Genomic DNA, 144,179 nt, shown 5'->3' with positions numbered 1-144,179 from the left:
CACTTGACACAATAGTCCTTAAAAGGACTTTTGGGTCTTTGAAACATTTTTCTACTAAATAGATTGCAATCATACTACCTACACTCTCTTTCCCTTCCAAAGCGCAGCTCTCCCTGACTACAAATGAGCCGAACATACGTCATCGGGTGCTATATAGCACCCGATGACGTGTTCCGGCCAGCCAATCACTGTAATGCCAGTAGCCAACATGGCTACTGGCATTACAGTGAGGGCAGTACTTAGCTGCACGTTTATTGGTTGCATAGCAGCCGCAAAACGTGCGGGAAGGAGACTCGAGCATGGCGCTCGAGCACATGCGGTACTCGGCTGAGTACCGCCATGTCCCGAGCATAGCGATGCTCGAGCCGAACAGGAGTTCGGCCGAACATGCTCCCTCAACACTACTTATGTTACATTACACCAACAAATATGTACCAAAAATATGAAATCCTAACTGGCACGCTTTCCTCTCTAATTATAAAGTAGGTTGAGTCATAGCATAAGTTCAAGGTTTGTGTAAACAAACAAATAAAATCTAAAAATGTGCACTAATAGCCAATGATTTATCGGCTAGTTGTATGGAGGTATTTCTGCAAAATGATATTCAGCAAATTAACTGATAATAAATCTGACTTTTCTGTTCTAATCAAGTTTGCATTTTGTTTTTTGGAGACTTTTGAGACGCTAATATTTATGTAACACATTAGTTTATTTTAATGATGCAGGTCTTATCTGCCTGGATCACTAATTCATTTTTTACTAACCTCAGTACAACTGTATTAATATGACAGTAAATTCTTAAGTATAAAACTGTATCTAATGCATATAAAGAAACATGTAAAACTTAAATTATCAAGGCATATTTAAATGATTTTATAGCTCATTAAAGTTCTCATTCTTTCACTAAGATGACCTACAACTCTAGTCATTTAGTTTATAGAACATGATTTACATGTCCTTAAATTTATTATAAAAGTTATAAAACGAGCAGGTCATTTTCTTTTTATACTTGTACTCTACAACATAGGTCTCGTCTTTAGAACATCAAGGCCACAATGTGTCTACTGAGGCATTTTAAAGAGTCTTCTGGAGCAAGTAATCCGTCAAATGAGTCATTTATAAGAAGAATTAGTTCTCAGAATTTAATAAGCATTTAGGAAAGGAAAGCCAATTAATAATAAACAAAAGAAACATAATTAACTAAGCATAAATTCTCCACAAAATACCCTGGTAAATGATGTGCACCAAAGAAGATGTATAGCTTGTCCTCCCGTAAATTGGAGTTTTCCACTTAGATAGGAAGCAAAAGTCCTATTTAATAATTACCATATGTATTATGTCTCAGAATAAATTGATTTCAGCGCTAGCAATCCCAGAATTTGCAATCCTTTTTTTGATCAATGTCTGTAAAGTGCTTTTGCAAGCAAAAAAGAAAGTCAAAACAGTTAAATAATTTAACTTAGAACAACTCAAGCAAACTTGATACATTCTATCAATGACCTGGAATATTTTATTCGCTATCTGTTTGCTGTGTCCATTTTTTTAATACTTTTGAATTGCTTTCAACGTCTTTCTTTCTGATACCTATTTTGTTTCATTAATGTATCTACAAGCAACTTCCTCATAAATGATGTATGCATAGAGCAGCTCTTATGAAAGACAATTGCGTGACGGCTTTTAAATTTAAAGCTATTGTTAAAGGTACATATAAGATTAAGTGAAATTCCAAGTAGGACTTTTTCAAAGTGTCAGCAAATAACCCGGAAAATGGAAATCATCAAAGAAAGTAACTTGCTTATTTGGTGATAAATGAAAGTAAGAAAGAGGGAGTTCACCGTATGCAGCTTTGTTAATTTTATTTTCAAGTTAAGGTTTCAGCAGACATTTTACAGATGAGAATGAATTGGTATAAATTAGGCAATCAGCACATTTCTGTTGAACGCTTAGATAGGCTTCACTGAGAATTTTTGATACATGGAAATGTCTGTTAATGCTTTATTTGGTTATACAGTATATTTTTATAGGTTTCTGGAAGCATACATATAAAGGGAGCCATAAGTATATTTCTTTCTGCATGCTTCTGAATAGTGTAACACCCATTAACTCTTACACAGTATTGATTGCATAGTTTATTAGTTTTTAAATCACTTTTTGTTGAAGATTTTTATAATAATTTGTAAATAGGATACAGAAGTAGTGGATATGACAAATAACATATAGTAGAATTAAACCACGGCACAAATAGATAATAGAATGCAAAGTTTATGTCTTTTATTGTTTTATCTATGACAATTTTGTAAAGTGATGGAGCGGTGGAGCTGCTGGAGTAGCATAGTAGCAGTGATGCAGTAACCAGCCCCATCTACTACACAGTGGACGCAGCTACAATATGTAGTTCCAGTGCCAAAGTCTGGCACCAGAATTACTGAAGAAGAACTGGCTGGGTGTCGGACCTCCGACAATAGATAGAGATGGAGATGAGGATAAACCATCACCTTTAAAAACCTGGATGCCTTTAATTATCAATACAATGTTATATAAGCAGTTAACAGAAGGGTCCTATATCAGACACCTAATTGGAGAAAAGGGTGAGTAGAAGGAAGTCCAGTAGTGCATGTGATCCATCCTTCAAGTAATCTGCTAATACAATAGTCTTCCTGTGGGAGGAGAATAATCATCCATTAACTTCCACAACCTTATCAGTGTCAACACTCTGCATCTGCAAAAAATAAAAATAAAATAAAATGTGTGTATATATATATATATATATATATATATACATACACACACACACACACACACACACAATGAACTCTCTATAAGGAACCATATTAATGCCAAAAAAGTTAGTCAAAAGGGAAAGAAAATATATTTGGGTCTAAAGTGATGCAATTTTCCTATATGCTACACAAGCCAACCAGACAGTTTTAAATTGAAGGATTTTTTTTCTGGATTCTCGGTTTATAGATTCTTCATGTTCATGGATTTGATCTACTCAATTAATACACTCTGAATAAGTGGGTTTGGGGGTGCCAGCTTTCATTGTCCTAAAAAGGAGGTCATTCTTATTTCATGAACTGTCTACTTTAATAATGCCTCTTCTGAACAATTTTGACATACATAAAATAAAACCGTGTTAAAATAGAGCCAATGCTATGCTCCTTCAGATTACAATATTCAATTATACTGGATTGAACTCGGTAAAGAAATAATAGATTAAGAACCAAGTGATTTAAAATCCTAAAAAGTCTACAAGCAATAAGAAAAAAAAAAAAAAAAAAATACATTATCGGATGCCCAAAGGAGCAGCTCATCCTGGGACAATTAGGTAGCATTGCAGAACTTGTAGTCCAGATAGCAGTATAGAACACGTACCTGTGCCAAAGTAAATGGCAGAACAGTATACTGTATGTAGCACAGGTAGAGAGCAGTATGAAACATGTAGCACAAATTGAGAGTGGAAAAACACTGGGAATCAATTAAAATGAACCTTTTATTATTTATGTCTAAAAAAGACACATAACATTAAAATGGACAAGGCAATATCAGGACTATATAAAAGTTAAACATGGGGGTGGGGGATAACCAATAGTTGAGAACAATGTATACCATACATCATTTAGTAACCATAATCGGTATTCGAGTTGGACAAGTAATTGCTAAAGTGCTAGCTAAGCATCTCAAGGTGCTGAAGTGGTAATTGTCAACAGTATTACAGTGCATCAGTAGTCAATACCTTTGTAATCAGCAAGAATATATATACCAACCAAAGTACCCCACGCCCCAATGCACATTTCACCTAATGCTGATGACGTACCTGTCATCTGTTATGTTGATACATGCGTCATATATTTTTTTGTGACCATCTGCTTATTATGCAGTTCTGTCCTACTGTAAGTCCTATGGAGTACTAAGAGACAAATGTTACTACTTGGAAAAGGTGACTGCTATAGGTTTATCCAGTTCGGTACCCTTGTGAACAGTGGGCATCATTACAAAGTAGGTGAAAGAGTATAAAATCATTGATCTCATAGGACATGTATATTTGAATTCTTTCTACATATATTGTATCAGTTATTATTGCAGAGTATTGCAGAGTCTGGGTCGGTTCAGACAAGAGGAGCATAGTGAGTGAAATTTTTTTTATTTTTCTTCAGTATTTTTTTTTTAAAGGCATCCGTTTATTATTAATTTACTATATTATTATGCTCTATCTATGTAAGAAATATGTGTTGCTTTATTTAGTGAAATGAAATACAATCCACAAAATAATATGTAAGCCAGTTTAAAAATTGCTTAGTTTTTAAGGACAAAACCTATAAAAGGACTCCAATAATTTTATTTTTTTACAATAGAACAACAATAGTTTAGAACAACCTTTCAACTCTACCTGCTATTTTTACCATTTCAAATACATTAGGCTCTCATCTATGCCTTGAGGCAACTCTTGGCTCTGTTTATCAAACATGATAGAAAGCATTCTTGGCTTTACCAAGTAATAACTTTACCTGAATGCTTGCTTGACCAAGCAATAACTTTAGAATAAAGCATCTCTCAAATGAGTTCTAAAAAAAATTGCACCGGAAATTGAAGACATATATTTTATGCTTTTGTAGTATGTGCATTTATACATATGAAAAGTATATAAAAATGAAAAAATAAATAAAAAGAAATCATTTCTAGTGTCTCCTATTTCTGTAAAATTGTTACTATGAACACTTGAAATTGAATATTAAATGTTAAACCAAAGAAAATTGAGTAACTAATTGGATTATTTATTAATTTATATAATCCCTTGCTGATTGGTATATTATTAGCCTTAAATGGAATGTCCAACCATGATTACTTTTTAATCTAAATAGGTTAAAACTATTTGTGCTGATTATATTCTTAATATATCTATATAGCTGTTAGATCTCAATTTTCTTCTGATACAGACTTCCAACTCTACCATATTATAGGCATTAATTTAAACTATAGCAAGCCAACCTTCTGTAGCCACCACTAGAGGGAGCATAAACACTAATTGCATACTGTTATACATTATATAGACAAAAGTATTGAGACACCTACACATGACACCTATGACATTCCATTCCAAATACATTAGCATTAATATATAGTTGGTCACCCTATTTATAGCTAAAAAGGTTTCATTCCTCCGAGAAGACTTTCTATAAGATTTTGGAGTGTTTTTGTGGGAAATGTTATCCTTTCATCCAGAGCAATTGTGAGCTCAGACACTAATGTTAGATGAGAGGGCTTGGCTCGCAAACTCCATTCTAGTTCATCCCATAGGTGTTTGATGGGAACTTCACCATGCCACTATGGACATTGCTTTGTGCACTGGGGCATAGTCTTGCTGGGACAAAAATCGCCTTCCTCAAATTGTTCCAACATAGTTAGAAACAGACAATTGCCCAAGATTTCCCTTCATAGGAACTAAAAGGTGAGGCCTGGGCCAATACCATAAAAAAGCTCATAGCATTATCACTCCTTCACCAAACTTTACAGTTGACACAATGCAGTCAGGAAGGTGCACATTTTTCTTTTCCTTTTTTTAATGATGTGATGTCAAAAGAAGTTTGCATCTTTGCAGTTTTTGAGTCAGCAGAGCTGTGGTAAATATATGCTTTAGCACTTAACCACCCCACTGTGTTACTTTTAGTGGTATTCACTTTGTGGCTGAGTTGTTGTTCCTAAATAAAGCCACTTTGCAATAATGCCACTCACAGTTAGTCCTAGAAAATTTAGTGGGTTAGAAATTTCATGAACTGACGTGTTGCTATGGTGGCATCCTATGACAGTACAACATTCAATTTTTGTCAGCTCTTTAGGACACTTCATTCTTTCACAAATGTTTGTAAATGCAGACTGCATTGCTAGGTGCTGGATTTTGTACACCTGTGGCAATGGGACAGAATGAAACACCTGAATTTAGTAATTAAGAGATGTGTCCCAATATGTTAGTCCAAATAGCGTACATTGAGCTCAATAAAAAGCAATATACAGAAAGCTCTGTGCTCCCACTAGTGGTGACTGCAGGTAATCAACATTTTTTCAGGTTTTTGTAACAGATTTTGAGCTCTGTATCACAAAAACAGAACTCAGACCAGTTTAAACTTGAATGATAGAGTTATTAACCAAAATGATGGCATATCACTAGGAAATATTACTAATGTGTAATTGGTGCAAGGAAAATCTGATTTGTTGTGAATCGAAGATTTTCTAAACTTTGGACCGAATTCTGCTTGTGATTTGTATGTGACAGGTATTCCACATCTGGACACTGCGTACACTAGCTCCATTTACAAATGCCAAAATTGTGGGAGTCCCACTTTTGGCATCCATGCTGGTCAGCAATTTGACAAGGCTGCAGCATTCTGGTTAGCACCATAAACTTGTCATTGTTCATATCTCCATATCCAGGAATACTAATTACCTAGTAGCTATGTATTGTTTCTGGGTATGACAGCATTATCAAGTTTGAGTGATACTGCAGCACCCACATGTTGAACCAGCAATGGGATACAGATAAAGACAGGCCATCAATAAAATTAGCAAAAATACGAAACAAACAGCAGGTGGCAAAGAAGTAAAACAAATCCCAAAAAATTATTTAAATATATAAATGCTAAAACACCTAGGTCTGAGCAGGTAGGTCCACTAAATAATGGTAAAGGGCGGTAGTCACTGAAGATAAGGAAAAGGCAGAGTTACTAAATATTTTTTTTAGCTCTGTATATACAAAAGAAGAGAAATGAGCTGATATCTGTGGTGCTGGGGCTGTTAGTGCATCCTGTAATATACTCAATTGGATAACTGTAGATATGGTCCAAGACAAGTTAAATAGGGTAAATGTGAACAAGGCTCTGGGTCCAGATGGATTACACCCAAGAGAGCTTAAAGAGCTCAGTTCAGTCATTGCTGTGCCCCTGTTAATTTTTAAAGATTCTATGGGTACTGGTACAGTGCCAAGTGAAATGCGCAAGGCAAACTTGGTGCCCATATTCAAAAAAGGATTAAGATCCTTCATAGGTAATTATAGACCAGTTAGTTTAACTTCTATTGTGGGAAAAATGTTTGAAGGACTCTTAAGGGACTATATACAGGAGTATGTGAATGTAAATAATATTATAAGTGATAACCAACATAGGTTTACCAAAGACAGAAGTTGTCAAACTAACCTGATTTGCTTTTATGAGGAGGTGAGTAGTAGCCTGGATAGAGGGGCGGCTATGGATGTAGTGTTTCTCGATTTGCAAAGGATTTTGATACTGTCCCTCATAGAGGTTTAATAGGTAAAGTAAGGTCTATAGGCTTGGAAAGTATGGTTTGTAATTGGATTGAAAACTGGCTGAAGGACCGTGTCCAGAGAGTTGTGGTCAATGATTCCTATTCAGAATGGTTCCGGGTTATAAGTGGTGTACCCCAAGGTTCAGTGCTGGGCCCTTTATTATTTAATTTATTTATTAATGATATCGAGGACGAGATTAATAGCACCAATTCTATTTTTGCAGATGATACTAAGCTATGTAGAACTGTACAGTCTATGGAAGATGTCCATATACTACAAGCTGACTTGAACACTCTGAGTTATTGAGCATCAACTTGGCAAATGAGGTTCAATGTGGACAAATGTAAAGTTATGCATCTTGGTAGTAATAATCTCTGTGCTTCATATGTCCTAGGTGATGTAACACTGGTAGAGTAACTTATAGAGAAATATTTGGGTGTCCTTGTGGATGGTAGATTAAATTACAGCATACAATTTCAATCAGCTCCTTCTAGGGCCACCAGAATACTGTCATTCATTAAACGAGGCATGGACTCGCGAGGCAGGGATGTAATACTACCACTTTACAAAGAGTTGGTGTGGCCTCATCTGGAATATGCAGTTCAGTTCTGGGCTCCAGTCCATAGAAAGGATGCACTACGGCTGGAAAAAGTACAGAGGAGAGCGACTAAAATGATAGGGGGCATGGATGGTCTTAGTTATGAACAAATATTAAAAGAATTTAATTTATTTAGTCTTGAGAAGAGACGTCTAAGGGGGACATGATTAACCTATACAAATATATAAATGGTCTATACAAAAAATAAGGTGAAAAACTGTTCTATGTAAAATGCACTCAAGAGACAAGGGGACACTGCCTCCGATTGGAGAGGAAAAAGTTCAGTCTCCAGAAGCGTCAAAGCTTCTTTACTGTAAGAACTGTGAATCTGTGGAATAGACTTCCTCAGGACGTGGTCACAGCAGGAACAGTGGACAGTTTTAAAAAGGGTTTAGATAAATTCTTAAAAGTAAACAACATTAATGATTATGAAAATGTGTAGAAATCTGAGTCTCAATTCCTTCTGAGATTCGCGTCCCCACCTATCCCTTTGTTGAACATGATGAACTTATGTCTTTTTTCAACTGTATTAACTATGTAACTAATATTATGTCAGACAACTCCTTTAGAGTTTCTACTATTTTCACTATATGTCTTAAATGTTCAAATTCTACTAAATAAGGAAATAAGGAATGTATTTTGTGCATGCAAATAATATTTTGTGTAATTTTGGTTTGTTAATGTGCATAAAAGGATCAAAATCTCCCATTTTGATTCATATCATGGTCAAGCAAATAAAAACAATGGGATTTTTAATTGAAAATCTCAGTGACATTTCTTGGCATATGCTTAAGATGAATGTTACAATAAGCGGCCCTGATCAGTGAACACAAACAACATCTGCATGGAGCTTTAGCTCCTTCTACCCGTGGCCTGTTTTCACCTTCCTGCCCAGGCCATTTTTTGCAAATCTGACATAATAATAATAATAACTTTGGAGCGCTTGTACTTATCCAAGCAATTCTGAGATTATTTTCCTGTGACACATTGCACTTCATGACAGTGGTATACTTGGAAAAATTCACAATTTTCCTCACTTTTAAGACCGATAGTAATACCTCATAAAATAGCAATATCAATCAACATTCCCCATATGTCTACTAATGTTGGGCGAGCCTGCTTGGTCAAACACCATTTTGACTCGAGTATCGCGATGCACGGCACATCGCGGTGTTCAGCCAAACGTCGCGTGTGCTAAAGCGCATTGCTCGAGTCTCCTCCCCGCACATTTGTTGGCTGCTACGCCAATAAATGTGCGGGGAATTACTGGAACTCACTGTAATGCCGTAGCTATGTTGGTTACTGCCATTACAGTGATTGGCCTTGCATGAACGCCTCATCGAGTGCTAAATAGCACCCGATGACACGTGGTTTGGCTCAGTCTTGGTCAGGGAGAGCTGCAGCAGAAGGGACAGATAGTGTAGGAACAGGAATGTTTTTTTTTTAGGCAGAGTTTATTCTTGAAAGGTGTTAGAGACCCAAAAGTCCTTTTAAGGACTATTGTTTTATCTGGCTGCAATATATATTAATAGCGCAACTTGCGCTACATTGCGTGCAATTGTTTGGCCGCTGCTGACCGTGACACAACCTCTACTACATCTGTTGTGTTACATTTGAGCATCCTAAATATCTGTGACATTTAGCGCAATTGTTTGGCCGCTGCTGACAGCGACATTACCTCCGCTACATCTCCTGTATAACGTTTGCGAATCCTAAATATCTTTGACATTCAATGTAATTTTTTTGCCGCTGGTGACAGCGACATTACCTGCGCTTCATCTCCTGTATAACATTTGCGCATCCTAAATATCTGTGACATTTAGTGTATTTTTTTTGCCGCTGGTGACAGCGACATTACCTGTGCTACATCTCCTGTATAACGTTTGCGCAGCCTAAATATCTGTGACATTCAGTTTAATTTTTTCACTGTTGGTGACAGCGACATTACCTGCGCTACATCTCCTGTGTAACGTTTGCGCATCCTAAATATCTGTGACATTCAGTAAAATTTTTACACTGTTGTCGACAGCGACATTACCTGCGCTACATTTTCTGTGTAACGTTTGCACATCCTAAATATCTGTGCCATTCAGTGTAATTATTTTGCCACTGGTGACAGCGACATTATCTCAGCTACATCTCCTGTATAACGTTTGCGCACCCTAAATATCTGTGACATTCAGTTTAATTTTTTTGCCGCTGGTGACAGCGACATTACCTGCACTACATTTTCTGTATAACGTTTTCGCATCCTAAATATCTTTGACATTCAGTGTCATTTTTCCGCCACTGGTGACAATGACATTACCTGCGCTACATCTTCTGTATAACATTTGCGCATCCTAGATATTTGTGACATTCAGTTTAATTTTTTCGCCGGTGGTGACAGCGACATTGCCAGCGCTACATCTCCTATATAACGTTTGCGCATCCTAAATATCTGTGACATTCAGTTGAATTTTTTCGCCGCTGGTGACAGCGACATTACCTGCGCTACATCTCCTGTATAACGTTTCCACATCCTAAATATCTGTGACATTCAGTTAAATTTTTTCGCCGCTGGTGACAATGACATTACCTGCGCTACATCTCCTGTGCAACGTCTGAGCATCCTAAATATCTGTGACATTCAGTGTAATTTATTTGCACATACATTTACAAAACCTGCGCTTCTGTACATGTGACATACTTGCAAGCATATATACCATTTAATATGCTCAAGGCGAGCAGTAAGGGACGGGCAAGTGGCAGTGCTGCTGATGGTTCATGCAGAGGCCGTGGCCCTGGGCGCGTTGAAACTGTGTCTGCTGCCAGAGCACAAAAAAAACAATCATCCACGATACCTAGCTTCATGTCCCAGTGTGCAGGGCGTCGCAGGACAAAACTCTTGATGTCAGAGCAGTGCAACCAGGTGGTCGGTTGGATTGCCGCAGATAATGCTTCCAGTAGGTTAAGCACCACCCTGTCTTCCACAAGGTCCAGTCTCAGTAGCCAAGAGTCTGGTCAACAGAATCCTCACCCTGATCCTCCTTCCTCCCACCATGGAGAGTCTTTGCAAACAAATGATCCCACACTCGGATATTCCGAGGAGCTTTTTTCATCGCCATTCCTTGATTTGGCTCACTCGCCAAGCCTGCTTGAAGAGAGACATGAGGAGATCTTGTGCACTGATTCCCAAACTCTTCAGCATCAACAGTCACAAAAAGATGATGGTAGGGAACAACAATTAGTGTTTAATGAGGTGGGTAATGATGATGAGAAACAGTTGATAATAAGTCACCAGCAATTAGTGTCTGCGGGTCACACCACTACCTCCTCTTCCCCTGGGTTACGTGCTGGCCAATCCCCTGGCAAAGACGCAGGCCTGGCTCCCGCCCTGCACCTGGACCTTCGCAAGCACCATCAACTAGCACATCCACTTCGGTGTGCCAGCGCAGTGTACATATGTCCATACCCCAGGCCTTTGAACGAAAGCACAAATACCCAGACACCCACACACCCACAGGCCATAATACTAAATACGCACCTTTCCAAATTGCTGACCCTGGAAATGTTGCCATTTAGTCTTGTGAACACTGAGGCTTTCTGCAGCCTGATGGTGGTGGCCGTCCCTCATTACTCAGTCCCCAGCCACCACTATTTTTCCCGGGGTGACAACCCTGCATTACACCAGCATGTGTCCCGTAACATCACCCGTGCTCTGACCAACACAGCTATTGGGAAGGTCCACTTAACAACTGACACATGAACAAGTGCTTTTGGCCAGGGACTCTACATTTCCCTGACAGCACACTGGGTGAACGTTGTGGAGAACCAGAGCGAGTCTTACCCTGGGATGGAACAGGTGCTACCGACGCCAAAGATTGCGGGCCCTGCTTCCATCAGGATTTCTGCCACCACCCACATTAGTGGCTGCAACCCCCCTTTCTCCTCCTCTACCTCCTCCTCCACTTCCACCTCTGAATTCTCATCTTGCAGCCCCAGTCAGTCAGTAGCTGGAAGCAGTGTAGCACTGCAGTGGAAAAGCGTCAACAGGCCGTGCTGAAACAAATTTGCTTAGGTGTAGAGTTGAGCGAACACCTGGATGTTCGGGTTCGAGAAGTTCGGCCGAACTTCCCGGAAATGTTTGGGTTCGGGATCCGAACCCGACCCGTACTTCGTCCCGAACCCGAACCCCATTGAAGTCAATGGGGCCCCAAACTTTTCGGCACTAAAAAGGCTGTAAGACAGCCCAGGAAAGAGCTAGAGGGCTGCAAAAGGCAGCAACATGTAGGTAAATCCCCTGCAAACAAATGTGGATAGGGAAATGAATTAAAATAAAAATAAAAAAAATTAAAATTAACCAATATCAATTGGACAGAGGTCCCATAGCAGAGAATCTGGCTTCACGTCAGCAGAGAATCAGTCTCTTCATGCCATAGCAGAGAATCTGGCTTCACGTCACCCACCACTGTAACAGTCCATTGTCATATATTTAGGCCCTGGCACCCAGGCAGAGGAGAGAGGTCCCGTAACAGAGAATCTGGCTTCATGTCAGCAGAGAATCAGTCTGCATGTCTTAGCAGAGAATCATGCTTCACGTCACCCACCACTGGAACAGGCCACTGTCACATATTTAGGCCCAGGCACCCAGGCAGAGGAGAGAGGTCCCGTAACAGAGAATCTGGCTTCATGTCAGCAGAGAATCAGTCTTCATGTCATAGCAGAGAATCAGGCTTCACGTCACCCACCACTGGAACAGGCCACTGTCACATATTTAGGCCCAGGCACCCAGGCAGAACAGAGAGGTCCCGTAACAGAGAATCTGGCTTCATTTCAGCAGAGAATCAGTCTTCATGTTATAGCAGAGAATCAGGCTTCACGTCACCCACCACTGGAACAGGCCACTGTCACATATTTAGGCCTAGGCACCCAGGCAGAGGAGAGAGGTCCCATAACAGAGAATCTGGCTTCATGTCAGCAGAGAATCAGTCTTTATGTTATAGCAGAGAATCAGGCTTCACGTCACCCACCACTGGAACAGGCCACTGTCACATATTTAGGCCCCGGCACCCAGACAGAGGAGAGGTTCATTCAACTTTGGGTTGCCCCGCAATATAATGGTAAAATGAAAATAAAAAAAGGATTGAATGAGGAAGTGCCCTGGAGTAGAATAATATATTGTTAAGGGGAGGTAGTTAATGTCTAATCTGCACAAGGGATCGACAGGTCCTGTGGGATCCATGCCTGGTTCATTTTTATGAACGTCAGCTTGTCCACATTGGCTGTAGACAGGCGGCTGTGTTTGTCTGTAATGACGCCCCCTGCCGTGCTGAATACACGTTCAGACAAAACGCTGGCCGCCGGGCAGGCCAGCACTTCCAAGGCATAAAAGGCTAGCTCTGGCAACGTGGACAATTTGGAGACCCAGAAGTTGAATGGGGCCGAACCATCAGTCAGTACGTGGAGGGGTGTGCACAGGTACTGTTCCACCATGTTATTGAAATGTTGCCTCCTGCTAACACGTTCCGTATCAGGTGGTGGTGCAGTTAGCTGTGGCGTGGTGACAAAACTTTTCCACATCTCTGCCATGCTAACCCTGCCCTCAGAGGAGCTGGCCGTGACACAGCTGCGTTGGCGACCTCTTGCTCCTCCTCTGCCTTCGCCTTGGGCTTCCACTGGTTCCCCTGTGACATTTGGGAATGCTCTCAGTAGCGCGTCTACCAACGTGCGCTTGTACTCGCGCATTTTCCTATCACGCTCCAGTGTAGGAAGTAAGGTGGGCACATTGTCTTTGTACCGGGGATCCAGCAGGGTGGCAACCCAGTAGTCTGCACACGTTAAAATGTGGGCAACTCTGCTGTCGTTGCGCAGGCACTGCAGCATGTAGTCGCTCATGTGTGCCAGGCTGCCCAGAGGTAAGGACAAGCTGTCCTCTGTGGGAGGCGTATCGTCATCGTCCTGTGTTTCCCCCCAGCCACGCACCAGTGATGGGCCCGAGCTGATTTGGGTGCCACCCCGCTGTGAACATGCTTTATCCTCATCCTCCTCCACCTCCTCCTCATCCTCGTCCTCCAGTAGTGGGCCCTGTCTGGCCACATTTGTACCTGGCCTCTGTTGTTGCAAAAAACCTCCCTCTGAGTCACTTCGAAGAGACTGGCCTGAAAGTGCTAAAAATGACCCCTCTTCCTCCTGGGCCACCTCCTCTTCCATCATCGCCCTAAGTGTTTTCTCAAGGAGACATAGAAGTGGTATTGTAACGCTGATGACGGCGTCATCGCCACTGGCCATGTTGGTGGAGTACTCGAAACAGCGCAACAGGGCACACAGGTCTCGCATGGAGGGCCAGTCATTGGTGGTGAAGTGGTGCTGTTCCGCAGTGCGACTGACCCGTGCGTGCTGCTGCTAAAACTCCACTATGGCCTGCTGCTGCTCGCACAGTCTGTCCAGCATGTGCAAGGTGGAGTTCCACCTGGTGGGCACGTCGCATATGAGGCGGTGAGCGGGAAGGCCGAAGTTACGCTGTAGCGCAGACAGGCGAGCAGCGGCAGGGTGTGAACGCCGGAAGCACGAACAGACGGCCTGCACTTTATGCAGCAGCTCTGACATGTCGGGGTAGTTGCGAATGAACTTCTGCACCACCAAATTCAGCACATGCGCCAGGCAAGGGATGTGCGTCAAACCGGCTAGTCCCAGAGCTGCAACGAGATTTCGCCCATTATCGCACACCACCAGGCCGGGCTTGAGGCTCACCGGCAGCAACCACTCGTCGGTCTGTTGTTCTATACCCCGCCACAACTCCTGTGCGGTGTGGGGCCTGTCCCCCAAACATATGAGTTTCAGAACGGCCTGCTGACGTTTACCCCGGGCTGTGCTGAAGTTGGTGGTGAAGGTGTGTGGCTGACTGGATGAGCAGGAGGAAGGAGGAAGCTGAGTAGGAGGAGGAGGAGACAGGAGGCAAAGAATGTTGCCCTGCGATCCTTGGCGGCGGAAGGACGTGCGCCAAACAGCTCTCCGCCTGGGGCCCAGCCGCCACTACATTTACCCAGTGTGCAGTTAGGGAGATATAGCGTCCCTGGCCGTGCTTACTGGTCCACGTATCTGTGGTTAGGTGGACCTTGCCACAGATGGCGTTGCGCAGTGCACACTTGATTTTATCGGATACTTGGTTGTGCAGGGAAGGCACGGCTCTCTTGGAGAAGTAGTGCCGGCTGGGAACAACATACTGTGGGACAGCAAGCGACATGAGCTGTTTGAAGCTGTCTGTCTCCACCAGCCTAAATGACAACATTTCATAGGCCAGTAGTTTAGAAATGCTGGCATTGAGGGCCAGGGATCGAGGGTGGCTAGGTGGGAATTTACACTTTCTCTCAAATGTTTGTGAGATGGAGAGCTGAACGCTGCCGTGTGACATGGTTGAGATGCTTGGTGACGCAGGTGGTGGTGTTGGTGGTACATCCCATGTTTGCTGGGCGGCAAGTGCCAACGTCGCTCCAGAGGTGGAGGAAGAGGCCGAGGCGGCGGCAGCAGCAGAAGAGGCCGAGGCGGCAGCAGCAGAAGAGGTAGCAGGGGGAGCCTGAGTGACTTCCTTGTTTTTAAGGTGTTTACTCCACTGCAGTTCATGCTTTGCATGCAGGTGCCTGGTCATGCAGGTTGTGCTAAGGTTCAGAACGTTAATGCCTCGCTTCAGGCTCTGATGGCACAGCGTGCAAACCACTCGGGTCTTGTCGTCAGCACATTGTTTGAAGAAGTGCCATGCCAGGGAACTCCTTGAAGCTGCCTTTGGGGTGCTCGGTCCCAGATGGCGGCGGTCAGTAGCAGGCGGAGTCTCTTGGCGGCGGGTGTTCTGATTTTGCCCACTGCTCCCTCTTTGTCTTTTGCTACGCTGTTGGCTCGGTCTCACCACTGCCTCTTCCTCCGAACTGTGAAAGTCAGTTGCACGACCTTCATTCCATGTGGGGTCTAGGACCTCATCGTCCCCTGCATCGTCTTCCACCCAGTCTTGATCCCTGACCTCCTGTTCAGTCTGCACACTGCAGAAAGACGCAGCAGTTGGCACCTGTGTTTCGTCATCATCAGAGACGTGCTGAGGTGGTATTCCCATGTCCTCATCATCAGGAAACATAAGTGGTTGTGCGTTAGTGCATTCTATCTCTTCCACCCCTGGGGAAGGGCTAGGTGGATGCCCTTGGGAAACCCTGCCAGCAGAGTCTTCAAACAGCATAAGAGACTGCTGCATAACTTGAGGCTCAGACAGTTTCCCTGATATGCATGGGGGTGATGTGACAGACTGATGGGCTTGGTTTTCATGCGCCATCTGTGCGCTTTCTGCAGAAGACTGGGTGGGAGATAATGTGAACGTGCTGGATGCACTGTCGGCCACCCAATTGACTAATGCCTGTACCTGCTCAGGCCTTACCATCCTTAGAACGGCATTGGGCGTGTGGCTGTGGCAGAACGGCCATGTCCTCTCCCAGCACCAGAGGGTCCACTAACACCACCACGACCATCTCCACGTCCGCGTCACTTACTAGATGTTTTCCTCATTGTTCCCGTTCACCACAATAAGAAAAATATTATTCGGGCCAATGTATTGAATTAAAATTCAGGCCTTTTTTTACAGACACCTAACACTGTCTGGCTATCTATTTAGGTACCGTATTACACTAATACAGGCACACCAGTAATGACAGATTTAGCTGAATATAAATGTGAGGCCTATTTTTTAGGTGTTGTGTGACAGGTATACGTTTAATCACAGAATTAGACTTGTATCTGCACTGTAGCGTGTGTGTTAAGTTTTTCAGAATGACCCTATCAGCACCTTGAATCTAATATACCCTTTTAGGGATAGATTTAAAGTAGGCCTGATATAGCAGAAACTACTAATTTTGAGAATGGCAAATTTGGGAATAGTTTTTCAACCCAGAACAAAAACTGTGCTTTTACGGTCACTAAAAATAACTTGACCAGCTAAAACAGTACTGATTTGGAGGAATATAAATGTCAGGCCTATTTTTTAGGCACTGGGTGACAGGCTCAACTTGCCCCTGATGTAGTATATGGCCAAAAAATAACCACACTATTGATGGTGAAATGCACTTGGGTGACACAGGCTCAGCCTGCACCTGATGTAGTATATGGCCAAAAAATAACCACACTATTGATGGTTAAATGCACTTGATGCAAGCTTGACCCTGATGTAGGATATAGCAAAAAAATAACCACACTATTGATGGTTAAATGCACTTGGGTGAGACAGGCTCAGCCTGCACCTGATGTAGTATATGGCCAAAAAATAACCACACTATTGATGGTTAAATGCACTTGGGTGACACAGGCTCAGCCTGCACCTGATGTAGGATATAGCAAAAAATAACCACACTATTGATGGTTAAATGCACTTGGTGGTAGCTTGTGCTGGCGCACCACAAGCCACAAAATGGCCGCCGATTACCCCAGAAAAAAGTGATATAAAAACGCTCTGGGCAGCCTAAGAAAAGTGAGCAATTGAATATCAGCACTTCAATGATCCACAGCTGGAGATCGATCACAGAATGAAGTCTTTTGGAGGAGTTAATCACTGCCTAATCTCGCCCTAACGTCGCAGCTGCAACCTCTCCCTACGCTTGTATCAGCAGAGTGACGTGCAGTGCTACGTGACCCAAGCTTATATAGAGGCTGGGTCACATGCTGCACTGGCCAATCACAGCCATGCCAATAGTAGGCAAGGCTGTGATGGCCTCTTGGGGCAAGTAGTATGACGCTTGTTGATTGGCTGCTTTGCAGCCTTTCAAAAAGCGCCAAGAAAGCGCCGAACATCGAACCCGAACCCGGACTTTTACGAAAATGTTCGGGTTCGGGTCCGTGTCACGGACACCCCAAAATTCGGTACGAACCCGAACTATACAGTTCGGGTTCGCTCATCCCTAATTTTGAGCGATTGTCTTATGCCGGGTATGAGATGACAGTTTGATTAGTACCATTTTGTGGTATATATGACCTTTTTATCGCTTGGTATAAAAAATTTTGAGACAAGGTGACCCAAAAAAATGGCTGTTTTGGCACATTTATTTTGTTTTCTTTACAGCGTTCACCTAGCGGGGTTGATCATGTGATAGAGCTGGTCGATATGGACGCGGCAATACCTAGCATGTCTATTTTTTCTTTTTTTCCTATTTTTTTAGAATTTTATATGACAATTATAGGAAAAGGGCACAGATTTTTTTTTTACTTGGGGTCTGATCCCCTCTACAATCAATGGTGGATTATATTAGGGTCGTTCGGGTCGGCAGCCCCCGGCCCGGCATCGCCCACATACTGCGTCGGGGCACAGGAACACATAGTTCCCTGCCCCGCCACCTATCACCGCCATAGGCTTCAGGCCTAGTAGGCCTGAGGCCTATGTGGTAGTAAAAGCCTGGCACAGGCGTGCGTGATGACATCATCACGTGAAATGACATCATCGCACACCTGTGACGGGGTGCAGGGCTTTGATGTACGCGTGCCTGCCTCACCATGACAGACACAGGTAAATATTAGCCTTTAGTTGTTTTTTTTTTGTGTGTGCCCACACCTCCTCTGTGTGGAGGACAGAGGAGGTCATATTACTGCAGGGACAGTGGGGACAAATGATTACATGGGGCAAATTATTTAATGGGGGGCCGTGTGGGGCAAATGACTTAATGGGGGGCCGTGTGGGGCAAATGACTTAATTGGGGGCAGTGTGGGGGCAAATTACTTAATAGGGACAGTGTGGGGCAAATCACTTAATAGGGGCAGTGTGGGGGCAAATTACTTAATGGGGCCAGTGTGGGGGAAAATTACTTAATGGGGACAGTGTGGGGACACATTACTTAATGGGATAGTGTGGGGGAAAATTACTTCACTGAGCAGTGTGGGGGAAAATTACATTGTGGGGGCAAACTACTACATAGGGGGAAGTGTGGGGGACATTGCTATATGGGGCAGTGTGGTGGAAATTACTATGTGGGTGCAGCGTGAGTGAAATTACTATATGGGGGCAGTGTGGGGGAAATTACTATGTGGGGGCAGTGTGAGAGAAATTACTATATGGGGGCAGTGTGGGGGATATTACTATATGGGAACGGTGTGAACGAAATTACTATATGTGGCAATGTGGGGGAAATTTCTATGTGGTGTGATGGACGTTGATATTGGGTAAGCACTTTAGGGGCCTTTCTATTACAGGACATTATAGGGGACATTATTTTTGGGGACACTATCCAGGTATTATTACCTGGAGCACAATATAGGATGTTATTATTACTGGGGGCACTCTAGGGGACATTATAATTGCTGTAGACACTATAGGGATCTTTGGGATAGTTTATCAAACTGGTGTAAAATAGAACTGGCTTAGTTGCCCATAGCAACCAATCAGCTCTCACCTTTCATTTTTGACAGCTCCTTTGGAAAATGAAAGGTGGAATCTGATTGGTTGCTATGGGTAACTTAGCCATTTTTACTTTACACCAGTTTTACAAATAACCCCATTATGTCTCCTGGGGCCACTCATTTTTTAGCAGTTTAGTACCTGGGACATTGGGGAGCACAGTGGGCACAGTATTGGGAGTGGCAGCAGGATGACATTGTTGGGGAGGTTGATGGAAAAATTGTGAAATCTAACGTGTCTGTGTAACAAACTCTGTAGAGGGGTGGATTAACATGGTTATAGTGGAAAATAATCGCATTTTTAAGACAGAATGCAAAAGAATATGTCCATTTAGAGGTTAAAAAAAAGACTAACCTCATCCACTTAATTGCACTGCTGCAGTGTCTTCTGTCTTCTTTCAGCAGGACCTGCAAAAGGACCTGCGATGATGTCACCGCACTCACCACGTGAAATGGCCCGAACCCCAAAACCGGACTTCAGCAAAAAAGTCCAGGTTCGGTTCCGGGTACCAGAACTCACAAAGTTCTGTACGAACCCGGACTTTGCAGTTCGGGTTCGCTTATCCCTAATTATGGACTCATATGTCTTATGTATGCTGTTTGGGCCTTGGTGGAGGGTAATAACACATACCACAATATTTTTTCTTGCAGATTTTCATGAAATTTATGAGAAAAGCAATCTCTATGTATCTGTAAAAACATAAGCACACAAGAGATGCAAAATGAGTCTACACATTTCTATGGTTACCATAGCGTAGATTCATACCACACAGATCCATAACACAGCTGTGGGTATGAGCCGTGAGGGATGAAGAGGAAATTGTAGAAAATATAACAAAATAAATTTAAAACAAAAACAATAAAGCAAGCAAAGTTACTCAAGTCTTTATTTTTTAGCTATAAGATTTTATTAAAATTTTATTTTACTCCAAATAATCATATCAACTAAACCATCCATGGAGCACACACCTGCACCTTGAATTTTTCTAATTTCTTTGTAGTTATTTAATATGATAAGGCTGAAAGGTTTTCTTTTCTATAATAATCTGTCCTAAATCTTATTAAAAACACGCTGGTTTCATCTAGCTAATATATTATGTACAGAAATAATTAGCTTTAAAATAATTTTTCATTTCTAGATAAGATGTAATGACTGCTTGGTCATAACATTTTCATGCATCATTAGCATAAAATATAATATAGTTGCCACACTTGTACAAGGCTATTATAACCCTTAATTGAGAAGGTATCGCTTTTTCCATGGGAACACTTTACATTAATAGTTAGGGATGAAAGTAAGGTAGGCATGAAACAGACTTCAATTAGATTATGGCAGTTCATCAGCTAATAAGTGTAGCTGTAAGCAGAAGCATGCAAAAAGTGAGTCACAATAAATCACAGACACTGGCTAGATCCGTTGGAATACAGTCTTTACTGAAATATGCCAGAATAAGGGTAGGCCTCAAACAGGAGTGCACACAGTCTTTTTATATGAGAGGTACAGTATTTGAACATAACCTGCGATAGTGATGGTGGCTATATATAAATCTTCCCTGTTACAGGGGTGCACTCTTGACATGGTTGGCATGGCCTCACCACAGACCTGGCACTTAGCCTGAGGTTTCACATGCAGCCTACTTGTTGCAGGAAGATACTACCTTCGTCTACTTCTCCACCTGCTGCCAAATCACATGAGGAGTCCACTCTCCACCCACCTTGCAGACCCTCTTCTATTTTGAAAATTGTTTCCTATAACCCATCTTTTACACAGGGTACTCACTAATTTGCAATGGAAAAGCAGTCCCTTTTAAAGACTAAATACTCAACCTACAAGACCAATGAGCATCCTCATGCTTATGTGTTCTTATGGTTATCTGGATCCAACTACTGCTACGGGGAAGGGAGTGTGTACTGTAAAAAAAATTCAGAATAATTCTATTTTCTGTAATATTCACTTAATTTTGGCAAAAATAAGTTCAGTTATTTGTGGTGTTGTACTATACGGAACCCTGATGAAGTTCCTGCCCTCTAGATATAAAGTGATTGTCCAGCTTCTAGCTCCAAACAACTGGACTTGCTGCATAATGATGGCCTTGCGGTTCGTCCGGCGGTCGGTTCGCAGCGAACTTTGTGCGTTCGCGATCCAACGAACATGCGAACATATGGCGATGCTCACGAGCGCCATATTCTTTTGCATTGCGCCGAACTTTGACCCATGACACATCCATCAGGTGGGACAGGACAGCCAATGTAGACGTTTCAGCACATGGACACAACCCCAACCCTATAACAGAACCCGATCTGGCAGCCATTTTAGATTATGTGTTGGTCTTGGTCAAATGCCAACTTTGTATAAAAAAAATGGGAAAAGTTGTCTTTTGCCAAGATATTTCTCTCACCCAGCATGGGTATATGTAAAATGACACCCCAAAACACATTCCCCAACTTCTTCTGAATACAGAGATACCAGATGTGTGACACTTTTTTGCAGCCTAGGTGGGCAAAGGGGCCCATATTCCAAAGAGCACCTTTCGGATTTCACAGGTCATTTTTTACAGAATTTGATTTCAAACTCCTTACCACACATTTGGGCCCCTAGAATGCCAGGGCAGTATAACTACCCCACAAGTGACCCCATTTTGGAAAGAAGACACCCCAAGGTATTCCGTGAGGGGCATGGCAAGTTCCTAGAATTTTTTATTTTTTGTCACAAGTTAGTGGAAAATGATGATTTTTTTTTTTTTTTTCATGCAAAGTCTCATATTCCACTAACTTGTGACAAAAAAAAAAAACTTCCATGAACTCACTATGCCCATCAGCGAATACCTTGGGGTCTCTTCTTTCCAAAATGGGGTCACTTGTGGGGTAGTTATACTGCCCTGGCATTCTAGGGGCCCAAATGTGTGGTAAGGAGTTTGAAATCAAATTCTGTAAAAAATGACCTGTGAAATCCGAAAGGTGCTCTTTGGAATATGGGCCCCTTTGCCCACCTAGGCTGCAAAAAAGTGTCACACATCTGGTATCTCTGTATTCAGGAGAAGTTGAGGAATGTGTTTTGGGGTGTCTTTTTACATATACCCATGCTGGGTGAGATAAATATCTTGGTCAAATGCCAACTTTGTATAAAAAAATGGGAAAAGTTGTCTTTTGCCAAGATATTTCTCTCACCCAGCATGGGTATATGTAAAATGACACCCCAAAACACATTCCCCAACTTCTCCTGAGTACGGAGATACCAGATGTGTGACACTTTTTTGCAGCCTAGGTGGGCAAAGGGGCCCATATTCCAAAGAGCACCTTTCGGATTTCACAGGTCATTTTTTACAGAATTTGATTTCAAACTCCTTACCACACATTTGGGCCCCTAGAATGCCAGGGCAGTATAACTACCCCACAAGTGACCCCATATTGGAAAGAAGAGACCCCAAGGTATTCGCTGATGGGCATAGTGAGTTCATGGAAGTTTTTATTTTTTGTCACAAGTTAGTGGAATATGAGACTTTGTATGAAAAAAAAAAAATCAGCATTTTTCCACTAACTTGTGACAAAAAATAAAAAATTCTAGGAACTCGCCATGCCCCTCACGGAATACCTTGGGGTGTCTTATTTCCAAAATGGGGTCACTTGTGGGGTAGTTATACTGCCCTGGCATTTTCCAGGGGCCCTAATGTGTGGTAAGTAGGTAAATGACCTGTGAAATCCTAAAGGTGCTCTTTGGAATATGGGCCCCTTTGCCCACCTAGGCTGCAAAAAAGTGTCACACATGTGGTATCGCCGTATTCAGGAGAAGTTGGGGAATGTGTTTTGGGGTGTCATTTTACATATACCTTTGCTGGGTGAGAGAAATATCTTGGCAAAAGACAACTTTTCCCATTTTTTTATACAAAGTTGGCATTTGACCAAGATATTTATCTCACCCAGCATGGGTATATGTAAAATGACACCCCAAAACACATTCCCCAACTTCTTCTGAGTACGGCGATACCAGATGTGTGACACTTTTTTGCAGCCTAGATGCGCAAAGGTGCCCAAATTCCTTTTAGGAGGGCATTTTTAGACATTTGGATACCAGACTTCTTCTCACGCTTTGGGGCCCCTAGAATGCCAGGGCAGTATAAATACCCCACATGTGACCCCATTTTGGAAAGAAGACACCCCAAGGTATTCAATGAGGGGCATGGCGAGTTCATAGAAACTTTTTTTTTTTGGCACAAGTTAGCGGAAATTGATATTTTTAATTTTTTTCTCACAAAGTCTCCCGTTCCGCTAACTTGGGACAAAAATTTCAATCTTTCATGGACTCAATATGCCCCTCACGGAATACCTGGGGGTGTCTTCTTTCCGAAATGGGGTCACATGTGGGGTATTTATACTGCCCTGGCATTCTAGGGGCCCTAAAGCGTGAGAAGAAGTCTGGAATATAAATGTCTAAAAAATTTTACGCATTTGGATTCCGTGAGGGGTATGGTGAGTTCATGTGAGATTTTATTTTTTGACACAAGTTAGTGGAATATGAGACTTTGTAAGAAAAAAAAATAAAAATTCCGCTAACTTGGGCCAAAAAAATGTCTGAATGGAGCCTTACAGAGGGTGATCAATGACAGGGGGGGTGATCAATGACAGGGGGGTGATCAATGACAGGGGGGTGATCAGGGAGTCTATATGGGGTGATCACCACAGTCATTGATCATGCCCCTGTAAGGCTTCATTCAGACGTCCGGATGCGTTTTGCGGATCCGATCCATCTATCAGTGCATCCGTAAAAATCATGCAGACATCTGAATGGAGCTTTACAGGGGGGTAATCAATGACAGGGGGTGATCAGGGAGTCTATATGGGGTGATAACCACAGTCATTGATCATGCCCCTATAAGGCTTCATTCAGACGTCCGGATGCATTTTGCGGATCCGATCCATCTATCAGTGGATCCGTAAAAATCATGCGGACATCTGAATGGAGCTTTACAGGGGGGTAATCAATGACAGGGGGGTGATCAGGGAGTCTATATGGGGTGATAACCACAGTCATTGATCATGCCCCTGTAAGGCTTCATTCAGACGTCCGGATGCGTTTTGCGGATCCGATCCATCTATCAGTGCATCCGTAAAAATCATGCAGACATCTGAATGGAGCTTTACAGGGGGGTAATCAATGACAGGGGGGTGATCAGGGAGTCTATATGGGGTGATAACCACAGTCATTGATCATGCCCCTGTAAGGCTTCATTCAGACGTCCGGATGCGTTTTGCGGATCCGATCCATCTATCAGTGCATCCGTAAAAATCATGCGGACATCTGAATGGAGCTTTACAGGGGGGTAATCAATGACAGGGGGGTGATCAGGGAGTCTATATGGGGTGATAACCACAGTCATTGATCATGCCCCTGTAAGGCTTCATTCAGATGTCCGGATGCGTTTTGCGGATCCAATCCATCTATCAGTGCATCCGTAAAAATCATGCGGACATCTGAATGGAGCTTTACAGGGGGGTAATCAATGACAGGGGGGTGATCAGGGAGTCTATATGGGGTGATAACCACAGTCATTGATCATGCCCCTGTAAGGCTTCATTCAGACGTCTGGATGCGTTTTGCGGATCCGATCCATCTATCATAAAAATCATGCGGACGTCTGAATGGAGCTTTACAGGGGGGTAATCAATGACAGGGGGGGTAATCAATGACAGGGGGGTGATCAGGGAGTCTATATGGGGTGATCACCACAGTCATTGATCACGCCCGTGTAAGGCTTCATTCAGACGTCCGGATGCGTTTTGCGGATCCGATCCATCTATCAGTGGATCCGTAAAAATCATGCGGACGTCTGAATGGAGCTTTACAGGGGGTTGATCAATGACAGGGGGGTAATCAATGACAGGGGGGTAATCAATGACAGGGGGGTGATCAGGGAGTCTATATGGGGTGATCAGGGGTGATCAGGGGCTAATAAGGGGTTAATAAGTGACGGGGGGGGTGTAGTGTAGTGGTGCTTGGTGCTACTTTACTGAGCTACCTGTGTCCTCTGGTGGTCGATCCAAACAAAGGGGACCACCAGAGGACCAGGTAGCAGGTATATTAGACGCTGTTATCAAAACAGCGTCTAATATACCTGTTAGGGGTTAAAAAAAACACATCTCCAGCCTGCCAGCGAACGATCGCCGCTGGCAGGCTGGAGATCAACTCTCTTACCTTCCGTTCCTGTGAGCGCGCGCGCCTGTGTGCGCGCGTTCACAGGAAATCTTGCGTCTCGCGAGAGGACGCGCCGGCGCGTCCACCCAGAAGAGCAGGGCCGCCGCAAAGACGCAATCCTGCGTACGGCGGTCCTGAGGAGGTTAAGGACTGGTAACGTTGTGCTATCAATAGGTGTGATTCACAGAGGGGTGTGATATACTTATAATATTCTTTCTAACATAGAAAGTATATTATAGTGCATTTGTATGCTTCCAGAAAATACTGATTGAGGCCTGCCATATATCAGCTTACACAAAATAGTGATAGAGGTTTTCCATATACCTGCGTCCACAAAATACAAATTGCGGGTTTTGATATACCTGCTACAACTAACAACTGATTGAGGCCTGCCATATATCAGTTTCCATAAAATAGTGATAGAGGTTTTTTATATACTCGCGTCCACAAAATACAGATTGTGGATTTTGATATACCTGCTTCAACTATCAACTGATTGAGGCCTTCCATATATCAGTTTCCACAAAATAGTGATAGAGGTTTTCCATATACCTGCGTCTACAAAATACAAATTGCGGGTTTTAATATACCTGCCTTAACTAACAACTGATTGAGGCCTGCCATATATCAGTTTCCACAAAATAGTGATAGAGGTTTTCCATATACTTGCGTCCACGAAATACAGATTGCAGGTTTTGATATATCCACTTCAACTAACAACTGATTGAGGCCTGCGATATATCAGCTTCCACAAAATAGTGATAGAGGTTTTCCATATACCTGCATACAAAAAATTACTTCTTGAGGGTAATATACCAGCTTCAACTAACAACTGATTGAGGCCTTCCATATATCAGCTTCCACAAAATAGTGATAGAGGTTTTCCATATACCTGCGTCCACAAATTTACTGCTTGAGGTAGATTTACCAGCTTCAACTACCAACTGATTAAGGTCTGCCATACACCAGCTTCCACAAAATAGTGATAGAGGTTTTCCATAAACCTGCATCCACAAAATTTCAGATTGCGGGTTTTGATATACTTGCTTCAACTAACAACTAATTGAGGCCTTCTATATATCGGCTTCTGCAAAATAGTAATAGAGGTTTTCCATATACCTGCGTCCACAAAATTACTGCTTGAGGGTGATATACCAGCTTCAACTAACAACTGATTGAGGCCTGCCATATTGCTTCCACAAAATAGTGATTGAGGGGTTTGATATACCTGCTTCCACAAAATACTGATTGAGGGGTGAAATATACCTGCTTCCACCAAATATTGATTGAAGGGTTTTATATACCTGTTTCCACAAAATACTGATTGAGGGGTGCGATATACCTGCTTCTACAAAATACTGTTAAGGGGTTCTATGTACCTGCTTCCACAAAATACTGATTGAGGGGTGTGATATACCAGCTTCCACCAAATACTGATTAAGGCCTGCGATATACCTGCTTCCACAAATACTGCTCTTGTCTAGGGACTTTGGCACAGGGTCATTTTGAAAATGACAGGCAGAGGAAGTGGCAGGCCGTTCCGCAGAGGTGGCAGGGGTCGGGCAGGTGCACCAGGCCGGAGCCTAAGTGGGAAGTTGGAGAAGGTGCGTGCGATTATGTCAAAAGAAGCACCAGAGTTGGTTGAGTGGCTCACTCAGCCTTCCATTTCTGTACCCTCCTCATCCTCTGTATCTGCACCCTCCTCACTCTCTGCTGTGTGAACCCCCAATGACACCACCACCACCACCACCACCATAGCCCCTCCACTCGAGTCAGAGGAATTATTTTAACATCCATTCCCAGACTTTACTGATATGCAGCCATTCTTGGCATTGGATGAGGAAGAGGAGGTAGAAATGGCCGCCACCCAGCAGTCTGACGACAGTATTTAGATCAGCCCAAGGAGGGTGATCCCCGCTGTTGCTGCCTACTCTGATATCTCTAATGTCAGTGGTGGTTAAGGTGACGATGATGAGGTGTCGATGGACGTCATGTGGGTGCCCACAAGAGAGGAAGGGGAGGGGAGTTCAGAGGGAGAGACGGAGCAGCAGAGAGGGAGGAGAAGGAGGAGAAGCAGGCAGAACTCGCAGTGCACAGGAGGCAAAAAGCAGACTGCAAATGTATCTGGAGCGAGCTATCCACCATGAACGGTCACATCTTGCGATCCCAGGGCACCGGCACACACATGGCTCTGCAGTGAGGGCTTTTTTTTAACGTGTCAGCTGCTGACAATAGTGTTGCCATCTGCAGCCTGTGCTGTGAATGCATAAGTCGCTGTAAGCCCAACACTCACCTAGGGACGACCACTTTCAGAAGGCACCTGGCCTCCCATCAGCGAGCCCAGTGGGAACAACTCCGTCAGAACTAGTGATGAGCGGCATAGGCAAAATTCAAATTTGGGATATTTTTGCCCGAATATTAGCCATAAATTTGCAAATTCGAGAATTCGGCAATGTAATATATTCGCGATAAATTTGCGATTAGAATATTCAACACTATTCGCGAATACGAATATATAGCCCTATATTCTGAATATTTGCAAATTCTCAAAGTGGCGATATTCGCGATAAAAATTCTCGATTCGAATATTTACACTCAACACTAGTCAGAACCCACAAAGCCACACTCCCGGCGCTCCACGTCCTGCCTCTTCTCCTTCTCCTCTCTCCTCCCATTTGTCCTCCACTCCACCTTCCACTGTGTCGTCGTCACGTTCATCTGGCACAAGGCAGGCTTCCGTGGCCCAAATGTTCGAGCGTAAAAAAATGATGATGCCGTATAATCCTCTTGCCCAATGGCTGACCGCTGGCTTGTCGGAACTGCTAGCCCGCCAACTTCTGCCACACAAATTGGTGGACTCGGAGGCCTTTAGAAAATTTGTGGCCGTAGGCACACCACGATGGACGGTTCCTGGTAGGAAATATTTCTCCCAGAAGGGCATCCTTGAACTATATGGCCACTTTCAGCGGCAAGTTAGTATATCTCTGTCACACAGTGTCGGTGCCAAGATACAGTACATCTGAGCACAGACATGTGGTCTAGCAAACACGGGCAGGGAAGGTACATAACTTTTACTGCCCACTGGGTGAACCTTCTGACTGCCGTCAAGCATGTAGCCAATGGCACCCATGTAGATTTGGTGTTACCGCCACGGATTGCATGCAGGCCTGCCTCTTCTTCTCCTCCTCCTACTCCATCCTCTATCTCCTCCTCGGCTTACTCCTCCTTTTCCACTGCTACCGCCTCTTCCGCTGCACCCCCCAAGCTCCACAGAATATATTTGACGTGCCAGGTGAGACGTTGCCATGCTGTGCTGCGGTTGATGTGCCTGGAATCCAAGAGCCTCATCGGTCCTGCACTGCTTTCAGCTCTGCGGTCACAGGCCGATCAGTGGCTAATCCCGCTCAATTAGACATATGGTATAGTGGTGTGCGACAATGGTGCCAATCTGCTGAGTGCACTGAAACAGGGCAAAATGACACACGTGCCGTGCATGGCACACGTCCTGAACTTAGTCGTGCAGCGATTCATTGCCAAATACCCAGGACATCTTGCAGCAGGCCAGGAAAATCTCTAGCCATTTTAGAAGATCTTACACGCCCATGGCTCGCATTGCTGACATTCAGCGGCGACACCACTTGCCCGTTAGACGTCCGATTTGTGACTGCCTGACGCGCTGGAACTCCACCTTGTATATGCTTGATAGGCTGCTCCAGCAGAAACGACTACCTGTACGAACTCTGCGGCAGAACAGGTTCTGGGGAGCTTGGCTTCTTTTCACTGCGCCTGTGGCTGCTCATGCGCGACACATGTAGACTTAGGCGGCCATTTGATGAGATCACCAAACTGGTCAGTCGCAGCCAGGGCACCATCAGTGACATCATACCTTACGCCTTCTTTCTGGAACGTGCATTGCATCGTGTCATTGATCAAGCCGTCAAGGAGCAGGAGCTGGAAGATGAGGAAGTCGCAATGCTGAATGAATTCCCAGGGGGCTACTCCATCTGAGATAAGTCAGCTGGAGTCTGAAGAGGATTCATAGGTGGATGGTGGCTGGGGGAGGAGGAGGAGCAAGAAGAGCAGGTTTTAAACTTTTCGGGGATCCCTGTTGTTGTCCGTGGCTGGGGAGAGGAGACTGAGGATGAAATTCTCCTGGGCGATAAGCAGGAGCTAGGGCGCTCCACCACTTCCAATTTAGTGCGAATGGAGGCCTTCATGCTTCCGAGGTTCTAGCGAGGGTCTTAAAGCATGGTTATTCAGTAATCATTAGACTGCTTGATGTCAATGATACTGTCAGTGCATAATCATGGTAGCATACAGGTGACCATTCTGGCCAGCGTGCCCGAGGAGCCACTTATTCCCAGTTCTGCCCTACAGTGAGCCGATTGGGTGTCTTGGTCAGTGCCATCCTCATCACCATCATCTTGCTCCTCCACCTCCTACTCCTCCACCTCTTGCAGTGGCAGCTCCTCATCTTGCTCATCTTCATCATTCTCCAACTCCACAGAAGATTCCTTTTGTGTGTCCCCAACAACTATAGAGTGGACAGCAAGATGCGTCAGCTCCTCTTTGGTCCCATGCTGCAAGCCTCTGTTCCAAGATAAATATAAAAGGGATGACATTGGTTCCATGCTGACAAACTTTGTGGCCACTTCGGAGGGCTTCGAAAACTGTACCATTGTACAATGAAAACTGTACAACGTGTTCTACAATCAATCTAGCATATCATATAGAATACTAGTGTGAACCTTTTTGTCAAGTCCTCTAACATATTCAATTAAATTTTTTTCAGTTTAAAGAAACATATAAATCAGTAATTGATAACGTAATATTAGGACTAAATTTGTTTATCTCCACACAGTTCCAATTATTTTTATTTTTTTTAGGGGGTGGGGTATTGAATTTAATTAAACCAGCATATAGGTGATCAGTACACCAATACACAGGGTAGTACACATTTTCTGTGAGTGATCATTGGTATAAAGCCTCAGACCTGGCCCTTAATTATTGGGGGGGGGGGGGGGGGGGAGGTTCAATGTTATTAAACCAGCATAAACTTTAGGTGATTAGAACACCAATACACAGGGTAGTGCACCACATTACCTATAAGTTAAAACATGATAGTAAGCGTCAGGCCTGGCCTTTAATTATCTGTTTCTGTTTATTCTATAGCCAGATTCCACACTGTTGTAATTTTAATATTTTTGGGAGGGGGGTTTAAATTAATTAAACCAGCGTATAGGTGATCAGTACACAGGGTAGTGCACCACTACACCAATACACAGAGTAGTGCACAAAATTATATGTGAGTGATGAGCGGCAGGGGCAATATTCGAATTAGTGATATTTCGCAAATATTTGGGCGAATATTCGTCATATATTTCCAAATTCGAGAATTTGTGATCTCTAGTTATTTTCTTGATGGCGAAAAACGATAATCAAAAAATTCCCAATAAAAATTTGCGATCAACACTACTCCTAAAGTCAAAGATATTGCAGTCTTCTTATTGTTCCACAAGCAAAAAGCAGTGAGGGTTCATGGGTACTGATGAAAAAAAAAAATCTAGAATATTCACAATTACAAAGATATAGCACTACAGTATATTCTAGATATTCTCGAATTCTCAAAGTACCAATATTCGCGATAAAAATTTGCAATTAGAATATTCGCGACCAACAAGTGATAACGTGATATTGGGTTTCGTCAGGTCTCAATCATCCGATTCCATTCATTTCTATCTCCATACTTTTCAAATTAATTTTTTGGGAGTTATTGAATTTATTACAGTCTGCATACAGTATATGTGATTACTACACTAATACACAGGGTAGAGCACTAAATTATATGTGAGTGATAACAAATTTAGGTCTAAATCTGTTTCTGTTTATTTCTGTCTCGACTGAACTTTTTTTTTTTTTTGGGGGGGGGGGGGGGGGGTGTTTAAGCTAATAAAACCAGCATACACATGATCAGTACACAGTAGCGCACAAAATTATATATAAGGCCCAAAAATTTCAGGGCTATGGAAGGCTTCCCAACAAATGACCCAGATCCAGAATGTGGGTAGTAGCAGCACCAGGTATCCAGCCAGAAGTAGTAGCAGGCCTGAGTTGTCCCTGCTGACTTTGGAAAGATGAAAAATTATCTTTGGGGAGAAAGAGGTACCGTATTCTTCGCCCTATAAGACGCACCGGCACATAAGACGCACCTAGGTTTTTGGGGAGGAAAATAAGAAAAAAAATATTTTTAACCAAAAGGTGTGCTGTGTGTTTGGTGGGTTTGGAACTAATGGTGGTCTGTGGATGGCACTATTACTGGGGATCTGTGGATGACGGACACTGTTATGGGGGAATCTGTGGATAACGGACACTGTTATGGGGGGATCTGTGGATGACTGACACTGTTATGGGGATCTGTGGATGACTGACACTGTTATGGGGGGATCTGTGGATGACGGACACTGTTATGGGGGGGATCTGTGGATGACGGACACTATTATGGGGGGATCTGTGGATGACGGACACTGTTATGGGGGGAATCTGTGGATGATGGACACTGTTATGGGGAGGGATCTGTGACTGACACTGTTATGGGGGATCTGTGGCTTGCACTGTTGCAGGGGGATCTGTGGCTGGCACTGTTACAGGGGGGATCTGTGGCTGGCACTGTTACAGGGGGGATCTGTGGATGGCACTGTTATATATGTGCCATCCACAGACCCCCCCAACCCATAAAAGTGCCATCCACAGACCCCCCAGCCCATAACTGTGCCATCCACAGATGTCCCCCATAAAAATGTCATCCACAGATCCCCCCCCGCCGCTCCAGTATACTAATATAAGATGTCTTATTCAATTAATAGTTATTAAACATGCCCCCCTCACTCCTAATAGTACCTTACATCCTAACCGCTTCAGTACAACACAGGCCGGCCGGACGGCCGGCGCGTCACTCACTGACCTCACTTGCCTGTGCCGCCTGCTTCATTCATAAAGTAGGCGGCGCAGGCACGTGACATCAGGGAGTTACGCTGCCGCCCGCCCGGCCTGCCTGCTGGCATTCTACTGAAGCTGTTAGGATGTAAGGTACTATTAGGAGTGAGGGGGGCATGTTTAATAACTATTAATTGAATAAGACATCTTATATTAGTATACCGGAGCGGCGGGCCGGGGCTATAGTACACTGACTGCACCGCCCCGCCGCTATTGCTGGCCCCCAGCTCCTCCCAGTCCCTCCCCGAGTCTCCACTCTAGCATACATCGCAGCTTGCAATGTAAAACTGCCAGCATTCGCCCCATAAGACACAGGGGCATTTTCCCCCCATTTTGGGGGGAGAAAAAGTGCGTCTTATAGGGTGAAAAATACGGTATGTGGATTGGATGGCTCAGTCCTCCACTCAGTCGCAACAGTGCCGTGGAGCCAGGGGTCTCAGCATTCATCCTGCTTGTCCTTGCAGCCCTAGAAAAAGCTTTTAGTTGAGTCCTTTCTGCCCTCACTGCCCCTTTCTAGTGGGGCGCCTTCCTTTTTCCTAAGATGTGGCAAGAAAACCCCACCACGCCCTTATCTGTGTTGATGGTGGTGGTAATAGTGGCACCTGTAGCAACACTATTGGCGGTGGGGACAGCGACATTGGCAGTTGGGGAAAAAGCAGAGCATGGAGCACACCATGATATCTCACAGTCTGATAAAAGCAGCAGGGAGGGTGAGGAATCTGATAATATTGTGTGCTGGACAGGACCTCGGAGTCGGATCTGGGTGCTGAATAGTGTTGGGTGCGAATATTCGAATCACAAATTTTAATCGTGAATATCGCCACTTCGAGAATTCGTGAAGATTTAGAATATAGTGCTATATATTCGTATTCACAAATATTCTAGATTTTTTTTCATCAGTAACCTCCCTTCTTGCTTGTTGGCCAATGAGAAGGCTGCAATGTCTTTGTCAGAGCTTAACAACATCCCTAGCAACCAATAGGAAAGTTGCCTACCCCTTTACTATTTAAGAACCTCCCCAGCAGCCATTTTCTGCAGTTTTATGGAGTTCTGAGAGAGACAGCAGTGTCATTGCTTTGCTGTTTAATTACATTAGATAGTTAGCTAGCTTATACACTGCTCAAAAAAATAAAGGTAACACTTAAACAACACAATGTAACTCCAAGTCAATCACACTTCTGTGAAATCAAACTGTCCACTTAGGAAGCAACACTGAGTGACAATCAATTTCACAAGCTGTTGTGCAAATGGAATAGACAACAGGTGGAAATTATAGGCAATTAGCAAGGCACCCCCAATAAAGGAGTGGTTCTGCAGGTGGTGACAACATACCACTTCTCAGTTCCTATGCTTCCTGGCTGATGTTTTGGTCACTTTTGAATGCTGGCGGTGCTTTCACTCTAGTGGTAGCATGAGACGGAGTCTACAACCCACACAAGTGGCTCAGGTAGTGCAACTTATCCAGGATGGCACATCAATGCGAGCTGTGGCAAGAAGGTTTGCTGTGTATGTCAGCATAGTCAGAGCATGGAGGCGCTACCAGGAGACAGGCCAGTACATCAGGAGACGTGGAGGAGGCCGTAGGAGGGCAACAACCCAGCAGCAGGACCGCTACCTCCGCCTTTGTGCAAGGAGGAACAGGAGGAGCACTGCCAGAGCCCTGCAAAATGACCTCCAGCAGGCCACAAATGTGCATGTGTCTGCTCAAACGGTCAGAAACAGACTCCATGAGGGTGATATGAGGGCCCGACGTCCACAGGTGGGGGTTGTGCTTACAGCCCAACACCGTGCAGGACGTTTGGCATTTGCCAGAGAACACCAAGATTGGCAAATTCGCCACTGGCGCCCTGTGCTCTTCACAGATGAAAGCAGTTTCACACTGAGCACATGTGACAGACGTGACAGAGTCTGGAGACGCCGTGGAGAACTTTCTGCTGCTTGCAATATCCTCCAGCATGACCGGTTTGGCATAGGGTCAGTAATGGTGTGGGGTGGCATTTCTTTGGAGGGCCGCACAGCCCTCCATGTGCTCGCCAGAGGTAGCCTGACTGCCATTAGGTACCGAGATGAGATCCTCAGACCCCTTGTGAGACCATATGCTGGTGCGGTTGGCCCTGGGTTCCTCCTAATGCAAGACAATGCTAGACCTCATGTGGCTGGAGTGTGTCAGCAGTTCCTGCAAGACGAAGGCATTGATGCTATGGACTGGCCCGCCTGTTCCCCAGACCTGAATCCAGTTGAGCACATCTGGGACATCATGTCTCGCTCTATCCACCAACGTCACGTTGCACCACAGACTGTCCAGGAGTTGGCAGATGCTTTAGTCCAGGTCTGGGAGGAGATCCCTCAGGAGACCGTCTGCCACCTCATCAGGAGCATGCACAGGCGTTGTAGGGGGGTCATACAGGCAGGTGGAGGCCACACACACTACTGAGCCTCATTTTGACTTGTTTTAAGGAAATTACATCAAAGTTGGATCAGCCTGTAGTGTGTTTTTCCACTTTCATTTTGAGTGTGACTCCAAAGCCAGACCTCCATGGGTTGAAAAATTTGATTTCCATTTTTTAATTTTTGTGTGATTTTGTTGTCAGCACATTCAACTATGTAAAGAACAAAGTATTTCAGAAAAATATTTAATTAACTCAGATCTAGGATGTGTTATTTTTGTGTTCCCTTTATTTTTTTGAGCAGTGTATATATAATACAGATAGTTAGTGGTAGATAGTCAGTGTAGGTTAGATCATGATATAGTGTAGCAGGTTCGGCTGTCCATACATACATGCTACATACATAGTGCTGTGATGTCACAAGTTCAGAAACAATACTTAGTGCACCAATCAGTAATATGTAGTGCGACACAGTGAGGGGTTGTGTCTGATTGATATCAAATATATTTTTAAAAACAAGACCGTTTTCTATCATTTTGCCACATTCACATTGTTTTATGTACTTTAAGAATTTTAATAAAAAGTGTTGCAACACAAAGTAAAATGGGTGCATTAAAAAAAGCAATTATACTTAATCCTTAAAAACTGTTAAGTATTTACTTTAACAATTTATTAATACGTAGACAACGATAGTATCTGTATTTGCATATATTTGATATAAAGTTTATACTTAGAGGGGCTGTCTGAACAAATTGAAATTTCTAGTAATGCCCCCAAATGCTGTACAAATAAAAAAGAAAAATCCTGAGCCATTCCATGCACTGCTGCTCCAGTTCTTATCTCGTTGTCTGTTTGCAGAATCTGAATTTATTTTGGATTCATCCTGCACAAACAGCACAAAAATACCTTTTTAATATATTTAAAATAAGTTTATATTTTAATTCTTTATCAAATAAAATATAATATGACAGAAAGATAACTAAAGAATAATATAAAATAATTTATTAAACTATCATTGTGTTATTATTAAAAAATATTATTACAATTATTTAAAAAAACGGTACTCCATGAATTAGTTCAATTTGTAAAAATGAGTTTACAGATTCATGGGTATATATTAATTTAATTGGGTTGCTCTTTCTTCTACCTCTGAGGTGCATAGCACTACAACGTCCTCTGCTCTATTAAGTGGTTTTATGCCTTTATTTTATGTACCATACACAGGTTCAAAGAAATCTCTGTGAATGTCATCTGGAAAGTGTGAAGTTTTAACATTTCCAAGGTTTCTCTGGCAGGTTTGACCTTGTTTGACTTCAGCTGAATGTAACAATGTTTGTCCAACATGTAGACCTTTTATAAAGGCCTTACTCTTAAATCTACACTATAACAACCTTCATAAGCAATTGTCATACAGATATATTGATATAATAATAATAGCAATATTTTTATTGCGACTCCATATTCCACAGCACTTTACAATTTAGAGGATTTATGTACAAATCAAAATAGACATTGCAGGATTACAGGCTAGGAGTGGGGGCCGTGCTCACAAGAGCTTACAACCTACGGGGAAATGGGCATGACACAAAAGTAAAATTGATTGTTTTATAAGTGGTCCAGTCATCTTTGTACTAAATAAAGTAGTGAAGGCACAGTGAAGATGTGTTTTTAATGTGCATTTAAAGATAACGAAGTTGGGAATTAACCTGATTGTCCGGGTCTGTGCGTTCCAGAGAGCTGGTGCAGCTCTAGAAGTCTTGAAAATAGGAGATGCACTATCCACTGAGCGATCATGCTCTCAATGCACACAACCACATCTTTCTTTAGTATGCTTTCCATTTTTTTTATGAATTGTATACTGACCCATGCACAGATCCATTATTTTTACAGATCCATGTGCCTGATCCGCAAGTCTGCTCAGGTACTATTTCTGTCCATTTATGTGCATAGGTCTCAGCCGTTCATATCTAGAGAACCATAGAAAACACAGACAGCTTTCAGAAACCTTCCTGGGGATTCCCCTCAAAGCATTGTGGTACTCAGTTTGACCTGGACTTCCTGGAGAACTGGAGTAACTTTGTAGAGGTGCTACTCATCTTTTAGACAAGAATACCACACAACCTTAATGCCAAATAGTTGCTAATGATGGTTCAGGAGCATCCGGAATATGGGATACAAGGATGCAATTCTATCATGACCGTGTCTGCATGGATCTGGCAAATGAGGAGATTGCAAAACAGTGGGAACGCAGATCTAACGCGCAGTGAGCAAAAACTGATCAGTATATCTCATGCAAAACTAACTTCTCCTTGCCAGTTCTGCCATGTGACCCCAATACAGTTGGAACAAATGTAACTGCCCTTTATTGTTGCCAAATGGACCTGAATGTACTGGTGGTGCCCTTTTTGAGTCCTTTACTAATTCCTGCAATATGACCCAGTTTGCGTAAAATAGCTGGGACCAGTACTGCTGGGAGCTGAGAGACCAGGACCAGAGTAGAGACATCATCCCCCAAAAAAGCCTTACATACCTCCCACTGAAGTTTCTGTAGGATGTGATGGACCTTCATCCACAAGTTTTTTTGGTTTTATTTTTTACATTATAAAATTAAAATTATAGAACATTTTCCATCTGGGAGTAATAAGTGTCTACATTTAAGTACGGTAAATACCATAAACTATGACACTTACCATACTTTCTTAAAGGTGTTGTACCACAAAACAATCTTCCAAACCAGCACACTGATCTGAATACTTTTGTAATTGCATGTATTTTTTTAATTTGTATAGCCACCGATCTATAAAAAAAAATAAAAAATTGTTGCACACGCTCACTTTAAATCAATAACTGCCACCAGCCATAATTTCTGTTAGAAGCAGCAGCAGAAATGACATTTCCCCTGAGCTACCAACCTGGAATTAATCTAGCAGAACAATTGGTGCATTGAATGGGGGAGATGGCTGGTTGTATATGAGGTACAGGGCTGGTTTTAGATTGTTATGTATTATATGATGTCTAATTTTAATATTTTATATCAATTATGGCATAACTTCTTTAAGTTACTTAGTGCCAGCATGGAAGTATGCTACATTAGTACCATTTTAATCTACTGTAGTCTAAAAATACAAATACATCTTTATTAATCCATTGTTTAATATGTTAGAAACATATAATTACATAACTGGCACTGGCAGATTTCACACATACAACAAGGTGCCACAAAAAGGATGAAAGTGGTCTTCCGGGAATATTAAAGAAGTTGTCTCATTCCAACAAATGCACTTACTAATGTATTGTGAATGTCCATGTTGCCTCCTTGATTCATTTTTTCATCGCATTATACACTGCTTCTATCCAGGAGTTACAAGTCCTGCAATCCAGCAGCTGTGGCTCTGCTTGCACACTATAGGAAAAGGTGCCACCCTCTTTAGTAGTCAGGACCTCAGGAGTATGCATAGGATGCTGATTTTTCATATAGTGGGCAATCAAGACAACCACTTCTGGATTTCAGGGTGGTCGTAACCCTTGTATATGAGCAGTGTATAAAGTTATGGGAAAATGAATGAAGCCAGAAAAGGAGCCAATATGGACAATCACAATACATTAGTAAGTGCCTTGTATTAACTTTGTCTACATGATATATGATATTTGCTGAAGTGAGACAACCCCTTTAACCATCAAGTGGCCTTAATTTGCCAAATTAGTTATGATCTTTTCCTCCAGGTCTTTTATGTTCTTTCTTTTTTTTGTTTTCTTTATTGTCATTTGTCTGTAATACATTTGTTTGGAAATTGTCTTTGAAGCATGGGCTTTAGGGTTAGTGATAAGTCACTTGGTTTATTTTTTTTTTCCTGTGTGGTTTTCACACTGCTTGGTAGTTTAGGCGATTTTAATTTTCTAATTTCTTTTTTTAGATATGTATTGTTGAATGGTGACTGTAGGATGACTTGATGCATAATGTACTTAATTAAAACCTTGAAGAGATGGGTTGATATTTGCAAATAACAAAATTATCTAGGGACTTAATTACGTGAACCAGTATATGGTTGGTGAAGAGATGACTATTTTCTTTATGAGCATCAAGTGAATTGGGAGTAGTCAAAGTGATGGGTGGGTGGCTTCTCCCCACGTTCCAGGCCGGGTCTTGGTTTGGGATATAAAACACAGGCAGCACTGTCAGGTGGTGTGGATGACTCATCTCTGACAGTGGAGCGCTGCCAGTCTCTGTGTTGGGGCCTGGGAGTTTGGTCCGGGATTAAGGCCTGCTACGGTGTTTGTGGGAAAGCATGTGGAATATGCTTTATACAAGGACTTCTGCATTACTGTCTGGTGTGAACGAACACCAGAATCAAGGTGACATTTTTTTCTGGAAACTGATTTTTTTTGTCACTTACTTAATGTGTGAATAAACACTGAACTGTTTAAGTTAAAGACTTTGTTATTGCCTCTATACTGCGTCCGCTAACCTGCCTACCAGAGCGAATCCCCACACTATATTCTATCTTATTTTTTATTTCATATTTTGTTCCCTTTACGTATCGTAGAGAAGAATTAATTGATTCTAAATAAATAATTTAAAATGTTTTGGGATTTGTCCAGCATTGATCAAAATGGTGTCTGCTGTTTTACTTATCAGAATACAGGGAAGATGAGAAAATGAAGAAGGATATCCATCTCTGCAGGCTTGACCACAATGCCTTGCAGTCACCCTCACCATCATATAGCTGTGAAGTCAGTGGATGTGTCATGGGTAGGGATGAGCGAACCCGAACTGTATAGTTCGGGTTCGTACCGAATTTTGGGGTGTCCGTGACACGGACCCGAACCCGAACATTTTCGTAAAAGTCCGGGTTCGGGTTCGGTGTTCGGCGCTTTCTTGGCGCTTTTTGAAAGGCTGCAAAGCAGCCAATCAACAAGCGTCATACTACTTGGCCCAAGAGGCCATCACAGCCATGCCTACTATTGGCATGGCTGTGATTGGCCAGTGCACCATGTGACCCAGCCTCTATTTAAGCTGGAGTCACGTAGCGCCGCACGTCACTCTGCTATGATCAGTATAGGGAGAGGTTGCAGCTGCGACGTTAGGGCGAGATTAGGCAGATTAACTCCTCCAAAAGACTTCATTCTGTGATCGATCTGCAGCTGTGGATCATTGAAGTGCTATTATTGACTTGCTCACTTTTTTGAGGCTGCCCAGAGCGTTTTTAGATCACTTTTTTTCTGGGGTGATCGGCGGCCATTTTGTGACTTGTGGTGCGCCAGCACGAGCTATCACCAAGTGTATTTAACCATCGATAGTGTGGTTATTTTGTGCTATATCCTATATCAGCTGCAGGCTGAGCCTGTGTCACCGAAGTGCATTTAACCATCAACAGTCTGGTTATTTTTTGGCCATATACTACATCAGCTGCAGGCTGAGCCTGTGTCACCCAAGTGCATTTAACCATCAACAGTCTGATTATTTTTTGGCCATATACTACATCAGCTGCAGGCTGAGCCTGTGTCACCCAAGTGTATTTAACCATCGATAGTGTTGTTATTTTGTGCTATATCCTACATCAGCTGCAGGCTGATCCTGTGTCACCCAAGTGCATTTAACCATCAACAGTCTGATTATTTTTTGGCCATATACTACATCTGGTGCAGGCTGAGCCTGTGTCACCCAAGTGCATTTAACCATCAACAGTCTGATTATTTTTTGGCCATATACTACATCTGGTGCAGGCTGAGCCTGTGTCACCCAAGTGCATTTAACCATCAACAGAGTGGTTTATTTTTTTGCCATATACTACATCAGGGGCAAGTTGAGCCTGTCACCCAGCGCCTAAAAAATAGACCTGACATTTCTATTCAACCAAATCTGTACTGTTTTAGCTGGTCAAGTTATTTGTATTGACCATAAAAGCACACTTTTTTTTCTGGGTTGAAAAAGCATTCCCAAATTTGCCATTCTCAAAATAACTAGTTTCTGGTATTTGAGGCCTACTTGACATCTATCCCAAAAAGAATATCTTACATTGAAGCTAGTGATAGTGTCATTCAGAAAAACCTAAGACACACGCTAGCGTGCTGATAGAAGTGTGATTCTGTGATTAAACCTATACCTGTCACACAGCGCAAAAAAAAAACAGGTCTCACATCTCTATTCAACCAAATCTGCACTGTTTTAGCTGGTCAAGTTATTTGTAGTGACCGTAAAAGCACACTTTTTGTTCTGGGTGAAAAAGCATTCCCAAATTTGCCATTCTCAAAATAACTAGTTTCTGGTATTTGAGGCCTACTTGAAATCTATCCCAAAAAGAAAATCTTACATTGAAGGTATTGATAGTGTCATTCAGAAAAACCTAAGACACACGCTAGCGTGCTGATAGAAGTGTGATTCTGTGATTAAACCTATACCTGTCACACAGCGCAAAAAAAAACAGGTCTCACATCTCTATTCAACCAAATCTGCACTGTTTTAGCTGGTCAAGTTATTTGTAGTGACCGTAAAAGCAGACTTTTTGTTCTGGGTTAAAAAAGCATTCCCAAATTTGCCATTCTCAAAATAACTAGTTTCTGGTATTTGAGGCCTACTTGAAATCTATCCCAAAAAGAAAATCTTACATTGAAGGTATTGATAGTGTCATTCAGAAAAACCTAAGACACATGCTATCGTGCTGATAGAAGTGTGATTCTGTGATTAAACCTATACCTGTCACACAGCGCAAAAAAAAACAGGTCTCACATCTCTATTCAACCAAATCTGCACTGTTTTAGCTGGTCAAGGTTATTTGTAGTGACCGTAAAAGCACACTTTTTGTTCTGGGTTGAAAAAGCATTCCCAAATTTGCCATTCTCAAAATAACTAGTTTCTGGTATTTGAGGCCTACTTGAAATCTATCCCAAAAAGAAAATCTTACATTGAAGGTATTGATAGTGTCATTCAGAAAAACCTAAGACACATGCTATCGTGCTGATAGAAGTGTGATTCTGTGATTAAACCTATACCTGTCACACAGCGCAAAAAAAAAACAGGTCTCACATCTCTATTCAACCAAATCTGCACTGTTTTAGCTGGTCAAGTTATTTGTAGTGACCGTAAAAGCAGACTTTTTGTTCTGGGTTGAAAAAGCATTCCCAAATTTGCCATTCTCAAATAACTAGTTTCTGGTATTTGAGGCCTACTTGAAATCTATCCCAAAAAGAAAATCTTACATTGAAGGTATTAATAGTGTCATTCAGAAAAACCTAAGACACACGCTAGCGTGCTGATAGAAGTGTGATTCTGTGATTAAACCTGTACCTGTCAAACAGCGCAAAAAAAAACAGGTCTCACATCTATATTCAACCAAATCTGCACTGTTTTAGCTGGTCAAGTTATTTGTAGTGACCGTAAAAGCACACTTATTTTTCTGGGTTGAAAAAGCATTACCAAATTTGCCATTCTCAAAATTGTGGTGAACGGGAACAATGAGGAAAACATCTAATAAGGGACGCGGACGTGGACATGGTCGTGGTGGTGTTAGTGGACCCTCTGGTGCTGGGAGAGGACGTGGCCGTTCTGCCACAGCCACACGTCCTAGTGTACCACTACCTCAGGTCCAGTAGCCAGCAGAATTTACAGCGATATTTGGTGGGGCCCAATGCCGTTCTAAGGATGGTAAGGCCTGAGCAGGTACAGGCATTAGTCAATTGGGTGGCCGACAGTGGATCCAGCACGTTCACATTATCTCCCACCCAGTCTTCTGCAGAAAGCGCACAGATGGCGCATGAAAACCAAGCCCATCGGTCTGTCACATCACCCCCATGCATATCAGGGAAACTGTCTGAGCCTCAAGTTATGCAGCAGTCTCTTATGCTGTTTGAAGACTCTGCTGCCAGGCTTTCCCAAGGTCATCCACCTAGCCCTTCCCCAGGGGTGGAAGAGATAGAATGCACTAACGCACAACCACTTATTTTTCCTGATGATGAGGACATGGGAATACCACCTCAGCACGTCTCTGATGATGACGAAACACAGATGCCAACTGCTGCGTCTTTCTGCAGTGTGCAGACTGAACAGGAGGTCAGGGATCAAGACTGGGTGGAAGACGATGCAGGGGACGATGAGGTCCTAGACCCCACATGGAATGAAGGTCGTGCCACTGACTTTCACAGTTCGGAGGAAGAGGCAGTGGTGAGACCGAGCCTACAGCGTAGCAAAAGAGGGAGCAGTGGGCAAAATCAGAACACCCGCCGCCAAGAGACTCCGCCTGCTACTGACCGCCGCCATCTGGGACCGAGCACCCCAAAGGCAGCTTCAAGGAGTTCCCTGGAATGGCACTTCTTCAAACAATGTGCTGACGACAAGACCCGAGTGGTTTGCACGCTGTGCCATCAGAGCCTGAAGCGAGGCATTAACGTTCTGAACCTTAGCACAACCTGCATGACCAGGCACCTGCATGCAAAGCATGAACTGCAGTGGAGTAAACACCTTAAAAACAAGGAAGTCACTCAGGCTCCCCCTGCTACCTCTTCTGCTGCTGCCCGCCTCGGCCTCTTCTCTGCTGCCGCTGCTCGGCCTCTTCTGCTGCTGCCGCTGCCTCGCCTCTTCTGCTGCTGCTGCCGCCGCCTCGGCCTCTTCCTCCGCCTCTGGAGGAACGTTGGCACCTGCCGCCCAGCAAACATGGGATGTACCACCAACACCACCACCTGCGTCACCAAGCATCTCAACCCATGTCACACGGCGGCGTTCAGCTCTCCATCTCACAAACATTTGAGAGAAAGCGTAAATTCCCCACCTAGCCACCCTCGATCCCTGGCCCTGAATGCCAGCATTTCTAAACTACTGGCCTATGAAATGCTGTCATTTAGGCTGGTGGACCACACACAGCTTCAAAACAGCTCATGTCACTTGCTGTCCCACAGTGTGTTGTTCCCAGCCGCCACTACTTCTCCAAGAGAGCCGTGCCTTCCCTGCACAAACAAGTGTCCGATAAAATCAAGTGTGAACTGCGCAACGCCATCTGTGGCAAGGTCCACCTAACCACAGATACGTGGACCAGTAAGCACGGCCAGGGACGCTATATCTCCCTAACTGCACACTGGGTAAATGTAGTGGCGGCTGGGCCCCAGGCGGAGAGCTGTTTGGCGCACGTCCTTCCGCCGCCAAGGATCGCAGGGCAACATTCTTTGCCTCCTGTCTCCTCCTCCTCCTACTCAGCTTCCTCCTCCTCTTCTTCCACCTGCTCATCCAGTCAGCCACCACACCTTCCCCACCAACTTCAGCACAGCCCGGGGTAAACGTCAGCAGGCCCATTCTGAAACTCATATGTTTGGGGGACAGGCCCCCACACCGCACAGGAGTTGATGGCGGGGTATAGAAAAACAGATCGACGAGTGGTTTGCTGCCGGTGAGCCTCAAGCCCGGCCTGGTGGTGTGCGATAATGGGCGAAATCTCGTTGCAGCTCTGGGACTAGCCGGTTTGACGCACATCCCTTGCTGGCGCCATGTGCTGAATTTGGTGGTGCAGAAGTTCATTCGCAACTACCCGACATGTCAGAGCTGCTGCATAAAGTGGAGGGCCGTCTGTTCGCGCTTCGGCGTTCACACCCTGCCGCTGCTCGCCTGTCTGCGCTACAGCGTAATTCGGCCTTTCCGCTCACCGCCTCATATGCGACGTGCCCACCAGGTGGAACTCCACCTTGCATACTGCTGGACAGACTGTGCGAGCAGCAGCAGGCATAGTGGAGTTTCAGCTGCAGCACGCACGGGTCAGTCGCACTGTGGATCAGACCCACTTCACCACCAATGACTGGGCCTCCATGCGAGACCTGTGTGCCCTGTTGCGCTGTGTGTCGAGTACTCCACCAACATGGCCAGTGGCGATGACGCCGTTATCAGCGTTACAATACCACTTCTATGTCTCCTTGAGAAAACACTTAGGGCGATGATGGAAGAGGAGGTGGCCCAGGAGGAAGAGGAGGAAGAGGGGTCCATTTATAGCACTTTCAGGCCAGTCTCTTCGAAGTGACTCAGAGGGAGGTTTTTTGCAACACCAGAGGCCAGGTACAAATGTGGCCAGACAGGGCCCCACTACTGGAGGACGAGCGAGGACGAGGAGGACGAGGAGGACGAGGATGAGGAGGAGGAGGAGGAGGATGAGGATGAAGCATGTTCACAGCGGGGTGGCACCCAAAGCAGCTCGGGCCATTCACTGGTGCGTGGCTGGGGGAAACACAGGAGATGACGATACGCCTCCCACAGAGGACAGCTTGTCCTTAACCTCTGGGCAGCCTGGCACACATGAGCGACTACATGCTGCAGTGCCTGCGCAACGACAGCAGAGTTGCCCACATTTTAACGTGTGCGGAACTACTAGGTTGCCCACCCTGCTGGATCCCCGGTACAAAGACAATGTGCCCACCTTACTTCTACACTGGAGCGTGATAGGAGATGTGCGAGTACAAGCGCACGTTGGTAGACGCGCTACTGAGAGCATTCCCAAATGTCACAGGGGAACAGTGGAAGCCCAAGGCGAAGGCAGAGGAGGAGCAAGAGGTCGCCAACGCAGCTGTGTCACGCCCCAGCTCCTCTGAGGGCAGGGTTCGCATGGCAGAGATGTGGAAACAGTTTTAGTCAACCCCGCCACAGTAAGTGCACCACCACCTGATACGGAACGTGTTAGCAGGAGGCCACATTTCCCTAACATGGTGGAACAGTACCTGTGCACACCCTCCACGTACTGACTGATGGTTCGGCCCCATTCAACTTCTGGGTTTCCAAATTGGTCCACGTGGCCAGAGCTAGCCTTTCTGCCTTGGAGGTGCTGGCCTGCCCGGCGGCCAGCGTTTTGTCTGAACGTGTATTCAGGCACGGCCAGGGGGCGTATTACAGACAAACACAGCCGCTGTCTACAGCCCAATGTGGACAAGCTGAACGTTCATAAAAATGAACCAGGCATGGATCCCACAGGACCTGTCCATCCCTTGTGCAGATTAGATATTAACTACCTCCCCTTAACAATATATTATTCTACTCCAGGGCACTTCCTCATTTAATACTATTTTTAATTTCATTTTACCATTATATTGCGGGGCAACCCAAAGTTGAATGAATCTCTCCTCTGTCTGGGTGCCGGGGCCTAAATGTGTGACAGTGGCCTGTTCCAGTGGTGGGTGACGTGAAGCCTGATTCTCTGCTATGACATGAATACAGATTCTGCGCTGACATAAGGCCAGATTCTCTGTTACGGGACCGCTCTCCTCTGTCTGGGTGCCGGGGCCTAAATGTGTGACAGTGGCCTGTTCCAGTGGTGGGTGACGTGAAGCCTGATTCTCTGCTATGACATGAAGACAGATTCTGCGCTGACATAAGGCCAGATTCTCTGTTACGGGACCTCTCTCCTCTGCCTGGGTGCCTGGGCCTAAATGTGTGACAGTGGCCTGTTCCAGTGGTGGGTGACGTGAAGCCTGATTCTCTGCTATGACATGAATACAGATTCTGCGCTGACAATAAGGCCAGATTCTCTGTTACGGGACCCCGCTTCTCCTATGTCTGGGTGCCGGGGCCTAAATGTGTGACAGTGGCCTGTTCCAGTGGTGGGTGACGTGAAGCCTGATTCTCTGCTATGAACATGAATACAGATTCTGCGCTGACATACGGCCCAGATTCTGTGTTACGGGACCCTCTCTCCTCTGCCTGGGTGCCTGGGCCTAAATGTGTGACAGTGGCCTGTTCCAGTGGTGGGTGACGTGATGCTGATTCTCTGCTATGACATGAAGACAGATTCTGCGCTGACATAAGGCCAGATTCTCTGTTACGGGACCGCTCTCCTCTGACGGGGGTGCCGGGGCCTAAATGTGTGACAGTGGCCTGTTCCAGTGGTGGGTGACGTGAAGCCTGATTCTCTGCTATGACATGAAGACAGATTCTGCGCTGACATAAGGCCAGATTCTCTGTTACGGGACCTCTCTCCTCTGCCTGGGTGCCTGGGCCTAAATGTGTGGACCAGTGGCCTGTTCAGTGGTGGGTGACGTTGAAGCCTGATTCTCTGCTATGACATGAAGACAGATTCTGCGCTGACATAAGGCCAGATTCTCTGTTACGGACCTCTCTCCTCTGCTGGGTGCCTGGGCCCTAAACTGTGTGACAGTGGCCTGTTCCAGTGGTGGGTGACGTTGAAGCCTGATTCTCTGCTATGACATGCATACAGATTCTGCACTGACATAAGGCCAGATTCTCTGTTACGGGACCTCTCTCCTCTGCCTGGGTGCCTGGGCCCCTAAATGTGTGACAGTGGCTCTGTTCCAGTGGTGGGTGACGTGAAGCTGATTCTCTGCTATGACATGAAGAGATTCTGCGCTGACATAAGGCCAGATTCTCTGTTACGGGACCTCTCCCTTCTGCCTGGGTGCCTGGGCCTAAATGTGTGACAGTGGCCTGTTCCAGTGGTGGGTGACGTGACGCCTGATTCTCTGCTATGACATGAAGACAGATTCTGCGCTGACATAAGGCCAGATTCTCTGTTACGGGACCGCTCTCCTCTGTCTGGGTGCCGGGGCCCTAAATGTGTGACAGTGGCCTGTTCCAGTGGTGGGTGACGTGAAGCCTGATTCTCTGCTATGACATGAAGACAGATTCTGCGTGAATAAGGCCAGATTCTCTGTTACGGGACCTCTCCTCTGCCTGGGTGCCTGGGCCTAAATGTGTGACAGTGGCCCTGTTCCAGTGGTGGGATGACGTTGAAGCCCTGATTCTCTGCTATGACATGAAGACTGATTCTGCGCTGACATGCAGCCAGATTCTTTGCTATGGCATGAAGAGACTGATTCTGTGCTGAATGAAGCCAGATTCTTTGCCTATGGCATGAAGAGACTGATTCTCTGTGACGTAAAGCCAGATTCTCTGCTATGGGACCTCTGTCCAATTGATATTGGTTCATTTTTATTTTTTTTATTTTAATTTTAATTCATTTCCCTATCCACATTTGTTAGCAGGGGATTTACCTACATGTTGCTGCCTTTTGCAGCCCTCTAGCTCTTTCCTGGGCTGTTTTACAGCCTTTTTAGTGCCCAAAAGTTCGGGTCCCCATTGACTTCAATGGGGTTCGGGTTCGGGACGAAGTTCGGATCGGGTTCGGATCCTGAACCCGAACATTTCCGGGAAGTTCGGCCGAACTTCTCGAACCCGAACATCCAGGTGTTCGCTCAACTCTAGTCATGGGCACTATATAAGATCCCAAACATAATTGCCATGTTCTTCTGGTCTTTTACATTGGAGAGATAGAACACCTCTTAGCTGGAAAAAGTAAGATATTAAAACACATGTACACAGTACAGTAGTTTAGGGTCCAAGAGGTTATTTTCAGTTAAGAGACGACAATAGCTAGTCAGATTTTATAATAATTTTAAAGAGACTGGTTTTGTGTAACATTCAGAGATAGCATGCTTGTTAGATAGAGAAATTATCTTAAAACACAGAATATATCTAGTTTAGTATCAGATAGGTTCTTATATAAGGGAGAAAAGACAATAGCTAGTGAGATTTTATAAATATTTGACAGATATAGGTTTTAGAGACAGGACAGGAGTCAGTGTATTATTGTATAACTTACGGTACATTCCCCACCACTTTTTTAACGGCCGTTTTTAGAACAATGACATCTGTTGATGTATTCACATGTCCATTTTTTCAAAAGGACAGTGAATACTGGCTGTCAAAAAATAAAACATGGCCTGTTGTGTCAGTTTTCACAGCTTGACAGCCCCATAAATTGAGGGGACAATTTTTAATGTCCAATTTTCAGAAAGGCATCCGTGCAAAAAGGGCTTTGAAAAAACGGACAATGAAATTGTTCTTAATAGCCTTTTTTTTTTCTCTGTGTCGATGTACTCTTAGGCTGCCTCAGAAACTCTTGCAGCTATTTTACTGAAAGCTGTAGCATCAGGCTGTTGCAACAATGATGTCAATCAATAGCGCTGCACGTAACTCTGCTGCGCTTAGTGTAGGGATAGGATGCTGCTGCTGTGAGGGAGAGAATAGGAAAGCATCTTTAATCAGAAGTGTTTGTTAATTCAGCGATCTAAATAGATTTTGTTTTTGTGGGTGCAGTGCCAATCTTTTTACCCCTGCCCTGAGCCCAGTGACACTGCTCACGACTGTGACTGATCCAGACAGGTCTGGGAGGAGAAGGTCGCAGCGACTTGCTACTCGCGATAGCTGTGAGTTTGCTCCATGGTTCAGGGTATGTCATCCGGGTTTTGCCTTGTGAACCTTTTTGTCCTGACTGGGAGTTTGTAGGCATCCTTCTCAGGTGAGTCCTGTCTGCCACTCCCAGCTACTATATTAGTTTCAGTTTCACTTGCAGTCATTGCCAGATATAGTCCTTACTTCCAGTTCTATTCTGACCTTTGAAGGAGATCGTTTGTGGTGTTGCTGTGGAGCTCTTGTCCGGCGTGGACTGTCGTGATTGGGATCGCCTTCTCTGCTCGTGACTGGATAAGTCTATCTCTGCTATAGTTTGTTTGTTGCTGTCTTCTCCTGCTGTTCTCCTAGACATGAGTGATGGTGACTAGTGCTCCCATCGGCCTTTCCCCACTCTAGGCTTGTTAGGGTGACTGAGGGTTTAGGCATCCTGCTCGCCGCACGGGTTCACACCCCGTCTAGGGTATCAGGGCAGACAGGTGCCAGCTTAGGGTTAGTCAGGGGTGGCCATACTATTCCCATCCATAGATAAGGGTCCCCCTTCCCCTCCGTCTGGTGCGACACAACTGCTGCTGGGATAGCGGTCGTGACAGTATATCTGGCCTTTTAAAAAAAAAAAGTGACATTTCTTTTTTTTTTTTTTTTTTTGCTTGCTGTTTTGCTTTGGATTTTTCTGTTCCACTATGGATCCGGTTACGGTTTTGGCGAAAAAATTACAGGGATTATCCCTTGAAGTGGCAGGATTAAAAGCAACAGTGCTGCAGCAGCAGCATCCATCCTTGGGTTCCACCGTTGCTACGGGAAACCAAGGTACTCCTGAGCCAAAAGTGGCTTTACCTGATAGGTTCTCAGGAGGGAGAGACCAATTTGTAACCTTCAGAGAAGCTTGCAAATTGTTCTTCAGGTTACACCCTAGATCCTCCGGCGGTGAGGAACAACGGGTGGGCATTGTAATTTCTCTCCTGCAAGGAGATCCGCAGGCTTGGGCTTTCTCCCTACCATCAGACTCTCTGGCCTTACGATCAGTGGAGGAGTTTTTTGAAGCCCTGGGACTCGTATATGATGACCCGGACAGGGTCTCACTGGCTGAGTCTAAGCTACGTAGACTTCGGCAAGAGAACCGGTCTGCTGAACTATATTGTTCCGAATTTCGTAGGTGGGCTACTGATACGTTATGGAACGACTCGCCCCCTAGGAGTCAGTTCTGCCAGGGGTTGTCTGAAAAATTAAAAGACGCGCTGGCGGTATACGAGGTCCCTGGGTCTCTGGAGGCTGCTATGTCTCTGTCCGTAAGAATCGACAGACGACTCAGGGAGAGACTATTAAATTTTACGGAGGCCTCTATAGGGCAGGGATCGGTTTGTTATGATCCAGTCGAACCAATGCAAATAGGGGGCGCCACTAGACGGGTGAATCCTCCTAAGTTCCGCCGTAGGTCAGAGGTTTGTTTTCGTTGTGGGGGGAGGGGTCATTTTGTAAAGGTTTGTCCCTCAGAACCCAAGACATCACAAACAAAGGAGCCGCCGAAAAACTAGAGTCCCCAGATTGTGCGGAGGATAATAGTCTGGGCGTATTCGTTTCCTCCATACGCATGTCTCAGTTTTTGTTGTCCGCTACCGTTGAGGCGGGCAATAAGACTGAGATCTGTTCCGTCTTTTTGGACAGTGGGGCGGGGGTCAACTTGGTGGATTCACGGTTTGCTCAGGCTCTGGGTTTTACTCCGGAACCGATACGCAGAACTATTCCTGTTTTTGCCATCGACTCCTCCCCTCTTACTCAGAAAGAGTTAACTCAGATCATCCATAATATCCATCTGCAGGTAGGGGACCTCCATAAAGAGCATATCTCGTGTTATGTCCTGGACGGTCTTCCGGCTCCTATGGTATTGGGGCTTCCCTGGCTGGTGACTCACAATCCAGTGGTGGATTGGCAGGCCGGGGAGATTGTGGAGTGGAGTGAACATTGTAAGGACAACTGCTTGAGTAGTAGGTGCTCTACACTCTCTGTAACATCTTTACCTGCCTTTCTGTCAGATTTTATGGATGTGTTCTCTGAGAAGGGTTGTCAGGGGTTACCACCTCATCGTCCATATGATTGCCTGATTAATCTATTACCTGGGGCAAAACTACCTAAAACCCGGTTATGCAATCTTTCCGGCCCGGAGAGGAAGGCTATGAAAGATTATATTTTGGAGAGTTTGGCTAAGGGACACATCAGACCCTCTTCTTCACCTGTGGCTGCAGGGTTCTTTTTCGTTAAAAAGAAAGATGGGGGCCTACGTCCTTGCCTGGATTTCCGGGAATTAAACCGGATAACTATCCGAGATCCCTATCCTCTTCCTCTCATTCCCGACCTCTTTAATCAGGTTGCTGGTGCTAAATGGTTCTCCAAAATGGATCTCAGAGGAGCCTATAACCTGGTTCGCATTAAAGAGGGGGATGAGTGGAAGATGGCTTTTAATACTCCGAAAGAGCATTATGAAAATCTGGTCATGCCATTTGGTCTTACTAATGCGCCTGCGGTATTCCAACATTTTGTCAACGATATTTTTAGTCACCTTATCGGGAGATTTGTTGTGATATATCTTGATGACATCCTGGTCTATTCGCCGGATCTGGGAGTTTGTAGGCATCCTTCTCAGGTGAGTCCTGTCTGCCACTCCCAGCTACTATATTAGTTTCAGTTTCACTTGCAGTCATTGCCAGATATAGTCCTTACTTCCAGTTCTATTCTGACCTTTGAAGGAGATCGTTTGATGGTGTTGCTGTGGAGCTCTTGTCCGGCGTGGACTGTCGTGATTGGGATCGCCTTCTCTGCTCGTGACTGGATAAGTCTATCTCTGCTATAGTTTGTTTGTTGCTGTCTTCCCCTGCTGTTCTCCTAGACATGAGTGATGGTGACTAGTGCTCCCATCGGCCTTTCCCCACTCTAGGCTTGTTAGGGTGACTGAGGGTTTAGGTATCCTGCTCGCCGCACGGGTTCACACCCCGTCTAGGGTATCAGGGCAGACAGGTGCCAGCTTAGGGTTAGTCAGGGGTGGCCATACTATTCCCATCCGTAGATAAGGGTCCCCCTTCCCCTCCGTCTGGTGCGACACGACTGCTGCAGGGATAGCGGTCGTGACAGACACAGAAAAATAACTTGTATCCGTCTGTTAGTTAGGTGGGCGTCGGTGGCCATTTCATGCAAGTTCAGTGCACCAGCACAGCATATGTGCATCTGTGACAGTCAAATACAAGCTTGAAATACTGCAATTATATTCTGGGTTTAAAAAAAATCACCCATTTTTGGCAATACCCTACACCTGGGGCCTATGCTGCATTTGTTAGTGTGAAATACAAGCTTGAAATACTGCAATAATATTCTGGGTTTAAAAAAACACATATTTTTGGCAATATCCTACATATGGTGCCTTTGCAGCATTTGTCAGTGTGAAATACAAGCTTGAAATACTGCAACCATTTTCTGGGTTTAAAAAAACACCCATTTTGGGCAAAATACTAAATTTGCAGCCTTTGCTGCATCTGTCAGTGTGAAATACAAGCGTTAGATACTACTGTTATATTCTGTTACTGAAAAAACACCATTTTTGGGCAAAATACTAAATTTGCGGCGTTTTCTGCATCTGTCAGTGTGAAATACAAGCGTTAGATTCTACTGTTATATCTTGTTTGAGGCCTTTGCTGCATCTGTTATTCACTAATATTCTATATTCACTAATATTCTGGGTTTAAAAAACACTCATTCTTGGCAATACCCTGCATCAGGGGACTTTTCAGCATTTGTCAGTTTGAAATACATCGTTAGACACTACTGTTATATTCTGTTATAAAAGAAACACCGATTTTGGGCAAAATACTAAATTTACAGCGTTTGCTGCATCTGTCAGTGTGAAATACAAGCTTGAATATTGCAATAATATTCTGGGTATAAAAAAAAACACAATTTTTAGCAATACCCTACATCTGGGGCCTATGCTGCACTTGCTAGTGTGAAATACAAGCTTGAAATATTGCAATAATTTTCTGGCTTTAAAAAAACACCAATTTTTTGCAAAATACTACATTTGCAGCCTTCGCTGCATCTGTCAGTGTGAAATACAAGCGTTAGATACTACTGTTATATTCTGTTATTGAAAAAACACCCATTTTGGGCAAAATACAAAATTTGCAGCCTTTGCTGCATCTGTCAGTGTGAAATACAAGCGTTAGATTCTACTGTTATATTTTGTTATTGAAAAAACACCCATTTTGGACAAAATATAAACTTCAGCTATTTGAACACAAATCAAATTTCAAGGACTTTGCTCATCTCTAATTCCAATATATTTAGGTTGCAACTATGCTATATATTATCCAGGGAATCAAACAACATACCAGCTTATAATACCAAAGTTCTAGGGCCAACTAAATAACTTCACTGCAATTGTAGAAAAAGGAGGGGCTTATAGGTGAATTGTGACATTTGGATCAGTTAGGGTACTTTCACACTTGGGTTAAACTTTTCCGGTATTGAGTTCCGTCCTAGGGGCTCAATACCAGAAAAAAACTGATCAGTTTTATCCTAATGCATTCTGAATGGACAGCAATCCGTTCAGTATGCATCAGGATATCTTCAGTTCAGTCACTGTGCGGTTTTTGGATGGAGAAAATACCGCCGCATGCTGCGGCATTTTCTCCGTCCAAAATTCCGGAACACTTGCCGGAATGACAGATCCGGCATTATTTTACATTGAAATGCATTAATGCCGAATCTGGCCCCAAGTGTTCCGGAAAAACGGATCTTTAAAAATGCGCAGACCTTTAAAAATGTGAAAAGATAAATAACGGATACGTTTTTCTGGATGACAACCGGAAAGACGGATCCAGTATTGCAATGCATTTGTGAGACGGATCTGCATCCGGATCCGTCTTCAAATGGTATCCGTTTGCATACAGATTGACAAATCAGTCAGGCAGTTCATGTGACGGAACTGCCTGCCGGAATCCAGCAACACAAGTGTGAAAGTACCCTTATTTTTTGATAAATCTTGCAGAAACCAGAATATAGCTGAATAATTAGAAATAGATGTTAATCAATCTTGATTTTTAATTTTAAAAAAGTGCATTGATTAAAAATGTTCCACGCATTGTAGTGCATATATCATACACTCAAATACTTCTGTACATGTGCATTATGTAGCCTGGGCACAGCACATCACATAAATTTAGTACCTCCTACATAATTTTCAAGTGACATTTCTTTAGACAATCTTTTTTTGCTGTGATATACAGAGTTCCTCCAGAGCTCTAGATATTAAAGTAAGTGTTATGTGGTAAATCAGGTGTAGGGTACCTAGACCTAGAAGTTAAAAATGTTAAAATGCTGCTTTAAGAAATTAAGAATAAATAGTAGATGAGTTATGTATTTTCGTTAATGTTGCCTTTTAAATGGGTTTACTAAATTTATTTTAAAAAATGAGTACCTATAATGTCTGTTTGTATGTCAAAGCTCACCAGGGGATGCCACCATAAATCATAATTTGTTTTTGTTTTCATTGCATTGTCTACCTCTGTACAGCACCTTTGTTTTGCTGCTGCCAGGGCTTGCTGTGGCTCATATTACCGTGTAAAGAACCATTGTTCCCATAATTCTGCTCTCCTATTACAGAGACTTCTTCTTTTTACAGCTGCGCATGCCCCTCTATTACAATATGTAAGGTTATTCTGTTATTACTCAGTGGCTTCACTCAACACAAATCTTTTAATAGACACAGCTTTTCTATTCTATTGTGTTCTATACACCGCACTGCTGCATAGTATTTAACACAGCCCTCTTTCAAATGAAAGGACTAAGGGGGAGAGCCAGTAAAGATAAGCATGTGATGTGTGACTTCCTGTACAACAGTTAGGGTGAGAGAGGAGCAGATAACAGCAGAAGCATGGTCATGTGATTGCATATGAAAATGGCTTATAAAGCATTCACATTACAGACATAACATTACTAAATGACATACGTTACTGCATCTAGACCATTTGCACATTTGTGAAGTTTAATTGGGGTTCCAACATTTTTATTTTTTTAAGGGGGGGGGCGTTAAAAATAAAAAAGAATCATTGGTCACCTGACCAATCACTACTGCTGCTGTTTTGATGCTGCTATGGTCCCAGCTGCTCTCCTCTTCCTCGACACACAGAAAGAGGCTGGAGACCTCTGGTTGAGGTGGGTCACTGTAATATTTTCTTTATATGTTATGTAAAAATTTAATGTGGCTAAATTGGAACCTTCCAAAATAGATAGTGTCTGTTAAATGAAGGCACTAAAGAGTTCTAATGGTTATTGCTATAGTTTTGTATACTGTGGTCATTCTAGTTGAATGGAATCTGAAATCATTAGCAACCTCTTTAAGGGCAACATTATATTATGCAGGATATTAGCTTGTCTAGACCAATTATATTTTCTGGTATTGGATGTCGCTATTTTTCAGGTCCAAATGCAAAACATTATTTGAGTACATTTGTGAAAAATATACATATAAATCGGTAAGGAGAAAAGATAGAAAAATTGCATAGATTGTATTTGCCATGAGGCTACTGTTGTGTTCAACATTTAAGTAATAATTGAGAAACAGTACTTCTATTAGGTTACATGTCCCCCTCAGCATTGCACAAAGAACACTGAAATCAGAGGTAACTGAAACTGGCTATTTATGAAAAGAGCATAATTTACAACAGTTATATTGTCAAATGGTTCTTGGATACCACAGCATGAACAAAGCTTTTAAACTGTACTTTACTTCTTATTTTCTATTGAAGGCTTGGTGCTGATTTTAACCTTATCAAAACATTTATGCTTTTGCAGCCTATAAAGTCAAACCATGTAAAGTCCAAAGATAGACATTTCTGACTTGGCTCAACAAAACAGAATGGATCTTGCAACCCTGAGGACATTAAACACAGAGTGAGTATTCTGACTTTCAACTCCCGCAACATGGTTGAATTAAGGTTCATAACCTACTGCAGTATGACCAAGCATATTTACAATGCAGGGAAATGGATCTGAGTTCAACAAAAAAATGTGAAGTTGTAAATTTTCTCAAAGGACTAAATTTAAAGAGAATCTGTCTCCAGAATCCTCCATTCCAGAGTTATGATACTGGGGAATAGGGATTATTCTGAATAAAAGTGGTATTATTAGTGTTGATCACGAATATTCGAATTTCGAATTTTTATCGCGAATATAGGTACTTCGAAAATTCGCGGATATTTCTAATATAGTGATATATATTCGTAATTTCGAATATTCGATATTTTTTTTTTCTTTTCTTTATTTTTTTTATTTTTTTATATTCGATTTTTTTTTTTTTTCATTACACATGATCTCTCCCTGCTTATAGCTTGTGGGCCAATAAGAAGGCTGCAATATACTTGACTTTAGGAGTAGTGTTGTTTGCGAATTTTGCTCTATATTCATTTTTTTTTGAATATTTGCTATATTGCTATATATTCTTGTTTTAGCAATATAGCGAATATTCGAAAAAAAAACCGAATATAGAGCAATTTAGCTAATATAGTGCTATAATCTTTTTTTTTATAGTTGTAATTTTTTTCCAATCTGAACTTCAGATGAGAAAAAAATTACAACTATTAGACAAAGAAGATTATAGCACTAAAATCGCTAAATTGCTCTAAATTCGTTTTTTTAGAATATTCGCTATATTGCTATATATTCTTGTTTTAGAATATTACGAATATTCGAAAAAACGAAGTTATAGCAATATAGCGAATATTGGGAAAAAAACGAATATAGAGAAATTTAGCTAATATAGTGCTATAATATTCTTTGTCTAAAAGTTTAAAAATTCGCAATAAAAATTCGAAAATTTGAATACGAAAATTCACATATTACACGATCATTACCTTGCCGATTTTTTGAGTAAAAAAAATCATAGAATATAACGAATATTCGAATTTGCAAAAATTCGACGAATATTATACGAAATATTCGCGAAATATTGCGAATTCGAATATGACCCCTGCCGCTCATCACTAGGTATTATACCTACTATACATACAGTATGTATGTGTAATGTTGTGCTGCCATACTTTTTTTGTTTGCTTTCTGCTAGCTTTATGGATGTGCACCTGTGACTATGAATAGAGATGAGCGAATTGAAGCTGACGAAGTAGAATTCGATCTTAATTTCAGGAAAAATTTGATTCGCACTAAATGCGAATTTACTCGCATTTAGTGGTAACGAATCGCAATTTTACTAAAATGGCGGCTACACGTGTGAGGACTGAGGACATGGGGCAAGGAACACTGGGAAAGCGGGATCACCCAGATTGACATGCCTGCATGCAGCCAATCAGCAGCCAGCCAGCCCTTTGATGTCACAGCCCTATAAATACGGCAGCCATTTTAGATTCTGTCATTTTCCAGCATTCAGAGTGCATGGACAGACGTGTGAAGGCGCTAGGGACAGCAAGTGGAAAAATGATTGTGAAAAAAAAAGACAGAAAAAATTATTTATAAGTGCCAGGAAAGGATAGGAATCATTTCACAGCATCTTAGCGCAGGGAGAGACGTCAGAAGGCACTAGGGACATTGCTAGGAAAGTGATTTACAAGTGCAGGGAACGATTATTTGGGGATCCAAATAGTTAGACTCATTAGACAGCTCTGTCATTACAGCTCTTTGTTATTGGGCTGCAAGTGTTATGTTGAAAAGCCTTTAGTGGCTTACATCTTAGTATCTTATTCAGTACGACAAGAAAAATGTATACGCATTTCACTTCTGCAGTTATTTCTGTTGAAAGCGTATAGGGGCGCATTTCAGTGCAACAAGAAAAATATATACGCACTGCACTGTTGCAGTTATTTATGGTGAAAGCATATAGGGGCGTAGTTCAGTACAACAAGAAAAATATATTCTCAGTTCACTTCTGCAGTTATTTCCGTTGAAAGCATATAGGGGCATATTACAGTAAAAAAAGAAAAAATATACGCACTGCACTGTTGCAGTTATTTCTAATGTAAGCGTATAGGGGCGTAGTTCAGTACAACAAGAAAAATATATTCTAAGTTCACTTCTGCAGTTATTTCTGTTGAAAGCATATAGGGGCGTATTTCAGTGCAAAAAGAAAAATATATACGCACTGCACTGTTGCAGTTATTTCTGGGAAAAGTGTATAGGGGCGTAGTTCAGTACAACAATAAAAATATATACGAACTGCACTGTTGCAGTTATTTCTGTTTAAAGCATATAGGGGCGTATTTCAGTAAAAAAAGAAAAATATATATGCACTGCACTGTTGCAGTTATTTCTGTATAAAGCGTATAGGGGTATATTTCAGTACAAAAAGAAAAATATATACGCACTGCACTGTTGCAGTTATTTCTGGGGAAAGCATATAGGGGCGTAGTTCAGTACAAGAAAAATATATTCTCAGTTCACTTCTGCAGTTATTTCTGTTAAAAGGGTATAGGGGCATATTTAAGTACAACAATAAAAATATATGCGCACTGCACTGTTGCAGTTATTTACCGTATTTTTCCCCCTATAAGACGCACCGGCCTATAAGACGCACATAGGTTTTTGAGGAGGAAAATAAGAATAATTTTTTTTTTAACCAAAAAGGTGTGCTTTTGGTGGGTTTTGAACTAATGGTGGTCTGTGCATGACGCTATTATGGGGGATCTGTGGATGACGCACTGTTATGGGGGGAACTGTGGATGGCACTGTTATGGGGGGGTGATCTGTGGATGGCACTGTTATGGAGGGGGATCTGTGGATGGCACTGTTATGGGGGGGGTGGATCTGTGGATAGCACTGCTATATATGTGTCACCCACAGATCCCCCACCCCATAACAGTGCCATCCACATATCCCCTATCCCATAATAGTGACATCCACAGATGCCCTAATATACCATAGCTAAACCTGTGGGAGGGGGGAGGGAGGAGGGGCCAGCATCATGCAAATGCGGTGGGGCCGATGCGATCACTGTACTCCGGCCCCACCGCTCACTCACTTCCTTAATGCCTAAACATTTTATAATAATAGCTTTAATTGAGATTCCGATCCCCAGCCCCATCTGTACTACCGTACTTTCTAAATGTCCTGTAGCAGGCAGAGCAGGGTGGGCGGCCGGAACCCACTGATGTCACGTGACGTGCCTGCGCAGCCTACTTTATGAATGAAGTAGGCGGCACAGGCACGTGACGTCCGTGAGTTACGGCCGGCCGCCTGCCCTGCTCTGCCTGCTACAGGACATTTAGTAAGTACGGTAGTACAGATGGGGCTGGGGATCGGAAACGTCAATTAAAGCTATTATTAAAAAATTGTTTAAGCATTAAGAAAGGAGAAGTGAGCGGTGGGGCCAGAGTACAGTGACCGCACCGCCCCTGCGCATTTGCATGACACCGGCCCCCCTCCTCGCAGACTGCGATGTAAATGGCAGATTCGCCCGATAAGGTGCAGGGGGGGGGGGGGAAGTGCATCTCTATGGGGCAAAAAATACGGTATGTTCAAAGCATATAGGGGTGTTATTACCAGTAAAAAAAAAGAAAAATTTAAAGCACTCGTGATGAGCGGCAGGGGTCATAGTCGAATTCGCGATATTTCGCGAATATTTTGTAGATATTCGTCGATTATTTGCAAATTCGAATATTCGTTTATATTCTACGATTTTTTTTACTCGAAAAAATCGGCAAGGTAATGACGTGTAATATACAAATTTTCGTCATGCGAATTTTAGTAATGCGTATTTTTGTGATTTTTTCAACTTGCAACTATTAGACAAAGAAGATTATAGAAATATATTTGCTAAATTGTTCTACATTCGTTTTTTTTTTTCGAATATATGTTATATTGCTAGAACTTCGATTTTTTGAATATTCGTAATATTCTAAACAGGAATATATAGCAATATAGTGAATATTCGAAAAAAAAAAACTAATTAGAGCAATTTAGCTAATATAGTGCTATAATCTTATTTTTTTATAGTTGTAATTTTTTTCCCAATCTGAGAAAAAAATTACAACTATTAGACAAAGAAGACTTATAGCACTATATTAGCTAAATTGCTCTAAATACGTTTTTTTTTTCGATATTAGGCTTATTGCTATATATTCTTGTTTTAGAATATTACGAATATTCGAAAAAAAAACAAAGTTATAGCAATATAGCAAATATTCGAAAAAAAAAAAACCGAATATAGAGGCAATTTAGTTAATTATAGTGCTATAATCTTCTTTGTCTAATAGTTGTAAGTTGAAAAAAAATCGCAATAAAAATTAGAAAATTCGCAAACAACACTACTCCAAAGTCAAATATACTGCAGCTTCTCATTGGCCCACAAGCTAGAAGCAGGGAGGGATCATGTGTACTGATTAAAAAAAATATTGATATTCGCGATCAACACTAATAAGCACTGCACTGTTGCAGTTATTTCTGGTGAAAAATACATTCTTAGTTCATGTCGGCGGCGTGTTATATGTCTTGAAAGTGTTTACTGGCCTAAAGTGGCGTTTGCAAGGGCGGAGCTTGATGGACGTCCCCTACATGACTCGTCCACACAGATCAGAACATGATGACCACATGAAAGAAGCGGGTCACAAGAAGAAATTGAACAGCATTTGGTGGTCTCGGTCAGCCAGCCAGCAAAAGTGGGGTGCCCAGACCTAGTTGAGCTGCTGCCAGGGGGGAAAGGGGGTGCTGGGGCTCTAAGCTTTGGGAGGGGTCTGGGGGGGGGTGGGGGACACCATTTTCACCACACCGGGTGACACCAGCCCTAGTAACGTCACTGCTGGCCTATTTCAGTACAAAAAGAAAAAAATATTCTCAGTTCACGTCGGCGGTATATATGTGTGGAAAGCATGGCTGGGAGTCAGCAGGTTCATGCCCAGGGTAGAGCACCTGCTTTGCAGCAGCCTACCTACCCGGGAAGTAGTGGTGCCAGGGGTTCACGGAAGTAGCAGCGGTGGCAGTCAGTCAGTGCGCGACGGGTAATATGTGGTAAAATCTTTATTGAAGTTTTTCGGTCGAAAAAACAACATTTATTCAGTGGTCAGCGCTGTGGTTATATGCGGTAAAATCTCCATGATATCTCTATGATAATCTGCAGCGTAGGGGCCCCATGAGGCTTCTACACACTTTCAAAATCATTCTTCAGCGGGGCGAATAGATGCCGGATGACCGTGATGCTCCCTGACCTTCCCAGTATCTGCGGTCGGGAGCAGCGGTTCATTTCTGAGACATCCATATAGTGCGGGGGAATCCAAACACCCTCTCCATCTCCATGCTCCATTATATGTGGTAAATCTTAATTGGACGTATTTCAGTCGCAGTTATATGTTGGTTTAAAAACCCTTTTGGGACATATTTCAGTGGAAAAGCAAATTGTATTCAGCGTTCAGCGCTGCAGTTATATGTGGTAAAATCTTTTGTGATGTATTTTGGTGGAGAAAACTAATTTTAGTCAGCATTTCAGCACTGCAGTTCTATGCAGTAAAATCTTTTGTGACGTATTTCGGTGGGGAAAAAAATCTTATTCAGCGTTCAGCATGTAGTAATATGCGGTTAAAATCTTTTGTGATGTATTTTGGTGGAAAAAAAACCAATGTTTATTCAGTGTTCAGTGCTTGCAGTTCGATGCAGTAAAATCTTTTGTGACATATTTGGGTGAAAAAAAAAAATCTTATTCAGCGTTCAGCGCTCCTGTAGTAATATGCGTTAAAATATTTTGTGATGTATATCGGTGGAAAAACAAATTGTAATCAGCGTTCAGCGCTGTAGTTATATGTGGTAAATCTTTATTGACATATTGAGGTCGAAAAAATTTTTTTATTCAGCTTCAGCGCTGCTAGTTATATGTGATAAAAATCTCCATGATGTCTCCCATGATAAATTTGCAACATTGAGGCCCCTGTGTGGCTTCTACACACTTTCAAATCATCCTTCAGCAGAAGTGAATAGATGCTGGATGACCGGGACGCTCCATGACCTTCCCAGGAGCTGCTTTCGAGAGCAGCGGTTCATTTCTGAGATGTCCATATAGTGCGGGGGGAATCCGAACACCTTCTCCATCATCGTGCTCCGTTATATGCGGTAAATATCTTTTGTGACTTATTTCGGTGTTGTAAAAACAAATTTTGTTTCAGCGCTGAGTACTATGCGGTAAAATCTTTAGTGACGTATTTCGTGTGAAAAAACAAATCTTATTCAGCGTTCAGGAATTGTAGTAATATGCGGGTTAAAATATTTATTGATTTATTTCAGTGGAAGAACAAACTATTCTGCGTTCAGCGCTGCAGTTCTATGTGGTAAAATCTTTTTGTGACGTCTTCAGTGGAAACCAAAATTTGTGGTCAGTGCTGCGGTTATATGAGGTAAATCTTTATTGAAGTATTTCGGTCGAAAAACTAATTTGTTCTGCAGTCAGCGCTGCAGTTATATACGGTAAAATACTTTTGTGACGTATCTTGATGAACTTTGCGACTCTTCCGGGCTCAAAGGTATACAGATGTAACAGCTCCTGATGCAACATGGTTGTCTGACAGATTATGTGATCAGATATGTGATCAGTTTGCACAAGCATTTGACTTAAAATACATTCTCGAGTTTTTGCTTGACTTCCCGATCCTGATTAAGTACCAGAAAACCCACCCCACTTGTGTCTGGAGATTGGGTGGTGTGTTAAAAAGACACTTTTGAAAAGTCCCTCAAACCCTGTTATGATGGTCCATTCCAAGTGTTGCTGACCACAAGCACATTCAGTTAAACTCAAAGGAAAGCTAATTGGATCTACGCCAGTCATTGCAAGGAAATGTTCAGTCTTGTGTGTGTTGTTCCCTCTTGTGTGACTGCTGATCCTGACTCAAATAATATAGATTTTTAAAGAGATGTAAGAATAGGTTTCTGAGCTGTAAAAAAAGTTGTGTAAAAGGAAGAACAAAGCTGTTACAGCCTGATACTTCCAGTCCTGTGACCATGGATAGTATTGCCCAAAGATTCCCAGTATTAATAGTTAGTGATGGACGAACATCGGCCGTGACGGTTCGCAAACGCGATCAATTGTTTGCGAACTGCAAGTTAGCGACTGGCTTCATTCACTTTAATGGCAGGCGAACCTGAAAAACCTTTAGATCATATTTGCAGCCACAAATACTTAGTAGAAGTGCACAAATAGTCCCACAACAAAGAGTGACATACTAGAGGGGGGATCAATGACAAATATTCCATCGAAAATTATGTAATCTTAATCAGGGGACATTTTTATGCATCTTAAACAGGGAAATTTCTCTGAAATGTGCCCTTTTGGAGCCTAGAAATTTTTTATTTTAGGCCAGGGAACACGGGCTTTAAAATGAGGCATTCACCAGAAATTCTGATATGTGGCTCAAGGTAAAATATGCGGTCAATGGATAAAAATTTTACTGTAGGCCATGGACTACAGGCCCCAAACATTAGGCATCACGGACAGAAAAAAGATCAAGTGATAATGTGTATAGTATAGGTTTATTACACGGTCATTGGATATCAATTTTACAGCAGGCCAGTGGACTACAGGCCCCCAAAAAAATTATGCATTCAGCGTACAGAAAAGACAAGTATGTATGTGGCTGGAGGTAGATTACTCGGTCATTAGATATCAATTTAACAGCAGGCCAGTGTACTACAGGCCCCCCAAAAATATGCATTCAGCAGACAGAAAAGAAACAAGTATGTATGTGGCTGGAGGTAGATTACTCGGTCATTGGATATCAATTTTACAGCAGGCCAGTGGACTACAGGCCCCAAAAATTATGCATTCAGAAGACAGAAAAGAACAAGTATGTATGTGGCTGGAGGTAGATTACTCGGTCATTGGATATCAATTTTACAGCAGGCCAGTGGACTACAGGCCCCAAAAATTATGCATTCAGCGTACACAAAATATCAAGTGATTATGTGGCTGGAGGTCTATTAGAGGGTCAATGGATATCAATTTTACTGAAGTCCAGTACAAATACAGGTAAAAAACATGTTTAAAATAACTAAAAATATAAAATTGGATGAAAACATGGCTAACAAAATCCCCCCTTTTGAAAAAATAACTAATGATAATAGTTGAAACACGTGGTCATCACAGGTGTTGAATTCCTCCGAGGCCCAAAACGTTAGGCATTCACCTGACAGAAAAAGCCTTTTTTGGTGCTGTATTTACCTAAGAAAGGGACCATTATTTGTTCTGGGTGGTGGTGGATATTTGTGGGCTGTCATGAGGAAATTCAATCAAACGAGGTTGACTCGTCACATGCGTTGAATTCCTCCAAGATCCATGCCTCATTCATTTTTAGAAATGTGAGGTAGTCCACACTGTCGTGAGGTAGGCGAGTGTGCTTATCGATTATGATCCCCCCAGCTTCTGAAGGTTCTAGTCTAAATTCTCTTGTAGTATATATTGAGGGTAGAGCCTATTTTAGACTGAACACGCCCATCTACCTGGGACTTCTGAGCAGAGTACGTATGTAGCTGGTTCCTACACTGCCCTGAATATTGTAGGCTTAGGTAAGTCCAAAGAGAGGCAGTATATTAGTGTTAGGGACACATCTGCAGAAGCCACCTTGATGCCTGGTAGATGGGCATGACACACGGTTGATCAAATATGTGCGCTAAGAGCTTCTATTAACTCATTTATAGTTGGTATTGTACCACTTATTTAGAATTACCCCCATTTCTTAGCTCTATTGTTTGTATGTATAATGGTGTGCAGCCATTTTATTTTTTATTATATGGATATTTGTGGGCTGTCATGAGGAAATTCAATCAAATGTGGTTGACTCGTCACATGTGTTGAATTCCTTCAAGATCCATGCCTCATTCATGCCGCAACAGATCACTTCCGGCTCAGTCAGTGTCCGGACACTACAGCACTCACCCTGCTCATACATACAGTCAGGGCAAAAAAAGGAGGATAAAGCAGGCATATGGGGAAGGTATTTGTAACCGAATCCAGTATACCGTCTGAATGAAGCAAGAATGAATATGTGATAATCAATTACATTTATATTACAACCCATGATTATAAAAAAACACATCATATGTCACAATATTCAATAGAGAATAAATAATAAAAACACATATATAATAATATAAATTTCACAAATAGAAAAGTGCCGGTAAGGTGAAGGTTAGTGGTGAAAATGTGTGAATTAATAAAGGCGTGAAAACAATAGGGGTAATAGAGTGATAAAGAGTGAATGAGTGATAAGGACGTGCAGCTCAAACACCGTCATCTAAATATATTCTCGCAATTGCAATGGGTATATCCAATATTACCCTAGTAATAATAGAAAATATATATTCAATGTTACATCGAATAGAGCTGCTGCATTTTTCTTTTTTTTTTTTTCTTTTTGTTATTTCTATGAGTATATATGTATTCTCCATTTAACCCCCTCCTTGCTTGTATTCTCCATCCTATATGGTTTCGTCCCTTTCGTCTCCAACTTTTTATCGATCCAGGTTTTTTAGGATGGTACAAAAAATATATATGTCCATACATATTTGACAACCAAACAGAGGACATAGTCAACACGAGAAGAAAAAAAAAAAAAAGTGGTTGAAGGACTACCCCAAGTATAATGAAAAAGTTAGGGCCTCATTCAAACCAGATGGCATGACAGTGTTTAATTTGAAGATCCACTTCACTTCTTTCTGAGCCAGAACCTTCTTCCAATTACCTCCACCCCCTATCAAAACCCTTTCAATCCCCCTTACCTTGAGAAGTGAGGCGTCGCTGTTATGATGGATCTTAAATGCAGGGAATAGTTTTCAGGTTCAGGGGGTCCTCTTCTCCTTAGCCACCGTAATCCCGAGGACATGTTCTCTTGTCCATTGTCTCAATTGTTTCTGAAGTCATCCCTACCTAAGAGATTACAGGGGCAGGTGGCTTCATAAATCACCCCCATTGTTGTGCACGATATTGTGTGCGTGATTTCGTAGATTTCTGCCCAGTATGATCTGTGAAGGTGTTTGTTCGTAGGATGTTAGGACATGCGACAAATTTTCCACAGGGGCGACAGTCCCATTTCGGGACCTTTAGAACCAAACAATTTATCTATAGTTTTGCCTTCATAGTGGCTATGAACTAGCATGTCTTTCAAGTTCCTTTCCCGTTGAAGGTAAGAGGGATGCTGAGGTAAAGAGCCCCCGTAAGGTATGATCCATCCGTAATATATTCCATTGTTTCTCGAGTATTGAAACAACCTCCCTCATGACCAGAATTATATGATGCAATGAATCTCACCCATTTTTCCCCCATCCTTGTGTCTAACTCGATCTTCCAACAATTTCTTCTCTTTTGGAATGTTTAGCAGTATATATGCTTTCCCACTACCGAGCGATCACTATTACCCACGGTCTTTAAATCTCTTGGTTAGATCATCAGCCCGTTTATCAAAGTCATCCTCTCTGGAGGATATTCTTCTCAGTCTTAAGAACTGTCCGAAGGTATACCATCCAGCAGTTTCTTGGGTGTGATAGGAGTCGGCACGGAGGAGACTGTTCACAGCGGTGGGCTTCCGAACAAGTCTGCGTGTATAAAGCCATCATCATCAACATGTAGAGCCACATCCAGAGAAAATCCATCTTGGTTCTCCCCGTCCTTATACGTAAGATGGATGTTTATGTTGTTCTCATTGAGAGATGACATGAACTCCTTTCAGATCCTCAGTGCTGCCCCTGCCAAATCATAATCACGTCATCAATATAACGACCCCACATATGGACCTTCTCAATGTGCTTAATCGGGGTCAGTTAGAAATATGTTCCCTCTCCCCACAGCCCAGGAAAAGATTTGCATACGAGGGTGCACAGGACGCCCCCCCATTGCGGTTCCCTGGAGCTGTAGGTAGAACGACCCCCTTAAAAGTGAAAAAATTATGCCGCAACATAAAACTCAAGCAGATCAAGAATAAACGAGGCATACTCACTTCTGTATGTTAGAAATCATCAAAAAATGTGTTGCAGCCAAGATGCCATCCTCATGACGGATGGATGTTATAGAGTGCTTCAACGTCACAGTGACCAAAAGCATATCCTCATCTAGTTGTAATCCATCCACCTTTCCGTAACAGATCACCTGTATCCTTGAGATATGAAGGGAGAGACTTTCAACCAGTGGTCTAAGGACATGGTCAATCAACTTACTGGCGGCTTCGCACATGTTGTTGTTACCTGAGACTACTCTGATGTCCTTGTGGAATTTTTGCATTTTTGTGTATCTTAGGCAACATATATTGTAGAAACGTCGCTATAGTTGGATCGTTGATAAACATTTCTGTTCCTTTGTATTGATTATTCCCATGTCGACTGCTTTTTGTAAAATCACACCAGATCATTCTGGAACGCAAATAATGGATTAAAAGTCAATTTCCGGTAGCAGTTCTGGGTCCCTTAACTGTCTAAAGGCCTCCTGCTCATACATATGAGTTGGCCAGAGGACCACATTGCTCCTTTGTACCGGGATTTATTTACTATGTTCTCCATTTTGTTAAGTTGTTTCAGTGCAAGACGTGGTCGTCCTATTGAGGTTGTCCCCTGATGTAAATTTCCGGACTGACCTCAATTCATCTGTCACAACCTTAACAAAAATATCAATATTGGAAACAATGATGTTGGGGGAAATTTCTTAGATTTCTGTATCAATACTTTGGTAATCTACTCACCGGTACATCATCTATTTGTTCATCCTGCAGTTTATTCAAAGTACGGATTGCTTCCATTCCCACCGCTGTGAACATAGTGTCCTCCGTGCCACCCCTGTGATATAGCTTCTTAAAATTAAACTTCGTGCAAACATCTGTAAATCCTTTACCGCTGTGAAAAGATTGAAACCAGTTTTGGGGATAAAATTAAGGCCCAGACTTAGCACATAATAGTTAAAGTCCAGCTCACCTGCATCAGCGCTAGTTTCAAGAGTGCACGGATGGGATGACCGAAAAGGGCAATTAATATAGCCAAAAATAAGTTAAGGCAAAGATTTTTTGTTTGGAAATTCCCTGAATCATAAAAATCTAACAAAAAGGAAAATAAGATGGAAAAAAAATGCTGAAAATAGACAGGCCAGGGGAAAACAGAATTAAAATCAGATTATGAGGATAAATCTATTATATCCCAACACTTGTACTAAACTTTCAGTAATCAATTTTCTAGAATAGAAAAAGCAGTATCCAGGTGCATTCCTATCTTGTATGAAGATCCACAATTATACAAAATATTAAGGGGAGGACACAGGGTGGTATCCAAAGAGACGGCGTCTTTGGCGCCTCCTCTCTGTCTCCTTCTTTTTTCAGTTCAAAATCAGTGGGAAAATCACGGACATGCTGGTTGCGATATACAGGCTTTACACGATGTGGCAGCTCCCCATGTAGAGCTTGCAATTATGTTACCCCAAAAAAACAATTCCAAGATTCTGACGGGATTAGTAAATATTATATCAAAACTTACATTAATTGCAACACATCAGGAATTATATACATCATTGAATGTGAGGAATGCCGGCTAATATATGTGGGTTGCTCAACCAGGAAATCAAATTCCTCATAATGTATTGCTCAAGTGAAGTCCTATTCCACCAAATCTTCAGGTGTCTATGTGAAAGATTCTTAAATTTCACCTTAATTTCTCTTGAGTTCCTCTGTTCCATATCCTGTGAGCGGCAGCTGCCACCATTAAAAATACTTTCTGCCTGGGACTTCCACGAGGCCTCCCGGACTGAAAAATCCATAATTATAAGCACTAAATATCTGCAAAGAGAATAAATTTGTCTTAACAGGAAAACACACCCAAACCGCAGAGCGAAAAACCACCCGGTATGGAGCTGTCCTTACTAACTACAATGAGATACCCAAAACTAAACTCAGAACAGCATGTAATATAGAATCACAAGAGAGCTCCACAGGAGATCGCACTAACCAGACTATATATCCGGCATTCGGTCCACCGTGGAACGCATCGGCTCCAGACCAAACCCACATGACCTCCTAACATACCGGAGTATGTGCTGCAAATCCTTCGAGACCAGCGGAACGTGATCACACCATGCGTTCCACGCCTCACTTCAAGGTTATTTCGGTTGTCAAATATGTATGGACATATATATTTTTTTGTACCATCCTAAAAAAACTAGGATATGCCTGCTTTATCCTCCTTTTTCGCCCTGACTGTATGTATGAGCAGTGTGATTGCTGTAGTGTCCGGACACTGACTGAGCCGGAAGTGATCTGGTGCGTTCCAGGTTGGAGCGCACCGCACTTCCAGTTTTCGTCTTTGGATGTTTGTTTGGATCTCATGTGTCTCCAATTAACCTAATTCTCAGACTATATAGATCAGTGTACACACACCACTAGTATCCCTTGAGAAAGCGACCGTAAAACACATGTCGGGATCCAGGACCTGTCTTGGTCTGTATATATTTTTTTTCTGCATTTCTCTCCTATATGTGATTCTGTATTCTGTGGCACTATGCACCTTATTATTGGACTGAGGGCCTGCGATTTATTTTTATTCATAGCTTGGGAGATGTATTTGCTAGTTATATGTATTAGTGACAGATCTGTGGATATTATTCCTGTGTGACTAAGGCCTCATGCACACGACCGTTTTTTTTTTAAGGTCCGTGGGATCTTCAGGCAGCAGAGGGCAGTCATGTACACAGTTTAAAGTATATTCTAACTAGAAGCAATCCCCATCACGAAGTGAAAACTCAGATCTGAAAAAGCTTTTATGCAGACGGATCTGCTGATCCGTCTGTGTGAAAAGTAGCCTACGGACGCTGGATGCCAATCTTGTGTGCATCGTGTTTTTTTCACGGACCCATTGACTTGAATGGGTCCGTGAACCGTTGTCCATCCAAAAAATAGGACAGGTCATATTTTTTTGACGGACAGGAAACCACGGATCACGAATGCGGCTGCAAAACGGTGCATTTTCCGATTTTTTCCACGGACCCATTAAAAGTCAATGGGTACGCGGAAAAATACGGAAAACAGAACAACGGCCGAGGATGCCACACTAGTCGTGTGCATGAGGCCTAATGCTGCTAATATATACGGATTTCTATGTTTTTAAACAGTGCATGTTTAAATAAAAATTTGAGATTCGTATATTACATGCTGTTCTGAGTTTAGTTTTGGGATACAATACAAATGCACTATATAATACTTTCTATGTTAGAAAGTATATTATCAGTATATCACACCACTCAGTAAGTCACACCTATCAATAGCACAATGATACTAGTCCTTAAAAGGACTTTGTGGCCCTATTAGTTAGCGTTTGGTGTCCCTAACTGTCTGTCCCTGCTCCACACAGCAACCTCTCCTACACTGGCAAAAGGACTGAATATAAAATGGCAGCCAAATCAGGTTTATTTATAAGGTAGGGGCTATGTCCATGTGCTGAAACATCTCAATTGGCTGTCCTGTACCACTTGATGGATGTTTCTTGGGTCAAAGTTTCTTCACAATGTAAAATAATATGGCGGCCGGGCGAACCGCAAGGCCACTCAATTAATCGTTTTTATGTTCACATAATGGAGAAGCCAACACTTAACATCGCCCCCCATATATTCTGTATTAGGGATAGGTGATTATCTGACTTCCCATTGTATAAGTCCATTACGAGGGAGTCTATCCAATAGGGATAGCTTGTCTCCAAAATGGTGAAACAACAAACGGGTACAATGGGACAGATTGTAGAACGCACTTAGATTTGGGACAGTGTTAGGCCAATTGAAATGGCTTCAAAGGGGGGGGACTGATAGAGATGTGGATATAATTCATGATTAAGCAAGATGGCCCCCATATCCTCCAGCTCTCAGCTAACACCTTATTCACTTAATTTCCAAGAGGACCCTCCTCCATGATGTGTCATATATGACATATGCTGTACTGCTGTTAGAGTGAAGCCATTACAATATGGTGCCTTGGACTTAAATGTAGTTGTTGATCGACCACCAAAGTGCTTGGGTGTTCGGGTCGAACACCTTGGGATGCTCGGGTGCTCTACCGAGCACCCGAGCACAATGGAAGTCAATGAGAGAACCAGAGCATTAAACCAGGCACCCCCTGCTCTGAAGAGGGGAGAGATGTCTGGTTCATAGGAAAGGTCAAAAATGATGGAAAACACCACCAAAATGGTTCGGGAACAGCATGGGGAGCGATGTCTCGATGCATCTTGGACTCCCAGTCGCTGCTGGGAACGATGTTGTCGAGTAGTACGCCACTTTTTACAGACTGATAATACGCACAAAACTGAAGATAAAATCAATTTTAGAGGAAAAATTGTTAGGAGACATTCTTTCCTGTATATTTACTTGTATATAAAGTGCAAGTGCTGCAAAAAATTACAAATAAGAGGCACTTCGATACAACCTGTATATTACATTATGGAGGGCCTCATTCACATTGTGGTACAATTGTTCAGGTAGTGGGACTGCTACACTCATAAAGCCTATGCAGTAAGTGAAAGGGCTTCCAAACATTTCAAGGAATTGGCACTCCAATACACCCTTTATTACACATAAAGAAGGGCATCATACACACTTGAAAAATTATGATTGATGGCCTGCTGGTGACCCTCAAAAACATTAGGAGCAAGGGTCTGCTAGTGACCCTCTAAAACATTACGGGCGAGGGCCTGCTGCTGAGCTGACCATCTAAAACATTATATGCGAGGGCCTGCAGGCGAGCTGACCCTCTAAAAGATTGTAGGTGAGGGCCTGCTGCTGAGCTGACCCTCTACAACATTAGTAGCGAGGGCAGACTAATAAACATATTGCTATGACGGAAGAGGAGGAGGATGAGGAAAGGAAGAATGAACCATATACCCTTTTTTGTTGTGGAAGTGGTGCATGGGAATACAGTGTATTCAGTACATATAAAAAACACATGTTAAAGTGCCTTTATGTTCAGCACTTTTCTCTGGTGGAGTAGAGAAGTCAGGGGCAATGCAGGCGTGTACATTTTTATAAGAGTCAGCCTGTCAGCATTTTCAGTTGACAGGCGGATGCCCTTATTAGTTATTATTCCCCCAGCAGCATTAAATATCCGCTCTGACAAAACGCTGGCGGCATGGCAGGCCAGCACCTCTAAGGCGTAGAGCGCCAGTTCATGCCACGTGTCCAGCTTCTGGACCTTCCCAGTAGTTGTAAGGCACAGAAGGGATCATTGAGGACGCTGACACATTCTGCTATTTACTCCTTCACCATCTTCCAATATTTTTCCCCCCTTGTGACACTAGGCCTCGCATCAGGGTGAGGGTGCTGGCGGGGGGTGTCATGAAACTGTCCCAGGCCATTGGAGAGTGTTGCCATGCCTCTGTTAGAACTGCTGTAGTGTTCCCCTAATCTCCCCTCCTTGGATGCCCAAGGAAGTACGTACTCTGCCGTCAGCGTAGTCAGTTGGAAATTTTTATGCAATTTTTCCACAAGGACCTTCTGGTATCTGCACAATTTTGCTAGTCCTCTCATCACAGGAATGAGAGATGAGAAGTTCTCTTTGTAGGCGGGGGTCGAGAAGGATTAACAACCAGTAATTGGTGTTGTCCAAAATGCATATAACTAGAGGGTCGTGGGAAAGCAGTATAACATAAAGTCAGCCATGTGTGCCAGAGCCCAACTGACAAGACTTCACTGTCCTCATCAGGAGGATGACACTCAATCTCCTCATCCTTTTCCTCCTGTTCTGCCTATCCACTCTAAACAGATGGAATTAAACTTCCATGGGTACTACGATCTGAAGCGGAGGCAACCGTCTCTTCCTCATCATCATCCAATTTGCACTGAGAAGACAAACTGAGGGTAGTCTGGCTATCATCCTGTGTAATGTCTTCTACCATTTCCATATGCAAAGCGTCGGCCTTAAATATGAGCATGAGCGTTCTAGTAAACACAGAAGTGGGATGGTGATGCTGATCGCCATCTGTGTCGATTCCTCAAAGTTTCTTAAAACCTCAGAGGTCAGACATCCATGCTCACTCCTCGCTTGTGAAGAGCCGAAGCTGACTGGAAAGGCGACGACACTTGTTGCAGCTGGTATTCCACTACTGCCCCTCGGCTGCTCACAAAGCCTGGCCAACATGTGGAACGTCGAGTTCCAGTGCATGCTCACGTCGCAGGGCGGGAGGCATCCGGGCCTGTGCCTTCGACAGGGGATTTGCCAGCACGTAACACAGGGGAAGAGGAGGCAGTGGTGTGACCCACAGACACAGACTGTGGACCCAGGCGTTCGGCCCCACCTATTAGGGTGCTTTGATGCTCATGTGGCGGATCATGCTGGTGGTGGTGAGGTTGCTAGTGTTCACGCCCCAGCAAATTTTTTTATGGCACAGGTTGCAAATTACATTCTTTTGTCGTCCGCACTTTCCTCAAAAAAAGCGCCAGACTGCGGAACACCTACTCCTTGGCAAGCGAGATTTCCCGCAAGGTGTGCTCTGGGAAACATTTGCGGGCCTGTTTTGGTGTGGCCCGCCTTCTCCCTTTTGCCACCCCACTGCCTCTTCCAGCCTGTTGCGGTCCTGCTGATCCCTCCCCCTCGTTACTGCTGTCCCTTGCTTGGCTTGCCACCTTCCCAGGTTGGGTCAGCAGTGACTTCATCGTCCACCACCTCCTCTTCCACTTCCTCACTCTGCTCATCCTCCTGACTTGTTGACCTAACAACAACATCAGTTATTGACAACTGTGTCTCATCATCATCCTCTTGAGACACTAATTGCCGTTGACTTATTGGCAACTGTGTCTCATTATCATTATCCACCTAGTGAAACACTAATTGCCATTCCCCATCATCATCTTCTTGTGACTGTGGATGCTAAAGAGTTTGGGAATCAGAGCACAAGATCTCATGTCCCTCTTCAAGCGGGCTTGTCGAGAGGCCTAAATGAAGGAATGGTGCTGAAAAGATCTCCTTGGAATATCAGTGTGGAATCACTTGTTTGGCAATACTCTCAATGGTAGGAGGAAGGCGTATCAGGGTGAGGATTGTGTTGACCAGACTCTTGGCTACTGAGACTGGACTTGGTGGAAGACAGGGTGGTGCTTAACCGACTGGTAGCATTATCTGCTGCAATCCAACCGTGGTCGCACTGGTCTGACTTCGAGAGTGGTGTCCTGCGCCACCCTGCAAACCTGGACATGAAGCTAGGTATCATGGATGAGTGTGTTTTTTGTGCTCTGGCAGCAGGCAGTTTCAAAGCACCCAGGCCCACAGCCTCTGCGTGCACCATCAGCATCACGGCCACTTACCTGTCCCTTACTGCTCGCCTTCGTCATATTAAATGTTATATATGCTTGAAAGTATGTCACACGTACAGTAGCGTAGGATTTGTAAGTTTATGCTAAAAAAAGTATTTGGGATGTGGAAACGTCACACAGGAGAAATGCCGTAGATAATGTCGCTGATGTCACCAGCGGCTAATAAAAAATTACAGGGAATGTCACAGGTATTTTTGATGTGGAAACGTCACACAGGATATATACCACAGATAATGTCAATGCTGTCACCAGCGGCAAATAAAGAATTACAGGGAATGTTACAGGTATTTGGTATGTCAAAACATTACACCGGAGAAATACCACAGATAATATCACTGATGTCAGCAGGGGCTAATATAAATTACAGGGAATGGAACAGGTATTTTGGATGTGGAAACGTTACACAGGAGATGTACCCCAGGTAATGTCACAGTCCGCAGCGGACACCGTCTATGGAAGAAGTACACTGGATGTGACTGATATTTTTGGGATGTGCACATGTTACACAGGAGATGTAGCACAGCTAATGTTACTGTCCACAGCGGACACCGTCTACGGAAAAAATAAATAGGATATCTGCAGCGGCCTAACTAATGCACGATATTTAGCGCAGGTTGTGCTAAAAAAAGATATTGCTGCCACACACAATTGTCCTTAAAAGGACTTTTGGGTCTGTAAAGTTTTAGCAATTAAGAGCAGGTTGCGCGAAAAATATATATTGCTGCTGTCACACACAACAATACACTTACCTAAAGAATTATTAGGAACACCTGTTTCTCATTAATGCAATTATCTAGTCAACCAATCACATGGCAGTTGCTTCAATGCATGTAGGGTTGTGGTCCTGGTCAAGACAATCTCCTGAACTCCAAACTGAATGTCAGAATGGGAAAGAAAGGCGATTTAAGCAATTTTGAGCATGGCATGGTTGTTGGTGCCAGACGGGCCGGTCTGAGTATTTCACAATCTGCTCAGTTACTGGGATTATCACGCACAACCATTTCTAGGGTTTACAAAGAATGGTGTGAAAAGGGAAAAACATCCAGTATGCCGCAGTCCTGTGGGCGAAAATGCCTTGTTGATGCTAGAGGTCAGAGGAGAATGGGCCGACTGATTCAAGCTGATAGAAGAGCAACGTTGACTGAAATAACCACTCGTTACAACCGAGGTATGCAGCAAAGCGTTTGTGAAGCCACAACACGCACAACCTTGAGGCGGATGGGCTACAACAGCAGAAGACCCCACCGGGTACCACTCATCTCCACTACAAATAGAAAAAAGAGGCTACAATTTGCACGAGCTCGCCAAAATTGGACTGTTGAAGACTGGAAAAATGGTTTCTTTAACATGACAATGAGTTCACTGTACTAAAATGGCCCCCACAGTCACCAGATCTCAACCCAATAAAGCATCTTTGGGATGTGGTGGAACGGGAGCTTCATGCCCTGGATGTGCATCCCTCAAATCTCCATCAACTGCAAGATGCTATCCTATCAATATGGGCCAACATTTCGAAAGAATGCTATCAGCACCTTGTTGAATCAATGCCATGTAGAATTAAGGCAGCTCTGAAGGCAAAAGGGGGTCCAACACCGTATTAGTATGGTGTTCCTAATAATTCTGTGAGTGTAGTCCTTAAAAAGGACTTTTGGGTCTCTGACAAGTTTTTCAACTGAAAAAAAGAAAATTTCAATCCCTACACTATCTTTCCGTTCTTCATCTTCAGCACAGCTCTCCCTGACTAACACTGAGCCGAACACGTGTCATCGGGTGCTATATAGCACCCGATGACGCGTTCCGTCCTGCCAATCACTGTAATGGCAGTAATAAACATGGCTATGGCATTGCAGTGAAGGGCAGCACTTATCTGCACATTTATTGGCTGCGTAGCAGCCAACAAACGTGCGGGGAGGAGACATGCAGTATTTGGCCGAAGACCGCTATGTGCCGAGCATCGAGATGCTCGAGCCGAACTAGTGTTCGGCCGAGCATGCTCGATCAACACTACTTAGATGTTTACATAGTTTTCATACTAGAGTTAGTAAAACAATGCACAATGTGCAGATGCCAAGTGTTCTCTTTTCATATTTTCATATTCTAGCCAATGTAACAATGCCACATGCCCCTCTGATGTCTTTTTAAACTGCTGTACTTCCTGTAATAAATGAGAATTTGCAGTTATTTTCTTCTGTGCACGTAAAACCCTTTGGTTACTATTGATTTGGAGTAGTAGAGCAAAAATCATAGAAAAGAAGTTCCAGCATCCAGGGTTGTATATGTTGCCATTATCTTTATTTGTAATCGGTTAAATTACAGCTATACAGACATCAACTCCCTCCACTGCCCGGTTAACATGTGCCGAACTTAGCAGTTCTTACTCATAACCTGATGTGTTGTCCTGCTACTGGGGTGAAATAGTCACCATCCCCCATTGAGAGGGAAAGGGGAGGGGGAAAAATTGGACAGCAGAGACAACCCCCCCCAGGGCCAGACGGCACACCATAGACCACTTGTCATGTTCAAATTCACCAAGCTTCACCCACATTTAAATGTTGAATACTAAAATACATTTCACCAAAGCATGCATGCAGCAGAATCCATCAAAATATCAGAGAGAGAGGAATATATACTTGCTGGCACATAAGAAACAGCACCTTCGCTGGTCAAGCATACTGGATCCAAAAACCGCATGGTGTGAACAGACACCCTACACCAGTGTATCACAACCAGTGTGCCTCTAGCTGTTGCAAAACTACAACTCCCAGCATGCCCGCACAGCCAAAGGCTGTCCGGGCATGCTGGGAGTTGTAGTTTTGCAACAGCTGGAGGCACACTGGTTGGGAAACCCTGCCCTACACTATTATACAAAAATAGTTAAAACATCTTAAAATTATTATAATGAGTTATAGGTTAATGGTATCTAGTCCAAGTGGTCAAAATAGCTTTGCTCCGTGATCCTTCACTTATACATGATGAATTTGTGGATCAAAAATATATATATTCTTTTAAAAAAAGTTATTTAAAAAAAATTTTTTTGCCCCCATAGACACGCCTCAAGTTTGCACATAAAACTTAGAATTAAAGCAAAAATCATTGTGGTTTAGAAGGAATGACGTGACCTCCACAATGTAATCAATATACTCCATTGAATGTCTACTGTACCTATGTAATTGATATTCCAGTGTTCTAGGGCTATATTATGGGAATAAAAGGATATAGAGAGACCACAACCATGGTTAACCACTTGTAATCCCCGGCCCAAGTTTTCAAGAAAAGCTCTGAGTACATCAGATGTATCTTTTAGATAACCAGGTAGCCTCTTGACTAAGGGCTGTATCAGAGCATCAAGCCACTCCCCCATTCTTTCCAGTAATGACCCAATTCCTGAATCTATTGGTCTGAGTGGGGGTGGGTAAATTTTTTTGTGTGTTTTTGGAAGCACATGCATGATTGGTGTTACGGGTGCCTCCACAGCCAGGAAATCATGCTCTTTATCACTCAGGAAACCGTTATCTCTACCTTTGTCAAGGAGGATTTATATCCAGCTTCCTGTATGTGGAGGCATCCGACAACAAGTCCATCACCTGCTGAAAATAAACCTCTTTGTCCAATACCACTACTGACCCCCCTTTATCGGCCATTTTTATCACTAGATCAGACCGATCTTCCAATTGCTTGAGTGCTCCCCTTTGTTCCTTTGTAAGATTATAACTATCATTGAATTTACAGTTATATATTGCAGTAAATTCCCTTTCAAGTACTTCCTGAAAAACATCCATGCTTGGTGTACGTGATTTTATAGGATAATATTGTACGTTAGTGGTTTAAAATTCCTGCCCTGAAAATGTAGGCAGAAAACGGGGATTTTCTATTTGTAAATCCACCATACTGACTAAAGACAATTGTTCCTGAAAAGACAAGCTACCATATTCATTGATAACAGACTCCCTATTCATCACTTCCATCTGACCACCCGCAGGTGTATCAAAGAAGTGTCTCCTAAGAGTTAAGTTGCGTATAAATTTATTCACATCTAGAATCGTGGTGAACAGATCAAAATCCCTTGCAGGAACAAAGTTTAATCCAAAGAACAAAGCATCCAACTGTTCCTGTGTCAGTATAGCTTGTGATAAATTAATGACATATGTATTTTGATCACTCCCATTATCACTTATTTTCTTTGTTGTCTGGTTGCCATTATATGTGGTTTTCTTTGGGTGTTTTCTGCCGGCTCTTCTCCATCGTTTTTTGTCAAATTCCCATATTTTGTTTTATTTTTAGATTATTTTTTTTAATAATAAGAGGATCTTGTGGTTGATTTTGATTGCTCCTGGAATTACCCCAATCTTCTACTGATTCCTGTAAATCACTTGTAAGTTCAGAATTTTCAGGTTCAGAAGAATTAAAACTCACTTGTGGTTATGTAGGCTATCAAAAAGGTGAACCTAACCTATCTAACCCCTATCTACAACAAGCAGTGGAGTTATGCCATGACTGCCGTGGTAGGGCAGCCTAAAGGGGCCAAAAAGAGCAGACCTTGTTTAGAGTAAATGTATACATACTGTTACGACACCCGATTTTGAACCTTTCACGATGAAGGTGCGGGAATATACTGTATATATCAGTGACTTCCATCTACCTTACCTCTTTGTCATGTGTACCGCCACATCATTCTTGGAGATGGTTAATGCTGATGCAATTGAAAGAGTGGCTGGTAACCAGGAACGATTTACTCCTATGTTGACTAACATATGACCATATTACAAGAAGGTCTGAATCCTGAGAGCTGCAGACTGAAACAAACATTGGTGAATCTGTTGGAAGGGCCTAGATGAACTCCAACCATCCGCCAAGGGCCCTGATCGGGCACCGACTGTTCCTGGTGGCAAAATACTTTACCTCTTATTCCCCAGGCCACACTTTCTATTAAGGGCCCAAAAGTCAGAACATGGCGTCTGCCGTCTTACTGTAGTAGTAAATTAAGTGAAATGTGTAAACCCACCAGGCCTGGGGAACCATCCACAGGAATACATGGCTATTTTGATTAATGAGCTAATGTTGCCTGTAATAAGGACACAATACCTGCAGTTGTGACAGAAAATGCTTAAGGTCGTAATAAACTATGTATGCTGCACCTGTAGTCGTGATAGGACTTGTCGTGTCAGAAGACATGACTGACTTCGTAAACTGCGCCTTATTACTGTACCTCCTACTGGAAGATGGACCGATACCCAGGACTTAGGCGGGACACCAACACCCTCTGCCCAAGTTTGTAGATGAAGTAAGCATGCCTGGGAGAAGATGATGTCTGCAAAGGCTGGCTTGGGATGACTGCTTATAAAGAAAACAATGAAAACCCAACAACCTAGAAAATAAAAAAAGTCAGGGAAAACAATAACGTGAGTGAGACTCTAATGGCACAAGCCACACGTGCGAGCCACCACAAGAAAATTGTATTGCGAGCCACAGATGACCAAGCCATGCGCGCGGGTCTGAGGGCAGAAAAAGACATGGAACTTACTTGTTGTGGGACCACGCAGCCGGCCTCGAATGGCGGAGTTCTGTGTGTAAAATTTAAACGGAGAAGCCATGCGTGAGAGACTAATGGCAGAGTCATATGTAACACTAAAAGGGGAGAAGCCATGCGTGAGAGACTAATGGCGGAGTCATATATGTACAACTAAAACGGAGAAGCCATGCGTGAGAGACTCTAATGGCAGAGCCATATGTAACACTAAAAGAGAGAAGCCATGCGTGAGAGACTAATGGCGGAGTCATATGTAACACTAAAAGGGAGAAGCCATGCGTGAGAGACTCTAATGGCGGAGCCATGCGTGAGAGACTCTAATGGCGGAGCCATATGTGTGACACTAAAACGGAGAAGCCATGCGTGAGAGACTAATGGCGGAGTCATATGTGTAAACCTAAAAACGGAGAAGCCATGCGTGAGAGACTCTAATGGCGGAGCCATATGTGTAAAACTAAAACGGAGAAGCCATGCGTGAGACTTTTTTTTTTTAAACCACTTATGCAGCACCAGTATAACTTGGGGACTCGCATGACCATGACCCTCTCCGACAATAAACCTAGGACGCTAACCAGCCTGCAACCATATTGTACCCCTAACGAACAACATGAACGGTCATCGGGCCCCCGAAGCCATGAGGCCCCCTGAAGCCAAGAGACTGACCTGGATGACCTTACAGTGACGATAAGTAATTAAAACGTGAGCCAGACCTAATGGAAAATGCATAGACATTAGTGATCCGAACCACTTGCATGAACAAAACATTAACCAACCGCGAAATTGAAACACATGGGAGAAAAACAAGAGCCAGAGGCATTGCAGTTCGCTAAGAAAAGAATGAACAACTGTGAAAACATAGTAGGAACTTACTCCTATTGGCCCACTGTCCGCTAGGTAGCTATTTGGTTAACTGGGGCGGGAGATCAATCTGAGTGAATGCGAACCAGAAGTAAAGGAGACCAGTCTGAGTGAATGCAAACCAGGATTAAAGAACACCACCCATTTTTTTTTTTATATTTTTTTTTCTCTTCATTTTCTCCTCTCTCTTCCCCACAAGTAAACAGAAAAAGGTAGGCCTAAGGAATGAACAAACCACCGAGGAAAGAAGCGTAAGCCTGAAAAGAAAGCGGCTATGTTTATCGGAAGAGCAGTATTAGAGCGGTGTGCTGATAGCCCTAGTAGGAATACTGAGTAACCATTATGTAGCAATGAAAATAAATGCAGCTTTAAGTGGAAGCAGAGTATAACACATGATGTAAGAACAAGTGGGTGAATGCAGCTCTGGATGTGAGTGGTGCCTAAAAACATGGTATGGGCACAGCTCCGTGTAGGAGTATGAGGAGCATGGTATAAAGCAGCCGTATAAATGCAATCTGAAAGTGAGCAGAGTATTAATGTAATGCAACAGCGGACACATGAACGCAGCTCTAGTAGTGAATGGCATATAGGACAAAATGTAAATGCAGACACACGGACGTAGCTTTGAAGGTAACAATCCTAACCACGATCATTTGACCATTGGAGCCCAACCCCCTTCACCCCAGAGAGCTACAAGTCACGGACCGTGTAACCAAGTCCGATCCTACCGTGAATGCCAGCACTCGCCTGGCACCTTCTGCCATTCCCCAGGCGCAACCAAACCTCCACATGATGCTGCAGGAGTTTTTTTTTTGTTTTTTTTTAAATCGACCATTGATCCACATTTACTATCACTTAAACCCAGCACGCATAGCTTGAGCCAACTGCAGATACGCGCCCCGCATGTAACGCAGGTATCGTAAAACATACAACCATGCCCACTCTAAGCACATGCTACCCCAATAACTGAATGCAATGGCCCCACCAGGCCTCTGAATAGCCAGACAAACAATACAACAACCATGGTTCAACCATTAGCACCCAAACTCTGCTTCATCCCAGAGCTCTACATGTCGCGGACCGCAGCGCGGGTCCCGTGCAAACAACTCCGATCCTACCATGAATACCAGCGCCCTCTTGAGACATTCTGCCGTCGCCCAGCCATAAGGAGCCTCCACACCATGCTGCTGTATCCTAGAGCTGAGCCAGAGGTAGTGAAATCAGCTGAATCATCGTCAGCTTGGGCCCACCGGTGCCTATAAATAGCCTAGTAATCAGCCAGCCTGGGCCCACAGGTGCATATAATTAGCCTTGTAATCAGCCTCCCCTCCCACAAATGCAGCAATATATTTGCTTAATACTTGTCGCACCACTTTAGATTTTTTTTTATCCTGTTATTTTTAACTTTTATTTTTGTTTTGGAGGATTTTGTTTTGAAGGATATGCCCCACTCATATATTTGGTCATTATTATAGTCATTATTATTGGTCATTATTATAGTCAAAGACCCTCTAAAAAAAAAAAAAGTATTAAGGAAATACTGCACCTGCCTCAACTCATGTCACTATTATTACAAACCGGATTCCAAAAAAGTTGGGACACTAAACAAATTGTGAATTAAATCTGAATGCAATGATGTGGAGATGGCAAATGTCAATATTTTATTTGTAATAGAACGTAGATGACAGATCAAATGTTTAATCCGAGTAAATGTAACATTTTAAAGGAAAAATACATTGATTCCAATTTTCACGGTGTCAACAAATCCCAAAAAAGTTGGGACAAGTAGCAATAAGAGGCTGGAAAAAGTAAATTTGAGCATAACGAAGAGCTGGAAGACCAATTAACACTAATTAGGTCAATTGGCAACATGATTGGGTATAAAAAGAGCTTCTCAGAGTGGCAGTGTCTCTCAGAAGCCAAGATGGGTAGAGGATCACCAATTCCCACAATGTTGTGCAGAAAGATAGTGGAGCAATATCAGAAAGGTGTTACCCAGCGAAAATTTGCAAAGACTTTGCATCTATCATCATGAACTGTGCATAACATCATCCAAAGATTCAGAGAATCTGGAACAATCTCTGTGCGTAAGGGTCAAGGCCGTAAAACCATACTGGATGCCCGTGATCTCCGGGCCCTTAAACGACACTGCACCACAAACAGGAATGCTACTGTAAAGGAAATCACAGAATGGACTCAGGAATACTTCCAGAAACCATTGTCAGTGAACACAATCCACCGTGCCATCCGCCGTTGCCAGCTGAAACTCTACAGTGCAAAGAAGAAGCCATTTCTAAGCAAGATCCACAAGCTCAGGCATTTTCACTGGGCCAGGGATCATTTAAAATGGAGTGTGGCAAAATGGAAGACTGTTCTGTGGTCAGACGAGTCACGATTCGAAGTTCTTTTTGGAAATCTGGGACGCCATGTCATCCGGACCAAAGAGGACAAGGACAACCCAAGTTGTTATCAACGCTCAGTTCATAAGCCTGCATCTCTGATGGTATGGGGTTGCATGAGTGCGTGTGGCATGGCAGCTTGCATGTCTGGAAAGGCACCATCAATGTAGAAAAATATATTCAGGTTCTAGAACAACATATGCTCCCATCCAGACGTCATCTCTTTCAGGGAAGACCCTGCATTTTTCAACAAGATAATGCCAGACCACATTCTGCATCAATCACAACATCATGGCCGCGTAGAAGAAGGATCCGGGTACTGAAATGGCCAGTCTGCAGTCCAGATCTTTCACCTATAGAGAACATTTGGCGCATCATAAAGAGGAAGGTGCAACAATGAAGGCCCAAGACGATTGAACAGTTAGATGCCTTTATTAGACAAGAATGGGAGAGCATTCCTATTTCTAAACTTGAGAAACTGGTCTCCTCGGTCCCCAGACGTCTGTTGAGTGTTGTAAGAAGAAGGGGAGATGCCACACAGTGGTGAAAATGGCCTTGTCCCAACTTTTTGGGGATTTGTTGACACCAGGAAATTCTGATTCAACATATTTTTCCCTTAAAATGGTACATTTTCTCAGTTTAAACTTTTGTTCCGTGATTTATGTTCTATTCTGAATAAAATATTAGAAGTTGGCACCTCCACATCATTGCATTCAGTTTTTATTCACGATTTGTATAGTGTCTCAACTTTTTTGGAATCCGGTTTGTACATATATTGACTTATTGACCTAATGTTGATATAAATACATACATAAATAAATTAAAAAAAATTAAATTTGCTCATCTCTAACTATGAATGTGCTAGTCTAAATTTTTGTGTAGTATATATTGAGGGTAGCTGCCTCTTTTAGAATATGCACTCCCCACCCATCTGCCCAGGGTTTATGAGCAGAGTATAAATGTTCAGTAGCTGGTTCCTACACCGCCCTGAACATTGTAGGCTTAGGTCAAGCCCAGGACAGTGGCAGATCTAGGGGGGGGCAACTGCCCCCCCCGAGCTGGCGGCGGGGCACAGGGAGATGAACGCTTCCATTGTGGAAGCATTCATCTCCATAGTCATCTGTATTGCAGTCCTCAGGACAGCTATACAGATGGCTGTGCTGAGGCAGGGGAGGGAGAGGTGTGTCCCTTTCCCTTCCTCTGATAGGCTGCAGGCACTAGGCCCGGCAGCCTATCAGAGGCCCGTGCGCAGGCGGCACGATGACGTCATCGCGCTGCCTGAGCAGACAGCACGGGTCACAGGGCCGGAAGAGGCCTGCATCGCATCGCTGACATGGAGGTAAGTATGTTTTTTTTTTTTTTTATATTAATATAGTACTATACTTTTACTGGCACATGGGGGCTATTACTGGCACAGGGGGGACTGTTATTACTGGCACATGAGGGCCTGTTTTGCTGGCACATGGGAGCTGTTATTACTGGCACATGGGGGGCTGTTATAACTGGCACAAGGGGGGGGTGTTATTTACTGGCACAGGAGGGGGGCTGTTAGTACTGGCAACAGGGGGGGGCTGTTATTGCTGGACACTGGGGGGCTGTTATTGCTGGCACATGGGGGGCTGTTATTAATGGCACATGGGGGGCTGTTAGTACTGGCAAATGGGGGGCTGTTATTACTGGCACATGGGGGGCTGTTATTGCTGGCACCAGGGGAGCTGTATTACTGGCTACAGGGGGGGGCTGTTATTACTGGCACATGGGGGGCTGTTATCACTGGCACATGGGGCCTGTTATTGCTGGCACATGAGGGCTGTTATTAACTAGCATGGGGGGGGCTGTTATTACTGGCACGGGGGGGCCGTTATTAATACTGGCACATGGGGGGCTATTAATACTGGCACATGGGGGTCAATACTGGCACATGGGGGGGGCTATTATTAATACTGGCACATGAGGGGCTGTTATTAATACTGGTACATGGGGGGGCTGTTAATACTGGGGCCACAAAGAAGGGGTATTTTATATGGGGGGCTCTGTACAGTACAATTTTATACTGGGACACATTATGGTGGGTTACTATGGGGAAGGGGGAGACGAGTACTATGGGGTCATCTACGGGGGGCACTAAGAAGGGGTAATTTTATACTTGCAAAATTATTGGGGGACACTGAGGGCATCTACTGGAGCATTTTATACTGGTACATTATGGGGGGCACTAGGAGGAAGGAGGGTGTGGAGCACGCTGGGGGCATTTACTGGGGGCACTATATAGGGGTATTTTATACTGGCATATTATGGGGGCACTATGGGGACATTAGCTCACTGGGGGCCATTACAAGGGGGTATTTTTTGCACTGTCACATTATAAGGAGGAATTATTTCTACTGGTGGGGCATTATGGTGGGCTTTATTACTCCCCCATGGTATGACCCCCTAGTAGCAGCACCAGCCTCTCCCTGCACTGCTATTCCTCTGCCCCTTCTCCAAATCCTTATTATAAAATCTTTCTCATTAGGATAAAACACATCAGCTCCACCGAGCCCCCCAGCCAAAGTGTTGAAGTGGTGTCCGAGATCCCCAAGGGCCAAGTCAAGTAATTGTAAGTTTTCATGTGAAATATGTTTGTTATACACATATAGCATACACTGTGTAGTCTGTTCTATAAGCACCATTGTTTTGTGGCGGCGGACAGAAAATAATCTGAAAGTGCCCCTCCCGAGACCAGGCTCTGGATCCGCCACTGGCCCAGGAGAGGAAGTTCTGTTAGTGTTCAGTACCCATCTGCAGCAGCCATCTTTACAACGCTTGGTAGATGGGCCTGACACACGTTTGATCAAAAATGTGCACAAAGAGCTTCTATTTTTTTTATGTATAGTAGGTATAATACCACTTTAATTTAGAATGATCCCTATTCCCCTGTTTTATTGTTTGTATGTGTAATGTTGTGCTGCCATACGTTTTTTTGTTTGCTTTCTGCATGCTTGTGCTGTTCTTTCAAATTTAATTCATACACTGTATTATTATCTCTTCTTTACTATGTTGTTTCAATGTATTGTTCTCTGCTGCCATCTGCTGGCCGGAATTCGTATGCTGCGCGCCTTGTTCTTGTTATTAAAGTTTTTCTCTGCTGGGCGTGGTTTTAAGCAGCCTTGGTCCTTGTCACTTCCTGCAGCCATTTTCAGTGCTGCATTCCTGTGTGACTGGAGATACACACCTTGGCTTGTGAAGGCATCAGTTTTTGACCAGCAGTTAGCCTCAGGAAAGACATCTACGCGACAGCATCTACTCTGCTACCGCATTACTGTATTGCATCATCGTATGTCGCTGCTTTGGATCAAATAAACCCACGTTTGATTGCATCCTCGTGTCTACGTTTGGGTCCATCTAACCTGAGCATCTGCCGGTCCGGTCTGCTCCACTGCTTGGATATGAAGGTAGGACAGTCACACAGTCATTATCAGTTACACTTTCATTCGCCTTCATGTGGGGGACAGAATAGTCCAAAAACTGCCTTAAAGCCTTATACCCCAGTCAATATCCGTCTCAAAGTCCAATGCCCGGCTACAGATTGCCTCAGAGCCCAATACCACACTCAGGAACCTCCCTTGCAACAGGCCCACTCGCAGCAAATCTGCCTGGCAACAGTGCATGTCCCACAAGCCCAAGGGGAAGCACGACGTGTTCGCAGTAGATATACTCTCGCCTGGAAGTCCTCCACTACTCGCCAAGCTATATTCTACATCCTATATTAACCCTTGCTCGCATGATATAAGAACTGTTCACGCACGCCAGGCCTCCCTCAAACCAAAACCCTGCAATTCACTCAAAACACTTTGGGAACCTCATTGGGGTGCCTCATCTGAGTGGCACTGCAATTTTCAGCCCCCAATTCAAAAGTTCATTTTCTTAAAGAGACAGCACACCTTAAATCAAAATGGCCAAAAATGACCTTGTACAGTTCCCCAGTGATGAAATAAAGCAAATGCAACCTGATACTGATCATTACGAAGAGCTGGAGGTAGAACCCACACTTCCAGCGGACCAAGTCATGCGACCAAGGTGCTCTCTTCAAACCAACTATAAAAGATCACGGAAAATTATCACACCAGAAAGACGAGCTATGTGACAACCTGGAAGAGCTATGGGAACGAGTTTCCTCCCTTATATCAGGACTTAAGTCCTCCTCAGGCGATGCAACCAGTTTACAAGTTGCCGTCGGGCGGCTGAACGCAGCCCATGAAAGACTGTCCACAAGGTATATAACCTTTCTAAAAGACTCTAATATTGAAGAAGCCCCGTCAGAATTGTGCAAGGCAGAATCAATAGACAGACAAAGAGACGCCATGGTGCTGTATGCTAAAGATAAAGTGGAACTCCGCATCTCTCATTTGCAAGAAACTAGATCACACAGATCGCATTCATCCAAACATTCCTCTCGGTCCTACAGATCATCATGCTCTAGAAGCTCAGCCCTGAGCGACAGATTACTAGAGGCCCGTATAAATGCAGAGCAATCCAAAGTGAGACGTTCCTTCGCTGAAAAATAAGTCCTTGCGAGGGCAGAAGCACAGACGGCGGCCAAGAGGGCAGAAGCGGAGGCAGAAGCCAAGAGGGCAGAAGCAGAGGCTCGAATAAAGATTCTTGAATCAGAGAGGGAAGAGGAAATTGCATTAGCAAAAGTAAGACTACTTGAGCAAGCATTGAGCCAAGGCCTTGATTCAGTCTGCTTGCCACCAGAGGAGATAGACGATCCAGTTGATCACACCAGCGACTATGTACTGAAGCAGTTATCTGCACCACCCCCAGTTTGCAGTACTGTCCAAGCCAACAACTCTTGACTTCCAAGTCAGCTCTACCTGCAGTGCCAGTGACACCCACAGCACCCGAGCAATCCAATAACAGTTGCCCAGACACGCCCTCTCAAGGGCAGTTATTACAGCAAGATGGCTACCAGGTGTTTCCTGGCCTACCTCCACAGCTCAAGCAGCAGTCATCAAAATCTACAGAGGCTAGACCACAGCTCAACCCTGCAGCAACATCATTCTACCCGGAAGCATCTCACCCTTTCACGCCACGCAGCCTATACACCCCAGGGGCATCACAAGTTCTCATGGCAACAAGCAGTGAGAAATCAGATATGTCTGAGTTTGCCAGGTTTATGGTGAGCAGAGAGCTAATTAACACCAGTCTCTCAAAATTTGATGACCGTGCGGAGAGCTACAGAGCCTGGAAGGCAACCTTCAAAGCCGCCATCGCCAACCTTAACCTATCCGCAGAGCAGGAGCTCGACCTCTTGATCAAATGGCTGGGTCCAGGCTCCACAAATCGCATCAAGAGCCTTAGAACTGTCTATGTGGGACAAGCAGAAGCAGGTCTCGCTGCAGCCTGGCAGAGACTCGAACGCACCTTTGGAAGTGCAGAAGCAATAGAGAAGGCACTATTCAGGAGACTGCAGAACTTCCCCAAGATCAGTCTCAAGGATGTCCATAAGCTTCAGGATTTAAGTGATTTGCTCATAGAGCTGGAGCTCGCCAAAAGAGACCCTCGTCTGTCCGGGCTGTGCTACCTGGATACAGCCCATGGGGTGAACCCAATTGTCGTGAAGCTACCATACAGCCTGCAAGAGAAGTGGGCGGCATCAGTCTCAAGGTACAAAAGAGTGCATGACGTCACTTTTCCCCCATTTATTCATTTCTGTAGGTTTATCAATGAACAGTCCCAGATGAGGAATGACCCCAGCCTCGACTTCCTGGAGTTCAATACTACAGCTTCAGTGACACCATCATCAAGGTATGAAAGTATTGTGCATAAACACAGAGAATTTAAGAGCAGCATGAATGTTAGAAAGACTAACCTACCATCATCTGCAGTTCCCACTGGTAAACAGTACACTACCTCATCAGGAGACAAGGCCTTCAATCGTGAATGTCCCGTTCATAAAAAACCACACTTACTGAACAAATGCAGAGGATTAAGATCCAAAACCTTACAGGAGCGCAAGAAAGTCCTCACCGAGCTTGGGGTATGTTTCAGATGCTGCGCTTCATTGGAGCAGATGGCTAAGGACTGTAAATCCATTATCAAGTGTGAGGAGTGTCAGAGTGAAAGACATGCCTCAGCTATGCACCCAACTCCACTCACAAGGGATTCACCGGCTGCTGTCACCACCAATCCCACTCCAAGTCATGGCGGGGAGCCCCAGAACCAAGCTAATACAGCCACTGCTGTTTCCTGCTCATGCTTGGACGTATGTGGGGAGGGCCAGAGGGAGAAATGTTGTGCCTGTATATGCCTAATCAAGGTCTACCCGGAGGGGCTACCAGAAAAGGCAGTAAAAATGTATGCCATCATTGACGACCAAAGCAACCGATCCCTAGCAGGAACTAAATTCTTTGAAGCCTTTGGAAAAAAAAGGGACCGTCAGAACCCTACATATTAAACACCTGCTCGGGTCGCATAGAGACTAGCGGCCGGAGGGCACAAGGATTCATCGCTTGTTCCGTCAGTGGGAATACGGAAATACCTCTACCGACACTGATCGAATGCGATCAAATACCCAACCATAGGGATGAAATTCCTACCCCGGAAGCTGCATTTCACCAACCACACCTAAGGCACCTAGCCAACGTTATCCCACCTATGGACAACAACGCTGAGATTCTACTCCTGTTTGGCAGAGACAATCTAAGGGTACAGAAGGTGCGTCAACAGTGTAATGGTCCTGACTATGCATCATACGCCCAGAGACTGGACTTGGGATGGGTAGTCATAGGAAATGTATGCTTGGATCAACCAAGAATCCACTCTTTTAAAACGTACGTGCGTGGAGATGGACGCACAACTTGCATTAAGCCTTGCCCTCATCACTATGAGGTGAAAGAGAAGCCTACAGACCTCATACAAAAACTTGACGACATTCCTCCCTTCTTTGCTGACAACTTGGGAAGATTAGTCTTTCACACAAGCAAGAACGATGATAAAGTAGCTTTGTCAGTAGAGGACAGAGAATTTATCAAGATAATGGACAACGAGTTCCTTAAAGACGAAACCAATCACTGGGTTTCTCCATTACCCTTCCGAGCTACCAGGGTGAGACTCCCGAACAATAGGGAACAAGCTCTGTCTAGATTTAACTCTCTTTAGCGTACCATGAACAGTAAGCCTGAGATGAGAGAACACATTGTTGCCTTTATTGATAAAATATTCCATAACAACCATGCAGAATCAGCTCCATCCTTAGGGAAGAACGACGAGTGCTGGTACTTGCCTTCATTTGGAGTGTATCACCCACGGAAACCTAATCAAATTAGGGTTGTTTTCGACTCAAGCGCCAAACATCGAGGTGTATCTCTTAATGATGTCCTTCTCACAGGTCCTAATCTGACGAATGATGAGGTTCAGAAAAGAGCTTGTTGCCATCAACGCTGACATTGGACAGATGTTCCACTGTTTCGTAGTCAGAGAGGACCACCAGAATTTCCTCAGGTTTCTGTGGTACAAGAATAATGACACCAACGCATGGCGGAATATCGAATGAGGGTACTCGTATTTGGAAACAGCCCTTCACCTGCCGTGGCAACTTACGGCCTTCAGCGAACTGCATTAGAGGAAGAATCCGAGTACAGTAAAGACGCCAGAGACTTTGTAGAAAAGGACTTTTACGTAGACGATGGACTCAAATCACTACCGACTGAAGAAGCGGCTATCGATCTGCTCAAAAGGACTCAAAGTATGTTGTACCAAGCTAAACTTAGACTACACAAAATTGCTTCAAACAGCCTGGCCGTTATGAGTGCCTTCGAATCAGGCGATCATGCATCAGGATTCAAGACATTAACTTGAAACTGGACAGTCCACCTGTGCAGAGGAGCTTGGGCCTCAGATGGGGATCTTTCGGCTGACTACTTCGGTTTTCAGATAAGTTGTGCAGACAAGCCATTCACAAAACGAGGTGTCCTATCAGTGGTAAGCAGCCTATTTGATCCGCTGGGATTGTAGCGCCATCACCATACAAGGTAAATCTCTACTGAGACAGTTTTCTGAAACAGTCAAGGATTGGGATACCCCACTTCCCTCCGAGAAAGAGGAAAAATGGGAAGCCTGGAAGCGATCCTTGTGTGCCTTGGATGAGATCCACATCCCGAGATGCTATATTAAAACCTCGCTTTCCGCTAGCATAAAGAAAGAACTCCACGTGTTCTCGGATGCCTCCACAGAGGCCATTGCAGCGGTTGCCTATCTGAAGGTGACAGAACCCAACTACCAAAATCACGTTGGATTGGTCTTTGGTAAGGCTAAGTTAGCCCCCAAGCCCGATCATACTATTCCCAAACTGGAACTTTGTGGGACTGTGTTGGCAGTGGAGATTGCGGATTTTATACAACAAGAATTGGGTTTCGACATAGCTGAAGTCCAGTATTACATGGACAGTAAGGTCGTTTTAGGTTACATCCACAATCAGACCAAGCGATTTTATGTGTACGTTAGTAACCGCATAGAGAAAATCAGGAGGTCCTCCAAACCTGAACAAGGGCACTATGTACCATCCGAACTTAATCCAGCAGATCACGCCAATAGGCCTATGTCTATAGGTTCCTTTACTAACTCTACTTGGCTTACAGGTCCAGAGTTTCTGCTTGGAGAGGCGGACGAATGTGTACAGGAAGCTTTCAGCATCCAGGATCTGGATAATGATCCAGAAATCCGCACTGAAGTTAGTGCATTAGTCACTGGAAAAAAAGCAAACCGCCAGCTTCGGTTGTCAGCGCTTTGATTGTTTCTCCAGTTGGATGAGACTCGTCAGAACTATTGCAAGGTTAGTGCACATTGCAAGATGTTATCATAATACTCACGAAGATAAAGATTGTCATGGTTGGCATGCCTGCCATAAACCCTTCTCTGCTGAGAACATCTCTCATAGTGAGTACCTCATAATACATCACGTCCAGCAGGAAAATTTCAACATAGAATGGAAGTGCTTGTACAACCAACAGCAGATTCCTTTAAAAAGTCCTCCTTGCCAACTTAATCCAGTTATCGACAGTTTTGGCTTGCTGAGAGTTGGTGGTCGTTTGAATCAAGCCCACCTAGGAATTGCAGAACAAAATCCTCTCATCATCCCCCGCAAACATCATATCACCGTCTTGCTAATCCGACAATACCACGAAACGGGCGAACACCAAGGCAGGCAAATTACTGAGGGCAAATTATGGTCTGCATGCCTGGATTATAGGTATGAAAAAACGTGTGGCCCAAGTACTGCATCAATGTGTGCGCTGTCGTAAAGCAAGAGGAAAACAACTACACCAACAAATGGCCAACTTGCCTGCGGATAGACTATGTACAGAGCTGCCTTTCACCTATGTTGGCCTAGATGTCTTTGGGCCATGGATGGTGTCCGCACGCAGGACCCGCGGCGGTCACGCAAACAGTAAGCATTGGGCTGTACTATTTACTTGCATGAGTGTGCGAGCAGTTCACATAAAGGTGATAGAATCTATGGACACATCCAGCCTTATTAATGCCTTAAGACGGTTCTTCGCAATCAGAGGACCAGTAAAACAATTGAGGTCTGACCAGGGAAGCAATTTCATCGGAGCCTGTAGAGAACTTAACATCGATACCAAGTCCATTCAAGATCAGTTGGCGGAAAAAGGTTGCACCTGGATTTTCAATCCTCCTCATAGTTCCCACATGGGGGGCTCCTGGGATAGAATGATCGGCATCTCACGCAACATCTTAAATTCTATGTTGATGGATGTAAACTCGTCTAGACTCACACATGAGACTCTAGTCACTCTTCTTGCTGAAGTTTCGGCCATTATCAATTCAAGACCCCTTGTGCCAGTATCTATGGATCCTGAAACACCAGCCATACTGACTCCGGCTATTCTACTTACCCAAAAAACGGAGAATACGCTAATACCTAGTGGAGAATTTACTCACTTGTTTTATATTTTATGGACATTCGTCGTAGTGAAATCCCCAAAGTGAATTTCAGACGGGGAGTGTGCTGTTCTTTCAAATTTAATTCATACATAGAGATGTCGCGAACATAAAATTTTCCTTTCGCGAACGGCGAACGCGAATTTCTGCAAATGTTCGCGAACGGACAAACCAGGCGAACCGCCATAGACTTCAATAGGCAGGTGAATTTTAAAACCCACAGGGACTCTTTCTAGCCACAGTAGTGATGGAAAAGTTGTTTCAAGGGGACTAACACCTGGACTGTGGCATGCCGGAGAGGGATCCATGGCAAAACTCCCATGGAAAATTACATAGTTGACGCAGAGTTGGGTTTTAATCCATAAAGGGCATAAATCACCTAACAATCCTAAATTCTTTTGAACAACGTGGTTTAAAACATCCAGTGTGTGTATACGATCAGGAATGATGTTGTATCGATCAGGTAGTGTAAGGGTTACGCCCACTTCACAGACATTGACAGACCAAACTCCCCTTTTAATGCACCACAAACAACCGCAAACAGTCCATTTTGCCCAACCGCAAATTCCCCATTTGCGTAAGGTTGGATACCAATCTGGGGACCATTTATTAAATTGATTTTTCGAACGGGGAGATGGTTAAAAAAAACGCTGGCTCCCTCCCCTTTGTTTGAATCCACACTATGGTCACTGCGTCTGCGCCGTGCAATTTACTCTCACACCCGATATGAGTGGTATTTTCTGTAGTTCTCTCTTCTCATCAGTTTAATCCCTGTTACGTCCCTAATCTGGGGTCCATTTATTAAATAGATTTTTCGAACGGGGAGATGGTTAAAAAAACGCTAACTCCCTCCCCTTTGTTTGAATCCATGCCACGTTTACTGCGTCCGCGCCGTGCAATTTACTCTCACACCCGATATGAGTGGTATTTTCTGTAGTACTATTCTCATCAGTTTAATCCCTGTTACATCCCATATCAGGGATTGCCTTTTGTGAAAAAAATTTAGGCCTGGGTACCTTCGACTGCCTTCACAGTGACAGACCAAACTCTGATACACCAAAATCAATTAATTTTAGGAACCGGGAGATGGAAAAAGCAGCTTGGTCGGTCCTTTTACCCCCAAGTTGGGGCACTGCGCGTGCATGGAGCAATGTGCTGTGCAAACTAAGAAGACAGGTTGGCGTTAGCAGGAGGTGCTCAAACCCACATGCAGTTGTGCATATATATAGGGGAGCAAATCCTGCACTTGTGGCCCGTTGCTAATGGCAATCCCCAGCAAAATGCATACAATGGAGGATGCCCGCGGCGAACCACAAGTACCACAATAGACATCCTACACAAGGTAACAAGTGCGGATGTCATAATTAATATAACAATATAACAAAACAATAACAAACACAGGTGCACTCACAGGTGCACCTGTGTTTGTTATTGTTTTGTTATATAGCAATGTGCTGTGACACCCTATATGAGTGGTGTCTTAAAGGGTTTCTATCACTTTGTTTCACCTATTTAGCTTTCAGACACTAGCGATCCGCTAGTGTCTGCTTTATCTAACCATCCTAATATAAGAGCTTATTGTCCTGCCGTTTAGCTAAAAAAATAACTTATATAGATATGCAAATGAGCCTCTAGGTGCTATGGGGGCGTGATTAGCACCTAGAGGCTCCGTCTACCTTAACAAACTGCCGCCGCCCAGCGCGTCCCTCCAGCCCGCCCATCTCCTCCGGAATGCGATGCTCCTCGTATTCGGCGCATGCGCAGTGAATGTCTGATCGCTTCCCTGCTCAGACATCTCCACTGCGCCTGCGCCGATGACGTCATAGTGCTCCGAGGAACAGGCGCAGTGGAGATGTCTGAGCAGGGAAGCGATCAGACATTCACTGCGCATGCGCAGAACAGAGACGCGCACGGAGAGGATCGCTTCAGCTGGAGATGGGCGGGCTGGAGGGACGCGCTGGGCGGCGGCAGTTTGTTAAGGTAGACGGAGCCTCTAGGTGCTAATGACGCCCCCATAGCACCTAGAGGCTCATTTGCATATCTATATAAGTTATTTTTTTAGCTAAACGGCAGGACAATAAGCTCTTATATTAGGATGGTTAGATAAAGCAGACACTAGCGGATCGCTAGTGTCTGAAAGCTAAATAGGTGAAACAAAGTGATAGAAACCCTTTAACTAGTACTATTCCTATCAGTTTAATCCCTGTTACGTCCCCTATCCGGGGACGTGTGTAGAATTGATTAACCATTGTCAAATTAACGAACCATTACGACATCCTGCAATAATTTAGTTCTGAGCATTGTACTTGCTTTGTATTGGAATTAATTGGGATTTTTTAAATTGTCTGCATTATTTCTAATAAACTATTAAGAGACTTTATTATGATTTTTTTATTTTATGTATTAAAAACCCATACAAAAAAAAAAAAACATTAATGTTTTTTCTATGAAAAATTATCCAGCCGATCGCTTTTGGTCTGATCATAATGAAGCAAAGGCCTTATCATCTGGGGTGTGGCAACATTGCCAACACACTCATAAAGGTGATGATCACTTCATTGTGATACGCAAGCCCCTTCACCACAACAAGGTAACGATCACGAAGGGGAATTGACACTTGTATGTGCCTTTTTTTTTTTTTGCAGCACCAGAGGCCAGAAAAATTAGGCATGTACACATGCCTGAAAAACAATGTTATTGTTGCAGCCGCTGTTGTAGCAGCGGCCGGAAAAATTGATGTTTTCAAGGCAGAAAGGTGACTAAAACATTGTGGCTTGAACCCTAGTTGGTGGCGGAGAATTCACGAAAGTGATCCGGTATGCAGACATTAAATACAGCAGCGTGGGGACCATTTTGAGGCCAAGGCATGTCATCAGGCCTTTTGTTAGTCAAACGTATCCCCGACTGTCAGTCCCTTCGGGATCCATGCTTCATTCATCCTAATGAAGGTGAGGTAATCAACACTTTTTTGACCAAGGCGACTTCTTTTGTCAGTGACAATGCCTCCTGCTGCACTGAAGGTCCTTTCTGACAGGACACTTGAAGCGGGGCAGGCCAGAAGTTCTATCGCAAACTGGGATAGCTCAGGCCACAGGTCAAGCCTGCACACCCAGTAATCAAGGGGTTCATCGCTCCTCAGAGTGTTGATATCTGCAGTTAAGGCGAGGTAGTCTGCTACCTGTCGGTCGAGTCGTTCTCTAAGGCTGGATCCCGAAGGGCTGTGGCGATGTGTAGGACTGAAAAAGCTCTGCATGTCCTCCATCAACAATACATCTGTAAAGCGTCCTGTCCTTGCCGCCGTGGTCGTGGTAGGAGGAGGATTACTTTCACCTCTTCCCCAGTTAGATTCCCGTTGTGCTGTGACATCCCCCTTATAAGCTGCTGCATCCTTTCTGACTTTTGGTAATTTGGTAACATTTCCGCCACTTTCTGCTTATACCGGGGGTCTAGTAGCGTGGCCACCCAGTACAGGTCGTTCTCCTTCATCCTTTTTATACAAGGGTCCTTTAACAGACATGACAGCATGAAAGACCCCATTTGCACAAGGTTGGATGCCGAGCTACTCATTTCCTGTTCCTCGTCCTCACTGATGTCATTGACGGTCTGTTCTTCCCCCCAGCCACATACAACACCACTGGTCCCAGATAGGTGACAACAACGAGCACCCTGGGATGCCTGCTGTGGTTGGTCTTCCTCCTCCTCAAAGCCACATTCCTCCTCTGACTTCTCTTCCTTATGCTCCTCTTGCAGCGTTGCCCCAGGTCCGGCAAGCGATGATGACAAGGCTGTTTCTGGTGGTGATGGTGACCACAACTCTTCCTCTTCACGCTCATCTACAGCCTGATCCAGCACTCTTCGCAGGGCACGCTCCAGGAAGAAAACAAATGGGATGAGGTCGCTGATGGTGCCTTCGGTGCGACTGACTATGTTTGTCACCTCCTCAAAAGGACGCATGAGCCTAAGGCATTGCGCATGAGCGTCCAGTAACGTGGCAAAAAAATTCCCAGCTCTGCAGAGGCTGTCCTAGCACCCCGGTCATACAAATACTCGTTGACGGCTTTTTCTTGTTGAAGCAGGCGGTCGAACATTAGGAGTGTTGAATTCCAACGTGTCGGGCTGTCGCAAATCAAGCGCCTCACTGGCATGTTGTTTCGGCGCTGAATGTCTGAAAAGTGCGCCATGGCCGTGTAGGAACACCTGAAATGGCCACACACATTCCTGGCCTGCTTGAGGACGTCCTGTAAGCCTGGGTACTTAGACACAAAGCGTTGTACGATGAGATTCAACACATGTGCCATGCACGGCACATGTGACAACTTGCCCAAATTCAATGCCGCCAACAAATTGCTTCCATTGTCACACACCACTTTGCCAATCTCCAGTTGGTGCGGGGTCAGCCACTGATCCACCTGTGCATTCAGGGCGGACAGGAGTGATGGTCCGGTGTGGCTCTCTGCTTTCAGGCAAGTCAACCCCAAGACAGCGTGACACTGTCGTATCCGGGATGTGGAATAGCCCCTGGGGAGCTGGGGGGATTCAGTTGATGTGCAGCCAGATGCCGCAGCAGAAGAGGACTCAGCCGAGGAGGTTATCAAAGAGGATGGAGTAGGAGGAGTAGAGGAGGTGGCAGTAGGCCTGCCTGCAAGTCGTGGCGGTGTCACCAACTCCGCTGCAGAGCCACGCATTCCATGCTTGGCAGCCGTAAGCAGGTTGACCCAATGCGCAGTGTACGTGATATACCTGCCCTGACCGTGCTTTGCAGACCAGGTATCAGTGGTCAGATGGACCCTTGTCCCAACACTGTATGCCAGAGATGCCATGACTTCCTTTTCAATCACTGGGTAGAGGTTTGGGATTGCCTTTTTTGAAAAAAAAATTCATCCGGGTACCTTCCACTGTGGTGTCCCAATAGCGACAAATTTTTTGAAGGCCTCAGACTCCACCAGCTGGTATGGTAAAAGCTGGTGGGCTAAGAGTTCCATCAAGCCAGCTGTCAGACGCCGGGCAAGGGGGTGACTCTGTGACATTGGCTTCTTACGCTCAAACATTTCCTTTACAGACACCTGACTGTGGGCAGATGAGATGGAACTGCTGAAGGTGAGAGGCGGAGTGGCGGGTGGTTGAGAGGGGGCAAGGAGGACAGCAGTGGTTGACGTGGCTGAAGATGCTGGACCAAGAGGAGGATGGTGGTTTTGAGTTTGTGTGCTGCTTGTACTCATGTGTTGATCCCATAGGCGTTTGTGATGTGCGATCATGTGCCTTTGCAAAGCAGTTGTACCTAGGTGGGTGTTGGACTTCCCACGACTCAGTTTCTTTTGGCACAGGTTGCAAATGGCATTGCTGTTATCAGAGGCAGACACACAAAAAAAATGCCACACTGCTGAACTTTGCAATGACGGCATTCTGGTGGTGGCAACAGCATGTGTTGATTGGCGTGCTCTCTGGCTGACCCCGGGTGCCGATACATGCTGTCTGACTGTGCCACTAGCTCCTTGCGACGACCTCCCCCTGCTTCCAACTTGTCTCCTCCTTCTCTCTGTCTCAAATTCTGAACTTTCCCCCTCTTCTTCTTCTCTTCGAGCAGGCACCCACGTGGCATCCACGGACACATCGTCATCATCAACCACTTCACTTGTATCTGACACCTCAGCAAAGGAAGCAGCAGCGGGTACAACATCATCATCATCATCACACTGTACGTCCATGTGTGTAATGCTGCCTGACTGAGACATATCCCTGTTATCTACATCCTCTGGCAATAATGGTTGCGCATCACTAATTTCATCCAACTGATGTGTAAATAACTCCTCTGAGGGATCCATTGAAGGGGCTGTGGTGGCTGTGGTGGTAGTGGTGGTGGTGGCGGCGGGCGGGAGTGTGGTAACTTGAGAGCAGGTGACCAAAGCTGAGCTGGAGGAGGATGGTGCGTCAAGGTTCTTAGCGGAAGCTGTTGAAGATTGGGTGTCCTGTGTAAGCCAGTCAACAATTTTCTCAGAATTTTTTGGGTTCAGGGTACGTGGCCTCTGAACACTGGGCATTATTCCAGGGCCAGTGGAAATCACAGCACCACGAACACGACAGCCCCTGCGGGGTGGCATGCCTCTGCCTGTCATTTTTTTTTAGATAAGTGGTACTATGCGTGCAAGGTACTGTGCCACCCTATATAAGTGGTGGGCAGTGGGCACAGTATAAAATAGAATTTTTTTTATCTGCAAGGTATTTGTGAGTGAGTGACACCCTGTAACGGTATGAGTGGTGGGCTAGCCAGTGGCCACAGTACAGTCTATGGGCCAGACACACACTGGCTTGAAACTGGGATTATATCACAGAAAAATATTACATTTAATTTTTTTTAGCTAAAAGGTATGTGTGAGTGACACCCTGTATGAATGGTGTGCACACAGTACTGTCTGTAGGCCAGACAGTCACTCACTGGCTTGCAACTGCTATTATATCACAGAGAAATAATAAATTGAATTTTTTTATCTGCAAGGTATTTTCTGTCACACCCTGTATGAATGGTGTGCACACAGTACTGTCTGTGACTGAGCCTGCAGCCTCTCACACAACACGGGCAGGCAACTGCAATATATATAAATATAAAAAAAATTAAAAAAGCAGACTGATGTACCAGCCCTGAAAAGGGCTTTTTGGGGTGCTGTCAGGACGCTGTCCTTACAGCAGATGAGTCTGTGGACACAGAACACTGCCCTAGCTAACTCTTTCCCTATTAGATCAGCAGCAGCAGCACTCTCCCCCTCTCACTAAGAATGCAGCTTCCGAATGAATCTAAAATGGATGCTGTCCAGGAGGTGGGAGGGTCTGGGAGGGAGGGTCTGCTGCTGATTGGCTGGAATGTGTCTGCTGACTGTTAGGTACAGGGTCAAAGTTTACTCAATGATGATGTATAGGGGGCGGACCGAACATCGCATATGTTCACCCGCCGCTGCGAACGCGAACAAGCTATGTTCGCCGGGAACTATTCGCCGGCGAACTATTCGGGACATTTCTATTCATACACTGTATTATTATCTCTTCTTTTACTATGTTGTTTCAATGTATTGTTCTCTGCTACCATCTGCTGGCCGGAATTCGTATGCTGCACGCCTTGTTCTTGTTATTAAAGTTTTTCTCTGCTGGGCGTGGTTTTAAGCAGCCTTGGCCCTTGTCACTTCCTGCAGCCATTTTCAGTGCTGCATTCCTGTGTGACTGGAGATACACACCTTGGCTTGTGAAGGCATCAGTTTTTGACCAGCAGTTAGCCTCAGGAAAGACATCTACGTGACAGCTGCTGCCGCATTACTGTATTGCATCATCGTATGTCGCTGCTTTGGATCAAATAAACCCACGTTTGATTGCATCCTCATGTCTACGTTTGGGTCCATCTAACCTGAGCATCTGCCGGTCCGGTCTGCTCCACTGCTTGGATATGAAGGTAGGACAGTCACACAGTCATTATCAGTTACACTTTCATTCGCCTTCATGTGGGGACAGAATAATGCTAGCTTTATGGATGTGCACCTGTGAATTTGAATGTGCAAGTCTAAATTTTCTTGTACTATACATTTTTCATAAAAAGCAAATCAAGCCTTTGGTGCAATGAGGACACCACCATAGCTCTTGTTGCACCCAAGTGCCAGCCCTTTCTGTGGACAGCCTCTCTCTGGCTGCTTTGCCACTGCCTGGTCCAATCAATCAAAAGAGTCAGGGAGGTGCTGGCCACAGAAATGAGTGGAGTTTGTGTGCAACTTGAGCAGTGGCGACTCCCTCATTGACTACTCTGAAAAAGTATCATAACTCAGGAACGGAGCCTCAGATCAACAAAAGAGAAACATAATTTTAATCAGGTGAACCACAGCTATGTGTCTATGCAAACAATTTAGTAGGGAGGTCGCTGGTGACAGATTCCCTTTGAATAAGAGAGAAAAACAGACAGTAGGAATGGACTTTGTAAAAAAAAAGCGGGGGTTGCCATCACACATTCTAATATATTGATGTTGGACCTAGAAATTTATATTTTTCCACATATATTGCTTTAAAAGATAATGCTGGCTTGATTCTTTAATCAGTCCACAAAATGTTGCACCATTTCTCTTTGGGTTAGTCAATGTGTTCCTTGTAAATTTTAACCTATTCAGGACATGTGTTTTTTTCAACAATGGGACTTTGCAGGGAGTTCTTGCTGGTAACTTGGTGTCACGGACGTACTGAGACATACGGACGTCCCCGCAACAGTGAGTGGCAGGAGATCCTTGAGACTGGCAACACGTGGTTTGATTTGACATGTTTACCTTGTGGATCAATAGGCGTCTGTATTGTTTCTGGTACTGGCCACACCCTTAACCTCCAGGTATTGCTATTGTTGGCTGAGTTCCTGGTGCTTCCATAGCTTCTTGGAAGTTAAGTGTTACCTTTCCCTTTGTATTTTGGTTTTCTGTGTTTTGTATTGGTCCTTAGGGAGTCTCCCGTTCTTTCTTTTGGAGAAACAGGATGTCTCATTCCTGTCATTAGTACCAGGGTCCTTTAGGGTTAGATAGGACTTTAGGTATTCCTTTGTATTAACTTACCTACCTCTGGGGTCTGTTCATACTGGTAGTCAGTCAGGGCTTTGATTAAGGTTCTCACTAGGAGGTGTCCATCTTCCTTCCCTAGTTTTCAGGCCTTATTTCCTTTCCACTTTCCCTCCTATGTTTGTTTGGTGTGGGGTTTCCCCCCCACACACTAGAGCGTGACACTTGGCTTCACTTAACTGTCTTCTGATTGTAGCAGTACTCACTGGTAACTTTAGATCTTCTTTGATCTTTCTGGAGATGATCATTGGTTGTGCCTTTGCTATTTTGGCTATTCCTCGATCCATTCAAACAGACAGACAGACAGATACTTCCTTCTGTCTCTTTCATGTTTTGGTTGCCACTTCAAGACATTTGATATAATTATAGCTGACCAGTCTATCATTTCTGCACTTCACTTTATGCTTTTTCTTCTCAAATCAAACTTTTAATTAGCGTATGTTCTTCATCGAAACAATGTCTGCAATGAACCCTTTTGCCCATACCCAGTATTTCAGAATGAAATGCACTATAACCAGGGCCGTCTTTAATATTGATTGGACCCTGGGCAAGAATTTACTTGGGCCCCCTGGATCCCGCCTTCCCACACCTTAAAAAAAAGCGAAAATCTTATACTCACCTGTTTCCTTTCACTGGCGCTCACTAGCTGCTGGTACGGCGAGGGATGGTGCAACGCAGACGCGCACACCTCACTGCGTCCTGGCACAGGCGGGCGTGATGACATCATCACGCCTGCCTGCGCTGGGATTTCACTACCAAATAGACCTCAGGCCTGTAGTCTATGACAAGTCTTGTCGGCATCTGCAAATTTTAAGGCACATTGGCTACCATTTTGCTCGCCATCTGGAGCGCTGTATTGCATCAGTGACATGAACACTCTCCACATATAATGTTATATTACATCAGTGACATCACCGCTCTCCACATATAAGTGATATATTACATCAGTGACATTACCGCTGTCCACATATAGGCGATATATTACATCAGTGACATCACCGCTCTCCACATATATGTGATATATTACATCAGTGACATTACCGCTGTCCACATATAGGCGATATATTACATCAGTAACATCACCGCTCTCCACATATATGTGATGAGCGGTGATGTCACTGATGTAATATATTACTTACCGGTATATGTGGACAGCAGTGATGTCACTGATGTAATATATTACTTATGTGTGGAGAGTGGCGATGTCACTGATGTAATATATCACTTATAAGTAATATATTACATCAGTGACATCACCGCTGTCCATATATAGGTGATATATTACATCTGTGACATCACTGCTCTCCACATATAAGAGGCATATTACATCAGTGACGTCATCCCTTGGCGCTGGGGTGCGCAGCCAGGGCCGGCCTTAGGTGTTCAGGCGCCCTGTGCGAGCTAACCTTGTGGTAGTGTTACCTGCAGTCCTATGTAAAACCACAGATAACACTAGTGCTAAATAATGTAGTAGTGTTACCTGCAGTCTTATGTAAAACCACAGATAACACTAGTGCAGATCATGTGGTAGTGTTACCTGCAGTCCTATGTAAAACCACAGATAACACTAGTGTAGATCATGTGGAAGTGTTACCTTCGTCCTTAGTGTGCCTCCCTGTGTCTATCGCACAGACTCCATGCTGGCGCTGCCTCCTCTTCCATCTTCTTCCTCTTGTCCCGCACAGAACGTTCTGAAGCAGCTGCGTCAAGACATAGGAACACTGTGGGCATGGTGATACACACAGGGAGAGACACACACACAGGGACGGACACACACACACAGGGACGGACACACACACACAGGGACGGACACACACACACACAAAGGGACAGACACACACAGGGACGGACACACACACACACACAGGGACGGACACACACACACACACACACATGGCCGGACACACACACACAGGGACGGACACACACACACAGGGACGGACACACACACTGGCACACTTAACATCAGCAGCAAGGAGTTAAAGTCCAACCCTTAATGCCCCCAAGATCCCTGGGGGGGGTTGATGTAGTAGCAGGAAAGCACACACTGTTCCCCTGTCCTATATGAGCCCCCCCCTGTCCTATATGAGCCCCCCCTGTTCTATATGAGCCCCCCCTGTCCTATATGAGCCCCCCCCTGTCCTATATGAGCCCCCCCTGTCCTATATGAGCCCCCCCTGTCCTATATGAGCCCCCCTGTCCTATATGAGCCCCCCCTGTCCTATATGAGCCCCCCCTGTCCTATATGAGCCCCCCCCTGTCCTATATGAGCCCCCCTGTCCTATATGAGCCCCCCCCCCCCCATGGCTACCACATACCTGTAAGTTCTGTTAGTTGCTTGGCTGGCTCAGGCTGTCTGTTGTGGCTGCTGGCTGGGGCTCCGCCTCCTTCCTCTCTCTGCCTGTGCGGCAGCTGCATCACGCTCCAGCAGCCACTGGTCTGCTCTGTTAAAGAGACAGGCAGGCCAGGCAGCAGAGCGGAGCGCAGAGCGGCCCCGGGCCCCGCCCCCTCCTCACTCTCTCTTTCTATAGTCCGGACCATGACTTTGTTATGTTACAGGGCCGGCGGGCGGCGGCGGCAACAAAATATAGGGGGCCCAAGTAAAATTCAAGTAAAATGCTGCTTGGGCCCCCCAGGAGCAACTGGGCCCGGGGCAGCTGCCCCTTTTGCCCTGCGGTAAAGACGGCCCTGACTATAACCAACATGCAAAATTTGCCATTCTACTACCTTAAATCAGGGCCAGAATTAATACCTGTTATTCCACAGAATTAATGACTTGCATGGCCCTTTCAATTAATGATTCAGTTACTGAGAATGAGCAGCATCTTTGTCCTAATTTTTAGGTCAGTTTTATTTATTTCTCTACTATAATTATAAATTATTTGCTATGTAGAAATTGCACTTCTACCAAAAACAGTGATCAGGTTAATGATGTTGGATTGCTATGTTTTTGAATGCTATTGTAAAAAAGAAATATTATAATTTTATAACCATAACTTCAGGGAAAAAAGGCGACATCTCCCACATCTTGCAGAGACGTAATTAATTGCTTCTGCGTCCCAATACAAAATCTGTACCAGAACCCCTAACCATCTCTGATGGTGTCTTATATGGTGGAAGGGTCATTTACACATGTCAAAAACCAGGGTAAGGGTGCAACTGCAATCTCAGCATCTAATTTAGTGCCAGTCCAGTATCTAGTAATTCTAGTACCCAGAAAGCTAACAATCAATTTAATAAGAGCCACCACTATGCAATGCAGATTATGTGGGCACTAGGTATTTTGTGTAGAATTATTGCATATGTTAAAGCACACAGCTGCAACTAAATGATTAAAACATTTTGTTTTATGGTATGATGTGATGTGCTCCATTAAAATAAAATTTTGTCTAGGTTATAAAAGAAAATTGAGCTCAGAAAAAAATACTTATTTCAGAAATGGGCGGAAATAGCTCTGTTTGCTAAGTGAGCAAATTAAGGAAATATTTGTAAATTGCTGCATCAACAAGGTTGATAGAATAAATTACTACACTTAAGATAACATCCCTGTCCTATTATAAAATCCATTAAGATACAGAACATTAAGGGCAACATAAAGACATAAGACATTAGTGCTATAAAATATTGAAACCATTGTTAAAGTATTGTGAAACAGATAATCTAGATGCTTCACAACTTCATCTTCTACATTCCTACTCATTTTTTAGGCAGGTATACGAGGTAGATTCCCTTAGGTCAGGGATGGCCAACCTGCGGCTCTACGGCTATTGTAAAACTACAATTTCCACCATGCCCTGCTGTAGGCTGATAGTTGTAGACAGTCTGGCATGCTGGGAGTTGTAGTTTTGCAACAGCTGGAGAGCCGCAACTTGGCCATCCCTGCCTTAGGTGATTGAGCTTTATATCGGTAGTTGTGATGCCAGTTATGTTTAAGTTGTTCTCCAGCATTAGAAAAGCATTGGCCCTTTGCTAACAATTATATTGACCCTTATTGGCCCTATACTAACAATACATCTCACATATACTATTCAGTCTTCATAATAGAAATAGTACTTACCTAGAGACTTCTTAAGTCCTCTCAAGTAAAAAAGGCAATTCTGGCTGCTCTGATAAATGGCAGTTGCCTGAATAGTCACCATTTATAGTCTACATGCATATAACCATATCCGCTTTAGGCTCAGTAAACTGGAGATCTGCAAAATACAGATAGCTTCCGTGAGAAATCTGCAGTCCTATTATCGAAATTTATATTCTTCCTATTCCTGTCTGTTTTGAAGAATAGCAATTTCTATAATGTGACTGCAGAGTGCATGTAGTCTAAAAATAAGGGATTTTTCTTTAGGACGGATATTAACACATGAGGGTGCACTTTCATGTGGTAGGAAAAGAAGATACAGCTGCCAAACATGAAAAACACACACAATTCAGCCTTTTTTCCAAGTGAAACAGAAAGCAACGTGTCCTACATCAGCTGATGTAGTGGAGACATACCAAATTAATGGTTGCCCTTTAAACAGTCCTTCAAGCATAACTAGGTTCATAGATAAGGCATCCATAAATAACTTTTTCTAGAAAAATTCCCTTGTTTAAAGCAGAGGGAAATAAATTGCCTTTTCTACCTGAGAGGCTGTGGGGAACTTTTGGGTGGGTACTATTTATATTATGGAGACCCCCTGGTATACATGAGCTTTAATTCTGCTTCACTTTTTAACTTAATCAACACCTTGAACACATAGTCAATAAAGCCAAAGTGAGACATATCATGTTAATATGTATTTTAATGGTGGTGTATACTAGGTGTACACACCATGCATGCTTGAAGAACTGGATGGATCCCAAAACATCACACCTGTGTGAGATCACGCTTAATCCAAAACCACTGTGTCTCCCCATGAATTTAACTTTGGACTTTTTATAATTGCACTGAATTATTTTGTACCTTTTTGATATGTAGATTGTATTTACTGTTTGCTGAAGCAGCATTTAGTGGTGTATTGAAAAGAGTATTGTGACATGGATTTTGGAACTTCATGTGTCTGGATTCTTAAAGACAATCCTGAGATTGTTGGTTTGATTTTAGTTTTAGTAAAGTAAAAAGTATCCAAGAGATTGTTTTTTGAGAGGGTATACATAAAAAATGTATCTTCAGCTGTCATCTTTATTCTCACTAACATCTTGTACTTGTATTGCTTAGGGCTGTGCTAGGTTGGGATTATTTCTGTGTGAATGAATGATGTAGAACTCCACCTAGCTACAACACACACATACTCTAATGTGGCCAAAGCACACACTTCATTATCAATTTGCAGTTGGCTTCCAACTAGAGATGAGTGACTTTCCTGAAATTTGTTTAGTGTTTGATTCACCAAATTGAAGAAAAAAAAATGGATTTGTGTCTGAATCAATTCTACATGAATCTCATATATTCTATTTGACCTGAGAATCGGTATATGACACTCTTCTCTTTCTCTTCTCCACTAACATACAAACTCTGGCAAGAGAACTACTAGTACCTGTGAACCAAGAGAGCAGCAGAGGCATAGAATATCCAGAAACAAAATAAAATATGGCATATAGCATCACGCAAATGTAATATACACTCACCTAAAGAGTTATTAGGAACACCATACTAATACGGTGTTAGACCCCCTCTTGCCTTCAGAACTGCCTTAACCACTTGCCATCTGGGCCATTTGCCCCCTTCCTGACCAGGCCTAATTTTGCAAAACTGACATATCTCACTTTATGTGGTAATAACTTTGGAACGCCTTTATTTATCCAAGTCATTCAGAGATTGTTTTCTTGTGACACATTGTACTTCATGATAGTCATAAATTAGAGTCAAAATATTTCACCTTTATTTATGAAAAAATCCCAAATTTACCCAAAAATTAGAAAAATTCGCAATTTTCTAAATTTCTATTTCTCTGCTTTTAAAACAGAAAGTGATACCTTATAAAATACTTGTTACTTAGCATTCCCCATATGTCTACTTTATGTTGGCATCATTTTGGAAATGTCATTTTATTTTTTTAGGACGTTAGAAGGCTTAGAAGTTTAGAAGCAATTCTTCAAATTTTTAAGAAAATTGCCAAAACCCACTTTTTAAGGACCAGTTCAGGTCTGAAGTCACTTTGTGGGGCCTACATAGTGGATACCCCCATAAATGACCCCATTGTAGAAACTACACCCCTCAAGGTATTCAAAACCGATTTTACAAACTTTGTTAACCCTTTAGGCGTTCCACAAGAATTAAAGGAAAATGGAGATCAAATTTTAAAATTTCACTTTTTTGGCAGATTTTCCATTTTAATCTAATTTTTTCTTTAACACATCGATGGTTAACAGCCAAACAAAATTCAATATTTATTACCCAGATTCTGCGGTTTACAGAAACACCCCACATGTGTTCATAAACTGCTGTATGGGCACACGGCAGTGCGCAGAAGAAAAGGAACTCCACATGGTTTTTAGATGCCATGTCCCATTTGAAACCCCCTGATGCACCCTTACAGTAAAAACTCCCAAGAAGTGACCCAATTTTGGAAACTAGTGGATAAGGTGCCAGTTTTATTAGTACTATTTTTGGGTACATATGATTTTTTGATCATTCATTATAACACTTTATGGGGCAAGGTGACCAAAAAATTGGTTGTTTTAGCACAGTTTCTATTTATTTATTTTTACAGCGTTCATCTGAGGGGTTCAGTCAAGTGACATTTTTATAGAGCAGATTGTTACGGACGTGGCGATACCTAATATGTATACTTTTTCTCATTTATTAAAGTTTTACACAATAATAGCATTTTTGAAACAAAAAAATTATGTTTTAATGTGTCCATGTTCTGAGAGCTATATTTTTTTTATTTTTTGAGAGATTTTCTTATGTAGGGGCTCATTTTTTGCGGGATGAGGTGACGGTTTTATTGGTACTATTTTGTGGGACATACGTGTTTTTGATCACTTGGTGTTGCACCTTTTGTGATGCAAGGTGACAAAAATTGCTTGTTTTGACACAGTTTTTTTTTTTTTTTTTTTACGGTGTTCACCCGAGGGGTTAGGTCATGTGATATTTTTATAGAGCTGGTTTTTACGGACGCGGCAAATATGTCTATTTTATTTTATTTTTTCTATTTTTTTTTTTTTTTTTATTCCTTACTTGGGGACTTTTTTTTTTTTACATGTGAAACTTTTTTTTATTTTATTTTTTCAACCCTTTATTTTTTTTTATTTTATTTTACACTTTTCGTCCCCCCATAAGGTCATACAAGACCTCTGGGGGACATTTGCTTAACTTTTTCTTTTTTTTTTCACTGTTGATTTCTCCTGTAACTGGGGCTGACATAGTAGCCCCAGTTACAGAAGAAATGCACCCCCAGAGAGGCTGTACAGCGCAATACTGTGCTGTACAGCCTCAGTGCAGGGCTTATCGAGGTCTGTGGATGACCTCACACAGCCCCTGCACTCTCCGGTCCCGGCGGTCACATGACCGCCGGGCCGAAACAGGAAGCGCACAGCGCTTCCTGCTCTGCATACACAGCGCTCGGTCTGCAGCGATCCAGAAGGCAGGGACACCTGGGCACTGTCCCTGCCTTATCTCTGGGTTGCCCTGCTGTCACTGACAGCGGGCAACCCGATCAGCAGCTGCACGATTAGCGTGCAGCTGCAATTTCTGAAAGGACGTTTTAAAACGTGCTTTCAGAAATAGAGGTCCACCTATAGGACGTTTATATCCTATGGGCGGACGGGAGGAGGTTAATTTTATGTGGCATTGATTCAACAAGGTGCTGATAGCATTCTTTAGAAATGTTGGCCCATATTGATAGGATAGCATCTTGCAGTTGATGGAGATTTGAGGGATGCACATCCAGGGCACAAAGCTCCCGTTCCACCACATCCCAAAGATGCTCTATTGGGTTGAGATCTGGTGACTGTGGGGGACATTTTAGTACAGTGAACTCATTGTCATGTTCAAGAAACCAATTTGAAATGATTCGAGCTTTGTGACATGGTGCATTATCCTGCTGGAAGTAGCCATCAGAGGATAGATACATGTTCTCATTCTGTTTACGCCAAATTCGGACTCTACCATTTGGATGTCTCAACAGAAATCGAGACTCATCAGACCAGGCAACATCCAGTCTTCAATAGTCCAATTTTGGTGAGCTCGTGCAAATTGTAGCCTCTTTTTCCTATTTGTAGTGGAGATGAGTGGTACCCGATGGGGTCTTCTGCTGTTGTAGCCCATCCGCCTCAAGGTTGTGCGTGTTGTGGCTTCACAAATGCTTTGCTGCATACCTTGGTTGTAACGAGTGGTTATTTCAGTCAACGTTGCTCTTCTATCAGCTTGAATCAGTCAGCCCATTCTCCTCTGACCTCTAGCATCCACAAGGCATTTTTTCCCACAGGACTGCCGCATACTGGATGTTTTTCCCTTTTCACACCATTCTTTGTAAACCCTAGAAATGGTTGTGCGTGAAAATCCCAGTAACTGAGCAGATTGTGAAATACTCAGACCGGCCCGTCTGGCACCAACAACCATGCCACGCTCAAAATTGCTTAAATCACCTTTCTTTCCCATTCTGACATTCAGTTTGGAGTTCAGGAGATTGTCTTGACCAGGACCACACCCCTAAATGTATTGAAGCAACTGCCATGTGATTGGTTGACTAGATAATTGCATTAATGAGAAATAGAACAGGTGTTCCTAATAATTCTTTAGGTGAGTGTATATGACCTATATATACAATAATACCACATTTACTATACATATAAATATCCGGTGTTTGTCAGATATGTTTTAATCAAAAATATCTGTGCCCATCCACTAGTGTTGAGAAATTCAAAGCATCTGCAATTTGATCCAAAGTTTAGGAAAAATTAAATTAGCAATGAATCTGAATTTCCTAGCGCTTCATGGTAACAAATAATCGGTTTCCTAAAATGTCGACTACACATGTTACAAAGTTAAAGTAAGAAGCCTGGGAACGTGAGATCACCCATAAGGCCGTGCAGCCAGCCTATCCGCAGATAGCCATCCCCTGTGATGTCACAGATCTATAAAAACTTCATCTCACGTGGTCACCGCCATTTCACTGTGAGCTGAGCAGAGGGAGAGACGTGACAAGTGCAAATGTGATAGTGTTGCTACATACAGTAAAAAAAAAGAGTATTGGAGAGGTAGAGTGCAGGGATAGTGCAGGGACAGTGTAGGGAGTCCGTTTGGATAGTTTTTTGAGACAGTAGGGAGAGCATAGGGAGACTGTAGTATAATTGCAGTGAGTGTAATCACCCTGTGCATCTTGTTCACCTGCTGCAGCATTCATAATTATCCTGTTCTCTTATACAGTGGGATGCGAAAGTTTGGGCAACCTTGTTAATCGTCATGATTTTCCTGTATAAATCGTTGGTTGTTACGATAAAAAATGTCAGTTAAATATATCATATAGGAGACACACACAGTGATATTTGAGAAGTGAAATGAAGTTTATTGGATTTACAGAAAATGTGCTATAATTGTTAAAACAAAATTAGGCAGGTGCATAAATGTGGGCACTGTTGTCATTTTATTGATTCCAAAACCTTTAGAACTAACTATTGGAACTCAATTTGGCTTGGTAAGCTCAGTGACCCCTGACCTACATACACAGGTGAATCCAATTATGAGAAAGAGTATTTAAGGGGGTCAATTGTAAGTTTCCCTCCTCTTTTAATTTTCTCTGAAGAGTCTCAAAACAACTCTCAAATTACCTGAAGACAAAGATTGTTCACCATCATGGTTTAGGGGAAGGATACAGAAAGCTGTCTCAGAGATTTCAGCCGTCTGTTTCCACAGTTAGGAACATATTGAGGAAATAGAAGACCACAGGCTCAGTTCAAGTTACGGCTCGAAGTGGCAGACCAAGAAAAATCTCGGATAGACAGAAGCGACGAATGGTGAGAACAGTCAGAGTCAACCCACAGACCAGCACCAAAGACCTACAACATCATCTTGCTGCAGATGGAGTCACTGTGCATCGTTCAACCATTCGGCGCACTTTACACAAGGAGATGCTGTATGCGAGAGTGATGCAGAGGAAGCCTTTTCTCCGCCCACAGCACAAAAAGTGCCGCTTGAGGTGGGCTAAAGCACATTTGGACAAGCCAGCTTTATTTTGGAATAAGGTGCTGTGGACTGATGAAACTAAAATTGAGTTATTTGGCCATAACAAGGGGCGTTATGCATGGAGGAAAAAGAACACGGCATTCCAAGAAAAACACCTGCTACCTACAGTAAAATATGGTGGTGGTTCCATCATGCTGTGGGGCTGTGTGACCAGTGCAGGGACTGGGAATCGTGTCAAAGTTGAGGGATGCATGGATTCCACTCAGTATCAGCAGATTCTGGAGACCAATGTCCAGGAATCAGTGACAAAGCTGAAGCTGCGCCGGGGCTGGATCTTTCAACAAGACAACGACCCTAAACACTACTCAAAATCCACTAAGGCATTTATGCAAAGGAACAAGTACAACGTTCTGGAATGGCCATCTCAGTCCCCAGACCTGAATATAATTGAAAATCTGTAGTGTGACTTAAAGAGAGCTGTCCATGCTCGGAAGCTATCAAACCTGAATGAACTAAAGATGTTTTGTAAAGACGAATGGTCCAAAATACCTTCAACCAGAATCCAGACTCTCATTGGAACCTACAGGAAGCGTAGAGGGAGATGGGTGGCAGTCTGCCCATGGAAGGTTGCCCGTGAGACAGCAGGGTGGAAGCAGTGGGAAATCTGCAACCAAATGCGGGAGGGGTACACCATCTGCTACTCAGTAGACTACCCGTGAGGAACACATTAGCAGTGCAGGGGTTCATAAAAGCAGCAACAGACAAGCATCATGCAGTGGTGGAGGGAAAATGCCATACTCGGCAGTTTGGGAATTTTTCACCAAGTTGCTGATGTCAATTAGGCAGTATGCTGGAAGTGTGGGTAGAAGAGGAGGGGCAGCCAGGGTGCTAATGTTGGCCAGACTGCCCTGTGTCAACACATGGAGTGTCACCGTAAAGTGGCGTGGGAAAACCGTGCCACTCATTTAGTGTTACAGCCTAATGCAGCAATCTCCCACTGGCCCGCATCCCCTCTCCAGCAGTTAGGGCTCGGCAACGTCAGTAGAAGGAAGCTGTCATTCCTTCCCATCGACTTCAACATTGTCTATCTCTAGATCCTCCTACTCCTCTTCATTTGTTTCTAAAACAATCGATCACCAAGACAACAGTATATGTGCACTCCAACAAGTCAGAAGCTGAATGTGCACCTAGCAAAGTTGCTGGTACTACTGTCCCTCCCTTTCCATGTAGTAGACTCGGCACATTTCAGAATCGTGTCAAAGTTGAGGGATGCATGGATTCCACTCAGTATCAGCAGATTCTGGAGACCAATGTCCAGGAATCAGTGACAAAGCTGAAGCTGCGCCGGGGCTGGATCTTTCAACAAGACAACGACCCTAAACACTACTCAAAATCCACTAAGGCATTTATGCAGAGAAACAAGTACAACGTTCTGGAATGGCCATCTCAGTCCCCAGACCTGAATATAATTGAAAATCTGTAGTGTGACTTAACCACCTCCGGACCGCCTAACGCAGGATCGCGTTCCGGAGGTGGCAGCGCTGCGCACAGTCACGCATATACGCGTCATCTCGCGAGACGCGAGATTTCCTGTGAACGCGCGCACACAGGCGCGCGCGCTCACAGGAACGGAAGGTAAGAGAGTTGATCTCCAGCCTGCCAGCGGCGATCGTTCGCTGGCAGGCTGGAGATGTGTTTTTTTTAACCCCTAACAGGTATATTAGACGCTGTTTTGATAACAGCGTCTAATATACCTGCTACCTGGTCCTCTGGTGGTCCCCTTTGTTTGGATCGACCACCAGAGGACACAGGTAGCTCAGTAAAGTAGCACCAAGCACCACTACACTACACTACACCCCCCCCCCATCACTTATTAACCCCTTATTAGCCCCTGATCACCCCTAATCACCCCTGATCACCCCATATAGACTCCCTGATCACCCCCCTGTCATTGATTACCCCCCTGTCATTGATCAACCCCCTGTAAAGCTCCATTCAGACGTCCGCATGATTTTTACGGATCCACTGATAGATGGATCGGATCCGCAAAACGCATCCGGACGTCTGAATGAAGCCTTACAGGGGCGTGATCAATGACTGTGGTGATCACCCCATATAGACTCCCTGATCACCCCCCTGTCATTGATTACCCCCCTGTCATTGATTACCCCCCTGTAAAGCTCCATTCAGATGTCCGCATGATTTTTACGGATGCACTGATACATGGATCGGATCCGCAAAACGCATCCGGTCGTCTGAATGAAGCCTTACAGGGGCATGATCAATGACTGTGGTGATCACCCCCCTGTCATTGATTACCCCCCTGTAAAGCTCCATTCAGATGTCCGCATGATTTTTACGGATGCACTGATAGATGGATCGGATCCGCAAAACGCATCCGGACGTCTGAATGAAGCCTTACAGGGGCATGATCAATGACTGTGGTGATCACCCCATATAGACTCCCTGATCACCCCCCTGTCATTGATTACCCCCCTGTCATTGATCAACCCCCTGTAAAGCTCCATTCAGACGTCCGCATGATTTTTACGGATGCACTGATAGATGGATCGGATCCGCAAAACGCATCCGGACGTCTGAATGAAGCCTTACAGGGGCATGATCAATGACTGTGGTGATCACCCCATATAGACTCCCTGATCACCCCCCTGTAAAGCTCCATTCAGATGTCCGCATGATTTTTACGGATGCACTGATACATGGATCGGATCCGCAAAACGCATCCGGTCGTCTGAATGAAGCCTTACAGGGGCATGATCAATGACTGTGGTGATCACCCCCCTGTCATTGATTACCCCCCTGTAAAGCTCCATTCAGATGTCCGCATGATTTTTACGGATGCACTGATAGATGGATCCGATCCGCAAAACGCATCCGGACGTCTGAATGAAGCCTTACAGGGGCATGATCAATGACTGTGGTGATCACCCCATATAGACTCCCTGATCACCCCCCTGTCATTGATCACCCCCCTGTCATTGATTACCCCCCTGTAAAGCTCCATTCAGATGTCCGCATGATTTTTACGGATGCACTGATAGATGGATCCGATCCGCAAAACGCATCCGGACGTCTGAATGAAGCCTTACAGGGGGATGATCAATGACTGTGGTGATCACCCCATATAGACTCCCTGATCACCCCCCTGTCATTGATCACCCCCCTGTCATTGATTACCCCCCTGTAAAGCTCCATTCAGATGTCCGCATGATTTTTACGGATGCACTGATAGATGGATCGGATCCGCAAAACGCATCCGGACGTCTGAATGAAGCCTTACACGGGCGTGATCAATGACTGTGGTTATCACCCCATATAGACTCCCTGATCACCCCCCTGTCATTGATCACCCCCCTGTCATTGATCACCCCCCTGTCATTTATCACCCCCCTGTCATTTAGCACCCCTCTGTAAGGCTCCATTCAGATATTTTTTTGGCCCAAGTTAGCAGAATTTTTTTTTTTTTTTCTTACAAAGTCTCATATTCCACTAACTTGTGTCAAAAAATAAAATCTCACATGAACTCACCATACCCCTCACGGAATCCAAATGCGTAAAATTTTTTAGACATTTATATTCCAGACTTCTTCTCACGCTTTAGGGCCCCTAGAATGCCAGGGCAGTATAAATACCCCACATGTGACCCCATTTCGGAAAGAAGACACCCCCAGGTATTCCGTGAGGGGCATATTGAGTCCATGAAAGATTGAAATTTTTGTCCCAAGTTAGCGGAACGGGAGACTTTGTGAGAAAAAAATTAAAAATATCAATTTCCGCTAACTTGTGCCAAAAAAAAAAAATTTCTATGAACTCGCCATGCCCCTCATTGAATACCTTGGGGTGTCTTCTTTCCAAAATGGGGTCACATGTGGGGTATTTATACTGCCCTGGCATTCTAGGGGCCCCAAAGCGTGAGAAGAAGTCTGGTATCCAAATGTCTAAAAATGCCCTCCTAAAAGGAATTTGGGCACCTTTGCGCATCTAGGCTGCAAAAAAGTGTCACACATCTGGTATCGCCGTACTCAGGAGAAGTTGGGGAATGTGTTTTGGGGTGTCATTTTACATATACCCATGCTGGGTGAGAGAAATATCTTGGTCAAATGCCAACTTTGTATAAAAAAATGGGAAAAGTTGTCTTTTGCCAAGATATTTCTCTCACCCAGCATGGGTATATGTAAAATGACACCCCAAAACACATTCCCCAACTTCTCCTGAATACGGCGATACCACATGTGTGACACTTTTTTGCAGCCTAGGTGGGCAAAGGGGCCCATATTCCAAAGAGCACCTTTAGGATTTCACAGGTCATTTACCTACTTACCACACATTAGGGCCCCTGGAAAATGCCAGGGCAGTATAACTACCCCACAAGTGACCCCATTTTGGAAAGAAGACACCCCAAGGTATTCTGTGAGGGGCATGGCGAGTTCCTAGAATTTTTTATTTTTTGTCACAAGTTAGTGGAAAATGCTTATTTTTTTTTTTTTTTTTTTTTTCATACAAAGTCTCATATTCCACTAACTTGTGACAAAAAATAAAAACTTCCATGAACTCACTTTGCCCATCAGCGAATACCTTGGGGTCTCTTCTTTCCAAAATGGGGTCACTTGTGGGGTAGTTATACTGCCCTGGCATTCTAGGGGCCCAAATGTGTGGTAAGGAGTTTGAAATCAAATTCTGTAAAAAATGACCTGTGAAATCCGAAAGGTGCTCTTTTGAATATGGGCCCCTTTGCCCACCTCGGCTGCAAAAAAGTGTCACACATCTGGTATCTCCGTAATCGGGAGAAGTTGGGGAATGTGTTCTGGGGTGTCATTTTACATATACCCATGCTGGGTGAGAGAAATATCTTGGCAAAAGACAACTTTTCCCATTTTTTTTATACAAAGTTGGCATTTGACCAAGATATTTATCTCACCCAGCATGGGTATATGTAAAAAGACACCCCAAAACACATTCCTCAACTTCTCCTGAATACAGAGATACCAGATGTGTGACACTTTTTTGCAGCCTAGGTGGGCAAAGGGGCCCACATTCCAAAGAGCACCTTTCGGATTTCACAGGTCATTTACCTACTTACCACACATTTGGGCCCCTAGAATGCCAGGGCAGTATAACTACCACACAAGTGACCCCATTTTGGAAAGAAGAGACCCCAAGGTATTCGCTGATGGGCATAGTGAGTTCATGGAAGTTTTTATTTTTTGTCACAAGTTTGTGGAATATGAGACTTTGTATGAAAAAAAAAAAAAAAAAAAAAAATCATCATTTTCCACTAACTTGTGACAAAAAATAAAAAATTCTAGGAACTCGCCATGCCCCTCACGGAATACCTTGGGGTGTCTTCTTTCCAAAATGGGGTCACTTGTGGGGTAGTTATACTGCCCTGGTATTCTAGGGGCCCAAATGTGTGGTAAGGAGTTTGAAATCAAATTCAGGAAAAAATGAGGAGTGAAATCCGAAAGGTGCTCTTTGGAATATGGGCCCCTTTGCCCACCTAGGCTGCAAAAAAGTGTCACACATCTGGTATCCCCGTACTCAGGAGAAGTTGAGGAATGTGTTTTGGGGTGTCTTTTTACATATACCCATGCTGGGTGAGATAAATATCTTGGTCAAATGACAACTTTGTATAAAAAAATGGGAAAAGTTGTCTTTTGCCAAGATATTTCTCTCACCCAGCATGGGTATATATAAAATGACACCCCAAAACACATTCCCCACCTTCTCCTGAGTACGGAGATACCAGATGTGTGACACTTTTTTGCAGCCTAGGTGGGCAAAGGGGCCCATATTCCAAAGAGCACCTTTCGGATTTCACAGGTCATTTTTTCCTGAATTTGATTTCAAACTCCTTACCACACATTTGGGCCCCTAGAATGCCAGGGCAGTATAACTACCCCACAAGTGACCCCATTTTGGAAAGAAGAGACCCCAAGGTATTCGCTGATGGGCATAGTGAGTTCATAGAAGTTTTTATTTTTTGTCACAAGTTAGTGGAATATGAGACTTTGTAAGGAAAAAAAAAAAAAAAAAAAAAAATCATCATTTTCCGCTAACTTGTGACAAAAAATAAAAAGTTCTATGAACTCACTATGCCCATCAGCGAATACCTTAGGGTGTGTACTTTCAGAAATGGGGTCATTTGTGGGGTGTTTGTACTGTCTGGGCATTGTAGAACCTCAGGAAACATGACAGGTGCTCAGAAAGTCAGAGCTGCTTCAAAAAGCGGAAATTCACATTTTTGTACCATAGTTTGTAAACGCTATAACTTTTACCCAAACCATTTTTTTTTTACCCAAACATTTTTTTTTTATCAAAGACATGTAGAACTATAAATTTAGAGCAAAATTTCTATATGGATGTCGTTTTTTTTTGCAAAATTTTACAACTGAAAGTGAAAAATGTCATTTTTTTGCAAAAAAATCGTTAAATTTCGATTAATAACAAAAAAAGTAAAAATGTCAGCAGCAATGAAATACCACCAAATGAAAGCTCTATTAGTGAGAAGAAAAGGAGGTAAAATTCATTTGGGTGGTAAGTTGCATGACCGAGCAATAAACGGTGAAAGTAGTGTAGGTCAGAAGTGTAAAAAGTGGCCTGGTCTTTCAGGGTGTTTAAGCACTGGGGGCTGAGGTGGTTAAAGAGAGCTGTCCATGCTCGGAAGCTATCAAACCTGAATGAACTAAAGATGTTTTGTAAAGAGGAATGGTCCAAAATACCTTCAACCAGAATCCAGACTCTCATTGGAACCTACAGGAAGCGTAGAGGCTGTAATTTCTGCAAAAGGAGGATCTACTAAATATTGATTTCATTTCTTTTTTGTGGTGCCCAAATTTATGCACCTGCCTAATTTTGTTTAAACAATTATAGCACACTTTCTGTAAATCCAATAAATTTCATTTCACTTCTCAAATATCACTGTGTGTGTCTCCTATATGATATATTTAACTGACATTTTTTATCGTAACAACCAACGATTTATACAGGAAAATCATGACGATTAACAAGGTTGCCCAAACTTTCGCATCCCATTGTATATAGATTTACTGTGCATCAGATTTAGTCTCAACAGGCGGTTCGAAAATATTTCCGTGTTTATCTTGTTCAACTAATGCGCCATTGATACTTAATCTGTTCTGTTATTCATAGACTTACTGTGCATCAGGCTCAGTCTCAACAAGCGGTCTAATATATCTCTACGTATATATCTTGTTCACCAGCTGCACCATTTATACTTAATCTGTTCTGTACATAGACTTACTGTGCATCAGACAGTGTCAACAGCGGTCTAATATATTGTCATGTTTATCTTGTTCATCTGCTGCAGTATTCATACTTAATCTGTTAATATTTATATATTTACTGTGCGTCAGGCTCAGTATTAAAGGGCAGTCTAATATATCACCGCATTTATCTTGTTCACCTGCTGCAGCATTTATACTTAATATGTTAATATTAGTGTTGAACACGAATATTCGAAAAGCTATTTTTTTTTCGAGAATTTTGCCACTTTGATAATTTGTAAATATTTTGAATATAGTGCTATATATTCGTAATGACGAATATTCTTTTTTTTTTTTTTTTTTAACACAGTACATTTCAGGTGATCATCCCTCCCTTCTTCTAGCTTGTGGGCCAATGAGAAGGCTTTGTCACAGCTTAGCAACATCCCTAGCAACCAATAGAAAGGTTGCCTACCCCACGCCGATACTTCGCATGCATTACGAGAATAATACATTGCCGATTTTCGCAATCAAGAATATAATCTCAAATTCGCGAATTTAAGAATATATGACGAATATTCTACAAAATATTCACGAAATATCTTAAATTCAATTATTGCCCCTGCCACTCATCACTAGTTAATATATATATATATTTACTGTGCGTCAGATTCAGTCTTAAAAGGCAATCTAACAAATTGACGCATTTATTTTGTTCATCTGCTGCGCCATTCATGCTTAATCTGTTCTGTTATACATAGACTTACTGTGTGCCAGACTCAGTCTTAACAGGCGGTCTAATATATCACCCTGTTTATCTTGTTCACTTACTGCACCATTCATACTTAATCTCCTATATTACAGATTCAGTTACTGTACACTATGGCCAACAGACAGTTGTCTGGGCCCTCAAAATGAAAGGTCAGTGGCAAAAATGTTGCTGTAGCTGGCACAAGTAGCAGCAGAAGAAGGGGGGTGGTAACAGCAGCTGCAGCAACAGGCCAGAGCTGCCACTGTCATCCAGTGGTCATGTTTTTACCCACTATCCAGCTGTACTGGAATGGATGACTCGCTCTTCAACCTCACATCAAATGACAACAGATACACACAGCCAGGAATAGGTGGGTTCCTTTGACACTACAACTAGTTGGCATGGCCCAGAAACTGCCTTTTTGCCCTCCCCTGTCCTGAACCTGCCTCTTGCTTTTGATACTCCGTTGCTAGCCAAGTAATGTATGCCACTTGCTCTGCTCAGCTTTACAGTGATGATGAGCTTTTTGAGGACAGTCAGCAGTTACAGGCCAGCACAGACTTGGATGAGAGGCCTGCTGCAGACTCCTCTAGTTGTGCAACTACCGATAATGACAGCTGGGTGGGAGCACATGTTGAAAGAGGTCAGGGACTTGCACAAGAGACATGTGAGGGTGACATAAGTGAGGACCAAATCGATGTAGATGTAGCCAATCGCACGTGGGAGATGGGTGAAGAGGGGGCATTGTCATCATTAGGTAGTGAGGGTGGCAGTCTGCCCATGGAAGGTTGCCCGTGAGACAGCAGGGTGGAAGCAGTGGGAAATCTGCAACCAAATGCGGGAGGGGTACACCATCTGCTACTCAGTAGACTACCCGTGAGGAACACATTAGCAGTGCAGGGGTTCATAAAAGCAGCAACAGACAAGCATCATGCAGTGGTGGAGGGAAAATGCCATACTCGGCAGTGTGGGAATTTTTCACCAAGTTGCTGATGTCAATTAGGCAGTATGCTGGAAGTGTGGGTAGAAGAGGAGGGGCAGCCAGGGTGCTAATGTTGGCCAGACTGCCCTGTGTCAACACATGGAGTGTCACCGTAAAGTGGCGTGGGAAAACCGTGCCACTCATTTAGTGTTACAGCCTAATGCAGCAATCTCCCACTGGCCCGCATCCCCTCTCCAGCAGTTAGGGCTCGGCAACGTCAGTAGAAGGAAGCTGTCATTCCTTCCCATCTACTTCAACATTGTCTATCTCTAGATCCTCCTACTCCTCTTCATTTGTTTCTAAAACAATCGATCACCAAGACAACAGTATATGTGCACTCCAACAAGTCAGAAGCTGAATGTGCACCTAGCAAAGTTGCTGGTACTACTGTCCCTCCCTTTCCATGTAGTTGACTCGGCACATTTCAGAGAAATGATGGCTTGTGATCAGCCAAGGTGGAAGGTCCCAAGCCGACATTACTTTTCCAAAAAAGCTGTACCAGCCCTACACACGTACGTTGAGCAGAAGGTGGGCCAGTCCTTGGGACTCTCTGAGTCTTGTATAGCTCATGCCAGTGTTGACATATGGAGTTGCAACTATGGTCAAGAACAATATATCTCGTTCACAGCCCATTGTGTAAATGTGATTCTAGCCCAGACACACCACCAATTTGGCCAGGTGATGGCAATGCCGCCTTCACGTTGTAATCATGAGATTTCTGCATCGATGTCCTACTCTGCCTCTGCATCCTCTACCTTGTCCTCACCCTCTAATGTAGGAACAGTTCACAGTGGTCCTCCAGAATATCAATAATGCAAAGTTAGGTATTTTCATGCTGTTCTGCACCCAGTGTCAGATTGGGGTGCCACGGGCCCACCAGTGGAAATTATTCTAGGGGCCCACCCTACATCTACAAAAAATAAATATTACTTGTTCATTTTTTGGGCTCATGCACATGAATATTTGCAGTTTAGCACACAATACAGTGTGCAAAACAGAACAGTATTATGCACTTCTCTATATCAAATTGTTTCTCATTAAGCAACTCATTGTAGTTGATAACCTAATCTGTTAAGGTCCCTTTTGTCACGGCGGGGAGTGGGGGAAACCCCCCACTGTGCGGTGTCAGAGGGTAAAGGGGATCAGCCTGGCCAAAAGGAGTAATGAGGGAGCAGGTCACCTCCTACCGCGTCCCTAATCCTCTCCCTGACTCCTCACTGTATGAGCGGACCCCGATGGTAGGACGACTCATACTCAGGATTCCTAGAAACCCTAAGTCGCCCTGGTAATCCCTCACTTAGGAGCAGGGGAGAGACAACCTGTTCATCCCAGTCATGGAGAAAAAGAAGTCTCTATCTGAGGCCAGGCTGCAAGAAGAGGGGAACACATACAGCTATAGAGATGGCAGGTAAGCGAGACTAGTAACACACTAACCTGCCACAGACACACTGACTGGAACCCGTGCACAAGTGCTAGTGTCCACACCAACATTAAAAGGACAAAGCACAAACCACAACCACACACAGGAACCCAGGACATCTATGACCACAAGGGTGGCCCTCACTGGACAGATGGAATATGAAGACCAGGAGGATAGCTCCAGCATACACCATGGCTGGAGTACCCCTCAGCTTCAGGCATCCAGCAGAGACTAAATAGCCCAAGCAGCCACACCCACACACACATAAACCCAGTGTTAACAAAACACTAGGAAGGGAGTTAACCCTACCAACACCAGACAAGGGAAGGAAGCCACTTAAAGGGGAAGTGCACACACATGCATAGAAAGCTACACGTTGCCGCAGGCAACAACATGCGTGGCAACCATGTCACGGCAATCACCCAGAAGGCCGAGACACTGCCACCACATGCACACACAGGAACACGTTGCCGTGACATCTTTACACAGGGCTAGTATAAGGTAATCCACGGCACTCCAATTCTTGTGCAATTTTTTTTATACATTCTCCCCTGAAGAAATACTAGCAATCAATTCCCTTCAAACACATAAAGAAATAATTTACAAACTGGCGGACAAGGGTGGCGCCTTTGTGGTAATGGACAAATCCATGTACCTTAACCCCTTAAGGACACAGCCTTATTTCACCTTAAGGACCAGGCCATTTTTTGCAAATCTGAAGAGTGTCAATTTATGTGGTGATAACTTTAAAATGCTTTTAATTATCCAGGCCATTCTGAGACTCTTTTTTCGTCACATATTGTACTTCATAACACTGGTTAAATGGAGTAAAAAAAAATAATTTTTATTTATAAAAAAAATACCAAAATTACCAAAATTTTGGAAAAATTTGCAAATTTCCAAGTTTCAATTTCTCTACAGTACTTCTATAATACATAGTAATACCTCCAAAAATAGTTATTAGTTTACATTCCCCATATGTCTACTTCATTTTTGGATTATTTTGGGAATGCCATTTTATTTTTTAGGGACGTTACAAGGCTTAGAAGTTTAGATGCAAATCTTGAAAATTTTCAGAAATTTTCAAAAACCCACTTTTTAGGGTCTGAAGTAAATTTGTGAGGCTTACATAATAGAAACCACCCGAAAGTGACCCCATTCTAGAAACTACACCCCTCAATGTATTCAAAACTGATTTTACAAACATCATTAACCCTTTAGGTGTTCCCCAAGAGTTGATGGCAAATGGAGATGAAATTTCAGAATTTCAATTTTTTGCCAAATTTTCCATTTTAATCATTTTTTTCCACTAACAAAGTAAGGGTTAACAGCCAAACAAAACTCTATATTTATTTCCCTGACTCTGCGGTTTACAGAAACACCCAAAATGTGGTCGTATGGCCCCACGTCAGGGCGTAGAGGGAAAGGAGCGCCGTGTGGTTTTTGGAAGGCAGATTTCGCTGGACTGATCTATTTACACCATGTCCCATTTGAAGTCCCATGATGCACCCCTAGTGTAAAAACTCCAAAACAGTGACTCCATTTTGGAAACTATGGGATAAGGTGGCAGTTTTTTTGGTACTATTTTAGGGTACATATGATTTTTGGTTGCTCTATATTTTTTTGGTTGCTCTCTAGAAATTCTGAAATTCCATCTCCATTTGCCATTGACTTTTGTGGAACACTTAAAGGGTTAACAAAGTTTGTAAAATCAGTTTTGAATACCTTGAGGGGTGTAGTTTCTTAAATGGGGTCACTTTTTGGAGTTTATACTCTAGGGGTGCATCAGGGGGGCTTCAAATGGGACATGGTGTCAAAAAACAAGTCCAGCTAAAACTGCCTTCCAAAATCCATATGGCATTCCTTTCCTTCTGCGCCCTGCCGTGTGGCCATACAGCAGTTTACGACCACATATGGGTGTTTCTGTAAACTAAAGAATCAGGGCAATAAATATTGAGTTTTGTTTGACTGTTAACCTTTGCTTTGTTATGGATTAAAATAGAAAATTTGCCAAAAAATGCCTGTTTTGGCACCGTTTTTATTTTTCATTTTTTACAACGTTCATCTGAAAGATTAGATCATGTGCTATTTTTATAGAGCAGGTTGTTACGGACGCAGGGATACCTAATATGTTTACTTTTTAAAATTTATTTAAGTTTTACACAATAATATCATTTTTGAAACCCAAAAAATCATTTTAGTGTCTCAATAGTCTGAGATCCATAGTTTTTTTTTATTTTTTGGGTGATTGTCTTAGTTAGGGTCTCATTTTTTGAAGAATGAGATGACTGTTTTAATGGTATGATTTTGGGGTGCATATACCTTTTTGATCGCTTGCTATTACACTTTTTGTGATGTAAGGTGACAAAATTATGGCTTTTTTTACACCATTTTTATTTTTTATTTTTACGTTGTTCACCTGAGGGGTTAGATCATGTGATATATTTATAGAGCTGGTTCTTACGGACACGGCAATACCTAATATGTATACCTTTTTTTTATTTATTAAGGTTTTACACAATAATATAATTTTTGAAACCAAAAAACTTGTTTTAGTGTCTCTATAGCCTGAGAGCCATATTTTTTTGGGCCATTGTCTCATGTAGAGGCTCATTTTTTGCGGAATGAGGCGATGGTTTGAATGGTACTATTTTGGCATACATACGACTTTTTTGATTACTTTTATTACCTTTTTTTGGGAACTAAGGTGGGCAAAATTTCAATTTCATCATAGTTTTAATTTTTATATTTTTTATGGCATTCACCGTGCGGGGAATGTAACATGACCGTTTTATAGATCAGGTCGTTCCGGACGTGGTGATATATAACATGTATAGGGAATTTTTTTTTTTTAATATGGGATAAATGTGTTTTTTTATTTTTACTTTTTTTCACTTTTTTAACATTTTCTTTTTTTTACCCAGACCCACTTGGTTCTTGAAGATCCAGTGGGTCTGATGTCTGTATAATGCAGTACAGTACACTACTGGCACAACTGAGAAGACGGGGAAGGGGAGGGAGGGGAGCTCCCTCCCTCTGTGACCCCATCCTGTCTGGGTGCTGCAAAGGCACAGCAGCCCCCGATGGGAGAGGGAGGGAACTCCCTCACTGTTAACCTCTTCCATACAGCGGTCCCTACGGACTGCAGCATGGAAGGGGTTAAAACGGCTGACATCTGCACAGATGTCAGCCGTTTGAATCAGAGTGTCAGCAATGAGCTGACACTCTGATTCAACCGCTCGATCATCCTGAGAATAAATGGGGGGCGGGTGGAAGATCGCGCGCCCGCCCGCCCCCCACACTTCCGCCCGCCTCTTGCCCGCCTTCCGCACCTCCCGCAATCCCCCCCCTCCACTGCGCCCGCAGGCACAAAAACACAGAGGGCTGCAGGGGAGGGTTAACTTTGAAATACAGTCACTTTGAGGTTTTTGATCCCTGCGGTCATGGACTGCAGGGATCAGAAACTTGCATAAGCGCTTCAAACCACAGGTCTGAATTGACCTGCGGTTTGTAGCGATCGGCAATGCGGGGGGGGGGTCACAGGACCCCCCTAGGCATTGTCACAAGGTGCCTGCTGAATGATTTCAACAGGCACCCCGTTCTGATCACTGCCGGCCGTGCGGCAGTGATCGGAACTACACAGGACGTACAGGTACGCCCTGTGTCCTTAAGTACTGGGACATCAGGGCGTACCTGTACGCCCTGTGTCCTTAAGGGGTTAATGAAGTGATGTCACAATTATCTGACCAGCAAACGTATGAGTCGGTTCAGTCAAATCCCACATCGGCCATTGCACTCAAAATCTCCAGAATACTTGAACACTACCACTCAATTGATATAATAGATGATAACACAGTCACTTTTCTAACTAAACAATATCCCATTATTCCAGTCTTCTACATACTACCTAAAATTCAGAAAAATTTACAGAACCCACCAGGACGACCGATTGTAGCATCTACTGATTCCATTTTATCCCCACTACCTATTTTCTTAAACCGAATATTAACACCAATCATTAGGACCTCACATTCATTCATCCTAGATATGTCACGGCTGTATGTGAGCAACAATAGTATACACAGTAAAGGAGCTACTGACCGGACCCAAACTAGGGAGGATAAAGGGTCACCTCTGTCAGACCCTCAAAGCTCTCCCTATTCTGCTAAAGCACATGCCCGGATCCAAATGGCGGAACGAGGCATGCCCACGTACCTAAGACTGATGACCACTGTAACCCCTACAATAGTGGAAGGGGCACGGCCACCGGTGCCCTACTCAGTATATGGAGGGAACCGTGGCCACCTCAGATCCAGTCAGAAAATAATCAGGTACACAACAATGTCTGTACACTTAGCTGAAGGTGTTGCAGCCGCAGAGAAGACGGATCCAAGGACAGCTGGCAATATCCGGAGTGCTTGCTGCAGCAGAACACAGGTCCAGTGAACTGATAGCTACAAGTGAAGATACTAAAGCAAGAGCTACAACTGAAATGAGAACTATAATCCACGCCCTACAATAGGAGGAGGTGTGATATAAAGAGAGGGAAATCAAACGCATGAGGAACAGCTGGGAGGAAGGAAACCAAAAGTAAACAGAGCAGTGAGAACTCCTCCCAGCTCTAGTAGTGACATCATCACAGGGGTGGAGAAACAGAGCTGTGAGAACGTCCCAAAGCTCTGGTAGTGACAAGATACCAATGATTTCATAACCAAACTTCAGAACATTACAGTGACACCAGATACCCTACTCGTAACCATGGACGGTAATATACCTCAATCTCACATGATAAAGGTATTGAAGCAGCCAAAACACTACTAGCGTCACATTCTAAATTGTCTGTACTGGAGCAGGAATTCTGTATACAGCTCCTTTCACTTGTTCTCCATGAGAATTACTTCTTATTTGGCTACCAATACTATGGGGGGTAATATGGCACCGCCTATGCTAATTCGTATATGACTGACTTTGAAGTCAAATACGTATACACCCATCCATTGTACCAACACCATGCAAAAATTTGGCTACGATTTATAGATGATATTTTCCTTTTATGGGATGGGCCAAAATCTCTTAGAAACCTTCCATAATGATCTTAACAGTACATATCCCGAACTAGGTTTCACTATACATATCGACAGAAAAGAAGTCAGCTTTCTGGACGCACTAGTACAAAAAGATACCCAAGGCCACATTCAATTCGATCTTTATAACAAACCAACCGACAGAAATAGCCTACTGCATTACTCAAGCTGTCATCCCAATACCACCAGCTTGAGTAATGCAGTAGGCTATTTCTGTTGGTTGGTTTGTTATAAAGATCGAATTGAATGTGGCCTTGGGTATCTTTTTGTACTGAACCGACTCATACGTTTGCTGGTCAGATAATTGTGACATCACTTCATTAACCCCTTAAGGACACAGGACGTACAGGTACGCCCTGATGTCCCAGTACTTAAGGACACAGGGCGTACCTGTACAGTTTAAATGTCCGTGAGGCCTAGCTTACGTCGGTGAAACGACACAACATATCCGCGATCAAATCTGTAAACACAAATCGACTATACGGACAAAACAGCTTCTTATACCATTACCAGCACATTTTGAGAAATGCAGACATCAAATCTCTCAACTTCGATTCCAAGTTATCGAACAGGTTTTACAATCAAGACGTGGAGGCAATAGAATTTCACAATTACAACAACGAGAATCATATTGGATCCATAAACTGGACACATTGGAACCAAGAGGTTTAAATAGAGAATGTGATTTTTGTGTATTGATTATAACTCGCCTCTTTTCTCAGGCTCGTTGACGGGGACTAGGCGAACATGGGTGAGAATCTCCCCTTCCCCCTCCCAACCCCCCCATTCCCCCCTTTTTTTTTCTTCCATTGCCCACCCCTCCCTCAACCTTCCCCTTCCCCCTCCCCCCTCTATTTTTCCCCTCTCACCGCATGCTAGCAGTTTTCCCTAATTCTTAATCATTGATTTTTGATGTTTGATTTCAGATTCTTGATTTTTTTATGTCATTCCTATATACACTCACCTAAAGAATTATTAGGAACACCTGTTCTATTTCTCATTAATGCAATTATCTAATCAACCAATCACATGGCAGTTGCTTCAATGCATTTAGGGGTGTGGTCCTAGTCAAGACAATCTCCTGAACTCCAAACTGAATGTCAGAAAGGGAAAGAAAGGTGATTTAAGCAATTTTGAGCGTGACATGGTTGTTGGTGCCAGACGGGCCGGTCTGAGTATTTCACAATCTGCTCAGTTACTGGGATTTTCACGCACAACCATTTCTAGGGTTTACAAAGAATGGTGTGAAAAGGGAAAAACATCCAGTATGCGGCAGTCCTGTGGGCAAACATGCCTTGAGGATGCTAGAGGTCAGAGGAGAATGGGCTGACTGATTCAAGCTGATAGAAGAGCAACGTTGACTGAAATAACCACTTGTTACAACCGAGGTATGCAGCAAAGCATTTGTGAAGCCAGAACACGCACAACCTTGAGGCGGATGGGCTACAACAGCAGAAGACCCCACCGGGTACCACTCATCTCCACTACAAATAGGAAAAAGAGGCTACAATTTGCACGAGCTCACCAAAATTGGACTGTTGAAGACTGGAAAAATGTTGCCTGGTCTGATGAGTCTCGATTTCTGTTGAGACATTCAAATGGTAGAGTCCGAATTTGGCGTAAACAGAATGAGAACATGTATCCATCCTCTGATGGCTAATTCCAGCAGGATAATGCACCATGTCACAAAGCTCGAATCATTTCAAATTGGTTTCTTGAACATGACAATGAGTTCACTGTACTAAAATGTCCCCCACAGTCACCAGATCTCAACCCAATAGAGCATCTTTGGGATGTGGTGGAACGGGAGCTTTGTGCCCTGGATGTGCATCCCTCAAATCTCCATCAACTGCAAGATGCTATCCTATCAATATGGGCCAACATTTCTAAAGAATGCTATCAGCACCTTGTTGAATCAAGGCCACGTAGAATTAAGGCAGTTCTGAAAGCAAAAGGGGTTCCAACACCGTATTAGTATTGTGTTCCTAATAATTCTTTAGGTGAGTGTATGCGAGGGCATTATATGTGACGAATAAGCATGTTGATATGATGGAAGAGGAGAAGGAGGATGAGAAAAGGAAGATTAAACTATATACCCTTGTTTGTGGTGGAAGCGGTGCATGGGAATACAGTGTATTCAGTACATTATAAACAACACATTTAAAGTGCTTTTATGTTCATCAGCTTTCCTCTGGTGGAGTCGAGAAGTCATGGTCAATCCAGGACTTGTTCATTTTTATAAGAGTCAACCTGTCAGCATTTTTAGTTGACAGGCGGATACGTTTACCGTATCTGTTATAATGCCACCAGCAGCACTAAATACACGCTCAGACAAAACGCTGGAGGCAGGGCAGGCAGGCATCTCCAAGGCGTAGAGCGCCAGTTCGTGCCACATGTCCAGCTTGGACACCCAGTAGTTGTAAGGCACTGAGGGATCATTGAGGGCGCTGACATTGTCTGCTATGTACTCCTTCACCATCTTCCAAATATTATTCCCTCCTTGTGACACTAGGCTGCGCACCAGGGTGAGGGTGCTGGCAGGGTTTCATGAAACTAGCCCAGGCTTTGGAGAGTGTTGCCCTGCCTCTGTTGGAACTGCTGTGCCCCTTGCCTCCCCTCCTCGGTTGCCCAAGGAACTACGTATTCTGCCGCCAGCGTTGTCAGATAGAAATTTGCTTAGTTTTGCTCGTCCTCTCCACCAGAAGGTCGAGAAGGGCGAACAACCATTAATCCGTGTTGTCTAAAATGCGTATAACGCACGGGTCACCGGAAAGGCATCCTAACATGAAGTCAGCCATGTGTGCCAGATTACCAACAGGCAAGACTTCGCTGTAGTCCTCAGGAGGATGACTCTCAATCTCCTTATCCTCTTCCTCCTCTTCTGCCCACCTACGCAGAACAGGTGGAATTAAACTTCCATTGGTACTACCCCCTGTAGCAGAAGTAACTGTCTCCTGCTACTCCCCCTCCTCCTCTTCATCGTCCAATTTGCGCTGTTAAGACGAACTGAGGGTGGTCTGGCTATCACCCTGTCTAATGTCTTCCCCCATTTTCACCTTTTCCACATGCAAAGCGTCATCCTTAATTGTGAGCAGCGAGCATTTGAGTAGACACAGAAGTGGGATGGTTACGCTGATAATAGCGTTATCGCCGCTCACCATCTGTGTTGATTCCTCAAAGTTTCTTAAAATCTCACAGAGGTCAGACATCCATGCCCACTCCTCGCTTGTGAATAGTGGAAGCTGACTGGCAAGGCGATGACTATGTTGCAGCTGGTATTCCACTACTGCCCTCTGCTGCTCACAAAGAGGGCCAACATGTGGAACGTAGAGTTCCAGCATGGGCTCATGTCGCACAACAGCAGGTGAGCTGACAATTTTAAGCGCTGCTGCAGCGTTGACAGACCGGCTGAAGCTGTCGATGACTTTCGTAAATGTGCACACATGCGGCGCACCTTCACCAGTAGCTCAGGCAAATTAGGATAGGTTTTGAGAAACCGCTGAACCACTAAGTTTAAGATGTGGGCTAGGCATGGGATGTGTGTGAGCTTCCTGAGCTCCAAAGACGCCACCAAGTTACGTCCATTATCAGACACAACCATGCCTGGTTCTAGGTTGAGTGGTGAGAGCCACAGCTCAGTCTTGTCTCCTATTCCCAGCCACAGCTCTGCGGCGGTGTGCTGTTTGTCCCCTAAGCATATCAGCTTCAGTGCGGCCTGTTGCCGCTTCCCCACTGCATTGCTACACTGCTTCCAGCTACCGACTGATGACTGACTGGTGCTGCACACGGATAATTCGGAGGTGGAAGTGGAGGAGGTGGCGGAGGAGGAGAAGTGGGGGTTGGAGCCACTAACTTAGGTGGTGGCAGAAACCCTGATGTAATTAGGGCCCGCAATCCTTGGTGTCGGTAGCACCTGTGCCATCCCAGGGTACGACTCACTCCCGGACTCCACAACATTCACCCAGCGTGCTGTCAGGGAAATGTAGCGTCCCTGGCCGAATGCACTTGTCCATGTGTCTGTGGTTAAGTGGACCTTCCCAGTAACTGCATTAGTCAGGGCACATGTGATTTTACGGGACACATGTTGGTGTAAGGCGGGCACGGCACACCTTGAAAAATAGTGGCGGCTGGAGACTGCGTAACGCGGGACGGCCGCCGACATCAGGCTGCGGAAAGCCTCAGTGTCACTGTCTGCAGCGGACTCCGTCTATTGAAAAAGTACACTGAATGTCACAGATATTTCTTGGATGCACACACTTTACACTGGAGATGTGGCGCAGCTAATGTCACTGTACGCAGCGGACACGTCCATTGAAAAAGTACACGGGATGTCACAGATATTTTTTGGATGCGCACACTTTACACTGGAGATGTGGCGCAGCTAATGTCACTGTCCGCAGCGGACACCATCTACGGAAAAATAACACTGGATGTCACAGATATTTTTTGGATGCGCACACTTTACACTGGAGATGTGGCGCAGCTAAATTCACTGTCAGAAGCGGACACTGTCTATTGAAAAAGTACACTGGATGTCACAGATAAATTTTGCAATGCGCACACTTTACACTGGAGATGTGGCGCAGCTAATGTCACTGTCCGCAGCGTACACCATCTATTAAAAAGTACACTGGATGTCACAGATATTCTTGGGATGCGCACACTTTACACTGGAGATGTGGCGCAGCTAATGTCACTGTCCGCAGCGTACACCATCTATTAAAAAGTACACTGGATGTCACTGATATTCTTGGGATGCGCACACTTTACACTGGAGATGTGGCGCAGCTAATGTCACTGTCCGCAGCGGACACAGTCTATTGAAAAAGTACACTGGAAGTCACAGCTATTTTTTGGATGCGCACACTACACTGAAGATGTGGCGCAGCTTATGTCGCTGTCTGCAGAGACCTAACTATTGTACGCTATTTAGCGCAGGATGCGCTAAAAATAGATATTGCTGCCGCACACAATAGTCCTTAGAAGGACTTTTGGGTCTGTAAAGTTTTAGCTATTTAGTGAAGTTTGCGCTAAAAAAAATATTGCTGCTGTCACACACAATAGTCCTTAAAATGACTTTTGGGTCTCTGAAACTTTTTTGTGGCAAAAATATTCTTAATTCACTCCCTACACTGTCTATCCCTTCCTCAGCACAGCTATCCCTGACTAAGAATGAGCCGAACATGCTACATTGGGTGCTATATAGCACCCAATGACGCGTTCTGGCCAGCCAATCACTTTAATGCCAGCAGCCAACATGGCTACGGCATTACAGTGAGTGGCAGTTCTCACTGCGTAGCAGCCAAGAAACGTGTGGGGAGGAGACTCGAGCATTGCACTCAAGCACATGTTGTATTTGGCTGAATACCGCCATGTGCCGAGCATCGAGATGCTCGACCCGAAGTGGTGTTCGGCCGAGCATGTTCGATCATCACTAGACAGGATCTGTTTTTTGGAGGTTATTGTTTTGACAGATCAGAGGAAGGGCAAAATAATAATGACACCCTCTTTACTTTGTCAGGGGGGCTCTACTTTAAATAAGTATTTAATAGAATAGGTTCTGACATCTCGACGTGTCATTGATCAAGAAGCATCACACAAGCATCGCACACAACTTGATTCAATTTCTGAGGTTTAATGTGGCTAAGCAAATTTTGCTTTCAATCTGACTTTTATACCACTCTCACATGCCATAGTAATACCTTCAAAAAATAGTTATCACTTTACATTCCCCATATGTCTACTTCATGTTTGGATCATTTTGTGAATGCTATTTTATTTTTAGGGGATGTTAGAAGGCTTAGAAGTTTAGAATCAAATCTTGAAATTTTTCAGAAAATATCCAAAACCTACCTTTTAAGGACCAGTTCAGGTATGAAGTCACTTTGTGAAGCTTACATAATAGAAACCACCTAAAATGGACCCCATTTTAGAAAGTACACCCTCAAGGTATTCAAAACTCATTTTACAAACTTTGTTAGTCCTTTAGGTGTTTCACAAGAATTAATGGAAAATGGAGATGAAATTTTTGAATTTAACTTTTTGGGCAGATTTTCCATTTTAATCCATTTTTTCCAGTAACAAAGCAAGGGTTAACAACCAAGCAAAACTCAATATTTATTGCCCTGATTCTGTAGTTTACAAAAACACCCCATATGTGGTGGTTAACTGCTGTATGGGCACATGGCAGGGCGCAGAAGGAAAGAAACGCCATATGGTTTTTGGAAGACAGATTTCACTGGGATAATTTTAAGCTGCCATGTCCCATTTGAAGCCCCCCTGATGCACCCCTAGAGTAGAAACTCTAAAAAAGTGACTCCATTTTAGAAACTACACCCCTTAAGGTATGTAAAACTGATTTTACAAACTTTATCAACCCTTTAGGTGTTCCACAAAAATTTATGGAAAATGGAGATGAAATTTCAGAATTTCACTTTTTTGGCAGATTTTCCATTTTAATAAATTTTTTCCAGCAACAAAGCAAGGGTTAACAGCCCAAAAAAACTCAATATTTATGGGCCTGATTCTGTAGTTTACAGAAACACCCCATATGTGGTCGTAAACTGCTGTACGGGCACACGGAATTGCACAGAATGAAAGGAATGCCATGTGGTTTTTGGAAAGCAGATTTCACTGGGATAATTTTAAGCTGCCATGTCACATTTGAAGACCCCCTGATGCACCCCTAGAGTAGAAACTCAAAAAAGTGACCTCATTTTGAAAACTACACCGCTCAAGGTATTCAAAACTGATTTTACAAACTTTGTTAACCCCTTAAGTGTTCCACAAGAATTAATGGAAAATGGAGAAGAAATTTCAGAATTTAACTTTTTTGGCAGATTTTCCATTTTAATTTTTTTTTTTTTTACGCTAACAAAGTAAGGCTTAATTGCCAAACAAAACTCAATATTTACTGCCCTTATGTTGTAGTTTACAGAAACACCCCATATGTGGTCGTAAACTGCTGTTTGGGCACATGGCAGGGCGCAGAAGGAAAGGAACGCCATATGGTTTTTTGGAAGGCAGATTTCGCTGGACTGTTTTTTTGGCACCATGTATCATTTGAAGCCCCCCTGATGCACTCGTAGAGTAGAAACTTCAAAAATGTGACCCCATTTTGGAAACTACGGGATAAGGTGGCAGTTTTGTTGGTAGTATTTTAGGGTAAACATGATTTTTGGTTGCTCAATATTTCACTTTTAGTGAGGCAAGGTAACAAAAAATAGCTGTTTTTTTACCATTTTTATTTTTTGTTATTTACAACGTTCATCTGACAGGTTAGATCTTGTGATATTTTTATAGAGCAGGTTGTTATGGATGTGACAATACCAAATATGATTGCTTTTCTTGGTTGTTTGTTTCATTTTTACATAATAAAGCATTTTTGAAAAAAAAGATTTTTTTTGTGTTTCCATATTTAATTTTTTGTGCAACTGTCTTATATAGGGGCTTGTTTTTTTTCATTATGACTTGAGATGACGGTTTGATTGGTACTATATTGTGGGGTGCATATGACTTTTTGATCGCTTGGTATTTCACTTTTAGTGATGTAAAGTGACAAAAAATGGCTTTTTTGACACACTTTTTTTTTTACGGTGTTCACCTGAGGGGTTAAGTCACGTGATATTTTTTATACATCGAGTTCTTACGGACGCAGCGATACCTAATACAGGGAGTACAGAATTATTAGGCAAGTTGTATTTTTGAGGATTAATTTTATTATTGAACAACAACCATGTTCTCAATGAACCCAAAAAACTCATTAATATCAAAGCTGAATATATTTGGAAGTAGTTTTTAGTTTGTTTTTAGTTTTAGCTATTTTAGGGGGATATCTGTGTGTGCAGGTGACTATTACTGTGCATAATTATTAGGCAACTTAACAAAAAACAAATATATACCCATTTCAATTATTTATTTTTACCAGTGAAACCAATATAACATCTCAACATTCACAAATATACATTTCTGACATTCAAAAACAAAAACAAATCAGTGACCAATATAGCCACCTTTCTTTGCAAGGACACTCAAAAGCCTGCCATCCATGGATTCTGTCAGTGTTTTGATCTATTCACCATCAACATTGCGTGCAGCAGCAACCACAGCCTCCCAGACACTGTTCAGAGAGGTGTACTGTTTTCCCTCCTTGTAAATCTCACATTTGATGATGGACCACAGGTTCTCAATGGGGTTCAGATCAGGTGAACAAGGAGGCCATGTCATTAGATTTTCTTCTTTTATACCCTTTCTTTCCAGCCACGCTGTGGAGTACTTGGACGCGTGTGATGGAGCATTGTCCTACATGAAAATCATGTTTTTCTTGAAGGATGCAGACTTCTTCCTGTACCACTGCTTGAAGAAGGTGTCTTCCAGAAACTGGCAGTAGGACTGGGAGTTGAGCTTGACTCCATCCTCAACCCGAAAAGGCCCCACAAGCTCATCTTTGATGATACCAGCCCAAACCAGTACTCCACCTCCACCTTGCTGGCGTCTGAGTCGGACTGGAGCTCTCTGCCCTTTACCAATCCAGCCACGGGCCCATCCATCTGGCCCATCAAGACTCACTCTCATTTCATCAGTCCATAAAACCTTAGAAAAATCAGTCTTGAGATATTTCTTGGCCCAGTCTTGACGTTTCAGCTTGTGTGTCTTGTTCAGTGGTGGTCGTCTTTCAGCCTTTCTTACCTTGGCCATGTCTCTGAGTATTGCACACCTTGTGCTTTTGGGCACTCCAGTGATGTTGCAGCTCTGAAATATGGCCAAACTGGTGGCAAGTGGCATCTTGGCAGCTGCACGCTTGACTTTTCTCAGTTCATGGGCAGTTATTTTGCGCCTTGGTTTTTCCACACGCTTCTTGCGACCCTGTTGACTATTTTGAATGAAACGCTTGATTGTTCGATGATCACGCTTCAGAAGCTTTGCAATTTTAAGAGTGCTGCATCCCTCTGCAAGATATCTCACTATTTTTGACTTTTCTGAGCCTGTCAAGTACTTCTTTTGACCCATTTTGCCAAAGGAAAGGAAGTTGCCTAATAATTATGCACACCTAATATAGGGTGTTGATGTCATTAGACCACACCCCTTCTCATTACAGAGATGCACATCACCTAATATGCTTAATTGGTAGTAGGCTTTCGAGCCTATACAGCTTGGAGTAAGACAACATGCATAAAGAGGATGATGTGGTCAAAATACTCATTTGCCTAATAATTCTGCACTCCCTGTATGTTTACTTTTTAAATTTATTTAAGTTTTACACAGTAATATCAATTTTGAAACAAATTTTTATTTTATTTTAGTGTCTCCATAGTCTGAGACCCATATTTTTTTTTATTTTCTGGGCGATTGTCTTAGGTATGGTATCATATTTACGGGATAAGATGACGGTTTGATTGGCACTATTTTGGGGTGCATATGACTTTTTAATAGCTTGCTATTGCACTTTTTATGATGTAAGGTGACAAAAAATGGCTTTTTTAACTTTGTTTTTATTTTCATTTTTTACAGTGTTCACCTGATGGGTTAGGTCTTGTGACATTTTATACAGCAAGTTCTTATGGACGTGGCGATACCTAATATGTATACTTTTTTTATTTACTTAAGTTTTACACAATAACAGCATTTTTTAAACCAAAAAAATTATATTTTAGTGTCTCAATATTCAGAGAGCCATAGTTTTATTTATATTTTTTGGGTGATTGTCTTAGGTAGTAGCAAATTTTTTGCAGGATGAGGTAACGGTTAGATTGGTACTATTTTAGGGGGCATATGCTTTTTGATCGCTTGGTGTTGCACGTTTAGTGATGTAAGGTGACAAAAAATGTTTTTTTAGCAATGTTTTTTTTCTTTTATTTTTTTATGGTGTTAATTTGAGGGGTTAGGTCATGTGATATTTTTATAGAGCCATCGATACGGACGTGGCGATTCCTAATATGTCTACTTTTCTTTTTTTCCCTATTTTTTACACATTTTTGTTACTTTATTTTTGGAAAAGGACGCTTTTTTTTTTACTTGAAACTTTTAATTTTTTTAAATATTTTTTTTACACTTTCTTTTTTGTCCCACTCTGGGACTTCAACTTTTTGTAGTCTGATCCCCTTTACAATGCATCACAATACTTCTGTATTGTGATGCATTGGCTGTAAGTGTATTATAGACTATAATACACTTACAGCCTGTTTGCCTGTGAGATCCTGGGGGCTGGATCTCAAAGGCTATCCCAGAAGGCAGCCACGATGCCTAAGGAAGGCATCAGGCTGCCTTACCTGCCATCGGATGGCTGCTCTCTCCCTCCCTCCACACATCTCACGTGCCGTGGTCAGCGCTGACCGGGCACAGCAAGGATTAATTTGACGGCATTGGTGATTTCTCCGATGCCGGCGCATGCAGCAGGAGTCAGCTATCAGTGACTGCTGGACCCTGCCACGGATCGGTGGGGGCGCATCTCCTGCACCCACCCAATCACAGCGCAGTACATGTATGTCGCTGGTCCAAAAGGCACGGACATCTGCACCATACATGTACGGCACAGGTCCTTAAAGGGTTGAACAGTCTGTTTGTGGCCAGGCTGTTTTAAACATCAGACACCTGAGGTTAATGTCTACGACTGGTGAAAACACAGATCTCAGACATTTAACCCTTCAGATGCCCCTGTCAATTGTGACCATGGCATCTGAGAGGTGAAAACAGTGACGATTGTGGGAGCTGTTTATTCCCTGCGGCAGCCTCAGTCACCCTAAGGCCCCCTTCACACGGGCGTCGTGGGTGAGGGCCAGATGCGATGCAGGTGCGTTCAGGGAAAATTGTGTGTGTAGGCACACAATTTCAGTCAGTTTTGACTGCGATTGCGTTCCGTTGTTCAGTTTTTTCCGAGCGAGTGCAATGCGTTTTGCACGCATGTGAGAAAAAACTGAAAGTGGTACCCAGACCCGAACCCGGACTTCTTCACTAAAGTTTGGGTTTAGTGTTGTTTAGATTTTATTATTTTTCATTATAACATGGTCATAATGGAAAATATTTGCATTCTTTAATACAGAATGTACACTCACCTAAAGAATTATTAGGAACACCTGTTCTATTTCTCATTAATGCAATTATCTAGTCAACCAATCACATGGCAGTTGCTTCAATACATTTAGGGGTGTGGTCCTGGTCAAGACAATCTCCTGAAATCCAAACTGAATGTCAGAATGGGAAAGAAAGGTGATTTAAGCAATTTTGAGCGTGGCATGGTTGTTGGTGCCAGACGGGCCGGTCTGAGTATTTCACAATCTGCTCAGTTACTGGGATTTTCACGCACAACCATTTCTAGGGTTTACAAAGAATGGTGTGAAAAGGGAAAAACATCCAGTATGCGGCAGTCCTGTGGGCGAAAATGCCTTGTTGATGCTAGAGGTCAGAGGAGAATGGGCCGACTGATTCAAGCTGATAGAAGAGCAACGTTGACTGAAATAATCACTCGTTACAACCGAGGTATGCAGCAAAGCATTTGTGAAGCCACAACACGCACAACCTTGAGGCGGGGCGGATGGGCTACAACAGCAGAAGACCCCACCGGGTACCACTCATCTCCACTACAAATAGGAAAAAGAGGCTACAATTTGCACGAGCTCACCAAAATTGGACTGTTGAAGACTGGAAAAATGTTACCTGGTCTGATGAGTCTCGATTTCTGTTGAGACATTCAAATGGTAGAGTCCAAATTTGGCGTAAACAGAATGAGAACATGTATCCATCATGCCTTGTTACCACTGTGCAGGCTGGTGGTGGCGGTTTAATGGTGTGGAGGATGTTTTCTGGGCACACTTTAGGCCCCTTAGTGCCAATTGGGCATTGTTTAAATGCCACGGGCTACCTGAGCATTGTTTCTAACCATGTCCATCCCTTCATGACCACCATGTACCCATCATCTGATGGCTACTTCCAGCAGGATAATGCACCATGTCACAAAGCTCGAATCATTTCAAATTGGTTTCTTGAACATGACAATGAGTTCACTGTACTAAAATGGCCCCCACAGTCACCAGATCTTAACCCAATAGAGCATCTTTGGGATGTGGTGGAATGGGAGCTTCATGCCCTGGATGTGCATCCCTCAAATCTCCATTAACTGCAAGATGCTATCCTATCAATATGGGCCAACACTTCTAAAGAATGCTATCAGCACCTTGTGGAATCAATGCCACGTAGAATTAAGGCAGTTCTAAAGGCAAAAGGGGGTCCAACACTGTATTATTAAGGTGTTCCTAATAATTCTTTAGGTGAGTGTATAATGTCAATTGAGGGTTAAAAAATAATAAAAACATAACTTACCTCATCCACTTGATCGCGCAGCCCGGCTCCTCTTCATTGTTCTTCTTGAAGGACCTGCAAAAGGACCCTCGCTGACGTCATCCCGCTCACCACGTGGTAAGCGCGATGACGTTAGCAAATGTCCTTTTGCAGGTCCTTCAAAAGAACAAAGAAGAGGATCCCGGGAATTGCTTGCGGATGTGATGCAATTTTCACACACCACATTCATTTCTTTGGGGCCTGCGTTGCGTGAAAAACGCTGAATATAGAACATGCTGCGATTTTCACACAACACACAAGGGATGCGTGAAAAACATTGCTCGTGTACATATCCCCATTGAAATGAATGGGTCAGGATTCAATGTGGTTGCAATGCGTTCACCTCACACATTGCACCCGCACGGAATACTCACCCGTGTGAAAGGGCCCTGAAGGATTTGAGACTCCTGCAGCTATGTTTCTATGAAGACCTTGTCTGTGGCAGAGCTCAATAGGGACATAGTGAAATTCTGATGACCGCATGTTCAAATTCCATATGGGAACTTTTAAAAAGTGTGAAAGAAAGAAAAAAAATAATAATATATATATATATATATATATATATATAAAAAACTTTAAATCATCACCGGCTTTACCCAAATAATTAAAAAATAAAGATTACAGGTATCACGGCATGTGAAAACACCCATACTAATAAAATATAAAAATAATTATACGATACTGCGAATGGCATAATGAAAAAATAAATAAATCGCTGATTCACCATTTTTTGTCACTTCACCTTCCCAAAGAAATTGAATAAAAAGTGATAAAAAAATCATGCACACTCTAAAATAGTATCAGTAAAAACTACAGTTCGTCCCGCAACAATGAGCCATCACACAGCTTCGTACACATAAAAATAAAAAAGTTATGGGGGTCAGAAATTGGAGATGCAAAGAAACAATTTATTTTTTTCCAAAGTTTTAAATTTTTCTTCATTTAAAGATAAAAAAAACTATATAAATGTGGTATTGTTGTAATCATACTAAACCTGGAGAAAAACTGTAAAAACAAAACTCATAAAACTGTGATGGAAATGTGTTTTTTTCTATTTCCACCCCATTTGAATTTTTTTTCCAGCTTCCCATTACACTGTATGCAACAGTAAATGGTACCATAAGAAAGTACAACTTGTTCCACAAAAAACAAGGCCTCATATTGCTGTGTCAATGAAAAAAATAAATAAAATGATGGCAGGGAGTAAAAGATGAAAATAAACAAATGGAAAATATCCCGTTCCTGAAGGGGTTAAGGAGCTTGGAAGAGGTTGGATACATTACTATGAGAACTCATAGTGTCACATACGACTTTTTAAGGCAATCTAAACACTTTTAATTTGGGTTCAATTTATTCATACTAATTTCAAGAAATTTGCTAATTTTTACCCCCCAAGTTGTACCATGGATATTTACTAAAACAAAACGCAATGTGGTGCGTGAATATTACTATATTCTATATATACTACTATATACTATATATTGTAATTATTTTTGGCTCTTAGGAGCAATTGTGCATCTTAACCCCTTCCGGACCTCAAATGTGACCACAGAATCTGAGAGCATTAAAGATGAAAGCCGTACACTTTTCAACCTGGTCCGCCTTCCCCTAGCGGAGATTGGGAAAGATGTTGCATATTAGTAATAGACCTGAGCTTGTACAAGGCTTCCAGGCTGATTACTAGTATATTCCAATGCATCCCTGCAAGTGTCAGCACAGCATTGGAATATACTAAATCCATGATTCTGTAAATGATATCCATTACAGAATGCAAGTAGCAATCTAATATTATAGTCACCTAGGGTGACTTTAAAAAAAAAGTTAAAAAAGAAAAGTTTTTAAAAATATAAAAATATAAACGTTCAAATCACCCCATTCCTAAAAAAAATGCAATAAAAAATTAAACATCATGTGCATCGCCGCATCCAAAAACGGCCATGCTATAAAAATATTGGGGCACATTTATTAAGACCGGCGTTCTAGATGCCAGTCTTAATAAAGCCTTAAGCTGGTGGTGGTTCCACTGAAGTTATGAAGAGGCGCCGGCCTCTTTATAGCTTCGGAAGATCCTCTGCCAGTTCTAAATGTAATGCAAAAGTATGTAGATAAAATGTCCCAGGGCGCAAAAATCCAATCCAGATGATGATAGTAAAGAGATACTGTTTATTGCAGGAGTACAATGCGTTTCGGGGAATAATTCCCCTTCATCAGGTACATAACACGTGTCATCCCTACACGGCTGCAGATCCATCATCAAATCGTGACTCCGGTACACATCTTGAAAAGCTTTCACTAGAGTTGTGCCTACAGGTAGCCCAACCACCAAAGGTGAGCCTTGTATTGGAACCATTTATTTTACCTGTCTACAAACGGTATTACCCTATGCTGCGCCCTGTTTTATCTTTAACAGCATAAAGTAAATCCTGTGGATCTAAAGTTCTAAATGTAAGACAGCTTCCTAGCTGTCTTACATTTAGACCTTTTTCTACAGCTGCCGGCCCATCCCATTCCCCGCCCACTCCACACCCACTTGTTTAGACCTGGTGTGAGCGGGGAGAAGTTGGAGATTGCGGCGCAACTAGCTGTTGCACCGCAATCTGCGCCTGAAATACGTCTAATATAGGCATATTTCAGTTTAATAAATGACCCCCATTATTCCCATATGGCGAACGGCATAATGCGAAAAAACTAAATCAAAATGTCTGGTTTGCCATTTTTTTGTCACTTCACCTCCACAAAAAATTTAATGAAAAGTGATCAAAAAGTCATACACACTACAAAATTGTATCAGTAAAAACTACAGATTGTCTCGCAAAAAATGAGCACTCATAAAGCTCCATAGAAGCAACTATAAAAAAGTTATGGGAGTCAGAATATGGCAATGAAAAGACATATTTTTTTCAGTATTAAAACACTGAAAAGAAAAATGACATTAATGTGCTATGTTTGTAATCATACAGACCTAGAAAATAAAGGCAACACATCAGGTGTGCACAGGGAAGGCCCAAAAACAAACCCCATAAAACTGTGGGAGAATTGCATTTTTCTTCCAATTCTAACCTAATTATTATTAGAAAATAAAACTTGTCCCGCAAAAAAAAAAAAAAAGAAAACACAACAAGCCCTCATATGGCTATGCAAATGGAAAAATAAAAGGGAAGTTAAGGAAGGCATGGAGCAAAAATCGAAAATGCAAAAGGTCCTGAAAGGGTTATAAAACAGCAACCATCTCATTTGCAACTCACTAATGTTACTTTTGTTTCATTGTTATAAATCTCATAAGACTTTTAAAAGTTAATTGTACATTTTAAGATTCATAGGACATAATCATTTTCCAGAGCATTAAATATTTTTGAAATGAAAAGTATGCATAAATATAAATTGTTTATGGTGAAAATATATTTATCTATACACAGAATTTTAATATAATACAAAATGACAACTATGAATTCTTTAATCAATTAAGCTGAGCAGTCTACTCAAGGTCATCTTTGCTTTTAAGGGGATTTGCTTATCACTGTTAAGTTTATTCAAAGAGCAGAAAGATATGATATTTGCTTCTTGTAATGGTTGTGCAGCATAAACTTGCAGTTATTATTTCCTCCTAAATGATCCTTCCTTGGCTTTGTTTTGTGCTTAGTCCATTATTTGATTAGATTGCTGCAGCCCTTTTTACTTGTCAAGTACTGTAAGCTCTCGTCTTTGTTTGAATATCTATATCCCAAGCATTTTATAAATAGAACTGACATATGTGTCTACTGAAAGCATGCTCATGTGAGCTCCTTCAAAGGACGGCTGGAATGCTAACTACTATAATGCCCATTTTTTGTTCAAAATGACCCATTGTTTAAATCACATTTTTGTTTAATGTTTTTTTTTATTTTAGTAGTTTTTAAGAATTTTCCATGTCACTATCTACATTTAAAAAAATCCTAAAATCCTGTAGATTTCACACCGACCACTGAGCCTAATAATATTAGAATTCCAGCAGACATCTCATTATCATCACAGACAGGATTACAATAAAAAATAAAACCACTTCATAGATAAAACCTCCTTTTCACAAAATATGGTGTCTTATGTACCCTCTCCCTACATAATGACTAATGCACAGATCACATAGCATGTCTAGAAAAGTCTTCCATAGAAGTCACAAGTCTCCTCCAGTTTATCATGTTATGATTAGAGATGGCCTTGCGGGTCGCCCGGCAGTCGTTTCACGGCAAACTTTGCTCGTTCGCAGGTCGCCGAACGGGTGTCACACCGGTGACAGGTTTGAGAAGGTTCGAAAGATTATCTTCTCATTAGTGATCTGACAGCATCTTTTGGTTTCATTTTGTCTGTGTGTTGCTTGTATGTCCACACCTCCTGTTCAGGTGTGGCTCATGTGACCTTTACCTCCCCCTATTTAGTTTGACTTCACCTATCACTCCTTACTCTGTATAGCTTCATTTGGTGTTGGAAGATCTGGAGTGTGGTTCTAGTTGAAGTCCTGATCATCCATTATCTATCATCCTTAGAAGTTAAGTGTTCCGCTTGTTGTGTTTTGTATTCCCCCCCCCCCCCTCTGTTGTTTACTAGGCCTCAGTGAGATGCTGGTTCCTTCACCAGTGAAGGAGCGGGTTAACTCTGCCCTGTCATTTAGTCTAGGGCATC

The sequence above is a fragment of the Bufo bufo genome, chromosome 5, assembly GCF_905171765.1.
Source record: "Bufo bufo chromosome 5, aBufBuf1.1, whole genome shotgun sequence".
Taxonomy (NCBI): Eukaryota; Metazoa; Chordata; class Amphibia; order Anura; family Bufonidae; genus Bufo; species Bufo bufo.
This window is presented reverse-complemented; position numbering follows the sequence as displayed.